This window comes from Lygodium microphyllum, chromosome 23 (genome assembly GCF_053477565.2).
Source record: "Lygodium microphyllum isolate KBCC chromosome 23, Lygodium_microphyllum_v1.1.10, whole genome shotgun sequence".
In the NCBI taxonomy this organism is placed as follows: Eukaryota; Viridiplantae; Streptophyta; class Polypodiopsida; order Schizaeales; family Lygodiaceae; genus Lygodium; species Lygodium microphyllum.
The window spans coordinates 2,462,882-2,607,060 of NC_141157.1; the positions used below are offsets into that span (position 1 = coordinate 2,462,882).

Genomic DNA, 144,179 nt, shown 5'->3' on the forward strand with positions numbered 1-144,179 from the left:
CAAGCTGTTACAAAAGCAGACCAAAGAGGTCCTTGATGTCAAGAAGGTGATTAACACTTCAGGAGTGTCTTTCTCAATGGTCACTGATCCTCTTTGGAAGCTAGTCTGCCAATTTATCCAAGACAGGTTCATGCCTGCCAAGACACCATCTCACTATTTGTCCAAGGAGCTCTTCACAGCTTCCAGGATGGTGTTAAAAGGGGTTGCCATTGACTGGAATACTTACCTTCTTATGAAGATGGACCAACATTTTGTCAAAGTGACCCGAGGAAATGTCACCTATGGTTCATATTTATATGCTTTCTTGACATACTTAGGCCTTAAGAAGGATGTGCTTCCTCCTCCTCCATCTGATCTAGTACCTCCTCTCCACCTTCAGAATATTTAGAACCCACTGACATAGAGGATCTTGATTCCCCTTCTCCATTGGTCATTCAGTGGAAGTGCTTGAAGCGTGTAGCAGAGAAAATTCCCCTAGTCATTCCTTCAATAACAGTTCCTGCTACCTCTGGAAGTGACCTACCTGCCTACCTCACATGCAAAAACTTATTCAGGGCACATCGAGAGGGTTCTTTGGAAATATCACTTCCTTTGTTGAACAGTTTAGTGTCAGGGGATGCCATTCCTTTCCTTTATAATGACATCCAAAGTTCTATTGAAGTGATAGCTTGTGTTCAATAATTATATGCTTCTTTCTATGAAGAATTGATGCAATCCAAACACCAGTTGCATAAGGCAACCACAGAGTTAGCCTCTGCTAAAGACACTCTTGTTGATCTATTTAAGCAGATGGAGCAGTAGACACAAATGATTGAGACCCAGAGAAAAGAAATATCTTCTTTGAAAATCCAGTTAGTAGAAGCTCAGTCAAAGGTCACTAGAGTTTTGGAAGAGAAAGAGAAAATGTCCAAAGAAGCTCAAGAGTTTAAGACTTTTTTAGATACGAAATTGTCAGCTTTGCAGATTGCTCACAATACATTGGAATCCCAAGCTTCCCAAATTAAGCAGTTGCAGGACCAACTGGCGCAATTATGGTCCATTCCTCCAAGTCCCAGTGTTCCTATGATTCCTTCTATATCTTAGTAGGACTTGGAAGTTCTCCAGAGACAGGCCACATTATGTCCGTTGTTTCAAGATAAAGTGGAAAGATTGCAATCGAGGATGGATTTATTATGGCTCTACATTTGAGCACCTTCAGGAGTATATTCCTCCCGACCATTCCTTTTTTGTCCACTATCAGTTGCAGAAGTTGGCCTTCTGTATTAAGCTCTCAACGATGGATCTCCCTCTTCCAGAGGATGGTTAGAGTGGGGCTTGGTCTTTTGATTTGCTGACAGAAGTTGTCCGTATGGTCTTTGAGGATTCTGTGACAACGGATACCATGTTGCTGTCTTATATGTATCTACGAGGTGATCTGTTAATTTCACATGATGTAGATCTGGCTTGGTATGTGGGGGATGTGGTCTTACAAGTTGCCTTATATGTCAAGCATTTGGAGTTGAGGATAGATGACATATTCCAGTGCTATTCTTCTAAAGTGTCTACTTGCCCTGACACTTCATGGCATTCAATGATTGATTCTATAGTCCTGAACCAACGCCAAAATATAGCTTCTACTTATGTGCAGAGCACTAACCAACTGAGGGTGGATCTCCTAGCTTATCTTTCCAAGAACTATCCATTTGATTTATCCTTCTTTGATGCCTACCATCGACGATCCGTTTTAGGTCCCTCTATTCCTAGCTTATTGTACTATCAACAAATGGCCCATCGCTATGATGCTTATTTTTCCCTTTATCAATCCAACTCACTAGCTATCTTACCTTTCCTTTTCCAACCTTAGGATTTTCCTCAAATTCCAATCTTTACCTATTGTTCTTTCATTGAAGATCGAGTCTTTTCCCCTTCTCTGCCATGCCCTTCTCCATCTATCTATATACCTTCTACTTTTCCTGCTTATCAATTGGCACCTTTCTTAACTGATTCGCTTAAATTTTTAGCCACTCCTTCTTTAGCTTATTCCTCATTTTATGATTTTGCCTACCCATCTCTTCATCCTCTTTTACTTATTCCTCTTCCATCTCCTGCCACTTCTATTTCTCAACCCCCTCAGTTGGATAGTGGGTACGAAGGATTTGATCAGCAGATTCTGAGAAGAAGAGGATAGAGCTCAACTGATTCTCTCACGAGACCACACATTAATTGGCCGTTAATTCCAAGGGACTGGACAACTGCTAGTCAAGCATACCAAAATTACCTCCATTTTTCTCAACAATATTCACAATCTCTAGATCCTTCAGTGAGATTGACAGCCCATTTTGCTTGATACTTAGCATATATGCATAGGCATTCCCATAACGATCAAAAGGCCATTCCAAAGCTTTGTATGAATGTCAATGTGAACATTGATTCCCAACAGTTGGATGCCCTATATGTTCATGCCCTTTTCTACCTAGCAGATACCTTGTTTTGCTAGAACAGATGTACTGCCTTCAATTCTTTCAGAATCCTCCAAAATCCTTTGTAGATGAGTCTTTATCCCTAGATCACTTTCGAAATCATCAAGCCTTCAAGAGGGATCATCTTCATTGATATCCCTGGATGTATCTTCTGTGCTTCTTAATGAGACATTTTTTGGAGGTGCCATTCAAATGGTTGTATTTGTGTGTGTGTTGTAATAATTTGTATGTGATGAGTTCGTGCTGGTTGAATAATTTGTTCAAGAGCTCTCTTTTCAACTATTGATGGTGATGGTGGATGGCAAGCCTATGATGGAGAGTTGAAGAACCTCTTATATCCTTTACAAATTTGTTATGACTTTCTATTGTTTATCAGATGTGTTAATGAATAATGAAGTTTTCCTTTAGTAGTATTCTTTTCTAGAGATACAGGTGATAAGTTGGGATCGTGGTTTGGAGTGATTGTTGATGATACTACAGAAGATCAAATTGAGCTCTTTAGTGAACTTATATTCTTATTTTCCTTAGGTCATGAGGACTCTTCCTTTCTAAGTGTGGGGATATATGTTGAGAGTGGAAAAAGATTGAAAATTTGACTGATTTTTATTGTTTTTGAGGTCTGAATTGTTGATTTTTGATGGATTTTGAGTGATGTATGGTTGTTAATGGAAGTTTTTGAGATTATTTTGGATGATATTGATTATTTTTTGGAAGTTGATGATGATTCTTAGTAGAAATATGAAGCTATGTGATGATCTGATAGGTTCTGTTAAGGTTCTGATACCTTCTGTATAGCTTTTGTTTTGTATTGATTTTCTTCTGTATGAAGCATGGATTGATGAATGATGAAGGTTGAAATATTTTGAAAGCTTATTGGAATAGTTTTTGATAGTTTGGAATGGTTTTAGTATGAGTTATGAGGATTTGTTGTTCTCTGATGACCTTCTATAACCCTCTGTAAACCTTCTGTAGAGCCTCTGTATCTGCTCTGTTCCTGTTATGTTATGTTCTGTAGATCTTCTGTAAGTGTTCTGTAGAATGAATGTGTGACTTTGGAAAAGTTTTCTAACTTTTGGAAAGGATGAATCTAAGTTCCAAATAGCTAAAACAAATGGAAGAAGCAGCTGCTAAAGATTGAAGAGAAGATTGAAGTGACAGTGACAGTAGTGAGCTATGAAGAGACACTATAGTGGCTCTAGTGCCTCTTCACATCAAATATACCTCTTGGGAGGTGCATCCACGACCTAAGAAGGATTATTGAGAGTCATTATTTAGTATTGTAGTGAGGAGATGATGTATTATTGATAGAGAGAGAGAGAGAGAGAGAGAGAGAGAGAGAGAGAGAGAGCCAAAGATAGCCAATTCTATCAAAACAGTATAACTGTTTATGAGAGATTGAGAGAGAAAACTATGAAGACATTGAAGATGAATACTATGTGATTGATTTTCATTCAAAAATGGTGTATTCCTTTATGTTCATTGTTCTATTGAAGGATTCTATAAAGAAGTTAAAGATTATGGTTGATTCTATCAAATCCGTGGGAGATATCTACTATGATGCTGCGTGAAGATTTGCTGTCTTCTTTGTTTTGGTCATCAAAAGAATGAAATAAAAGCTTGTTGATGTTATAAGATAGATTTTCTTGTAGTAGAATCCCCTTTTCCTTGGTGTTCCTCTTGGGGCTCCAGCTTGTCTAGAAGAAGCTAGCTGCCAGTTTAGGAAGAGCTACTAGCTTTAGACCTATGATGGGAGCTATTACCTAGCCAACACTGGGAGATGCATGAAGCAACAAGCAACCTCTGGTTGTATATCCAAACTTTTGTGAGCAGCTTAAATTGTGCAGGCCTTGAGACTCTCTTTGTGGACTGTGGTAGGGAAAAGGGTACTCTTCTTGCTTCATACGATGAAGGGGGAGTCATAAAACTGAGCATTTGGCAAGGGAAGCCAAGATCTAGGAGTGGAGAAGGATTCTTTGTACTGAGAATCTCCCTGAAAGCTTTATAAGAAAGCTTGAAGGAAAGAAAGAAAGGCGATTCTTGAAAAGTAATTGTGTCTTTAGCCTTAATTAAGCCCTCCATCTTGGCCATGGCTCATGTGTGATCTCCAATGTTTACTGTAAAGCAAAGGAAGCAAAAAAAAAGGCATCAAAAGAAAAAGTGCAAGGTGGAAAAAAGAAAAAGGCACCCTACAAGAGAGTGGGCTCAGAAAAAATCTAAAAGCATGGGAACAACCACCAAGAGTCCAAGACGCAACCATGGAAGCTGCAAGAAGCCAAAAGTAAGAAGGTGCATCTTTAAATATAAAGGCGCAGCCAAAACCTATGTAAAAGAGCACCAGCCTCTCTCCGGTGCAATTCGTAACCATGAATGGGCAATAGGACTAAGCTAGGAAGTTAGGGTAAAGGGAAAAAGGGACCATGTAAAAAGGAAAGTTAGGGCTAAGGGAAAAAGGGCCAAGGCCATAGTTGGCCATGCAAAAAGAGGATGGATGCCCATGGGATTTTAGGGCTTGTATATAAAGTTCAAAAAGTGAATGAGAGCTCATTCTTTGGTGTGTGGCAAAGTGGACTCTTCTTCTTCTCTCCTTTTCTTCTCTTGCTTGCTTGTGAGTGCTTGAGGGAGGGAGTGTGAGTGAGTGAGGGAGTGAGTGTGTGAGGGTGAGGGATCTTGGAAGTGAAGCCCTACACCATCTCCTCTTTTCTTCTTCTTCATCTTCTCTTCTCTTCTCTCGTCTTGCGCGTGGCTATGGAGGATGGAGCTTGGAGGAAGAGGCTTGAGGAGGATGCTTGAGTGTGTATCACAAATCGTGGAGCTATTGGAGTGCTTGAAAGAGGAAGCAACTCAATTGGGCATCAAGGTAAGCTCACTACATTGGTAGAGAGGGATAGCACGTCGGCTATGTAAGAGGTAGCCATTAGTGCTCGCTTGAAATGCTTGAAACAATAAGCGGTGCGTGGGTCTTGGCGGTTGATCGCCTCTACATTTTGATTCCATTGTCGGGACCAACGGATTCAAGATTGAGCACTTGTGTGCTTCAAATCGAGCATCGAAGTAAGGGTTTCATCCTTGAACCGGAGCTTGAGATAGATAGGAGGTTTTGGTTTTTTAACACATACTACAAGTAAGTATTTTTGGTTGTTGATGATTAGTTGAGTAGGAGAAATCATTTAAGTACTTTACTTTTGATTTTTGTTGCATTTGGAGTAGGATAGGAGGGAGAAGTCAGAGTGGAAAGCTTAGGGTTTGCTATTGTAAAATAGGCTTGAATAGGGCACTAACAAGGAAAAAATGAAAAAAGAGTCCTCAGATGTGTCAAAGTCGCAAGGGGAGTGATTGAGAAGACTGAGGTACAAAGCAAGGGTTTTAGGTCTTGGGTGACAAGGGAAAGGCTCATTTGCAGTCCTGGCTTTGTGTGTGTGTGAGAGAGAGAGAGAGCTTGCAACTCACGAGTCTACTTCAAATCGATAGGAGCATGTTGGAGCTTTCGGCAAGATTCAGGAATAGGATGCCCTTAGCCTACACCCCTGCTTGATTCTTGAAAATTTTTGTAGGTGGTGGTGACACTAGAGTGGAGATTTTTGACAAAACACAATTGACACGCATTTTTGGCTAGCAAAATCGGATGCTTTCTGCAGTATCCAATTCCCAGAATCAGACTCGGATGGTCCAATTTCCAGAATCGGACTCGGATAGTCCCATTCCTAGAATCGGACTTGGACAAGCCCATCCTGTCCGATCGGACATACCCATCCGATTTTGAAAATCGGGCCAACTCATAATTGGATACACCACCTCCCTTTGATTCTGAGAATCGAACGAGAAGGAATTAGACACATCACCTTGTCCAATTGCTTGTTCGATCGCAACAATTGGACCCAGTGACTGGTCTAATCGCACATACATTTGAATCGGAGCAAGCACCCCTGTCCAATTTCGAGAATTGGACATATCCCAATCGGACCAACTCAAGCCGCTCGATCAGAAACACCTTGTTCGATTGTGACAATCAGATGTGACCTTGCCTGATTCTTAAAATTGGACATAGGTAAATCAGATGTCCAAATTTCAAAATCGGACTCTAGTAAATTGAACACAGCCTGAGAGAGAAAATCTAGAAATTTGACAAACCCCGACCAACGAGAAGCGTGACCCGCTCCAGGAGAATCCACTGAATGCCTCACATGTAGTTACAGACCTAGAAATCGTGATCGAACAGTCAATAATTCTGTAGCATTGCATTTCCACAAGCTTGATGTGTCTGGTGTTGTGGGATGGTGGTAAGACCCCAACTTGTTGACCCTGAATGAGCTGAATAGAATATTGTGGCATAAAACCCTATAAGCTGGCGAGGACAACTAAAAATTGAACACACAATCCTATCAAGCCAACCCATAGACAAGAGTGCTAGAGCTGCACAGACACTTGTTTTCTCACTCACTCTGATTTCTAGCACCTGAAACACACTTGAAGAGAGCAAAGAGCCTGGTTGCGCATAGTGCACTAGAAAGAATACACTCGTACACATATGCGTAGAGTGAGGGTAAGTTGAGGACTGGTTGCAATTAACAAGGAACTCACTCAGATATAAAACCTTGAAGGAACCCACTAGTAGGAGAAGATCCCAAGACATTGAAGGGTGATCGAATCCCCAAAAGTAGGACCAGGCAAGGAACGCGACCGAAGAGCTAGACACAATGAGGACCGACACTATTAGGGAAGTGGATCTACATGACCTCATCAACTTGATTGACAACTTGGTGCAACAAGAAGTCCTAGACATGGAAGAGGGCAGCTTAGGATGAAGCAACGAGGAACTTGACCTAGGAGACTTTCCTAAGGTTTTCCACCAGTTAGTGAACAAATACAATGCTCAAACCCAGCTAGAGGATCATGGTAGACTTGTAGAGGACATCATAATAGATCTCAAGGAGGAGAGGAAGCTGGCACGCAAGGCTCTGCAAGGACAAGCCGCATGCAACCGGGACCAACAAACTAGGAGCTTGCGCTAGAGCATGGAAATGCAAGAGATCTAGAGAGCACTAGCCCTAGCAGGCAGTCGAAGAGCAAGATAGCGCTAGAAGGAGAACTCACACTGAGCCAGCTCCTAACAAAGTGATTGCTAGATAACATGGCAGTTGAGCAAAGCGCTGCAGCATTACCAACATCACTGCTAGCGGGGTTAGGAGAGTCAACCAAGGCTCTAAGAGCCAATCGAAAATTCATGTGGTGGCGAAGCAGTTGGACAAATACCAAGCAAACGATGACCCATATGGCTTTGTGGAGCAGTTCGAGTAGGTCTATGAGGTCAATGGCCTCATCGATCCTACTCAACACTCCCAAGCTTTCGAACTATGCTTAGGTGACAAGGGTCGGCAGACCTGGTACATGAGTTTGGATGTTGAAGAGCATGCCAATTTTAATGGCTTGAAAAGTCTATTTATTAAGAGATTTTCTGAACCCATGAACGTCAAGCAAAGAGAGAAAGAGTATATTCGAGATCATGTGACCCATGTGAGGAGCCTCTTTCAAGAGAATCCCTATGGGTGAGAGACCAACCGAAAGAGCGGTATCCATGGTACTCATCAATGGAATAGGAAGTGAAGAGCTCTATAAAGCCTTGGCCGGCAACTCAAGCTTGCATCAAGATACACTGGCAAGGGTCTTTGAAGAAGCTATTAGAGTGGATGACCAACTCAAGGAAAGAACCTCTAGAGGCTCGAATCTAGAAGATTCCAATGTCAGGAGTTCCAAGAGGCCTCAACGTCGAGTGAGAGACCAAGCCCAAGCACGTAGGACAAAGGAAAGGGCACTGATTCAGGACAAGAGCTAGCAGAGACTAGGAAGGACATAGCCAAACTACAGGAGATGATGAGACGACCAATGCACCCACATGTCCAATGAATACATTGTGGCAGAAACCACTTGCCAGTCAGTGTGAGGACACTAGGTCACGACCTTGTGCTAATTGTGGTAGGTTCAGCCATGACTCCATGCATTATCGACTACCTCAGAGATTACCATACTCGCAGGCTTACGGTCAACCCTACCTTACAAACAGGCCACCTAACTTCTTTGGAAGGGAGCCCCATTAGCCCTCCATGCACCCAATGACACTAAGCCATCCATCCCTAGAATGGAGATAAATCCTACAGATATCCCTAGTCCACTTGGACACTATGTGACACATCCACTAAGTGATACTCTAGTCCATTATGTGGACAACAAGCCTAGCTGCAACGTGCCTTATGTGAACCCATACGTATCGTATGATGAAGAAGGCAATGCAGTCCTTATAGACTACCAACCAGTACTGATGATGGCATTAGGTAGAGGGAGAGCCAAAGGCCTAGGAGCATAGACCCAAGAGCCAATCGTGTGTTGGACTTGCGGTCACCCAAGACACATTTCTTCGTGCTGCCTTGAGAGGGAGCAAGCAAATAAAGATAAGACTGACATGAGATGCAATGAGCGTGGAATCACTTATCTCTTTGTTGATTGCCCTAGGCGGAGGCCATCCTCCAGTTTGGCAAACAAGCCATCCATTCCATGGGGATTGTTCGGTGGCGAGACACTGGATGGGGAGGCCATGCCTATCCCATTGCATGTCATGACCCGTGCATAGATGAAGCATGCTCGTATATCATTGCCAGAGCCTAACAACCTTGATGCAACCTCAGTTGGAAATAAGAGTCGGAGATGAAGGAAGAAAAGACCAAACGCTAAGGTCACCCTCAAAACCAAAAGTGCCACAACACTACTTGGAACAAAAGTCATTGACACAGAGGAAGAAATGTTAGCTCCACAAACAGCTAAAAAGGGAACTGCTAAGGTCGGGGGGTACCCCAACCCAAAGCACCAAATCGAAGCCATCAAGAAGGTGAAAGAGTAGGTAAGGAGGCCCAAAAGCACCTAAAAGATGCTGAGCCCATATTATAAGACAAAATTGATGATCTCTCAATCATAAGCGCACCAGTCTCTCTCCCACGACCAAAATCAAGGGAGCTGATGGCACCACAAGCAGGGCCGCCTAGACAAAGTCTAAATTCTCCAAGCCAACAAACCAATCAAGGCCATTGGCCAAGAATCGCAGAATTACGAGAAAGACAAGTGGTTAGCAACCTCCTTAATACACTACTGACCACCCATGTGACTCTTAGCTTAGGTGACTTGCTTAGGCAGCATCCAATGCTATGGCAAGAGCTGAAACATTGAGTCGAGGAATCAGATGAGCTAGTTACCATAGACTTGCTTGAGCATGATGCAGAAACACAAATAGCAAGTCTAATGTTGCACTCCATGCCTAAATCCTTACATGTCAATGCTTTTTGGGAAGGCACGGAAATGCATGCAGTCCTGCCAGTCCTAGCTCTCTAGGGGATGTTACAAGAAAGGGAATCATGGACACGGGGGTAGGAGTGAGTGTGCTAAGCCATGCAGTACTTCGAACTTGGGATAACCCCCGGGTCGAGACTGCTAGGTTCAATGTCACACTGGCTAACAAAATGAAGGTGAAACCATTCAGAATGTTGAAAAATTGGCCAGTGAAGATCATGGGAATCCAATTCTCTGTTGACTTTATAGTCATGAAGGGAGTGGACTACGACATCTTGCTAAGCCGGCCCTAGATGCGCAACGCAAGAGTCGTAGAAGATTGGGGCAATGGTCTCATCTTCTTAGGCAATTGAATGGAGGTTGTAAGAGTAGAGATGGACACTTGGAAAACTACATTGATTGACCTAGATACCATCTCCACCATGTTGAAGGGTGGTGAAGGCCAAATTAGGGGATCCTATGGGGCCCTTAGCAAGTATATCCCGTGCCTTGAGGATGAGCGAGACTAGATGCATGTTATTGCTACCATTGACCTGCTATTCTTGGACACGGAGGAGTATGAACGAGCCATCAAGGCAATTGGTGAGCCCAAGGACACACCTTTAGTGCCATTCTACATGATGACTGGAAGCCTATGTGGAAGATCCAACCCTGTTTCATTCCAAGTCTCAAACAATAGATGAGAGCTCCTGGAGATCCTAGGGTACTTGACCGATAAGTTTGCTGACAATCCAACAATGAATCTTAAGCCGCTCCAAGATCTCTTAGACGAGCCTAAATGGTGATGCTCCAAGATACATGATTTAAACTTGAGGTACAATTGGGCATTAATCCTAGACCAGCAAGAAGAGATATATCAAAACTTGGAGAATGATGCGCAATTGGATAGAGACAGCTCTGATGAAAAATACAAGGACTACTATTCCTTCAGTGATGAGAGTGAAAGGAAAATGGATACTATAGAATATGACACTATAGGGGATGTATAATCGAACAAATACGAGTGGGCCCTAAACCATGCAAGTAGAGCGTCCTTAGAGTAGAGAAAGGAGTCAGGCATAAGGACTGTAATCGATCTTGGTTGGAGCACACATGAGCAATTAGGCAAGCCTAACCCAAGTAAGTGACGCACCATTGTTGCGAAGGGACTCACCTTCTGAGCTATGACCACTCAGAGAGAGCCTCTCTTCTAGCGAATACGAAGAGTTCGATTCTGAGTCAGAAGTCAGCTCAGATAGTGATCATGAAATACCTCGACCTTCCAAGACTAAATGCATCAAGGGGGACCTACCCATCCACTTAAGACGCCAATGATTAAGGAAGGAATGATGGAAGCTACCTAAAGAAATGCAGACAGAAGAGCAGCAAAAACCCTAAGACCTGCCAAAGCAATTCAAAAAGTTCAATAAGGGAGATAGGGTGGTGATCTTACTAGGAGCCAAACAACAAGGGCAAGCAAGCAAACCAATCAAGGGACCCACCAAGGTCAAAGAGGTCAATTTAGCCAGGGAAGGGGAGACCCCATGACCTGTATTTATAGCCAATGACTTGGCTGACCAAGATGAAGCAAGTCATTACTCTCTTGCGAGAGTATATAAACGTCTTTGCTTGGTCCCTAGAAGAGCTCAAAGGGGTAGACTCGAGTGTGGTGACTCACAAAATACCCATGACACCTGCCACAACACTGGTCAAGCAATGACCATATCCCATGAATCCAAAGCATGCCCATGCTATCAAGGAAGAAATTGACAAGCTAATGAGAGTAGGATTCATCTACAAAATTGAACAGATGGACTAGGTTTCCCCCATAGTCATTGTATTAAAGAAGAATGGAAAGATTAGAGTGTGTGTCAATTACAAGAAGGTAAACGCAACTACGAAGAGAGATAATTACCCACTGCCATACACTAAGCACATGCTCGAGAGAGTGGTTGAAAAAGAGGCCTACAGTTTTTTGGACGGTTTCTCTGGGTACAATTAGGTGCAAGTGCATCCTAGTGATAGGCATAAGACCACATTTACCACTGAATGGGGAAGTCTTTGCCTACATAGTCATGCCTTTTGGGTTGACTAACGTGCCAGCCCCCTTCCAACAATTGATGTGTAAAATATTCAAAGACATGCTGAGGAAGGAGTTAGAGGTATTTGTGAATGACTTGTGTGTTCACTCTACTTGGAGAGAACACTTAGACAGTGATCTTTGAACGATGTCGACTATACCATCTCTCATTGAACCCCTTGAAGTGCCAGTTTTGGGTGAAGCATGGATGCATCCTAGAACATGTGGTGTTGAAAAATGGCATTGCCACAAATTTCTCAAAGATCAGGTCATTGTTGACCTTCCACCTCCAACTGATTACAAGGATGTTCAGTGCTTCGTAGGACATACATGGTAGTATCGACGATTTGTGTTGAACTATGCATTGATTGCTAGACCCCTGTACAAGCTATTGATCATATTCGAATGGACCGAGGAATGCCAACACGTGTGTGTGGAACTAAAAAAGTCACTGACCATGGCATTCACGTTCCATGTGCACATTGACGCTTTGAAATTTGCCATAGGAGCAGTGTTGTGCCAATCTGGTGAACACAACCTAGATTACCCAGTGAGCTTTGCTAGCAAACAACTCATTGAGACAAAAATGAATTACTCAACAATGGAGAGAGAGGGCTTGGCCACGGTGTTTCCATGTGCACATTGACGCTTTGAAATTTGCCATAGGAGCAGTGTTGTGCCAATTTGGTGAACACAACCTAGATTACCCAGTGAGCTTTGCTAGCAAACAACTCATTGAGACAAAAATGAATTACTCAACAATGGAGAGAGAGGGCTTGGCCATGGTGTTTGCTGTAAAGAAATTTTGACATCATCTTCTAGCTACTCCTTTTACCTTCTTTGTTGACCATCAAGCCTTGTTGTATTTGGTTAACAAACTTTGCGCTACAAGACGCATCGCTAGATGACTACTTCTGATTTTGGAGTTTGACTTCTCCATGGTGGTGTGCAAAGGGAAGCAACATTACATGGCTAACCATATGTCTTGCATCCCCACAGGAGAATCCATTGGGCAAGGCATTGTAGACGAACTACCAGATGCACATCTATTTAGTTTATCCAGTGAAAGGGATTTGTTTAGAGCCGACATGACATCGTATTGGGTAGATGATATAGTTCAAGTGCTTGAGCATGGACTACCGGAACAACCAATAGAAAAGGCCCAACTTCGATGGCTCATCTTGAAGGTCCAACCCTATCAGTTGATAGTAGGCCAACTCTACAGGTTGGGGCAAGACGGGTTACTGCACAGATGCATGTGTGAGCATGAGATGCATGACGTACTGACAGAGGCACACGATGGAATCGCAGGAGGGCATTTCAACGGAGACACAACAACTCTCAAAGTGTTGTAGTCCCAACTATGGTGGCCTACTCTCTTTCGAGATGTAGCACGATTTGTGAAGCATTTGATGAGTGCCAATGAACTAAAGTCCCTATCCAAAAATATCACATGGAGCTAAATCCAATTATCGCACGACAACCCTTCGAGAAATGGGGAATTGACTTCATCAAACCCATTAGTCCCACGTCACAGTATTCGCAAGCCAAATACATCATTGTGGCCATTGACTATCTAACAAAATGGGCAAAAGCCACTGCCAAGTTCCTATGGGAGCAGGTGATCTCACGGTCCCAGTTGCCTCATCGAACTAGTCAATGACCAAGGCACACACTTCATCAACAAAGTGATAGCTCACCTCCTGTCCTCCTTCCTAATCATCCATCAGAAATCTTCACCTTATTAACTTCAAGAAAATGATCAAGCCGAGTCCACAAATAAAATCTTTGTAAACGTCATGACCAAAGTCATCTTTGCCTTGCACAGTGATTGGGATAATAAGTTAATGGTAGCCTTGTGGGCCTATCGCGCACGGCTTACAAGATAGTTGTAGGACGGCTGTAGGAAAAGACTCCCTTTAGGTTGACTTATGGTATGGAGGCAATTCTACCCTTGGAGTTCTTCGTACGTAGCCTCAAGATAGCCTTGCATGAAAGATGGGACAGAAAGGAGGCATGGATGGAATGCCTAATTGAGCTCGAACGCTTATCGAAAACCCGGCTTCTAGCCACCCATGCGTTAATATATAAGAAGGCAAGATGCAAAAGCTAGTTTGACAAGCATGTCAAGCAGTGCAACTTCGAATACGGTGACTTAGTACTACTATACTTGGTCAAAGGACATAAGCAAAAGCTGAAGTTTCGGGGGCTAGGACCTTTTAAGGTTCAAACCATCAGCCGAATTGGCAATGTGGAACTCGAAACCCTAGAGGGTGAGGCATAAACTTCTTCAATGGCAGCCGCATAAAGAAGTACTTCCCTCCCACACACCCATTGCATGAGCCCCCAATGCTAGCACCTCCTATCCATGTACAAGTAGCCATTATCACTGAGATGGATGATGAGGATGAGGAACCAGCAGAACCGGCTTACCTAAGCATGATGGTCATTTTTAAGCACACATGCATCATCAATGCTTTGATTGATAAGGGAGCTGATTTTAATGTCTTAACCCATGACCATTGGACCCAAATTGACAAATTGCAATTGTAGCCCACTAATGATAAGCTCAACCATTATGGAGGCCAACCCTACACAATTTTGGGAAAGTACAAGGTTGCAATTTCTATCGAGTTTGAAAGCATGCCGATAATCTGTTGGGGGTAAAGGCACCTCCGCCTAGTAGCCTGTGTATTATTACACTGACAGTACCCGCCACTACACACTGCAGGTGGCAGGCGCCCGTCACAGTCACTTATTCTTTATTCTTTTTGTGACAGTTTGAATAAAGGAAGGCCTGGCCACACATTGTGGTTATTGGAGTTCCCACTTTTTTGAGTCTCTCTCTCTCTCTTGGCTCTTGCTCTCCATCTGCCATAGCTCTCACCGCCAAGCTTCTTCCTCCTGGGTTCCACTTCCCTTTCAACTGGTATCAAAGCAAAGGTATTAGCTTGGTATTATGCTCGGGATGTACCATATTGGGATTTGGCATGTCTGATGCTATGTATTTGATGTATTAGAGAGTTGCTTGCTCTCTTTGTATCTGACTTTACTTCCAGTGGGAGCCTTTTGGTATATTTGGATGTACACAGAGTCTTATTTATAGATGAGCTTGAGCTTGTGGGACAATTACATGCATTTTCTCTATTGAGAGCTTTATATCTGCAGTCTGTCTGTAGTGGGCTGATTTGATATGCATATTGGGGGAGGCACCTATCTCTGTCACACAGGTTTGTCGATTTTGTATGCATCTTGGATGGTTATGTATTGAGCTTCTTGCTCTATCAATTATGCTTGTGCTTGGTCTCTTCTCTTACCCCGAGACCCATTACATGCATGAATTTTGGACCTATAAGATGTCTCTTGCTTGAAAAGTTATTGGTTTGACAGTTCTTGGTACTTTCTTGCCCCTGGAAACTCATTGTTGGATGTATCTTGCTACATGGCAGTTGCAGTGACATATGTATCAGTGATTGCTTCGTTTTGGGATTGTTTTACATGCTACTGTCATTTATTATAGCAAGCTGAAATCTACAAATTTTGAGCACTTCTATGAGGGTAACGCTTACTATATTTGATGTACTACCCATTGCCATTTATTGACCAAATTTTGGATCAATTGGCAGGTAGGGAAATATATTCGTTCATGGAGGATATAATCAAATGGCGATTGCTAAGAAAGACAAGCTGAAAACGATATTTATCACTGTCTTCGGTACCTTTGCATACCATGTGATGGCATTTGGGTTATGTGATGCACTCGGTTTGTGGCAAAGAACAGCCGACAAGACTTTTGGCGACATCTCCCTAGAGGAGTTGAAAGTATTCATTGATGACCTGGGGGCAGCCACCGTAAGAGAAAGGCAGTTGATTATTTTGCGAAAGTGTTTCGAGCGTTGTAGACAATTTTGCATAGCTCTCAACCCGTAGAAGTGAGTCTTTGGAGTGCCTTATGGGCTTTTGCTAGGCCATGTGATAAGTTCGATAGGGATTGCGACAGACCCTGAAAAGATTAAGGTCATAGTTGCCATGAGTCCGCCACGTACTCCGAAGGAAGTGCATATCTTTCTGTCATTGATAGGGTATTATCGGAGGTTTCTCAATGCCCTGGCAGAAAGAACGTTGCCACTGACAAACCTATTGTCCTTTAACTATCAGTTTTCATGGAATGATGCTTGCAAAGTATTTTTGACGATGTGAAGCAGGAGCTTGCCAAAGTAGCTATTTTAAAAGCACCTAAAAGGGGCGAAATGTTCTATATATTTTCAACAGCAACCATGTATAGTATCAGCTACTGCTTATCCCAAATTTGGGAGGAGAAGTGGTACCATCCGATAGCTTTTGCTAGTCGGAAGTTGGGTATATCGGAAATTAACTGCACCTATATGGAGAAGTTGTGCCTTGCAATGGTATTTGCGACCAAAAAGTTCAGGTACTACATTCTTTATGAGAAGGTGGTTTTTTATACAAAGACGGAAGGACTTCGATTGTTGTTGAATAAGTTACAGCTGTCTGATTGTTTAGCAAAGTGGTTAATCACTTTGCAGGAATTTGATTATGAGATTAAGAGCAAGCCGCCGAAGCTATAGGGCATTGTCGAGCATCTTGTGGATTTCGGAGAGCTAAAAGAGGTCTTGGCTAAAGGAAGTGATATGGAAACTTTGTTCAAGATTGATACGGCGTCTATTTCCTCCTGGTATATTGCTATAACGTACTATCTTTCTATGGGAGAAACTGGAGCTACTTTATCAAAATTGGAGAATAGGAAAATTAAACAGTAGGCATTGAAATTTTCCTTGATCGTAATAACACTATATCGGCAAGTTGTTGATGATATCTATCGGCCATGTGTGATGCCTGATGAGGTCCCATTTATATTGGAAGAGTGCCATGACTTTGCTTGTAGAGGGCACTTTGCTGGGCGGTTAACGGCACAAAAGGCTTTAAGAGCTGGATATTGATGGCCGTCCATCTTCCAGGATTCATTCGACTATGTCAAGAGATGTGATGCATGTCAAAGACATGATAGTAGAGAGAATAGGAAGCATCCTCTTACATGTTGATTACGGCTACCCTTCCCTTTGAGAAGTGGGGCATCGATTTTGTGGGACCTATTACCCCGTCGTCTACTACTCAAAAAAGATACATTATAGTAGCAACTGATTACTTTACAAAGTGGTCAGAAGCATGAGTGACGAGGTAGGACAATGCAAAAGAGACTGCCAGTTTCCTACTTGAGCAGATCATCTTCCATTTTGGTCCGCCAAAGGAAATAGTATCGGATCATGGAACCCATTTTTTGAATGAGTGATTAAAAGCCTGACTAAAGCATGGAAAATTAAGCATAACAAGACGACCCCCTATAGTCTGCAAGCCAATGGATAAGTTGAAAGTACCAATAAGCAGCTTGTGGGTATAGAAAATAGTCTCCGAAAAGAAGCGGGACTGGGATACAAAATTATATGTGGTGGTATGGGCATATAACACGACATTTAAGCAAGCCATTGGCCACACCCCATTTAAATTAGTTTATGGGGAGGAGTGTGTCTTGCCCTTAGAAATTGAGTTGCTGACCATAAGATTCGCAATCAATCATTCTTTGGGTGATGAAAATGTCGTATTTGAGAGTTTTACGACTATAGCCCACTTGGATGAGCTTAAATTGCAGAGTCTATTACACCAAGAGGTGACTAAACATCAGATGAAGTGGTTGCATGATCTAAAAGTGAAGAAATATACCTTTAAGAGAGGGCAATTAGTTCTATATTACGATGCATGTAAGGAGCTATTTCCAAGAAAGTTGGAACCTAGATGGGATGGCCCTTACAAGATAGTTCGGTTAGGTAAAAATAAGTCCATGGCTTTATTAGCTGATCTACATGGAGTGGAATTTAAGAATAAGGTTAATCTTAATAAGATTAAACCTTATTATTTTTTAATATGCTAACATACTAAATGCATTGCACGTCCATGCTGGGGTTGATTTGAGACCTGCATGAGAGCTTAAACTAGTTGATGGAGCGGTTAATCCCTTATTTGGAGCACCCATATCTCGAGCAAAGATATCATTAGGGGAAGCTTATTTGGTGGATCAAGGGATACAAAGTGATTGAGCAAGAAGACGATACCTTTGTGTGGGAGACCAAAGTTTTTTGCCATCACTGTTTGCAGATTTTGACAAGCATCCCTGTTGAGTTTAATGAAGAAGGTGGGATGGAGCCGTCAGTTCATCCTCTCAACATGTTGAATTTTGACTATCATAATTATGAGTAGGGAAGTTCTTGATGGTTGGCTGTGTAAACCCATTATGGACGTACACATTATACTTTGATGGAGCGTCCCAGGGGCCTAATAAAAAAGGGAGTGTTGGAGTAGTTATTCGAGATCCTCGACGTAGAGTTGCAATAAAATTAGTTGTTTATCTCGGGGTAGGATTCACTAACAATATGGTAGAGTATAAAGCCTTGATTATAGGACTGAATATTGCCAAGAAAGGTGGTATTCGGTGGTTGTTGATAAAGGGGGATTCCTAGCTGATCTTAAATCAACTTAATGGGACATATAAAGTTCAGGATCCCATCCTTCGTATGTATCATCGAACTGCTATAACCCTACTTGATGAATTTGAGAGCATATCTCTTCAGCTCATTCCACGTTATTGGAATCAGTTTGCGGATTCCTTAGCTAATTTTGCTTATGAAGAGGACCTCTTCTTCAACTGTGGTCCTAGTCCGGATGTCGCTCTTGATAACGAGATGGGACCTAGTCGCTTGTGGGGAATGTTATCAGACCACGTGTTATATGGCAGGCGATGGTTGATATGGGTAATGCGAAGAGTGGCCAAGACCCATCTACCACTATTATCCTGGACCCATAGGTTGATCAAATGATATGTTATGCGTACGCCTCTTGCTATATATGCAGGAGGTATGGGTCACAGCTTGATGCATTTAGTTTAGGGCTGAGAGCCCTATTTTTCCCCTTGGAATGGAGCGTATTTTCGTATATCTGCCTTCTTCCAAGGAGGGACCTATATGAGTTGGTTTGCTTGATTTCTTTAGGCCAAGAGGACCAATTTTTTTAAGGTTTTAATTATCTATTTCCTTAGGCCAGGAGGGCCAGTTAGTTTTGTCATGTATGTTTGATTTCTTTAGGCCAAAAGGGCCAGCTAGCTTGCAGTGAAATGTGCCATTTCTTTAGGCCAAGAGGGCCCTATGTCTGTTTGGTGCAGGTACAATTAATGGTTTTTTGTTGTAGTGATTGCATCATACAAGTTGACGAAGTCACTAGAGGGAGCCTTTGCTACGAAGGAGCTTCTTGTGGCCATTCCAAGTGGTTTTGTCCCCTTTTTCAGTGTTTTCCCTTAAGCAATTAATTATATATGTGCATGTAAAGGTTACTTTCTTTTGTTTGTTGGGGACTAGCACTCGAGGCATGAAGTCCCAGGTTTAGGCTCTGTATGTCTAGGGGAGGTCTGAGTAGTCATTGCCTCCTGTAAAGGCATTGTCAGGCATTGAAAGACTGGTTTTAGAAGGCAATTCTAGTAACCTTGTTCTACTGACCTGCTAGGCGATTGTTCTAGGAGTTCCTATTAGTTGTGAGACAGTTAGAGAAGCCTACTAAAATAATGATGGAAAGAGGCAAAACCCTAAACATCTGAAAGACAATATATGACTATACGGAGGTGTGTAAAAAGGGATTTTAACCCCTATAAAAATAGAAAATGAAAGAAAGAAAAATCTTTGAGTTGTTGTTTATCACCTTGCGAAGGCCTGGTAGGTTCCTAGGGACGAGACAAAACCTGGGGCCAATGCCTTGCCTTCCGAGGGGTGTCATCTATCTAAAAAAACAAAGAATACAAGAAGGTTGGAGCAAAAATAAAAGTGAGCGTTAGAAAAGGATTCAGTGTCGCATTGCGAGGGCTTGGTAGGTTCTTGGGTACCGAGACAGGACCTGAGTCCGATGCCCTATTCTCCTTGGGTCACTACGCTCAGCTCCCTTCTTTTTACACAATGAGTATGAAAAATAAGAGGCTAAAATAGCAATGTGCTAAAATATAATATTTGTTGATCATACTACAGGAGTCCTCGCCTAGTAGAAGCTCTTAGTTGAGTTGTCCTTAGTTTGGTAGGTAGTTCAAACCACCACTTAGGATGACCTCTTTGTTTGATAGTTCCTTTTAGCTTGGCTGTGTTGGAGCAATTGGTTAGTGACTAGCATTGGGCTTTCTGTCAGATTATGCTAGGCCTCCTCCTTGTGTATTTCATGCGTTGGTTTTGTTAAGGGGGTAGGGTGAGAGCTGTGTTGTGTTTTGTTGTGTATCTACTTTGTATCAACTTGATGCTCTTTGTGGTTGTGTTTATGTGCATATTTGTTCATGGGATTGGACGGGCTGAGTCGCCCTATCCCGTGGTCGTCAATGATATATGATTTTTTATGCCGATAAGTGCTTAAAAATAGCCAAAAATTTCGAATTTCAGGGAAAAAATAGACTTCGTTGAAGGCAGTGGTGGCAATCAGTACGATTTTAAGCGGCAAGTGCCTAAAGCACTAGTGCTTATTTTCATGGAAATCAAACAGTGCCGGATGGCCGAGCTGGAGTTTTCCTAGTTGCAAAACGACGTCAGGAATCCAACGCAAGTCTCAGATCTCGACTCTGAGGTCGTTTGATCCCCCATTTAATCCCTACAAGGTTCGGGGTTGTGAAGTGGAAACTAGATTTGGAAGCTGGGAAGAGTGGGACGGGGCCCAACTTTGTAGATTTCAATGTCATGGAACCAGTCGTCCAGACAGATCTCGATTCCGATGTCGTTTGCTCACTCGAAATTGAAAAAACCACGCGGAAGTGTGAAAGCAAAAAGCATAAACTAGATATTTTGGATTTAAAAGTTTAAGCTTGCTTAAGCTTGAAAAAATCTCAAGAAATGAAACGCCATTTGGGGGGGGGGGGGGGGGGGGGGGGGGGGGGGGGGGGGGGGGCATCAGTTTTTCGACGCTTCATTTTCCCCCATTTTTTAGCATTTTCTGATCGGGCAATTGAAGATGAACTCTCCTAGCTATGGAATGAAGATTCTCTGCACCTCCGATCGCTCCAGACCGCGCGAGGAATGATGCACTAAGCAAAGAGATAAAAAACCAGTCTTTCTCTCTCCTCCCTCTCTCTCCTACATAGAGGCACTTCATGTGGCAAGAATCAAGAAGAGAATCGGGTGATGGATACTTGTCTGGGAGGCACCAGATTGTTCCAAGAGGCTGAGGAGGCTGAAGGTTGAAGTTCTATGTTGAAATCCATGACTGGTTGGTGGAAACACAGTCCCAATTAAATATTCAAAAAACCCGAAACACGCAAAAAGGCAGTGTGCTCTATTTTATGAAAGAATTTTGCTTGTTTTTTATCGTTCATGGTCTAAATGGTGTACACATGGGTTGAAATTTTATTTGAATGTTCCTTGCATTATTTTTGAGGGTTGCAATCACTGTTATGTAAAACCCATATTGATTTATAGTAATTATAAATTTTCAAAACCCGAACAAACACTAATTTTGATGGAAATTGGTAGTTTCTTCTATTTTAAATGGGAAAAAATGAGTGGACATGGGATAAAATAAGGAAAAATTCAGAGTTTCAGTTCAAATGATCAATCATTAAAAAAAAACCCAAAATACCTATTTTTTATTAAAAATAAATAGGAAAAATAGAAAAAAATGGTTTCTTGCGTTTAAAAAAAATGAAAAAATAAGATCTATGTATGTGAATGTCTGACGGGGTTGAAGCATGAGGTTAAGCCTCAGTTTGGACCTTTTCCTTTGTGTTAAAGTGCATATTTATTACTTTTACATATAAAAAATGACATAAACAAACCCCTACACCTATATACCGCAGCAAAATTTAAACGGTGAGGGGGAGGATGATGTTATATAATAGTTTAAATGCTGAAATGATAAAAGTGTGATTGTTCTCTTTATGCATAACATTTGGGATGTGGTTTATTTAGAAAATAATGGATCTAGCAGCACGAGGTTAGCCTTGGTGCTAGGTTCCTACAACGCAGCATTGCGTATTAGCCGAAATTCATTAAAAGGGTTGTTTTTGCACGAGACATAGACTGATTTTAAACCATAATTGTTTGTGCAAAATAAAGCATTCACTTTGCATGAATCACGTATGCATGGTATCTATTCTTGGCATGCATAACACTTGGTTGAAGTTTAAATGACCCACGCTAGAGAGAAAGTAAGGCACCCAAGTTGTAGGTCTAGACGGTGGGTCCAAGGGGACAAGTAAGTGAGGACTGGTACATTCCTGGAATGATATGATATTGGTACCAAGAGCGGAGTCTATTTTGTATGTGTTATATGTGTTAGTGATGCATCGAGGGGCCAATCCCCAAGGCATAGGAGGGTCGCAGTGGGGCTGCGGCAATTAGCCGAGGGGTGCCTCCTATGTTGTTTACGTGGTGAATTACACCAAAATCTGTAGGGTCTCGCTCTAAGGAGTCTGAGAAGGTTAAGGGTTGGACTATAAACATGATACAAACACAAGATGTACGTATGATGGTAAGGCAATGTGTCCTGTAGACGCTCCTGACCGCGAGGCCGTGGGGTTGTCTTATGCATGTTAGTGGTTCGGCTAGTGCTATAGCCAGTGTCGAACCATTTTAGGTCCCATCAACAAACACAATAAGCTAGATCCTAAAAGTGTCAAATGCATTTTCATTGGCTATGGAGATGCAGGAGAGATGGGTTACTGTAACGTGCCCACTTCTCCAATCGCGGGACATGTCTTAGCAGTCCATCAAGAGATATATCTAGAAGACGCCGCCCGGCACTCCCAAGGAATGACACGGGGTTTGCCAACTAGGGTCTCTTGAGTCTGCCCCACAACGGAACTTATCCAGTCGTTCCCACTAGGATCGACATGAAGTCCGACTTTTTCTAACATTTCTCGTTAACATTTCCTTTGAGGAAAGCTCTCGGCTAACCGAGACCACCCTTCCGTAGGATAGACCCATTGGTCACATCCACCACGCTTCCCTCGGGGGTCGTTTTAGTTATCTAATTACCTACCACATTATGTTGACACATAAAAGTAGCTTTCTTAATTAACCTGTTAATCACAGGTTTCTTTACGTAATTTAGGGCATTGCCACGAAAGCAAGATAAAATAAGATCAAACACTTCCTTAACTTATCTTCAGATTAATGTTTGTCTCCCGCCCATACAGGAGAATTAAGTGTTCCTTTCTGCCTCCTCAAAAAAATCCTTCTATCTTTCGGCAATAAAAACCTGAAGGTTTATCCTACCAAGATTCCGCCTTGTAACTAGTATCAAGGCCTCGAGATCCCATCTCGAGTTATGTAGAACACTTGTGTAGGGCTTGGAGGCATTGGGATTTATGGCCAGAGCCTGCACTGGCACCCAAGCGTCCTCCTACGCCAAGTAATTTCCATGGAGAGACCTCTCGCGGCGGGTTCGGTCCACACTCCCAGCGCGGATTCATAACCCCCTTGGGTAGGGTTTGGCGGTTCGCAGGGGGTAACTAGTGCCATCATTCCTAAATTATCCCTTTAGGAAATCAACCATAGCTGAAGCAACCAGCTTAATAACAATCACTAGGGAAAACATCCCTTTTGTTTCCATTGCAATCAGTCATCTCAAACTCGGCCATGTAATCATCAAACACACCCCATTTGGGTTAACATCCAAAATCACATTAACAAACAGTTGAATGCACACCCTCTTGCTTCAAGGCATCGCAATCCCATTGCATGTACAATCAAAATTTAACTTGGATGTATCAAAACACTTGCTCAAGGGATTTACAACCTTTTCAACCAACCAAGCATAACTTGGGTCAACAATTCATTTAGGGTTAGGTCACCATCTTCAATTATGCTTGCAACTGAATTGGACAGGTCATCCTTCAAAATTTCACTTCCTGGAGTACTTGTAGCAGGGTTTTGGAAAGCCTATGTAATTATCGCATACACTAGTTGGGTTGATCTAGAGGGTCGTCTGTTTTGGTTCTAATTTAGAGCTCCTGTTGAGACTGGGGGATGCTCATTCCAATGGGTAGGATTCCACTATTGTTGGGTTGCCATTGGGGGAACTGTCTGAGGCCACTACTATTGTGGTTGAACCATCATTTGAGGCACTGTCATCTGCAGTCACTATGGATTCAATGCACTATACTACGGCACTATTTGCATCTAGGGGTAGGGATAGGGAAGTGTCCTTGGGATTGGATTTGGTGGGTATACCATTCCTGGCCGGGCATGGGAGGAGGTAGGACTCCTCTTCCTAAGGTCATTGACAACCTTGCTTCAACTTCATCATACAATCATGCACCTTCCACTGCAGATTGGAGATTAACCGGTCTTCTCAATTCCACAAACTTGTGAACTTTTGGTTGTAGGCCTTTAAGGAGAACTCCCTTTTGGATGCTTTCATCCAAGTGATGGTTAGTCCATCTCTTCAGTATGGATTTCATTTACGAGACATAAGCTTCTACTTGTTCACCAGAGGATTGACTTAGGTTCATGAAGTCCTCTTGCATTTGCTCTTCAACACGCCTGAATTTAGTGAGAAAGGCCAACTTCAGGTCATCCCATGTGCCAAAAGTTCATGCTGCTTGTCTCTCATACCGTTGAAATGCTGCACCCTTGAAAGTGGCAGGGAATATTTCCAATCAATGCTCAGTGGTTCTGGCATTGTTAGCCACACATGCTACCATAAACTTTGCTACATGAAGATCAAGGTCTTCATTATACTCTCCCTTAAAAATGGGCAATGGGACTACATTCACTGGTGTGTCATCAAAATTCCAGGACGGATCTAACTAGGAAGGGGACCTTGAGTCACCATGGGGACATCTGTAAAGAGTGTTGCTAGGGCATCAAAGGAGGCTTCTGCTGCTAGCTCATTCTCGACTTTGATTTTTGCCTTCTCTCTTCTCACGTACCTTTGGACTTGTTCTAGGGCTTGCCTCTTAATTGTGTCATTCATTAGGGAGTTAGCTTCACCTAATTGGTATGTGCTCAACAAAATAGAATTAGAGGGGGCTTCAGTCTTTGGAGGACTCTCTTACCAATATTTCTTCTACTTCCTTCTTTTTTACGTCTCTGAATTCAGCTTTCAGTCTACTACAAAGGGGAAGATATTCGGTTCTGAAGGTATCAAAATTCATTCTTTTGAGGATGCCATCATCATAGTAATGCCAACTTCTAATGGTTTCAATAGTGTATGTTGTGAAGAACACTCTGTCTACTAGCTTCTAGTGGGTTGCTAATTGGACAAATAGGAGATTGTCAGTGCACCATGTGTCCCACATGTCCTGCTGTTGAGCATCCACGAACAAATTCCAACTCTTTTCTTTCTTGTTTTCATGAACCTCCAATGACCACGACTCCTGAAGCTTCTTCACGATCTCTCACTTGAAACTTCTCAACGAATCTCCCATGGATGATCATTCTCTCTGTTTCTACACTTTAGTTTGTTCCCAAACAGTTTGCCACCAAGATGCACGTCTCTATTGCTTCAATAGGGAGAGGAAATAGTCCACCACATAGAGCTTGCATCATGATGGTAATATGTTTTCGTCATTGTGGGATGAACCTCTTGTAGAAAGTGGCTTTGGCACTGTGAATCTCCAATTCTTCAGTGGTTGAAGGAACTTTGCAAGCATTCATTGAATTCTTCTCTTCTTGGCAATGCCATTTCCTTCATTTTCAGCCTCTTCTGATGCTTATTGATGGTAGTTTTCCCCGGATGTGCACCAAAAACATGGAGCCCAAAGAGGAACACCAAGGAAACAAGGTTTCTGTTGTAGGAAAATCTATCTTGTATCATCAACAACCATATTTTTTGTATTTGATATATCCTCAACAAAGGAAAGAACACCACAAACAAGAAATCTTCATGCAGCTTTATAGAAACAATTCTCCCACCACTTTAACTTTAATAAAATCCATTATACTCTTCATATTCTTCATAGAATTCTTTGATAGACCACCAAAACAAAAAATAACACTCCACTTTGAACGGAAAGATACCACATATGATTCGTCTTCAAAGATTCCATAGCTTTCTCTCACAATCTCTCATAGATAGATACATTGTCTTGCATAGAATTGGATATATTAGACTTTCTCTCTCTCTCTCTCAATAATACATCATATCCTCACTAAAATACCCAATAATCACTCACAATAACTATTCTTTATTTGTGAATATCTCTCCCAAGAGGTGTGTCTGATAGGAAAGGTCACTAGAGCCACTACAGTGACTCTTTATAGCTCATCATTGTCACTTCACTCCAGTCTTCACTTGAGTCTTCAATAGCTACTTCTTCCACTTCCTTGAGCTCTTTTGAGCTTATATTCATCTCTTTCCAAGACTAGAAAACTTTCCCATACTACATCATCCAACAGAACACATATAGAGGCATATAGAACATAATAGAACAGGAATAGAGGCTCTACAAAAGCTCAACCAAGGGTTATGGAAGGTCAATAGAAAGCATCCATCTCAACTAAAACCAATCAAAACCATAAAAAACCATTCAATCAACTTTCAAAAAACCTTAAACTTCATTAATAATTACTCCATCCTTTGATACAAAAGAAAAATAGAACAAAACAGAAGCTATCAGAATCAATCAAATACTATTAGGACATCAATAGGACATAACACAACATCACATAACCTCGTATCTCTTCTGAAAAACATCATGACCTTATCAAAATCATTCCACCCTTTCCAAAACACTCTCAAACCACTTCCAAAACAATCGATCAACATACAAAATCCATCAAAAATCAACCATTCAATCCTCAAAAACAAAAAAAATTAGCCAAAAAATCAAGTCATTTCAACCCTCAACATGCCTTATGCTTCTTGACAAGTAGCTAAAACAACAAATTCATTGCTTGTGATATCATTGAGTGTGGTCAGATGGTGCTACATCACAATTCAAGGCATGTAGACCTTTCTACTTTGCTACAAGGTACTATCACATGATAGGCTTGCACATGATGCATAGCTTCTCGACATCGAGACATGGAAAAGGAGAGCATGATTGTATTGGAGCTATCATCAAGAGAGCACTCGCATATGAGGAGTCAAAATCAAATGCAATGCCTATGCGCTATGCAACTGATGTGGTTACTTGTTTGAATGCAATATTTGTGCACAAAGGACAATTACATAGGTGCAATACACATAGAGTTTTTTTATTGTTTTCACAAGAAGATGTGTAGCAAGCTCTCCAAAGGGATTGTAAGAAGATTCATGGCTCTTGTATAGCTCATTGCATTGCTAGATATTCAACAGACAACCCCTACACTACCCATCTTTGAATACTCATATTTTTTTGATCCATATGTAAGTGGGCAATGAAGGAGATGCAAGAATATGCAATACACAGAAGAGTGAAAATATATTCCCACTATATAGTTGCCAAAGCTAGACAATGCTAACAGTGAGGAAGAGGAAGGAGATGGGGAGAAGTGACAACAATATGAAAATTGTGGTAATGTAATTAGGACGTTAACTTGCCAATGTATTAAGGAAATCCTTAGAGGTTTTGTGAAATATTGTCCATTGAGGATAACTTTACAATGAAGGCAGTCCACACCTCTAAGGATTTCTATATTCTGAAACGATCAAAGCCATGTACTAAATAGAGAGAGCATAGAATATAAGTGGCATAACAAAATTGTTAGAGGTGGACTTGTGGTACTTGAAGATTTGTACTATGGGAAGTGGAGGGAAGATGTGATATATATAGTCTTCTTGACCATACACCTTTGGTCATGAGCAACTCCCACCTTGTAAGAGCCATATGGTACCCAATGGAGCCTCTATTTGGACTCCCAAACTAGTATAGGTTAACCTTTGAGGTGTATGAGAATATATACAATAGCATGCCATATGATGATGGAGCCCAAAAGAATGAAACCATGTTAGCCCTGCCCACCTCTATTAATGGGGCAAGTGGGTGAATAAAATTTATCTTTTATGGCTTTCTATGTCACCATGTCTAAATCTACCTTCCTCCACTCCATATGCGGTGCCCACTTCAATACCACAATCTCAACTTTGGACATTAAATTCCAAAATTGACACTTACAATATCAAAATTGGAACTTACAATACCACAATTGGCACTTATAATACCAAAATGGGTACTTACAATACCAAAATTGGCACTTGCAATCTCAAAATTGATACATATAGTACTGAATTCAGTACCAAGTTACAATTTGAATTTTGATACTTATAGTACCAAATTGTGAAACTTTTAAGTTCCATATTTTGGTACCTATAGTACTAATTTTAATATTGTAAATTATAAGATTGTCCAAAAATAAAGTGACAATTTTAGTCAATTTTAGGGAAACACAATATACGATGGCTTATAACATTTTATACCACCATTTTGCCCATATGTGTCTCCAATTGAATATTGTTGCATCAAATATGGTATAGTTTGAGTAGAACTTGGTATATCTAACAGTGCCAAATTCAATACTATGTAATGCTGGATTGGTAAAAGACTTGCTAATGAAAACTTTAGAGAAGTACAACATAACCTACATGAAAATGCCAGTTCTATCACTTCAAATATATGTATTGTTCATGTCACATGACTATGGTACTCTCAGTTTTGCACTGCACTAACAAAATTGGAAGTTACAGTACCAAAATCAGTACTTACATTATCAAAATTGACACTTGCAATTTCAAAATTGATATCTATAGTACACAGTTTGGTACTTACCATTTGAATTTTGGTACTTACAACATCATATTTTGAAACCTTTTAGTTCCGTATTTTGATGCCTACAGTACCAATTTTGGTATTATACATTATAAGATTTTCCAAAGGCAAACAAGTGACGATTTTAGAGAAATACAATATAGGGTGGTCCATAACATTTTGTACCACCTCTTTGATCATGTATGTTTCCAATTGGACACGGCTACACCAAATATGGGGCTAATTAGAGCAAAACTTGGTACATGATAATACTAAATTTGGTATTGTATAAGGGTAGAATGTTAAAGTACCTATTTATGAAAACTCTAGAGAAGCGCAACATAAGCTACTTCAAAACAGTAGTTCTGTCACTTTGAACATACGTATTATCCATATCACAATATATCAATTTTACATAATCGTCCCAAATTTGGTACCTAATTATAGTACCAAATTTGGGACTAGTAAATAGTATTAGATTTTTACTCTATAGTATTGAACTTGGCAATATGAAGTGCCATTTTAGCATCAATCCATAGTAATACAATTTCAAAGAAAATGCAAGAGGTATGCCAAAACACCACTTCTATTCACTAGATAAGACTATAAACATCAAATATCATTTTAGAAATACATGAAAGGTAGTGCTTTGGACATGATAATAACTACAAGAGATGGATTTCCATTACAATAGAAGTGCATATACAAAGTGTGGTCCATGGTACAATGTATGACTCAATGTCAAGGGGTCAAATCGATATATGAGTCCCTCTTAGTGAATGAAATAATCAGCAATGAGGGTGGAGATGTTGTCTTCTAGATCACATAGCAGGTGCTTGTGACTACATGCCACTGGGTAGGTATCCTCAAGGTTCAATTAGGTCTTGCAAGTATAAGAGGTATCTTGGGCCGTAATATGAAGATTCATATGATCTAATGACCTAAAAATTATCATAGTTATTTTTGAGTGACTTCTAATTATTGTGGTAGCTTTATATCTTGGGTGCTTCACCCAAATAGTCCTCAATAGCTTCAGGCGCATAGGCTTATTGTGCTGACCTCATTTGGCATATGCAACATGTCATGAATAGAAGGTAACCACTCCTCACAGTCCTCCTAATTGAATATACTTGTAAAAAAATAGTAGGTTAGAGCACTCATCATGCCACTATACCTGTAAACAACATGAGGCTAGAACACCACATGAAGTTATACCTTTAAATAGGTATGTTTTATAGAAACAATGGAGAAAGTACTTTTTCAAGATTTGCATTAGCTTTGGCCTTCGACAATAGGACCACATCATAAGATTTGCTCTCCAGCTCAAAGAGATTAGCACTTTCTCTATATCAGGCCTTACTATTGCACAGTTTAAGTGGCAATTGACACACACTATGTGTGGTTTGCATTCAATCAATAGCACAAAAGAAAATTTAGTGTTGGTTCCCTATAGGTCTTCAAGAGTACACTTTTGACATCAAATAATATTAGTTGCCTACTGCTATGAGCAAGTACATCCTTCGATAGATTTTTGGTGGCTAGAAATTTCTCATCTAGCCACCAAGGATTAACTATAGTGCCAAAAGCAATAATGAGTCAAGGAAGACAGAAACAATGAAGGCATAACATGCATTAGAGTAGACACATACACACAACTAAAATTCCATTGTCATCACACTAGCTTGGTGATCATTCCACTATTAGGAATGATGCCCTCTTTGGTGTCTTTTTCCTTCTCCTCACTTGCCTCCATGTTGCTACCCCCTTATTCCCACCAATAGCCCCTCCTCTACTTTTGGTATTAGTAGCATACAAATCCCCCTCAACCTCAATGGCATGTACAATGTCTGATCAATGGAAGAGGATTTCTCAACTTTGTGTGCTCCATGTCTGGCATGTCATCATTGATGGTCACATCCAACTCCTAGGTTGCCTTTTCATTTGATGATCACCCTCTCATCCATATTGGAGCTCCCTTGGTTTCCCACCATATCCCCCTTCCCCTCCATCCCACTAGACTTCAAGCCACCCAGTTAACTGAGTCCACCCAATTGTAGGACGATTCCATTGGGAAATCATCCACCTACTTCCCATGGTGTTTAGGTGTATTTTAGCCTTTTAAATAGGCATGCTACCACATTTTGATAACATATACAAACAACTTGATTAAGTATTGTTTGCAATGTTTGCATTAACACACCCTTAAGATACGACACAAAGGAATCCATTTGAAAACAAAGTTTTTTAAAATTTTATTCTCATACATGAAATTGCTTCAAAAGCAAACCAACCAAAAAATGGGTTACCACTCTCATCTCGGGTCTTCCAATGATCAATCATGTTTGACTCTCATGTACCTTCTCCATACTATACAAGTCCTTAGACATATTACTTGTAGTAGACTTTGTTGGTCCTTGCCCATCATACCTCACATTATCTATAGTCTTCCCATCTTCTAGAACCTTAGCCACATGTTCCTCATCTTCTAATCTGTCTCTCTAGAGGGGGCTGTTGGCCCCCCTGAGACCCCCCAACCAAGGGCTACTTCCATAGGCCTCAGACCTTAAAATAGGGGTCCCTCTAATAACTTCCACACCTCGCAACTCAATGCATTGTCTGTGAGTTGCTACTAGCATAACTAGTTTATCTAACCCAAAGGTTTGATACACAAAGGTCATCTTTTTTCCATTTGGTTACATACACCTCATTGATATACAAGTTAAGACCCATAGGATCACACATGGCTTCTCCTCATAATGGGGGATTTACAACTTAGAGCACCATGGATTATTGGTGGTACCTTACAAGGGTGGGGCATGGAGCATATCAGGAGACAATACCAAAAAAGCACTTTAGTACCAAAAACTACCAAAGAGAGTACTAGGAAGCATCAAATGTACCAAAAAGTCAAAAAGCACCTCATAGTTTCAAAAAGCACCAAATGTATCAAAAAATACGGAATGCACCAAACATATTGAAGAGCTCCAAGTGTGCCAAAAACTACAAAATGCACAAACATACTAAAGAGCTCCAAGTATACCAAAGAGGACTAAAACTACAAAAAAATACCAAAAATACTTACAAATAGTTTTAGAAAGCACCTTAGCACAATAAATATTATGAGATGGTACCAAAAAGTACCAAATGTACCAAATTATATAGAGTACCAAATGTACCCTATAGTTTCATATGTATCGAATGTACTGGTTTTACCTAATATAGTAAAGAGCACCAAATGTATTGACTAGAACAACCAAAAACTTTGAGAATATCTACCACCAAAGCTGGTTAGCTAAAGAGCTCTACTAAGGGTTTCCATGTAGTAGCAAGATCGAGGAAAAACTAATACAAAGTGCATTGTGTGTATATGTTCAAAGCCAATCTCTTTTTTGAATCTTTCTATGTTCTCACTAACCCGAGGTGTTGTAGCATTCACTGGCTCACTCCTAGATCAACTTCTGCCTTTTTTACCTCTATATCATTACATGGAGTTTGTTGCTAGAGCTCTTGGCATGCTTCATACACTTTAGTGTCATCCTTTATCCACTTGACTCCATTGTATTTGACCCCTCATACCTTAATAAAACCTCTCTTTTTTGCTAGATCAAATCTTCCCAGCTTCATATTTGTGCAAATATTGCTCACGGATTGTGTCAAGCTGGGCTTCTTCTTAAGAGGGACACCAACTTGGGAGGCACCATTCATCCTTCTTGATGTCCCAATCTTCTATTCCAACATGCCTAACCTACTTTTGCACACTTGAATTACACTTTTTCCAAACTTGGTGCATCCCACTTTGTGGCATATGGGGTCTTTTGTTGTGGCATGGCATCACTCAAATGCATAGCAACATGCAAACTTGGTAGTGATCTCACCATTAGATGGTGATGCTTGATACACCTTGTGAAAAACAACCTAGAAGAATCTACCAAGTGAGGGTGCACATGATTCAGGTAGAACTTTGCACCATTTTTGTGCTTGTGCTTGAACATTGTCTACTATTGGTCTTCAAGGTGGGCATCATCACTTAAGCCCTTTGAAATAGCCCCTTCTAGACTAAGGCTACACTCCTCATGTAGGTCCTCTACTGAATGGAAAAAATTGCTGAATTTTGGGTACTCTTCCATTTTATTTTTTCTTGAAAAGTGCCAAATGATACTCCAAATTCAAACATGGTATGGTGCTCTTTAATAAAATTAATAATGCTTAATGTAAAAAGAAACATTCAAGCACTCAAATCTATGTGAATACAAAGCAAAGGCATATAGTAATGCAAAGTCTTGGCATATGTTTTTTGCAGTCCAAAACCACCAAATTTGGTATTGGTTATGCTAGAGAGGTCCAAAACTAGACATTCTACGATAAGCTCTTAAAAATTGAAATTGTGAGGTCATGCAATAATGTTGCTTTGATGTCACCATTGACTAGAACCAATGTATGTATGCATAAACATGTATTAGAAGATTTGACACGCAACATCCGCTACACAACCATATTTATTAGAACTAAGAACATGTAATGGTAGATTTCATGAAGTCCTAAATGTGTAAAACACAAACCAAAAAAATTAAATCCCAAGTAACTCCATAGCACCATGCTCTAGAAGTTAATAGCTACAAACCATACAACTAAGGTTCTCTTTGATTGCTCCATAGAGTAGCCATCCTTGCTTTTGCAAAGTGTTTGGGATTTGCTTCTTCTCCAGCACATATCGTACTGTCTTATTGATGTTGTGAGGAGATTTCATCCCTTCCTTACCCTTCATGTATAGAAGCTTCTCTGGGGTGGCTATGTTGAGAAGTTAATTGTTGGAGGAGTTGTTGTAGTTTGATTTTTAGTTACAACATTGTAGTGAACTTGCTTAGAGAGTGATAAAATGATCGTGGACTTGCATAGCTCATCCTATTTTCGAGTTTGGCACCCCCATTTTTACTGGTGAAACCTGTAATTTCTACATTAAAACATACCATATTTGGGTCTTCCAATATTTGTAATTGGTCTCATCCAATTTCTCAATATTGAAGATAGCACTATCGTGAAAACCACTAACCATAATGAGACCAAGCAAGTACAAAGAAGGGCAAGATGGGCCACTATAATACTTTGCAAATCAGCCCCAAAACCACAAGTAAATCAAGCAGGAGAGTGAAGATATTGCCAAAGTAATGAGCTATCCACAACCTATAAGCAAAAGATTATCAAGTCCAAGTGACTTCCCTCAAATAAAAGGTATAAAACTAAAATGATAGGTAGTTGTAACAAAGTACCTCAATATGCCAATAACCAACTGTGAGCAACCAAGAAGGAATAAGCCAAGAACAACTAACATTGAAGACTGTGACAACTATAGTGTGTTAGAAACCATACATGCAATAGGCGTAGACATCATGCACAGGGTAGGTTTGAAAGGGTAAATGAAGAGAAGTACCAAACACATAATCCACTGAGCAAAAGTTCAATACATAATCCAAAAGCATATAAATATCACTAACAACACCCTAATAGACATAAGTACCATGTCCAATCCAAGAGATTAGATCAGCCCATGATAGGGTAACTGCATCCAATAGATATCAAGAGAGCATGTATATGTCTCAACGAGTCCCATTGTCCATTGTAATAAGCTCAAGCTCAATTGCATAAACCAACTACTTTGTAGTACATCCAAGTCCTAATGTGGCTTAGTACATAAAGCCGAGTAGCTCCCACTGAAGCAAAAGTCGAATGCCAAATGAGCAAGCAAAGCTCAAGACATCATCTAAACGATATCCAGACATCTAAGATCCGTAGAGCATATATCCGAAAGCATTGAACCCAAGTAATCTACAAGACTTTGACTATACCATCCAAGTGGCATCCAAGGATAGGAATGATAGCCAATGTCAAAGCATCCAAGCTCCAATCTCTACTTAGAAGCATGTCATAAACATATCCGTAGGCATACATGAGAACCAAAGTGTTAGTACATCCAATATGTGGTACCCGAGTAGCTTCAAAGAATAATGAGCATAATCTTTATCAGACAACTACTTGCTATCCATCATGAACAATAGGGATATGATAGTCACAAAATTGAGTAAATGCAAGCTCAATCAAAGCCCAAAATCATTTTAAGATATGTGTCAAGTATCCCCAAGTGTCAAGTGAACATATGTGCATCAATAACAAGCCCCAGAAGCATTAAGTGACAAGAGGCATGTGCTTTTCCTAAATAAATGACATTCAGCCATGTTATAATAGTAATGAAATCTCTGAGAAGACAAAGCCAAATGTGTGCTCAAATCAGTCCAAAAGCATAACCATACCATCCAGGCACCAAAATAGCATCCCCAAAGCATCAAACATGCATTATGGAATTTTTTGTTTACTATCCAAACTAGAATAGTTATGCTATGTGTGAAATAGAGAATAGAAAACTATATAGAATCAACTTTGTGAGTGCCCAAATTTGTAGCCCTCATCGCACTTTTTGTTTCTAGCTATAGAATGCTAAATCTGATACCATGTGTAAAAGTTATGGCCAAAATACAATAGTGATGTCAAGCTACCATGGCTGTCCACAACTTCTATAGCATACTTTGTATCCACTAAAATTTGATAAAATGGCTACTCATCTCAATAAGCACTCGATAAGGCTTATCTAAGCCTTAGGAAGCTCCTCAACAAGCATGGAGCAAGCTAAAAGAAGGAAAGATTCAATGCATATCTCGCGAGAAAGAAACAATGGTTGCATGAAACTTTGAGTTGAACCTATAAATTGAAGCTGAAGAAAATGATGAAAAACCTCCTCAAATGGTTGGCTCTAATACTAGTTGAAGGGAGTAAGCCCAAAGTGGAAGCATGCGAGCAGAAGCAAGAGCTATGGTGAAAAGAGAGAGAGAGAGAGAGAGAGAGAATGTGGGAACTCCAATATTCACAATGTGTGACCAACCTTCCCTTTCTTCAAACCTCACTGAAAGAATAAACAATGAAGTGATAGTGAGCACTCACCACCTATAGTGTATAAGTGTGCGGGTACTATCAATGTAGTAATACACAAGTGGCTAGGCACATGCACCTTCACCCCCAACACTCAGTTGTTATGGGGATACTTTGAAATGCTATTTGGATTGGATAGAGCTCATTTAGCTCAATTTTAGAAGGGATTATTGATGTAATAATAGTTTGGACAACAAGCATACAACAATCAATCTTTATGCTTTGAATGCCTACAAGTGCTTTAGGTATTCTACATGCTTATATGGATGCTTGGCATTAATGTATATGCCTAGATATGCTTATGATGCACTTTGAGCTTCACATTTGAGCTCTCTATTAGATGTATTTGGGCTTTGGACATTTACTTTAGTGATCCTTCACTTGTGGGTTGGAGACATATTGGACGTATATACACCTAAATGTACTCATCATGTATCTGAGTTGCGTGGATGTTATGAGCATTATAGATTGAGTTTTGCTTGGTTCTTTGTACATCCCAGATTTTCTTTCAATGGGAGGCACTTATATTTACTTTGCATAGCTTGGTTCTTTAGAGACATTGGCGGTCTCTTGCATATATACATGCTCAGTTGATATATGCATATACTATTTTTGTAGATAATACTAACTCTTGTGGGCTGATTTTGTTTTAAGCATTTGGATACCCTCTCCTCTACCTATCATTGTCATTGGGTTGTCAATGGTGGATACTTGACATATATTGGTTGTGTGCATCTATGTATCTGACATTTTGCATGCTTTGATAGTTTTTGGTACTTGCTCATTGCACTACTACTTGCATTCTAGATGTCTCTTTCATGTCTTTCTCTCTCTTCTCTTTGTAGTCTCTCTCTTCTCTTCTTCTCTCTCCTAGGTCTCCTTTATTACAGTTGGTATCAAAGCCTCAGTATTTGATCCTCTCTTCTTTATTTTTCATCATATCCAATTATATTTTACAAAAAAAACCCTAAGTCAGATAGGTACAATAAGGACAGAAGCTATAAGAAGCTTTAATGGAGTACCACATGGTGCTAGCAACCTTTATTGGTTGACTCAAGCTCAACCGCCAAGACCCATGGACCGCTTATTATTTTAAGCGTTTCAAGTGAGCACTAATGGCTGCCTCTCACATAGTCGATGCGTTATCCCTCTCTACGAGTGTAGTGAGCTTACCTTGATGCTCGATTGAGTTGCTTCCTCTTTCAAGCACTCCAATAGCTCCACGATTTGTGATGCATGCTCAATCATCCTCAAGCCTCTTCCTCCAAGCTCCATCCTCCATAGCCACACATGAGACGAGAGAAGAGAAGAGAAGAAGAAGAAGATAGGAGATGGTGGAGGGCTTCAAGATCCCTCACCCTCACACACTCACTCCCTCACTCACTCACACTCCCTCCCTCAAGTACTCACAAGCAAGCAAGAGAAGAGAAGGAGAGAAGAGGAAGAGTCCACTTTGCCACACACTAAAGAATGAGCTCTCATTCACTTTTTGAACTTTACATACATGCCCTAAAATCCCATGGGCATCCATCCTCTCTTTACATGGTCGGCCGTGGCCTAGGCCCTTTTTCCCTTTACGCTAACTTCCTAACTTAGTCCTACTGCCCGTTCATGGTTACAAATTGCACAGGAGGGAGCCTGGCACTCTTTTACAGAGGTTTTGGCTGTGATGTATGCCTTCTTGCTTTTGGCTTCTTGTAGCTTCCATGGTTGTGTCTTGGACTCTTGGTGGTTGTTCCCATGCTTTTAGATTTTTTTCGGGCCCACTCTCTTGTAGGGTACCTTTTCCTTTTTTCTTCCTTGCACTTTTCCTTTTGATCCCTTGTTTTTCGCTTCCTTTACTTTGCAATAAACATTACGCCCTCCTAGTTGAGTGCCAATCCCATGGCACTGCTGGGTGGTGAGTCGGGCAATGTTGGTGGTGTAGCCATGTGGATTTTTGAGTTTGTATACGAGCCCTAGTTGAAGGTGTGTTGGAGGGATTTATGCCTTTGAAAAGCTTTTTGAGTTTGTATACGAGCCCTGGTTAAAGGTGTATGTTGGAGGGATTTATGCCTTTGAAATTGAATATTGTGTTGGATGGATCCTTGCATGGAGAGAGGCAAATGTGTAGATCCACCTTTGAAATTGAAGATAAAGTGGGATGGATCCGTCGTTTGGCCCTCTATGGGCTACCATCTCCTACGTTGTTCGAAATGAGCTTCCTTATTTACTTTTTGACTGGGGTTTTCTCGATCTGCCTTTGCCTTGGTTTACCTTCATGGGAATGTTGTCACATAAAATGGTCCCTCTCGTAGGTGGTTGCTAGTTCCGAGACATTGTGGCCTTGAGCTGATGAGGGTTTAATGAGAAAGGGCGGACATGTGAGTCGATGATGATGAGGCTACAGAGGAATTGAGCTTGGGAAGAAACAAATCACCTTGTTAAGGTGGTGGGGGTTGGGGACGTATTGCATGGATGATGGGAACTCCAAAGTCGGTGGTTGATGCCATTGTTTGTATTTGGAAAGAAAAGAAGATGCACTACCTAGGGGTGTCTCTGCCTTATCGTGGAGTGCCAGGTGCACGTGGTTGTGGAACTAGGAGCCCTCGGTAATGGGTCTACCTTGGGCAAGCCCTCGATGGTGTCCCACACTTGAGGACCCAGTTTGCGTATAAGGGAGGTGCAGTGCAGGGGCTTAGGGTGATGGGTCTAACCATAGGTAAGAATTACCTTCCTAGGTATGTCCTGCCCTTTATGTGCCTTAAGTATATGTCATGGGGAATCAAAAAGGGCTAGGGGGTTAGACACGGAGTTGGCCGACCAAGGCCACCAGACGCATCTAACTTGAGAACCCCTAGGTGCAGTGACTGTGACCCTTGTGAATCCTGCTGTGTCTACGTGTGATATCTCTTTTCTTTTCCATGTTTTGTGATTGCCTTTTTTGCTTTGTACCTCCATGTCTTTCTTTTTCTTCTTCTTCTTCTCTTTCTTTCTTTCTTTTTCTCTTTTTTTTTGGTCCAAGTTATATGGTCATGACAAAGGTTAGTCTTCGTTATCGAAGTGGGGTGGAGAAGGGAGCCTAATAGATTTGTTAAGGAATTGGTGGATTTGGAGGTACCCCTTGAGGTTTAGGCAGACCTGAAGGGTGGTGGTGGAGAGGAATGTATGATTGCAGAAGGTAAAGCGGCTATCATTCATATCCTCTAGAAGAGTTAAGCAAAATGAAGGTAATAGAGCAGCTCGCATCATTAATCGATCCAATTGTGCAACTACCTATAGCGTTAGGATCAAAATGGAGTATTGGGAGGCTACGCTCCTGCGAGGTGGGGTCTTGCCTAAGGAGTATCCTAAGCAGTCTAAGGTAATTACAAGTAGTAATAAAGGTAGGGTCAGGGCATGAAGAGAATTCGTTAGTGAATTGGATTAGGATATCATACAAGTTCTCTAATGTGAAGATGAGGGCATCTTCATATGTAGTACATTGAGGTTTATGGATTATAGGGAAGTCGTAGCGGCCATGGACATTAGAGTCAAAATCCACTCCCACCCTTCGAGGGTAGGGCATAAAGGTTGGGTCATCCTACTCGAAGGATTGAGTGTTGCAAAAGGCCATCCAAGTGTCCAGGTTGGCGTCGTAGACCCTTCTTCTCCATTTAGGTTGACATTTGTAGCTAGGCACAGACCTTCGCACTTCAAAAACCTTATTCTGCCAAAATTCGGCATCTTCAATGGCCCATAAGGTGGGATTCTGCTCTTTCTCCTCCAGCCATTTTTGTCCGAGCCTGCTTGCGATGTTAATCACCTCCTGCACCACCTTGATGGGCAAGACCCTACGCAAGGTGGTGGGGAACTGGAAGTTAAAGTTGAAGGGGCTCCTGGACGTTTGTTGTCTCTCCCAGATTATGAGGTCAGCATGGAAGCTTGTTGGGGCATCATCCTTGCATGGTGGGATAGGTGCCTAGGGTGCCCTCACTCCTTTGGCATTCCATTTTCTCCTTGTCTCCTCCACCATTTATTTTCTTATTTTCTTCAGTGTTGCCTTTCTTTCTGTGGAGGTGTCTGCATGTTGCTTCTCTTCAAGCCGTGGGGAAGGAGGCGGTGGGACAAGCTCTTCTTTGTATGATCCCATTTCAAAAGTTCACATCCACCTCCTTGTCCTGGCTTGGCTCTTGTTTCTCTTCTTCAATGAGCCCGAGTGCATCCACTTCCTGTAAGGTTAGGACTACCAATAAGAGATAGTGGCATTGCTCTTCCATGCTTGGGCCAACTCCACTCGGTTGTGGAGGCATTTGTAGTCCTGCTTTCAATGCTCTATGAGCCATTCCCAGTTTCTTTTTCATTGCCTCTATGGACTCTCCCTCCTTTGCCTGGGTGACGTCCAATAGGGTATCCAAGAAGGTGCATTGCTAGGTTTGGACAAATTGGTTCCTACTAGGGGGGTTCCTTCTCCTACTCCTTGGCCCATTTCTTTATTCACAAAGTAATGGACCCAATCCATTAAGTTTCTAGAGTGGTGTGGACCTTTACCTTGTCCATTCCTAGCAAGGCATATACATCTCTCTTTGGCTTCCTCTCTACTTTGTTCGCCAAAACCAATGCCTTTTCCACTAGCTCCAAGGTCAATTCAATCTGCACTTGATGAGTTTCCTCTCCCTCATGCACAGTTACGATGCCACGATTCTTGTGGAAAGTCCTCACGAACTCTACACAGTGGAAGTAGTCCACCCCCTAGCTTACTACTTCCACGTATTTCTGTAGATTGTATTTATTGATGATCTGCCTCACATCCCGTTCTTCAATGGCCACGTCTTTTGGGAAACTTGAATTGGTTGAAGGCTCATGTTTCCACTAAAATTCCGTATTTTGCATGTTCTTCTTCTAAAAAATACAATTTTCTAACCTTTCTTGCCATGATGGGTGCCTGTTATGAAGCCATATTCACCGTTAGTGTTTTTCAGAATCATTACAAGCAACAGGAAATGACTATATACTTGTTGAATTGAAATGCTTGAGTGCAAAAGTAGACTTTTTCTGCCAAGTAGTCTATTGATTTCAAATTTTATTGACATTTTCCTCAATCACAAGTTGTTTCGTCCTATCCTTGCAATGTGTGCTTTTCCTTTATTGTTTTCCTTATGTGTTTGGTTTGATTCACCTTTCCCCCTCCCCCTTTTGAAATGAGAAGAATCCTTCCTAAGATTAAAGGGTTAGAGGATGAAGGGCCTTGAGCACATAATCTTAGTGTTTTACTTTCGCATGAGCTAGGTGTAGAAATTCAGATTATATTCTAAATTAGCATAGCTATCCATATCAAAAGGGCGGATGCCTACTGCATAATGTAAGTGAGGACATCAAGTAAGAAGTCACGGAGTCCACTCGGCTAGCAACATGCAACTCCTCCTCAGCGAGGATGCGATCTAAATAAGGATGTCCCTTAATGTATTCTTTGAGGATTCGATTATGGAGGGTAGTCAACATCCTATATGAAGTTGGAGCTACATAGGTTGGGTCGTATCCCGATGCCTTGATTGTGCGTCACTGCTTAGTGTTGGTCATTATTTGGCATCCCTCTAGCACCCATTGCAATCATAGAGCTTACCAATTCTGCAAGAAGGAGGAGTCATTGTCAACAAGTTGTTTCAACTTCTCGATTTCTTGGTTTGTGGCCATGATCATGTTCTTACTATACAGCGTAATGCTTTTTCTTTGGATATCTCAGTTGCAATTAACTCCTCAGCTACTTCGGAAGTCTTAATGAATGTAAATTCTGACTCCTCCCAAGAACAAGGGAGTGTTTGTACTTCCATTGCTATAGGTTCTTCCAAGAGACCTAAGTCTAGTCGATCATAGCTTTTAGCCAATGTCATGAAAGTAGCGTCCAAGTGTCCTAGGCAAGCAACCAAGTCATCCCCAATATTTTCATCTAAGTTCATAGCCAAGTTAGAATCGATCACCTCTCATAAAAGGTTCTAAGCCCGGGCAGGTGGTTGAGGTTTGATAGTACTAGAGAGTTCAACAGTTAATGTTTACTGCTTGGTTTTCTCTTGAGATTGTAGCTTGGACTTATGTTTGATGGGTTTGGTTGTAGCTGTGGTTGACATGCTACTAGGTGCATTTGAGGTCTGAGGGGCACCAATGGGACTAGATTTGGGTGGTTTGTTAGTAGCAGGTTGGGGTTTTGTGCGAGAGGTTGGTTTAGGTTCTGTTGAGCTAGGATTTGGAGGTTCTATGGACTTAGCAGCCTAATTCTCTTGTGATTTGAGTGTCTCTGGCATGATGTTTCATGTGGTCAAGCTTGAGGGTGGAATTTGAGTAGGGCCTTTGGTTGTTTTGGCTTTAAGTAGCCAAATCCAGGTGTTACCCGCATAGTAGCCTTGCGCTTGCAATAACGTCTTGGAGACCCATCACAGCTTGACTGTACGTCGATGTTTATAGTTTTGTCTTGGCTTCCTATGTTTCGATTGTGGGTCATTAGCCTTGTGAGGCCGTGGGTTTCTGTTCCTAGGTGGTGGTCCTTGCTGTTTAGGTACCCATTTGAACTAGGGGGCTCATGGACTTCAGTGTTGGGTTCAGTGGGTTGCTGGCATTGAGGCTTGGCAGGTTGTGACAAGATCCCTCCTTAGACTTGACGGTGGGTTTTGCTATCGGTGGCTTTGCGGGCTTGGAAGGAGTCATGATGCCCTTGTTGAAAGCTGTAACTATGCAAACGTTGCCCATGGCTAGGTGGATATGCTGCGACTCATAGTTGACATTGCAACGAGATTGCTTCTTAAAGGTTCATCCTAACAACGACTTGTGCCTACATCTTTAGTGTTGGTGGGAAATACATAGAAGATTATGAAAGGGAAGTGGAACCTAGGAGGAAGAAGCTTAGCGGTGAGAGCTATGGCGGATGGAGAGAAAGAGCTAAGAGAGAGAGAGAGAGACTAAAAAAAGTGGGAACTCCAACAACCACAATGTGTGGCCGGGCCTTCCTTTATTCAAAATGTCACTAAAAGAATAAAGAATAAGTGATTGTGATGGGCACTCGTCACCTACAGTGTGTAGTGGTGGCGGGTACTGTCAGTGTAGTAATACACGGGGAGCTAGGTGGAGGTACCTTTACCCCCAACAACCTCCCACTTAAAGGCGAATTTGCCCTAGTGAGAGAGAAAAAAGAAAAGACAGTACAACATGTACACATGTACAATAGGATGAGGAAAAAGGCGTCATCTCATCCAATGCCCATCAATCTCCTGAGGAAGGCAAAGCGCTTCGATAGTGAGGCTCTTCGTGAGCAAGTCTGCAGGATTCTACTCAGTTGGAATCTTGACAAGGTCAATAGACCTGTCCTCAACGACCTCACGAATGAAGTGACACCTCAATATGTTTCATCTTTGCATGGAAGACCTGATTCTTGGCCAACTGAATGGCACTCATAGAATCTGAATGCAGTGTAGGCATAGCATCTGTCATACCAAGGTCTGCAATCAAACGGCCTAATCAGATAGCCTCCTTGCAAGCCATTGTGGCTGCAATATACTTGACCTCTGTAGTGAAAAGAGCCGTACACTTCTGTTCTACACCTTGGACATCCAAGAGATAGCCCCTCCAGCATAAGTGAAGACATAGCCAGAAGTGGACTTCCTGCTATCTGTGTATCTTGCATAATCAAAGTCAGTGTACCCCACAACTCCTGTATCCTGGCTGCCATAACAAAGACACATCTCTGCTATGCCCTTTAGGTACTTCATGATACCCTTCACGGCATCCCAATGTTTCTTGCTAGGTGTAGCCATATAATGTGCCACAACCCCAACTGCAAAAGCAATATCTAGATGGGTGGCTATCATGGCATACATAAGACTACCCATGGTTGATGCATAGGGAATCTTGGCCATCTCGGCCTTCTGCTCATCTGTCTACAGACAATCAGCATGTGAAACCTTCACATGAGAATGTAATGGACAGCCAATAGGCTTAGCATCCTGCATGCGGAAGCGCTCAAGGACTTTATGAATGTACTCCCTATGTGAGACAGATAGAGTAGTCCCTGAGATCAATCGCGCATAATGAGCATACCAAGTATATGAGAGGCATGTCCCAGATCTTTCATCTCAAAACTCTTCTTGAGCTGAGCCTTAAGAGCATCTAGCTCCTCAAGAACTGTCCCTGCTAATAGCATGTCATTCACATAGAGTACCAAAATCGGTAAAGAATCGTCATGGACTTTCTTTGTGTACAAGCACGGATCCATAGCATTGCGGCTGTAGCTCTGTGACTGCATGAATGCATCAAACCTATGGTACCATTCCCTAGGTGCCTCCTTCAAGCCATATAGACTCTTCTTTAGTTTGCACACTAGGTGTTCCCTGCCAGGGTCTGCAAAGCCCTTAGGCTGCTCCATGTAAATCTCATCATGCAAGTCCCCATGTAGAAAAGCCATCTTGACATCCATTTGGTACAAGTTCAAGTCAAGCTGTGCAACCAAGGCCAAGACTAAGCGTAGGGTGGTCATCTTGACCACAGGAGAAAAGGCTTCATTAAAGTCAACACCATGCTCCTACTTAAAACCCTTAGTAACCAATCGAGCCTTGTATGCCGGCTTGGGGTGTCCAAGGGTACTTTTTAGCTTGTACACCCACTTGCATGGCAAAGCCTTCTTACCCTGAGGCAAGGAAACCAAATCCCAAGTCCGATTCTTATGCAATGAGTTAAGCTCAGACTGCATAGCCAGTGACAATCACCCCTGTGCATAGCCTCATCATAAGTGAGAGACCCTCCTGCATCTGTAACCAGTACATAATCCATAGAGGGCACAAAATGCTCAAGAGGTTGTCTATCTCTAGTAGAATGCCTCAAGCCAGGCTCTGTTGCCTGACCGACATCCTGTCTAACATCAGCATGTCTAACATCTGGGCCATGAGCATCAAGTGATGCTGTGCAAGCTGTCTAGCTGGTCGTGGAGCGGGCTGAACATGAGTAGGTGGCTCCTCTTGAAAGATAACTTTGCGTACCTCAACCACTTTCTCAGGCTGCATATGCATTTTGTCCTCATGAAAGATGACATCATGGCTGCAGATCACTTTCCATGCCTGGATCCCATAGACGGTAACTTTAACATCCCCCCCCGTGTGCCCCCGTGCCTCCCCCATAGAAACTCCCCCCCCCTTTTGATTTTTCTAAATTTTTCTGAATTTTTTTTCCTTGCCTCTCTCTCCCCCTGCCGCGAGCATGGCAGGGAGAGAGAGAGAGAGAGGGAGTGAGCTGGAGATGGGGGGCATGCAGCCCCCAGTTGGTGAGGAGCTTTCTACCCCCCTACTGCAGCACGCCCCCCCCCCTCCGTTCTCTGACAGCTACGCCCCCCCTATAAATCCTTCCCCCCTGGTACACACAGTCCCCCCCGTCAGAGACAGGTGCCCCCTCTGTCTGCCCTGGTGATCACGCCTCCCCTGGGCCTTCCGATTAAGTTCCCCCCCCCACTCTGACCTACTGCGACGGCGCCCTGGGGCATACGATTCAAGCCACCCCCCCTCTTGATCGCCAGTTGCTGCGGGGCCCCGTGAGGGAGAGTGAGAAGAAGGGAAGTAGAGGGAGAGAAGGAGAAGAAGAGAAGGGGAAGAAGAGAGAGAGAGAGAGAGAGAGAGAGAGAGAGAGAGAGAGGAAGAGAAGAGAGAAGGGAAGAAGAGGGAGAGAAGAGAAGAAGAGGGAGAGAAGGAGAAGGAGAGAAGGAGTGGGAGAGAGAAGGGAAGAAGAGGGAGAGAAGAGAAGAAGAGGGAGAGAAGGAGAAGGAGAAGGAGAAGGAGAAGGAGAGAAGAAGGAGTGGGAGAGAGAAGTGAATAAGAGGGAGTAAAGAGAAGAAGAGGGAGAGAAGGAGAAGGAGAGAGGAAGAAGAAGAAGGAGTAAAAAGAGGTAGAAGAAAGGAGAAGAGAAGAAGAAGGAGAAGGAGAGAAGTAGAAGAAGAAGAAGAAGAAGAGGTAGAAGGAGAGAGGAGAGAAGTAGAAGAAGAAGAAGAAGAAGAGGTAGAAGGAGAGGAGAAGAGAAGAAGAAGAGGAAGAGAGGGAAGGAGAAGAAGGAGAAAAGAAGTGGGAGAGGAAGAGGAGAGGAAGAGAAGAAGGAGAAGAGGAGAAAAATAGGTAGATGGGGAAGAGAAGAGGGAGAGGAAAAGGGAAGGAGAGAGAGAAGGGAAAGAGGAGAGGGAGAGAAGAAGAGAAGGAGAAAGAGAAGAAGAGAAGAAGAGAAGAAGAGAGAAAGAAGTAGAAGAGAGAGAGAGAGAGAGAGAGAGAGAGAGAGAGAGAGAGAGAGAGAGAAAGGAAGAGAGGGAGTGAGAGCTGGTGAGTAACTTCAAGGAGCCACACTCAAACCACCCCTCGGCAAAGGACCTCCATCCAACGATCTTTCCTACCCAAACATGTCATCTTGAAGCCGTTAAGGTCCGAACTGTCCAATCTCCACGAGGCAAATGGCTCCCAAGAAGAAAGTCGCGGGAAGCGTAGGTGCCAAAGCTACCATTGGTACCTGTAACGCGGGAGAGGCGAGCGGAGCGACTAACACAATAAACGCCCCTACAAACATGAATCAAACCCAGGTTCTTTATGTGTTATAATTAATTAGGTATTATTTCTCGTGGAAGAGATGAAAGGGTTGGTAACGTGCATGGAACAAGAACGAGTCGTAGGGTTTTTTCTAAGCACTAAGTTGCATGTGTGAAACGGTAGAGTATGGAATTCACATAAGATTATATGCATGAAATGATAGCTTTTACACACATAAAACGATAAAATTTTTGTATTATTTCACATAAAATAATAGTTTTTAGACCAGTTCAGTGCATGAATGGTCATTTAGAATTCATGCTTCGCAATCATGACTAAAAGAAACACATGAAATGATAGTTTTCGATGGATAGAAACCTAGACCTTCATGAGATCCGGTGCATTAGGAATAAGTATAATTGCCTGCGAATTGTTTTATCGCTCATCCTGTGGACTATCACAAATGGCCAACATCCTTGACACCTCTAGTACTTTCGAAGCACCTAAAGCCTAGGCTTGAGGAGAAATCTCTCAAAGATTTGGTCCAGGAGATGGCACATCTGACCAATGAACCAAAGATGAAGTGCCTGATGAAGCTCGATCACAAGCTGATAGCCATCACACGTGCATACGTGCATGTGGACATCGGAAGGCCAACACTAGAGCATGCAAAGCTCATAGCCAAACCCCTAACGTGGAATGAGCAACAACATGTTTGCTCCCACTATGTAGCTATCACCGATGAAGTCATGAAGGACATCCCAAAGGCCATAGCTAGAGCATCGCGCTTGATATCCTCACTCTATACTGCTCAATGTGAGACAAACAAAGAAAAGCTCAAAGCAATCAAACAAAAAGGGAAAGGACAAGTCAACTTTGTGTAGAAATGACACTCCAACCAGAGTTTGCCAGCCAAAATTGGCCACCGACTAATGATACTCGCTGAGCAAAGGAAAGCCCTTTGGACATCAATACATGATCCCACATACGTTTCCCCGATCTCATTAAGAGTGTTGGCAATTGTCCATGAAGTCTAGCCTTCTGCCACTGTCCAAAACATCCCTTGTATGATAAACTACTTCTAGAAGAAGATCTACACATGGCTAGTAGGCTAGGAGTAGGGAGCATGATACTTGATGTTAGCGCATATGTCTTTTGCCTCACTCAAGACCCTGCAATCCTAGATCTCTATGCTTCTCGTCAATACAACCCTGACTTCATCAGCTGGTTTTGTCCGAGCTTACATGACAGGAATCCTAAATTGTCTCTTGGTTCTACACTAGCATCACCCAAACCTCCTGAGCAATAGAAAAACAACTCTAAGCACAACACCAACACTGATAAGAAGCAATGGAGGCATATTCCAATGGGTAAGGACAAGAGTCTAGAGCAAACACCCGACTAGAAGCAACTGCCAATGCAAATGGATAAGGGGCTAAATGAACGCTTCGACAGCTGCTTACTTGACACTTGGATGCTACATTGAACTTTGGATTTTATTTGTAGTGAACTTGAGTAGGTTGTACCTCAATTTCAGCATGTTTTAATTGCAGAGTGTTGTACTATTATGAGAGCAGTCTCCTCTATTTGACGCTATTTTGGCTTAGTTTGTGGAGCTCATTATTTGGTCCGTACCTCTTGTTTTCAGCTTGTTTTGGTAGTGGTTTCGAGGTTGTTTGCAAGTATTACAACAACTTGTTTAGTCTATATTGTGCCTCTTTTTCTTGTAGTATGGTTGGTTATTCAAATGACAGTGCCATCTTCAACATTGAAAAGTTGGATGGCACTAATTGTGGCTATTGAAAGACCCAAATTTGATATGATTTGGTGCAAAAATCTCAAATTAGGCCGATCAAATGTAAAAGCATTAAGCCTAAAGGTCGCAATCAGGATGTATGGGATGACTTAGATGAGCTTTGTAGGTCCACGATTATCATGTCCCTCAATAAGCAGGTTTATTATGATGTTGTGATCACAGATGGGCAGTCTACATGGGATCATTGGGAGAAAATCCATAATCTCTATGATAAATAGAGCCCTACTTCTCATATGTATTGGCTAAAGCAGCTTAGGACCTTCGTATGAAGGAAGGTACTAGTGTTTCTCAACATTTGAGTGTGTTTCATGCTATCATTTGCCAGTTGTCATGGCAAGGTATTAACTTTAAGAACAATCTTCCACCTTTGTTCTCGTTGCTCACAGTGCCTGAGTCTTCGGACACATTCTCTACTACTATGTGTGCAAATATGCCTGAGAATGACCTGAAATTGTCCGATGTAAAGGGTGCACTCCTGACAAAGGAGATCAATAGGAAGAATGTGGATGCTTCTCATACTTCACATGCTTTGACTATTCGGGGTCGCCATGAAGGCAAGAGCAGGAATGATCACCGTGGTAGAGACTCGCAGAAGTCTCATTCTGTCCCGTGGATAGTCTCACAGTAAGTCCCATGATTATTGTGGAAAACCACGACATATTAGGACGCAGTGCCATAAAATGTGGAATGATAGCTCAAGGAAAAGGGCAAAGGAAAAGTGCAGGACAAGTCCGATGATCGCAACATTGTCCCTACTAAGTCCGGTGTTAAGATCAAAGAGATTAATGTAGTGCAATAACCTGAGTCTAATGATGATTACATGCTTGCATCTTCTTCTTTGGATGAGTCACAGCTGTTTGATGCCTTGCCTAGTTTTACTCAATGTTGGTTGATGGGTTCAGGGGCTTCCTTTCATGTGACCCCCCATAGAGAGTGATTCCACTCCTATCATAGTATGACTAGATCTGTTTGTCTGATAGGATGGAGGGTCTTTCATAGGAGATGTGCAATCCTAGAGGTGGTTTTGCTTAATATTTGACTTGTGATTCTTCTAGGGTGAGTGTGCCCTTGGTCTACTTTGAGTATTGCCTCCTTTGGCAAATGTAGCCTTTGGTGGTTATGACCTTGGTGGATTTCAGCTTTGAGAAACTATGGGTGGTAAATTTTGGTAGAAGAGCACGGGAAAGTGATCGTGAACAGTGGTTCTTCCTCATGACTCTTCTCCTTGTTCTTGCACTTACCAGTGATGATGCAACTGTGGATGGCTTTTTTGGTGCCTATTGTTTCACAATTGGAACTTTATCCACAATTGGTGGTTGCATTTTTGTTTGGGAATGACTTGGCATTGTAGATAGTTGGTATTGGTGATATTCAACTATAGCATTGAAGAATCTTATCTCTACTCTTGCACACTAGATGATGAGGATTGCTTTGTTTTCTTTGGGAATCTCTCTTGAAAGATCACATGTGGAAACCTTGTTCTAGCACATGGTGCCAAGTCTAGCACTTTATATCCTTGGTTCTATCTGGATCCATAAATTATGTTTTGTCAGTGGCTGTAGTTCCACATGTATGTCTTTGGCATCGTCGCCTTGGGTACATGTCCTTAAAGGGAATGAAAATGCTTACTCGTTTGGTAGTATCTTCTACCCCCCTTGACTATAAGTGTTTTGAGTTATGTGATCACTGTTTGTATGGCTGGCAGACACATGGGACGTGTAAGAAGTTTAGCACTTGAGAAAAAGAGGGAGAGATGCGCAACGGAGAGTAGTCAACATTGGATATGGAGGCTCAAGCATTTATCATGTTCATCTTCTTCTATCTCACTTCTTCTTCCATTCTCTCGGTCTTTTAAGTGGTATCCTCCAGCGATAGATACCCTTAACTTAAGGACACTTTACATATGCTTGTACTTTAGATGCATACAACCATAGGATATGACTTAGAATATGTCGTATTTATCAACACTCCCCCTCAAGCTCAGAATGAGCTTGCACACATAAGACTCCAAGTGCACTCTTGAAGTACTCAAACTTATATTTACCTAATGCTTTGGTAAAGATATCAGCAACTTGGCCATTTGTTTTCACATGGACCAAGTCAATCTCTCCATCAATGAATTTTTATCTAATGAAGTGATAGTGCACTTATATGTGTTTTGTCCTTGCATGGTAGACTGGGTTCTTTGCCAACATAATGCTGCTAACATTGTCACAATACATAATCTCTATCCCCATGTCATATAAAATCAATCTCAGTCATGTCTGCTCACATGTTGCCAATGCAATGCCTCTATACTCTGCTTCATTGCTTGATAGAGCAATTGTAGGTTGCTTCTTAGTGCTCAAACTTACCATGGCTGAACCAAATGAGAATGCATAGCCACTAGTAGATCTTCTATCCATAGAGCTACCTACCCAGTCTGCATTTGAGTATCCAAACAATGTAGGCTTGATTCCTTTTTCATAAAACAAGCCATAGCCAACTATCTTCTTCACATACCTAAGAACTCTTCTCACTACATGCAAATGTGATTTGCATGGTTTCTGCATAAACCGACTTATAAATCAAATAGCATAACTCAAGTCTGGTCTTGTAATGGTCAAGTAGATAAGACTACCAACCATCTTTCTGAACATAGTGATATCCTCAACATAAGATTTATCATCCATCAACTTAACATTTTGATCCAATGGTGTATCAACTAGTTTGCATCCTGTCATGCCATATTTCTCCAACATCTCCAATGCATATTGCCTTTGTATCAGTCATATACCATGAGGGGTGTCAATAACTTCAATACCCAAGAAGTATCTCAACAAACCAAGGTCCTTTATATCAAACTCTTTATGTAATCCATGCTTGAATTCAGCAATCTCCCTCTCAAATGTACTTGTAATAATGAGGTCATCAACATAGATGACAACAATAATCATACCATCTTCTGTATGACTCACATAAAGTGAATAATCAGCTTTGCTCTGCCGAAATCCCATACTGCATAAGAATTTGCTGATTCTATCACACCATGCTCTTGGGGCTTGCTTCAATCTATATAAAGCCTCTTCAACCTGCATACATAAAGTGGGTATCTTGGATCTACATAGCCCTCTGGCTAATCCAAGTACACTTCTTCTTCTAAGTTGCCATTCAAAAATGCATTTTTCACATCCATTTGATAAAGGTTCCAACCATAGATAGAAGCCAAAGCAATCACCAATCTCACTGTCGTCATTTTAGCTACTGAACAGAATGTTTCTTCATAGTCAAACCATAAGTTTGTGCTTATCCTTTTGCAAACTAGCCTTGCTTTATACCTCTCAAGGGAACCATCCGACACCTTATACACCCATTTACATCCAATGGATTTCTTGCCATGAGGTACTTCTGAACTTTTAGCCATAGGTCTCTTTCCTTTTGCAACTTCTGCACTCCTTTGTGCACTTCTCAATCTACCACTCCATGGACTGTAACTGCCACTACTTTCCACATTCTCTTGAGGTCCTGAAGCATCTTCCACATGCTAATTTTTAGCCTTGTTGTTTGCTGAAATTTTCATTCCATAGCCATCATCATCACTGCTTTCATAGGAATCAACATCCATGGCAATTTTGGGCTTATACCATGATTCATATTCTCTAAATCTAACATCCCTGCTTATGTATACTTCCTTACTCACTGGATCATAGAATTTGTATCTCTTCTTCTCATCAAGATATCCAAGGAAAATGCATTTTACAGCCTTTGGTTCCATCTTCTTTCTCAAATCATCCGGAACATGAACATCACAAACACATCCAAAGACTCTAAGGTATGCAACAGTGGGTGTCCTGACATACATTTTCTCATATGGTGACATGTTATGACTCAAGGCTGTAGGTGTTCTATTCATAATGTGAATTGCAGTATGCACTGCTTCTGCCCAATATGACAATGGCATGTTCATTTGGTTCATCGTTGCCCTTGCAACATCTGCAATGATCTGATTCTTCCTTTCAGCCACACCATTTTGCTGAGGTGTGTACCTGTCAATTGCCTTTTGATACCATGATCTCTCAAGAAGTCACAAAACTCATATGACATGTACTCTCCACCATTATCTAACCTCAAACATTTTATGTAGCATCCAAACTGCTTTTTAGCCATAGATTTAAATTCCAAAAACTTTTCAAATGCTTCACTTTTATGCTGCATAAAGTACACCCAAGTCATTCTACTAAAATCATAAATGAAGGTGATATAGAATCTACATCTTTCGCTCATGGAAACATTTTGACATGGGCCCCAAATATCTGAGTGTGCCATTTCCAAAGGATAGCTACTTATTCTCCCCCTCTCTGGAAATGGCAATCTGGATTGCTTGCCAAATTGACAAGCCTCACATACATGATCAAAATTCTCATATCCAAAATGCGGTAGACCATGGACTATCTATCTTGATTGCATTTGCTTCAATCTTTGCAAATTGGCATATGCCATAATTCCACATCCTTATCTTGCCCATGTCCTTTCTCAACATACATAGAGTTTTGAATCACTGGAGTACCTGCATCCAAAGCAAATAATCTCCCTTTCTTTCTACCATGAGCAATCACTCTGCCAGCTCTTCCATTATGGAACTCCTCAATGAAACATCCAAACTTATTGAATCTCACTTGCAATCCTTGATCTGAACCAATGCTAAGTTCTTAGTTATTGTGGGCACATAAAGTACATCCCCAAGCTTATTCTCAATCCCATCTTTAGTAACAAGTGGCACACTACCAATATGAGTAATTGTATGTAAAGTATCATCACCAATGGCAACATATTCCTCATTCTGCATTTGCTGCTTGCTATCAAACCACTCAGCATGATGAGTCATGTGGTTTGTAGCTCCTGAACCCAAAAACTAGTCATTCTCACGAGGAGAGTGAGTCATGCTCCCAAGCACATGCTCCATATCAAATAGGTGACCTCTAGGTGATCCACCTCTAGGTCCATAACCTGTACCACCATAAGTGCCTGCATAATGGCCATATTGGGTCCTTCCATGACCCCTAGACATGGCATTCTATTTGTGATAACAATCCCTCTCAAAATGACCAAACTGCCCACAATAATGACAAGTGCTATCTCTCTGTGAAGGACTAGATCGTCCTCTACCTCTAGGAAATGATCTCCCCCTGCCTCTATGCATGAAGTCACCACGAATAAGGTTACCTCTTCCATGAGTAAAACCATAATTACCTCAACCAAGTGAAAAGCCTCTAGCTCTAGATGAGCTACCACGACCTCTCTAGTGATAGAAAACATTGTCTCCACTTGCATTTTTGCCATTGCTAGATGCATTCAATCCCAACTTGATTTCTTATGTAAGTAGCAATCCAATAAGCTCCTCAAAGTCAGGCATAGAGTCTCGTCTAACTGAAATAGAGGTATCCAAAGATTTGAAAGCTAGTCCAAGTCCATTTAGTGTAACTGACACTAAATCATCATCATCAACGTGAATTAATGGATGCAAGGTCTTTGGCAATTTGCTTGATTTATGCCACATAGTCACTGATACTGCGATTGCCTCTCCATGCACCATGTAATCTCTGCTTGAGTTGTATCTTACAAGCCTCTATACATGTTCCATACATTTTTTCTATGATTTCCCATGCCTCCTTACAAGTATTTGCCTTTTTGATATGAGGAATCAAGGTTTTTGAAATACATATGGAGATCTAATGCAAAACCTTCATGTTCTTCCCTGTCCAATCCTTATACACTTTCTTTTGCTCTTCAATTAGATGTTTAGGAACTTCTAGACATTCATCATCACCTGTTATGAGGTCCCATAGGCCTCTACCCATCAAAAATTTATCCATCCTATACGACCAAACACTATAATTGTCTTTGGTCAATTTGTCTCCCACAATTTGAGTGATCAGTGCCGTGTCAGAAATTATGGCTGTTGCAAATTCAGAAAAACCAACAATACAAACTATCCACAAATGGTATTCAACAACATGCCCCAATTCGGAACATCAATGGTCCAATCCGAGCCAAAAAGTATCAAAAATAGCCCAAAAATGCATGTAAAAATAGCTTCCAGCAATATGAATGTCATACATGTGTCCAAAAACTATCATATACATACATCCATGATGCCAACATGTCATATATTCAGTTCCCAACAAGAAACATCCAATTCGGATCCCAAACGATATTTGTATGACCCAAAATGCATCAAAACATGGGTCTAAAATTGACCATTTTTGCTGTAATTTTTTTGCACTTCTTTTGTGCCAAGATGGAAGTACATATCAAGTTGAAGCTATAAAAAATTTCCCAAAATTTTTGAGCAAAAAATCAGCCTCCAAATAGCCTCCCATAAGTTGTATGGAAACTGCCCTTAATTTCTACACATTCTCAGAATAGATGTTGAGTAGATTCTTCATGATGTTCACACAACATGCATCTGTGAGATTCTACCACTATTTTATCAACAACAAATATGGTGCAAACTGGACATAATGCTCAATATGTCCATATAGCCAACAGGCCTTGGTTATTTTTGATAACAGGTGTTCTACTAACTTAGAATTCGGAAGAGATGGAGGAAAAAAATGCCTTGTAACAAATGGCAAGTGACCTTGATTGCATGGAGTGATTATTGAACCTGATAATATAATGACAATATAATTACCAGTCTGCCGAGTCGATTCGTTGTTGTCTTATGCCTTCTTGCCACATTTGACAGTCATTGATACACCTCTTCCTATCCTCAGTCCCCTTAAAAAATTGGCCCATCCTGACTTGAACGAAGATGCTTCTCTTGTAAAGGTTGTGAACTGTACTGCTGCCTCAAGCTTCAAACTTCGCCGCCTGTTAATGTGCTCACCTTACACTCTATAACTCAACTGTTTCAATACTTACAAGTACTGTAATGGTAACAACCAAAATGACATGATTCGTTGGGGCTAGAGAGCACAAACCGATGACAATCAATTGTCAAGTTATGGCGGACACTGTAAATGGTCAATGTTCGGAGAGAAATCAGGTCCTCAGCAGTGATGCTTCCACCAATTGTTGCTACTCCCACAACTAGCGCTGCCTCTTAGACCAATCGCATCATTGGTTGTTGTGGTTGGTTCCAATCACATCCACACAATGAATTCCACGTCGATGAAGAAAACAGCTCCAGATGGTGTAGTTTGGCTGTAAGATCGAAAAATGCACGCGCTCTGTGTGGAAGAAGAGTGCAGTTTGAGTAGACTAGGAGTGGGTGAATGATTAAGTGTTTGTTTTTCTTTCAACCCATTGAGATGGACACTTCTTCACAGGCCTTATTCGTCGCTATTGCTTTGGGGCTTCCTCCACTTGTCCTTGATGTTGACTGTGCGGCTCTTCAAAATTAATGGTCTCCTTCTCAATACAGACAACTATTGTTGTTCATGATAAGACCTATACACCATCCATCATATAATGACAGGATTCTAGCTGCCACTGCCATTTTGGAGTCCTCAACACCTCTTGAATGCTCTAATACCAACTGAGAAAAAGAGGGAGAGATGCGCAACGGAGAGTAGTCAACATCGGATATGGAGGCTCAAGCATTTATCATGTTCATCTTCTTCTATCTCACTTCTTCTTCCATTCTCTCAGTCTCTTACAAGTGGTATCCTCTAGTGATAGATACCCTCAACTTAAGGACACTTTACATGTGCTTGTACTTTAGATACATACAACCATAGGATATGACTTAGGATATGTCATATTTATCAATAGCACTCTGTGCATGGGTCAGTCTTTGGCTCTTGTTCATTCTGATGTCTGTGGACCTATGCCCTATCAGTAATCATTAGGAGAGGTGCGAAGTACTTTGTCACATTCATTGATGATTACTCACATAAGGTCTGTGCATATCCCATAAAGCTAAAATTTGATGTTTTGGCTACCTTTTAGAGTTGGCTTGCATTGGTTGAGAACCAGTCTGGGTATAGGTTGAAATGCCTATGATCATATAATGGGGGTGAGTATGTCTCTAAATCCTTTGAGTAATTTTGCAATGAAGGGATATTAAGCATTAGTTTATCGTCTTGTACACCTCGCCCCAAAATGGTATGGCTAAGTGCATGAGTAGGACAATACTAGAAAAGGGTTTGTAGTATGCTTACCACAACAGTTTTGGGCTAAGGCAGTGACTACTGTTGTACACTTGATCAATTGATCTCCTTGCAGTTCTATTAAATTTATGGTTGCAAAGGAGGTATGGTTTGGAAAACCTCCCTCGTATGATCATTTTCGTGTCTTTGGTTGTGAGGCTTTCTGCTATGTACCCATGGATAAGCACACAAAGTTGGATCCTAAGTCCGTGAAATACATCTTTCTTGGTTGTGGGGATGTAATTGAGATGGGCTATTGTCTATGAGATTCATAGGCTTAGAAAGTCATCCGTAGCCATGATGTAGTTTTTCATGAGGAAAAGATGCATAAGTAGCTTGAGCGGATAGTTGAGATACGTAGGGTTGTCTTTCAAGAGGAGCCTCCTCCTCCCATACAGCCACCTAGATAGCTTGCAGTAGCAGTTGATGATTTGGTAGTCCATGACCATGATGCTAGATAGAATATGCAGGCTCCTTAGATTTCCTTGAGATGCTCTGCTAGAGCCAGACATCCTCCTGAGTGGTTTGAGCCCTCTATTGATTATGTGATGGTGACAAATACATGTGAGCCTCTCACTTATGATGAGGCCATGTGCCATGGTGATAGTCACTCTTGAGAGAGAGCCACGTAGTTAGAGTTTGACTCTTTATAGAAAAATCATACATGGGAGTTGGTTCCTTTGCCTGGTGGAAAGTGTGTATTGCCATGCAAGTGGGTGTACAAGTTGAAGAGTACCCATGGATGCCCCAAGCTTGCCTATAAGGCCAGATTAGTTGCTAAGGGTTTTAAATAAGAGCATGGTGTTGACTTTGAGGAAGTATTTTCTCATTAGTCAAGATGACTACCCTACACCTAGTACTAGCATTGGTTGCTCAGTTAGATCTAGACCTTTATCAGATGGATGTTAAGACAACTTTCTTACATGGGGACTTGCATGAAGAGATTTATATGCAGCAGCTTAAGGGCTTTGAAGAAAAAGGCAGGGAATACCTAGTGTGCAGATTGAGAAAGAGCCTTTATGGCCTTAAGCACGCACCTAGGGAATGGTACCACAAGTTTGATGCTTTTGTGCATTCACAGGGCTATACATGCAATGATATGGATCCGTGTTTATACAAGAAAAAGGCTTGTGATGGCAACCTTTTGATTTTGGCACTCTATGTGGATGACATGTTGATTGCAGGAAGAGCTCCTATGATAAGTTGGATATTGTGAAAAGTCATCTCAAGAAGAGCTTTGAGATGAAAGACATGGGACATGCCTCACATATTCTTGGGATGCGTATTACACATGACTACTCTTAGGGGCTCCTTTACTTATCACAAAAGGAGTATATCCAAAAGGTCCTTGAGCGGTTTCATATATAGGATGTTAAGCCAATTGGATGTCCTTTGCCTTCTCATGTGAAGGTGAGCCAGTTGATTGTCCATAATCTAATGATTAGAAGGCCAAGATAGCCAAGATCCCTTATGCATCCGCAATGGGTAGTTTGGTTTGGTGTATGCCATGATAGCCACTCGTCCTGACATAGCTATTGCAGTAGGAGTTGTAGCACACTATATGGCTACACCTAGCAGGTAGCATTGGGATGCCATCAAGGGTATCATGAGGTACCTGAAGGGCACAATAGATATGTGCATATATTATGGTGGCTAGGATATAAGAGTCATGGGATACACCGACTCTCAGATTATGTAGGACATGCATGTAGACACTAGAAAATCCGCCTATGGCTATGTGTTTATCTTTACTAGGGGTGTTGTTTCTTGGATGTCTATGGTGTAGAAATGCACGGCACTCTTACTACAGAGGCTGAGTATGTTGCAGCCATTGAGGCTTGCAAGGAGGCTCTTTGGTTAGGCCATCTAGTGGGGCAGTTCTTGGTATGACTGACACGGTTCCTACATTGCATTCGAATTCTATGAGTGCTATCCAATTAGCCCCAATGATCCAGTCTTCCATGTGAAGACGAAGCACATTGAGGTGTGGTACCACTTTATTAGAGAGATCATTGTTGAGGATAATTTTTTTGACCTTGTCAAGATCTCAACTGACCAAAACCATGCAGATTTGCTCACGTAAAGTCTCTCAACAGAGCATTTTGCCTTCCTTAGGAAGTTGATGGGCATTGGATGAGATGACCTCTATTTCTCATCTTGTTGTACTCTATGTACACATTGTCACTGTTTTACTCAAGGCACATTCACCTTTAGGTGGGAGGTTGTTGGGGGGTAAAGGTGCCTATGCCTAGCTGCCCATGTATTACTACATTGATAGTATCCGCACCTGCACACTGCAGGCAATGGGCACCCATCACTATCACTTCATTCTTTATTCTTTCAATGACATTTGAATAAAGGGAAGGCCAGTCACACATTGTGACTATTGGAGTTCCCACTCTCGAATCTCTCTCTCTTGCTCTCTTGCTCCATCTGCCATAGCTCACACTTATCTACTTCCACTTCTCCCTTCATCTTATGATTATTAGAGGTGAGAGATACCTATGTTTGTAGATTGTGACCATCATAGGATTCACTTACACCACTTGCTACCCAGGTGACTGTTGGAACATATTTATGCCTTACATGAAGGCCATTTCTTGCCATCGGATAAGGCATTTACAATATTAGCATTGCTCAATATATTCATGAGAAATTTTACATTGGCGCATGGACAAATTGATAGACAAACTCAACATGTTTTGATGATTACTAAGATGATTGAAGTGCGATGTATTCATAAAGAACTAACTCATATTGATTGTAAAATAAAAAAGAATGAAAATATGAAGTTCACCTCCTTTGCCACAAATAACATAGCTATTGTAAAGCTAACAAAGGAAGTTTTGACATTGTAGGAATTCAAGCTATTGGAGAGGCAATTATTTCATTAAGAAGACTACAAAAGCCACTAGATTTAAATGATGCTGGAGTTCTAGGCATTCAATATGCTTGTAAAGAGCTACTGTTTCACAATATTTATGTGCTAAAGTGGCAATATGATTGTGATGAGCTAGGTTTCACAATATATATGTGCTAAAAGGGGCAAAGGAGTTGCTAGTTTCTTGTTTTTTATTATTTGTTGGGGGGGAGTTTGAATTTTAAGGAGAGATGGGAGAGTTTATTTGGAAGAATCACTACATTAGCACCTCTATGATATCTTCTACTACTATAGATTGAGAAATAAACTATTGTATTTGGTTCAAGAGCATGCAGCTGAATCAGCCATTGCCTTAAACTCTTCCTCCTCTTGGGATAAGAACAATATTGGAAAATGTCCAAAGGTATATTCAAGGAAGAATAACTTTCAAGAGTTCCAAATAGCATAGCCTCTACCAACTTAGATAGCTCTAGAAGAGATTAATTTAATTTTGGGAAAGGGTGAGCTAATCTCCATCCATGGTCCAGTTGTAAGTGGAAAAAGCTCACTCTTTTATAGTCTTTTGGGTGTACTACAAGTGAGCCATCTTCTATTTGGAGATCATATTGTTATCCTTTGGAAACTAACATGTAACTAGGTTAAAATCATAACAAGAAAGCATATATCTTTACTAATTAATTGAGAATGGCAACAAAGCCCGATTCATTTTACACCTTAAAAAACTTGGAGGATCTATGATACTTTTCTTAATAAACTTGCTATAATAGAACAATTCAATTCATCTTATCAAAGTTGACTCAATATGGTATGGAGCTTTGAGATTTCTTCATTGTTTCCACAATGCTTGAAAGGAAAATACTTTATACAACACCATGTAGCCTATGTACCACAACAATCTTGGATATTGGAATATACAATTCAAAGAAACCTAGTTTTTACAAATTCTTTTGTTTTTAAATGTTATCAAGGAGCTATATTTAGCCTGTGCATTGGAACATGACATCTTGCCATTCAAAGGAGGTCACGAGGTAGAAATTATATGTATTTTCTATTGCTTTGAGTGATCATTCATGCTTATAGATTTCATTACTTATCTAAGACACAGTTCCTTAGTAAAGTATTGTACATTGAGGGAGATCTTGAAATTATGACTAGAAAGAGTTGTTGGCCTACACTCTTAATTGATAGTCCATTGGCACTTTTGGAGTATATAATGCCCATTCATATCCTTACTACTGCAAACATGAATTCCTAATACGTACTTGGGTTCAAATGTTTGTTGTGTATGTCCAGAAAGGTAGAGACAATCGTAGAAACTTAGGAGTTAGCACACTTGCAATTCATACACTAAAGTGAATGAAACATTCTAAGCCTAAAGCAACTTGAAGTTTAAAACAATCTCATAATGTTGAACTACACTATACTAGAATCAAGATGTAGCTTCTCATTGGAAGACACAAAGTGTGTAGCATAATGGGCTAGCCTATTAGTATTTCCCGTTAGGGCATATGCTATTAAAATGATGTGGTGACAATGTGGTGCTTGTCCCCAAAAAATTACCCATGCTTAACTTGGAGTTAAGTGGCCCATTCATTCATTAATACCTATTTGTTTTAATGTTACTTCTTCTTTTTCTCCCATCTATCTTTAGAGATCCCTTGCTTTAATCTAATGAATTCAATTTGCCTTTTGGCATGCCTGATTCTTCAATTCTCTCCTTGCATCTAGCTCTAGTATGTAGCTTCTTGCATTATCAAGCTCCTTGAGGCAAGCTAATTCAAGTGCATGCAATCTATAACTGCAAAACCAAGTACCTATTATAGAAGAAGGAAGATCAAATGCAAGAAGCCAAGCAAAGGGGATGCGAGGCTTATGTAGAAGATAATATAAGTACTATATAGATGGGCTTGTTGCACACATTGTATGTGGATTTTCAATTGGCTGCAGAACTAACAAGATGATTGAGAAGACGCTTTCATGATCATTACCTTATGTAGCACCTCTTGCCCTCGGACTTGTCGTGCCCTTGGTGCTATGCTTGCCTATGCCCTCATCCTAGTCTCCCTCATGAACATGCTAGACCCTGCACCATAATTGTGGCATAGAAACACCAGTCCTTTGATGCTGTCAATGTCTGTGCAACTACATGTAGCCAGCGATCGATAGGTGAAGACCTTGAGACCTGGCCTCAACTCACTCGACACAAACTACTCCTTATATAGCACAATATAGTGACCATAGTGGCTATTGTTGCTCCTTGCACCAAAACCATACTTTAATGATTCTAACAATAGAGTTCATCTGAGTTTATTTCTCCTGTTGGTGGCTATAGGTAGTTGACGAATGAAGGGGTCCTAATGAATGATGTCATTGGTGTTCGCTTTTTGGTGGAGGTGGTAGTAGTGCTTGGCAATGTTCTCGTTCTTAAGACCTAAAAAGGAGCGCACCAATTGGTGTATTTGTGCATATAAGACGTGCGAAAAGAAGTGGTGGCTTGGCTTGAAGCTTCAAGTTCAGTCACCTCGACTTGCTTGGCATGAACTACTCCTTGTATAGTGCATCATGGTGGCCGCACTGGCTATTGATGCTCCTTGCGCAAACAATCATAGTTTAATGATCCCAATAGTAGACTTCTTTTTGTATGAGCTAGTTTCTATTGCTGGTGCATATAGGTAGCAGACGGACAAAGGGATCCTAATAAAAGATGTCATCAGCATTTGCTTTTAGGTGGAGGTGGTACTAGGGCTTAGCAATGTTCTCATTCTCGAGACCCATGAAGGAGTACACCAATTGGTGTATTTGTACATACAAGACACACATAAAGAAGTGGTGGCTTGGCTCGAAGCTTCAAGTTTAATCACCTTCATTTTTTTCCCTGAGAAGCAACCACTTGGGGATGCCAATGGCAAATGACCAACATGATTCTCATACACAATATTGATTGCAACATCAGGGCCACTGGCATACTCAGCATTAATATACAATTGAGGATGAATATGATGATCTACATTGGCTCATCAGGCTTGCATTGTCTCCATGATGCAACTCTCTCTCTTTCACACATGGTATAGGACACCTCAGAATTGCATGTAAATCAATGGGTAAGCAAAGCGTGTGCACTTGCACGCACGCATGCACACACACACACACACACACACACACACTCTCTCTCTCTCTCTCTCTCTCTCTCTCTCTCTCTTAATGATACTTAAGGACCAAGCAATATTAAGCAAAGATCTCAAAGCTGATAACTATAACAATACCTCTTAGAGAGATATTATCTACAAAAGAATATCTAAGGGTTTGTATCTGAAATTCACAATTGCTTTCCCCCTCCCCCCCACTCTCTCTCTCTGTCTCACACACACACACACACACGTTGCCACCAATAGTGCTACCCTAAAGCTCATTAATTGTTGCCTCTAGATCATCCTCATTCATTTTTGTTTTGAGCCATGAGAGAGACCTACTCAACGATGCTAATCATTCTTTTCTCCTCTATTTGTTGTCTAGTTTTGTTTGGATATTAACTTTGTCATTCATATTGGATCTTGTTGTATATTTTTTTAAAAATTACTAGCATGTAGCTTTTTATATTGCATTCTTCCCCCTGCAACATGACTCTCTGTACCAACACTATTGATTGATAACTTCTATATGGCCTACTAGCACAATATGATGTAGTGTTGATTGCTAACTTACAGGTGCCCTAGTGTCATGATATGACTCAAGCATGCATGTACATTTGATGACATGCAAGAAGGATGTGCATTGCCCACATGCACATGTTTGTCATAGCACTAAAGGATGTAAGTCAATTTTGGCTTCTTGAAAAGTGTATATCTTAGTTAGCAAGAGAATGTTTGCTATGTCTTTTTGTTAGGGTTTCTCATTTTCATGTGCATATAAACTGTTAAGGTGTCATCAAGAGTTTGAATTTACCTCAAGATTATATCTTCCCAAAAACTCTTTCAATTTGCTTTAGGGATTCAACTATTAAGTTTGCATAATATTGTATTTGGAATATGATCTTTCATTGACTTGCTTTTCTCAATCACTGATTACATATGGTGATGTTAACATCATAGCCCTCTTGACCCACTATCTTACTCTATGTCGTCACCCTTTTATAGGCGTTGCCATGATTCTCTCTTAGGTTGCTACGATTTTGAAGTTGTCCTTAATCTTGAAGATTGTAGATTGGCTCTAGAATGTTTGCTAGACTTCCCTCACAAATTGTACAATCGTGGACTCAATTGCTTCTTTTATGATTGTGTGTTTGGTTTGAAAAGTAGTGAAGATGATACACAAAACTAATGCAATCAAGCGAGTGCAAATTTCTTGCTATTGTCACATATTTCTATGGTTTTTCCACAACATAACATGTAAAGTTTGTATACTTAAACTACTATATGAATTTGTCAAATTGAGATTCTAATGTGTGGATTTTTTGTCAATTAATGTATCTAGAATCATATTGAGGCTCCTACTATTTATTAGTGTTTATTTGACATTGATCTCTTAAGATAAGAGATGTTATTGAGAAGGGTATCTAGAACTTTGGACTAAAGTTCTTTGGGGATAACCATGTCCATTTTCATCCACTTCTCTGCCCAGTACTATACATATGGTGAGGTAGAGGATGTAGGGTATGGCTTGATTGTTTTGGAGAAAATATACAAAAAATCTCCTTCCATCACTTGGAGGCATACTAAATTTTGCTCTTATAGATGTCGGAAAGAGACCCTTTTGGCATTTGGCATGTTCATTACTCCATGCATTTGTTTCAAGAAGAGTTGGAGCTATTTTTGTCAAAGTTCCAGCCAAAACATGTAATTTCAACAACAGCACATTGCAAAGCAAGCGAATTAAGTTATGTAAGGAAATTGAAGTTTTTGGAGAGGTCACAAGTAAGGTTTATTGTGATGGAGTTAAAGACACATGTTGATGCAAAGAGAAAAAGGGATGCGTGATGAAGTACTTGGAGGGCCCAAAACTACTACAAAGCCACCTTGCTTCTAGCTACATCACGAATCGAGCATATTCGAGTCTTTTGAAGGGATATAAATAGTTTGCCTCCCAACTTCTCTACTTTCTTTAAATTCAAAGGATGATTGTATTTGAGATAATGAATAACTACCTAGCACCAATCTTGTCCACGATCCAATTGTCTTGGGATTACTTGTTCATGAATGTACTTTTTGGTGAACTTTATTGAAAGAATTGTAGCTTGCTCTTCTTTATAAGTTTATTCTCTATTACAAGTACTTGGATCACTTAAAAACATTAGTTAAGTTTAGCTTGCTTCAACAGTTCTTTGAAATATCTGGTTTCCATTGCAAATATACATTTTAGATATTGGCTTATTAACAAGATTCGTACTCTTGTCCTTTATCACATGCTTGTGCTTTAGATTTCAAGCATATATAAAGAGTATCCCATTTATGATGAAGCTTAGATAACAATGATAAAATCTCTTGGGATATTGAAACCAATACCTTTACGAGTAGCTTGAATGAAACTAATGATGATCCATTGCCATTGTTTTGCCTCAAAGAGAACATTTTGTAGTAATAATTGCTAAATATTCTTTAACTAGCATTCTGTGCGTGCTTCGGGACAGCTTCGCTACCTCGAAGCAGCGAGCAAAGTTGCTGTGTGATCTCCCTCTCTCTCTCTCTCTCTCTCTTTCTCTACCTTCTATTTTAGTTTATTTTTTCTCCTCTCCTGGCTCTCTCTCTCTCTCTCTCTCTTCTTCTTCTTCTTTCACTTTCTTCCTCCCCTAGTCTCTTCTTAAAGTGTGTAAATTTTATCTTTTTCCTATATATAATTCTCTCTTTATGTGTATATTCTCTTTCTCTCTCTCTCTCTCTCTCTCTCTCCTTCTCTTTCTCAAAAAATATTTAAATTAAAAAAATACTTTTCTCTTTTCTCTTTTTTCCCATCTCTCTTTCTCTTTTCCTCTTTCTTCTTATTATTATTCTTCTCTCTCTCTCTCTCTCTCTCTCTCTCTCTCTTTCTCTCTCTCTCCCCTCTCCTCTCTTCCTTCTCTCTCCTCTTTTTTCATTTTTAAATTATCTATTTACATTTTTTATTTTTTATTTCTTTTTAATTATATATTTTCTCTCTCTATAATTCTCTCTCTTCTTCTTATTCTTATTTTCTCTCTCATTTTCTTCCCTCTATCTCTCTCCCCCTCTCTCCTCTCTTTTCCTTTCTCTCTCTCTTCTCATAAATTTTATATTTTCTCTCTCTATAATTCTTTTTCTCTCAAATTTCCCTCTCCCTCCCTCTCCTCTTTTTTCTTTTTTGCTTATTTCTTTCTTTCTCTTCTTATTTTAATTCAAAAGAAAGTTTAAATTAAAAAGTTTAATCTAACAGAGAGAGAGAGAGAGAGAGAGAGAGAGAGAGAGAGAGAGAGAGAGAGAGAGAGAGAGAGAGAGAGAGAACCTAGGCTCTACACATGAGAGAGAGGGGGAGGGGAAGAAAAAAAAGTTTAATTAAAAAAAGATTATTTTCCTTCCTCTTTTCCCCCTCTCTCAGTGTTCTTCTTTTTATCATTCTTCTTCTTCTTCTTATTCTCTCTCTCTCTCTCTCTCTCTCTCTCTCTCTTCTCTCTCTTCTTCTATCTCCCTCACAGAGTGTATAAAAAACTATGTTCGAAAAACTTTAAATTTTAAAAAAGCTTTCAAAAATGTTCATTAAAAAAGTTTAAATTAAAAAATTTAATATAACACACAAAGAGAGAGAGAGAGAGAGAGAGAGAGATAACCTAGGCCCTACACATGAGAGAGAGGGGGGAGGGAGAGAAAAAAAACGTTTAATAAAAAAAGATTATTCTCTTTCCTCTTTCCCCCCTCCTCTCTCAGTCTTCTTTTTATCATTCTTCTTCTTCTCTCTCTCTCTCTCTCTCTCTCTCTCACTCTTAAAGTGTGTGAAAAACTATGTTCAAAAATTTTAAATTATTTTTTTTAAAAAATGTTTAAATTAAAGATTTTAATCTAACTCAGAAATTTTAATCTAACAGAGAGAGAGAGAGAGAGAGAGAGAGACAGAGAGAGAGAGAGAGAGAGAGAGAGAGAGAACCTAGGCCTTACACATGAGAGAGAGAGGGAGGGGGGAGGAATTTAATTAAAAAGGGGAGGGGGTTTTAATTTAAAAAAGGGAGGTGAAGGTGAGGGGGAGGCTTTAATTAAAAAAGAGAGGGGGAAGAGAAAATGAGAAATTACATGTGAGAAAAAGGGAAGGAGAGGGGGTTTTGATTGAAAAAGAGACACTTGGAAAAGGGGGTAGGTTTGGGAAGCCGTTTAGAGGTTCGGGGCTTTCCAAACCTATAGCGAAAATAATATAATAGTAAGATTCATTTGTCTATAATTCTCTCTCTCTCTTCTTTTTCTTCTTTCACTTTCTTCCCTTCTCCTCTCTCACCAAATCTCTCTTAAAGTATGTAAATTTTATATTTTTTATATATATAATTCTCTCTTTATGTGTATATTCTCTCTTTTCTTCTCCTCTCCTCTCTCTCTCCCCGCTCCCTTTTCTCTTAATTTTCCTTTTTTTCTTGTTTTCTTCTCTCTTTAAAATTTTATATTTTCTCTCTCTCTCTCTTCCCCCCTCTCTCCTTGTCTCTCTCTAAAAAAACATTTAAATTAAAAAAACTTTTCTCTTTTCTCTTTTTCCCTATCTCTCTTCCTCTTTTCCTCTTTCTTTTTCTTATTATTTTTCTCTCTCTTCTCTTTTCCTTCTCTCCCCTATTTTTTCATTTTTTTCATTTTTTCTCTTTAAAATTTTCTATTTTCTATTTCTTTTAAATTTTATATTTCCTCTCTCCGTGTTCAAATTCTCTCACTTCTTCTCTTCTCTCTGTCTCTCTCCCTTCTCTCTCCTCTCTTTTCATTTTTTCTTTTCCTCTCTCTCTCTCTCTTTATTTCTCATCAATTTTATATTTTCTCTCTATAATTCTCTTTCTCTCAGTTCCCCCTCTCTCTCTCCCTCTCCCTCTCCCTCTCCTCTTCTTTATTTTTTGCTCTTTGTATATTTCTCTCTCTCTCTCTCTCTCTCTCTCTCCTCTCTTAGATTAAACTTTTAAATTTAAAATTTCTTTTTAATTAAAATAAAGAGAGAGAGAGAGAGAGAGAGAGAGAGAGAGAGAGAGAGAGAGAGAGAACCTAGGCCCTACACATGAGAGAGAAAGGGAGAGAAATAAGAAAAACGCTTAATTTAAAAAAGACTTCTCTTTTCTCTTTCCCCCATTTCTCAGTCTTTTTCTTTTTATTCTTTTTTTTCTCTCTCTCTTTCTGTGATTAAAAATTTTAGTTTGAAATTTTTAATTAAATATTTTAAAAGTTTTTTTAAATTTAAAATTTTTCGAACATAGTTTTCCACACACTTTGAGAGGGAAATAGAAGAAGATACATTAGCTTCTATATACTTTGGTTTCTAATGTTAGAAGATAGTAGGGTAAGGGGGCCAACTAAAATAAAATATACATTAGCTTCTATATATACTTTGGTTTCTAATGTTAGAAGATAGTAGGGTAAGGGGGCCAACTATAAAACACTTAAGAAAAAAGATATATTTTTTGGGAGGATTTCACATTTTGCAAAATTTTTGAGATTTGAATATATGAGCATAATGGTGATATCAAGAGGAATTGAATGAGTGTGAATACAATACTTTTTGGCAAATCAATAAGTGACATCTAAACAAAATTCACTATATATATATATATATATATATATATATATATTTTTGGTAACATCATTAGTCTCAAAATATTTGCTTTTTAACATCTGTCTCACAATTGGCTCTAAAAGGCAAACGTGCTAGTGCACCTTTGTTTCAAAAAAGAAAAAAAGAAAGCCGTGTACACAAACACACACACGCTCTCTCAAGAAAAATAGGGCAATGCTATTGCGGACTGTCGAGACTCGTGCGCCCTTTGTTACCTCGTTCGTAGTGAAAAGAGACGAAAATTAGCGAAGCTACAAATAGAGGACAGGATAGCCACATGTCCTTCGTCAACAATACGTATACGCAGTTTGCTCTTGTTTCGTTTCCGTGCCCATGAACGATAAGCATCGACCTTGCTAGGGTTTATGCGTAGTACGCCCTGAGGCAGGAGAGCTTTTACCTGAAGAGAAGATGTCTTCGACCACAGAGTTCAATGGCGATACTACGGCTCCCTTTTTCGGCTTCCTCGGTGCTGCAGCGGCGCTCGTCTTCTCATGTATTCCTTTTCTTTCTTGATCTGCTTTTTTTTTTTGGTTCCCTCTTCATCTGCTTGTAAACTCGTTGAGTCTCGTGGTAATGCCATCAATTCTTCCGGCTATGGCTTTGAGTGCTGTTACGGTGCAATCGATTACTTTTATTACTATCTTGCGGCTTGTGATTTCTAACAGTAGACATTTATTTAAGAGACTGCATTGCAAGGGCGGTGAGGTGAGAGCAAGCATTTAAGATGAGAGAGCTTGAGCAGGCGAATTGTCCATCTTGCTTTCTTTGGTCAAGTTTTTAAGGATGGTTCCTCAGAAAGCAAGTGTTTTATTATCCACCTTTTCAAAGAGATCGAACAGAATAACATGACGAGAGAGTTTGAGCAGCAATTCGTCCACCTTGCATCCTTTGGTCAAGTTTTTAAGGATGGTTCCTCAGAAAGCAAGTGTTTTATTCATCCACCTTTACAAAAGAGATCGAACAGAATAAGAAGAGTGCTTTGACTGTGCCATGTAGTCGTATTTAGTCTTTCATACATACAGGGATGCCAGTGTGACATGTAAACACACTTCTCTTGTGCATGCGCTGCTGTATAAACTCAGTACAGAGCAAAAAGGGCATGATAAGATAGTTCATATGTGCATCTGGCTGTGCCAACATAATATTGCAAATGAAAATCTTCAATGCTGGGGATTAGAAAACTGAGAAACCCTAATTGTCAAGTTTTGTGAAATCCAAGCATAGTAATTGTTCGACCACCTTGCAGAACTGCATTTGGGAATTGCTATTTTATAGAGTTGCAAAATGTTACCGTAGGACTGTGTGTACCTAACTGAAGAGCAATTTGATCATCGAGCAATTGATTTCAGCTGAGTCAGATATCCATTAGGGACTCTGTACAGGTGGTGATCTTATTTGAAGTGCATAGGTTGTCCAGTGGACTTTCTTAGATCAAGAAGTCTCTCACATAAATATTCACCATTGATCTTTGTGAAAAAGCCTTCAATGGTAAAATATCAAAGCAACATGCTGTCTCGCTAAACAGTTTCAAAACGTACAATGTAAGCTGTAAGAAGTACATGCTTTGCAAGCACATGCCTCTCTTGATTGGAAGGACGCCTAGACTAGTGCTTATCATGACTAACTTGGGTTCTTTTTGTAAGTTTCAAACTATTGATAAACCTAGGAAAATTTTGATGTCATCAGCCTTTCAACTTCTTCCTTAATAGCCATAATGTTAGCCGGATTGTTAGCTTCTGTGTGAGTTTACGCATGCCTATTAGGATCGGGCACATTGCCTTTATCTAGGCATCATTTTAGTGATTTTTGTGTGGCTTTTATGACAGTCGACCACTATTGAATATTGGTCAACCAATTGTCAATTTAGGCCTATTTTATACCTATTTATTCTATGGCTCCTCCTCCCGTTCTGTCACCAGGTGGTGATACTTTTTGAAATTGCTTTCCTTATTTACTTGTATAAATATTTTATTTTTATTTTCTTTAGCTACTGTTGCTTTTCACCCCTAGAGTTCACTTGAATTAAGCTGGGATCTTTGCATGGCCAGAAGAGGCAGCCATTGAGACAAATTGGACAAATGGTTTATTTGAGCCTTAGGACCAGTTCCATATTGAATGGGCATCGAAGAATAGAATGTGAGTGGTTTGGGACTGTGTGCTTAGTCACTAGAGATGGTGCAAGACAATGAGCTTGGCCAAAACAGAAGATGCACACGTAAGAATGCTCACGGAATAAAAGTCACCGTAACTAAGCCACATTACACTTTTTGATATGGTTGCAATGATAAAAGTTGCTTAGAACAACTTGAGGAATGTAGGGGTCACCATCCCTAAAATTTAGAGAGTTATTATTTTTGGACCCCAAAATTTGTTCGCGTCATTATCTTCATTTTTGCATGAGGATTAATTTTTTGGTATGTGCCGAGGTCAAATTTTGCACCGATTATGGAGAATTTTAGACCGGAAGGTTTAAATGACATGTATGCCATGTGGCACAAATTCCCGAGAGAGAGAGAGAGAGAGAGAGAGAGAGAGAGAGAGAGAGAGAGAGAGAGAGAGAGAGAGAGCGTTAAGAAAAAAACGTAATAGGCATGAGGGACAGATCTAAGAATGAAGTTTGGAGGAATTGAGGGCAGATTGTTGCAAGTTTATCAGCTATGGAGAGTACTTTTTCGCCTCTGAATTATGTACGGAGATAGAGCTTGCTCCCTCTGGTTAACTCTCTCTTTATTCTCAAAGGAAATGCTCTGTATGATGGGCTGATTCCATCGAAGATATAGTTTTGTGTTTTCTTTGCACTTCTACTGAGGCAAGAGCCTCATTGTCCAGGTTTAGGAGTAGCTATTGGCTTCTCCAATGCAGGAACTAAAGAAAGTGATGACCGTGCCATACAGGAACAGGGTTTTTCAGCTTTGATTTAGTGTTGTTTGTGGGACTGTTTTACTGCTGGAATGATACCAGGGTAAAAGAGATGTTGTTTTGGATACGTTGGACAGTAAGAACAGTAAATACAAAGTTCTGCGGATTGCAATTCTGCACATGAATTATTGAGTTATGGTCACAAAAAATGCTTTCCTAAAAGGAATGTTGTTTTGGATATGCTGGATAGTAAGAACAATAAACACAGAGTTTTGCAGATTGCAATTTTGGATATGTTGGACAGTAAGAACAATAAATACAGAGTTCTGCAGATTGCAATCTTTCACATGAATCATTGAGTTATGGTCATAGAAAATGCTTTCCTAAAAGGGATGTTGTTCTGGATATGTTGGACAGTAAGAACAGTAAATACAGAGTTCTGCAGACTGCAATTTTGCACATGAATTATTGAGTTATGGTCACATAAAATGCTTTCCTAAAAGGGAGGTTGTTCTGGTCATGTTGTATTGTCCTTATGTAGCTCGGATTTACTTAGAAAAGATGAAAACCAATTGTCCACTGGTTATGTATTTTGGAACATTTCATTTTCGTAACTTTCCATCTTTTAATTGATAAAGAAATACCGAGAGGGGCGCCGGTCTTCGGGGCCAAATCTGGTGTTGAGCAAGGGAATGAGACCTCTGTTTGTGTGTGAGTATGTGTGTGTGTGTGTGAAAAGACCAGGTGTTAATTGAAGGAACTACCGCTTTATGTGAGTCATAGACCGGTTTCATTGTTCCATCCCTGGGATTTGAATTCTTTTCTGTAAGAATTTAGGCTCAGATAGTTTTGGGTGAAAAGGCCATACACACAGGTTTTACAGAGATTGCAGGACTAGAGAGATGGCATACATGGATAAAGGCAATGGAAAACTCCCTCATGAAGAAGAGAGTTCTTCTTTTGCTCATAGACACCGAAGAGGGAGTATTGGTGCATAGGTGTCAGCACCTTCTAGAACTGACATTGAACCACAGGGTGAGGAGCAAGAACAGGACTTGTTTATGACACAACTTCTTAGTATGGTTGGCTCTTTCCAACAGCTTGAAAAGAATCCTTGGATGTAAAAATTTTGAAGTCACATAGTGAGAATTCTCAGGCTGAGTCATCACATCATATCATGGAGCGCTCAAAAAGGCAAACCTCTGAAGTGCGTGAGCATGTGGAAAAGACACCAAACATGGAGACAGGTCCAGTGCAACAAGAAGCACAAGCACAGGATCAGGGAGTGAATGGTCAAGGCAGTTATGCACAAGTGGCACAACAGACTATTCCTCAGTTTGTTACTTATCCTAGTTACTTTGGTAGTGGGTCGGTTTTTCAAGCAATGGCTGGATTACCCACTGGTTATCAAGGATACTTGCCCAGAGGGCCACCAAGAATGATGCCTATTGAGGCAGTGAACCCACTTTATGCTAATATTGGTCTACAGCTTGGTTATTAGACTTTGCAGAGTCCTTATTTGATTCTTGGAATACAAAATGCAGCGGCTGTTTTTTTCAGCCTAGTGGGCATATGGCAGCTAAGACAGGTGAAATGAATGCTGATAATGCTCCTAAGGGACTCCCCTTTTTATAGCCACCTGTCTATGACAACCTAACACCAAAAAGTGTAAAGCCTAAATATTATAAAGAGGATGGTCAGATATTAAAGTTTGAAACCTTCAGTGGTATGCAAGATAAGCTAAAAGCTTTGACATTTATACAACAGTTTGATGCAGCTTACACTGGAGGGAATTTTACTGAGACTTCTAAGGTGTGGAAGGCTGTAACTTTTTTGAAAGGTAATGCTTTGTAGTGGTGGAACATATTGTTGATGCAAGGATATGCATCTATCACTTGGGTTCATTTCAAACAGTTATTTGCAGCCTCATGGTTAACTAACACGTTTGAAGTAGATGTCATGATTGCATGACATTAGACATGGCCAATTGTACGGATTTAGAAGAGTACAATAAGAAATTTTAGGAAGCACTTTTGCCCGTGAGTTCTTATAGGACAATGCCCATGTCAGAACAAATTGAAAAGTACCGTTGCGGTTTGCCCAAAGCCATCAGGGATTATTGTACCAAGACTAGGGTTACAAACATGGTAAAGTTAATTGAAAATGTTGGTGTGGCAAACGCACTGTTGAAAGGAAAAGCTGACAGCTTTAAAGGCACTGAAAAGAAGGATTCTCAGTTTAAGCAGGATCCTGGCAAGAAGAAGAAGCAATTTCTAGAAAAGACCAGCTTTACAAAGAAGTTTTTTTGGAAGAAAAGATTTCAGCAGCAACCTTAGACTTCTTTTAAACAGGGCAAAGGACAGAAGAGACCACTTTTGGGCAAATCATTTGAAGAAAGAAAGGTTTTAATGATGGCTGGGAAATGCTTTATATGTGAACAAAAAGGCCATATTGCTCTAAGTGGCCATAACAATCTTCTAAAGATGTAGAGGATAACGATGTGTCAAGTAAAAAAAAGCCCAGCATTGGCTTAGTGTCTGATATAAGGCTAGGGAGTCTTGTAGTAGTGCAATGCGCCAAGGAGAGTGATGTGTGTGTAGTGATGGCAAAGGCATGTCCCATGTGTGCATAGGGAAACAAAAGTGTATCGGACTTCAATTGTCGTAATTTCCCTCAATCCTCACCTCGCAGTTGATGAAAGGAAAATCAATCGTGCTCAGCTTCCCCTCTGTCTCACGCTCTATTGATAGAGATAGGAGGGCAACCGAATTCCTCACCCATTGATGTAATCTTCACTACCACTTGTGTATAGGTTGCATGCCTTGTGCGCAATCGATGGTGCAACAATTGTTTTGTTCTCCATCAGTGATGATGACCTTATGGTTTGCTTAGTAGATAGGTTGGTCTAGCTCTGAGGAGCCTTTTTGATATAAGACAATGCCTAACCCTTCGACAGATGCATCAGTGTGCACATGGATTCCAATCAGGAGGTTGCAAGATGGGTGCTTCAATCAGACATTGCTTTAGAGTGTTGAACGCTTCGTCACAATTAGTGATCCACGTAAACTTTACATCTTTCCTCAATAGCTTATGCAAGGGGGACTTCCTTTGTTGCAAAATGTGCAATGAACCGTCAGTAATAGACCACATGGCCAAGAAATCCCCTCAACTCTTTTAGGTTGGTTGGAGCTATTAGAGCTGCAATCTTCTCAATCTTTGTAGGGTCTATTGCTATTCCTTGTATAGAGATAATGTGGCCTAGAAGAACTCCCAAAGAGACTCCGAAGATGCATTTTTCAGGGTTGAGAGAGATCCCATACTCTCGACATCTGCCTAAGTGCTACTCTAGGTATCCCCAATGCTCATAGATTAGGCTGCTGACATAGAAGTCATCTAAGTATACCTCAATAAAATCATGCAGATGATTTTGGAATGTGGCTATCATCATTCTTTGAAAGGTAGTAGGAGCATTACTACAGAGCCCAAATGACATCAGTTTGTAAGCATAGGTTGTTTTGGATTGATCTTCTTTTGCGATCTAGACTTGATTGTATCCACTAAATCTGTCCAAGAGGGAACACTATTCATGTCCAACCATTGTGTCCAATAGTTGGTCTGTGAAAGGAATAGGGAAAAGATCCTTCTTAGTCTTGGAGTTCAGCTTTTGCGAAAGTCCATACATATTCGTACCTTCCCAATCTTCTTAGGTACTACCACGATGGGCGAAACCCACTCACTATTGGCCACTAGATAGATAAATTCAACTTCAAGGAGTTCCAACAATTCAGCTTTTACTAGAGTGGAGTAATTTGGATTCATGTATCTCTATCTTTGCTTCACAGGTTTGGCATCGGGCTCTAGGCTGATGTGATGTTAACATATTGTGGGATCAATCCCCTTTAGATCTTTATACGACCATGCAAACACATTCAAGTTCTCCTTCATAGGTCATGCAAGACTGATAGCTCCTCTTTTGGAAGATCGGTTTCCACCATTAGGTTTGACGTTCAAAACCATCTGTATCCACAAAAGTTAATTGCTTTTCACCTTTTAATTTGCGGATGAAGGTCCCATGAACTGTTTTTGGGTACAAATCCAAATCTTTCAAGGAAGTGTCTCCTCTTTTGATGCTCAGCTGGAATCAACTTATTTTTTCAACGAGGATTCTGCTTGCTACTTGGGATGCTAAAATGGTACTAGGGCTGTTTCCGGTTTGGTTTGGTAATTCCTTATCTCTTGGCTCGAGGAATCATCTTCTAAGGTTGCATCCAGGAATGTCACACAACAAAAACCATTTGAGTTCTATTTGGGTTGTAGGATTGGTGTTTATTGGCAAGGTGTATCATCATCATTCTTTCTTGAGAAGGGTAAATTAGGGTGACAAGAGCCACTATTGAATGAAGGCTTATTCTGCTTAATCTATTGCTTATGGACATTTTCTCTATAATGTAGTTCATTTACTAATCCAAAAGGCACTAGAGTCACTCTGTCTAATAGCATGGAATCTTTAACTTCTGTAGCCTTAAGTTTGAGATTTCACACTCATTTGTATCCTCTTCAGGGTTGGATAGATTCTTCCAATTTGCTTCTATAATCTTCTTCTACACTCTCATCATCGTCCTCTTTAGACTCTGTCTCTGCCTTTATAGGGGCTCTGTAAGAGAATAAAAAAATCTTTGTTGTATTCTCTACTTTTGTTTTTGCGCGTCTGATTTTGCTTCTATCTTTGGCTTTGCTCCTATGTCTGCCTCTGCTACGTCCATGTAACAAGGAGAACAATACATCCATACGTGTATCTCACTGTCAGAGGTGATTTCAAAAGTTATTCGTGAGTCAAGAAGGAGGTATTCACCCATTGATATTGTAGGCTCTGGTTCTCCCTATCCTTCTCAGCCAGTAATCTATCCTTCTTCATCAAAGATTGCATATTCCCTTGTAATCTTGTCTGCATATTTGTCAAGGCTTGACGAACCCCTACTAATCCTTGTGTGACAAGTCTGCATGTGTATCCATACAATCCTTCATTGTCTTCACAAACAAACTTTAGAAATGATGTAAGCCCTTCAAATTGTGGTGACCTTTGAGTGACTGGATCGGGTGGATAAATGCACCTATCAACCCAAAGGTTTACGCTTTTTTTTCCCAGCATTTCTTTCTTGTTGCATCTTGTATCTTATTGCATCATCCCTTTTTACAGTTCTTTTGAACATTAGTGCATATTCATCCTCCAATTAAAAGTGAATATCTCTCTTTCTCTTGGTACATCTTGGACCTGCATCTTGTAAAGGAAAATATATGCTAATTTTCACAGTGCTTATTTTCTTTGATCCTAGAGCTCGTGCAAACTTTATCTTACCGGCATTGGTAGCTAAGCTGGATATACGTCTCGAGAAAATGGGACCAGTTGGACAAGCTGATTTGGCATGTCCAGGACATACTGAACTTGTCACCCCCATTCTTGGCAAACTCCGTATGCACATTCAGAGCTATGTGGACACAGAGGAGTTCCATATTATGCCTTTAGAGGGCTGTGATGTTCTGTTGGGTATTTCATGGTGCCATAGGAAATATGCTATCTTGGATACTTACAATAGAACAATTACTCTTATACATGTGTTAGATGTGAAGCTTAAAGGAGAGTCTGTTCTAGTTGTTTCTGCTTCTGCAATTACTTTTGTAATGAAAAATCATATTTCTGTGTACTTGGTTTTTGCAAAGCAAGTCAATGAAGTTGACAGTAATGTGTCTATACTAGATGAAAGTACAAGGGCTTTCTTGGATAAATTCAGTGACTGTGACTAGTTCGCTCAATAGGCCACCGTACAGGGTCAGTACAGTGTAGTAGAAAGAGATTATAACACAGGTTAATGAGCTTTTAGAGAAGGGACTAATTCAGCCCAATAGTTCTTTGTTTTGTTCACCTATGTTGCTAGGCCAGAAAAAGGATGGCCCTTGGGGAATGTGTATTGACTACAGAGCCTTGAATAAGAACACGATCAAGAATAGGTTTCTGATTCAGAGGATAGATGACATTCTTGATCGATTACAGGGAGCAGGAATGTTTAGCAGGATAGATTTGAAAAGTGGGTACCATTAGATCAAAATCAAGCTAGAGGATATCCGTAAGATTGCTTTTAGAACGACATTTGGTCTCTATGAATTTTTAGTCATGTCGTTTGGATTGACCAATGCTCTTGCTACGTTTAATAAGATGATGGATAGAATTTTTTGCCCTTATCGAAGTTTTGTTGGCACATTCTTTGATGATATGATTATCTTTTCAAAGAATGAAAAGGAGCATAGAAAACACTTAGTTATAGTCTTTAATGAGCTTAAGCATAACAGATTGCTCATTAATGGCAAGAAGAGTGAATTCTTTTTGGAAGAGATTCACTTCCTTGGGCACATAGTTTCTAAAGATGGTGTGAAGATGGATCCTGCAAAGATAGAAGTAATTGTCTCTTGGCAAGACTTGAAAACTGTTCATGATATTCACAGTTTCCTTAGTCTATGCTCTTACTACAGAAGATTTGCAAGACACTTTGCAGAGATTGCTTCTCCTTTACATGCGCTTGAAAAGAAGGATGTCAAATGGCAATGAACTGACAAAGAGAAATCAACTTTTAGATGTTTGAAGGGAAAAATGACTACAGATCTAGTACTTATTTTGCTAGATTTGTCTAAGCCATTCGTAGTACAGTGTGATGCATGTGGAAATAGCATTGGTGTTGTATTAATGCAGAATGGCCGAGTTGTGGCATACAAGAGTAGAGTACTTTCTGTCGTTGAAAGGACTTACCAAATTTATGGGAAAGAGTTATTAGTTGTGATCCATGCACTCTCTAGTTGGAAGCACTATTTGCTTGGTGCTGATTTTGTAGTGCAAATGGATCATCAAACACTTACATACTTTCTCACACAGGCTAAATTGTCAGAGAAATACATGCATTGGGAAAATTTCCTATCTATGTTTCATTTTCAGATATTGCAAGTGGAAGGCAAGAAGAATGTAGTTGCAGATGCTTTATCTCGCAAACCACAGGTGTCAGCTGTTTCAATTTCTTATCACCATGAATTGGATGATATGAAAGAGCAGTATGTTGATGATGAAGATTTCTCTAAAATCTATGAACAGTTGATCAATGGCCAGCATCATGATCATTATGCGTTCAAAGAAGGCTTTATCATGATGCATGGAAGACTATGCGTTACAAAATAGCTAAGGCCAAAAGTTTTATTAGAAAGTCATGCTCCACCATATGCAAGACATGGTGGTATTGATGCTACAGTCAAAGCGATAGAGACTTTTTTCTATTGGCCAGCCTTGAGATCTAATGTTAATGCATATGTGAGATCTTGCCTTGTATGCCGAAAGGTCAAATTTGATAGACAAAAGGCACTAGGGTTATTGCAACCATTGCCTATTCCAGAAAGGCCATGGGAAAGTATTGCCATGGATTTCATTTTTGATCTTCTAAGAACTTCTTCGAGGAATGATGGGATCTGGATTATCATTTGCAGATTTAGCAAATACGCACATTTCATTCTTGTAAGAAAAAAGGTTAAGTCAGAACACATGGTAAAGATATTTATGCATAATATCTTCAAGTACCATGGAATGCCACGGTCAATTGTCAGTGATAGGAACCCAAGAATGACTAGCTTGTTTTGGAAAGCATTGTTTGAAAACATAGGCACTACGCTGAAATTTTCATCTTCTTTCCATCCACAAATTGATGGATAGTCTGAAGAAGCAAATTCGACTGTTTTAGATCTATTGAAGTGTTATGTTTCAGACCATAAGACTTCTTGGGAACACTACTTGCCATTAGTTGAGTATGCATACAATAATACAGTGCACTCATCTATTGGCAAAGCACCTTTTGAGATTATGGAAGGTGGAAAGAAATTACCTTCATTTTGCAGACAAAAGATAACATTTTTGAAGTAGATCGCTATGTAAAAGATTGGGAAGAAGCATATAAAAGGTTAAGTATGCCTTAGAAAAGTCACAAGCTAAATAGAAAAGAGCTGTTGATAGTCATCGTCAGGAACTCTTGTTCAAAAATGATGATTGGGTCTTATAATTTATTGCATTTTGAAAAGGCACGTTTGAGAAAACAGAAGGGCAAGGAATGTTTGTTTCCAAAGCTGAGTATGCAATATAGAAACATGAAACGGGGAACGTGAACAGGGACGAGGACGGGGATGGGAATGCCAAACCTAGGGAACGGGGACGTGGGAATGGGAACGGCATTTAAAAAATCAAAATTCATGAAAAAAATTTAATATTTCACTCATAATCCATGTGGACTCTAGAGTGTTAAAACTTAAAACCAAGGTATATAATCCACAAGGACAAATCATTTTAAGTTTTAACTTTAAGATATCATGCATTATTCTAAAACTACTCATTAGAAATTGAATTGCAACTTACAAGGCTCAAGAGGTAAGCTATTCAATTATAAATAATAAAATCCATAATACATATGCCAAAAATGATAAAACAATGAACAATGAACTAAACTTTAAAGTCTAAGCTAAAAGAACATGCCTATGGTACCATTGCCAAAAAACTTAAAAGATTACAAATATGAAATTGAAGTCTAATCTTTGAAAGAACATGCTCATTGCCCCAAAAAAGACTACAAACTAATCTCAAGACTGAAGCAAAATGTGGCATACCAAAATAGCCCAAAGGGCAACTGCAAGACTGCAAGACTGAAGTACAAATATAATATTGGCATGGCACAACTGTCAACAGCCCAAGTGTCACACTGTCATCATTGATCATAATATCATATATAATGTACATGTGTCATGTATCATGAGACTGGTGATAAGTAAGCTAAATCAAAGATCATGATCATGATCTGAGGGTGCTCTAGCTACTTCTGAAGTGCCAGCCTCATCATCATGTGTACCATGAATTGCTGCATCTCCCTCAACATTAGCATGTGTCTCCTCTTCTTGCTGCATCTCCCACTCTGTGAATGGATCAAGCTTTGTTGTCATACTGTTACATAACATCCTCAAATTAGCACTAATGAATACTAGATTGTATGCCCTCTCCACACCAAGACGGTTCCTCTTCTTTGAAGCAATGTGAGCGTATGTACTTCACAATTGCTCCAAACAAGAGGAGCTAACTGACTGACTCAAAATACGGATGGCTAGTTGCTGTAACTCAGGACCATCCGAACCATAGTCCTCCCACCACAAAGTTGCCCCAATCTTACAGCGATCCTCCTGTGCATCTCTTCAATAAAAAAAACCCCGAAAGGTCCTATAACATGAAAGCTGATCTCTGATCTTTCTTCTAGTGCCATGATCAGGCACTAGACAAGACAATATAAGTCTCCATGCATCCATAACCTCAGTGTCATTCTCCTGACCCTTGCCTTGGAACTCAAGATCCACAACAAATGTAGCTGCATGCATGGGTGAGCTATAAGAGTTCCACCTCGTCACAACTAAATGGTGTATTTTCTCATATGCCTCATCATTTGGTGCCAACTCCTGCAACTTTTCATTCAGCCTATCCATAGCCTCATATACCTTGCCAATGCAAGGTTGCATAGCATCCATAACCCTCAATAAATGTACAATGGGTGATATCATAGCATCTATCCGCTTTACATCATCCCAAAAAGTGGAGTTATTTGCTTTCTCCAAGCATAAGATACCTGTAGGAGTATTTGCCAATGTTGATGAGGTAAACTCATCACTAAGAAATAACTGCCTCAAGGCACCACTGCATCCTCTTAACCTGCCTAGCATCAAGAAGTTAAAGGCAAATCTGGTATCAAAGTATTTTAAAAGTGTCTTCTTCGACCGCAAAGAGAAGTGATGGCGAAGAAACTGGTGATTCAAAACAAAGCTAATCATTTGAGCTCCTTGCTCTATGACAGGTGCAATCCATGGCAGGTTACCAATATCCTTTAGTAGGTTGTTCAAGCAATGAGCCATACAATATGAAACTGTGATATGCGGATAATATCCCTGAATAATAGCACCTGTTGCCCTATTTGTGGGCTCTCCATTTGCAACAAATCCCACAACATGCTCTAGGCCAATAAGCTCAACACCTGTAATCCACTCTGCTGCAAGTACATCTGCTGACTTTCTTGTCCCTGATGTATCATGTGAAGATATGAAATACATTTCCCCACGAGAATAAGCAACCATACCATGAATGGATCGCTTGTGTGTATCACTCCAATCATCAGCAATCAAGGAAACTCCATTTTTAGCCCACATGCTCTTTCTAGTCACTGTTGCTTGCTCAACAAGGCGCTTTTCCTTGTCGAGCAAAGTGGTGCGTAAGGTCTCTGATGATGGAGGTACATACGAAGGGTCATACTCACCAATCTTCTTGCACATCAATTTAAAATGCTCTGACCTGGCTGCGCGAAATTGAATGTGGTCATGATAAATAAAGCGTGCCATTGATGTATCCACCTCTTCCTTCTTCTTGGGATCCCAACTAGCATCAAGTGTGCTTTGTCTACGTGCAACATGTGGCGTTGTTGATGCCATGGCCGATGCAATGCCTGCAGTAAGTGTGGAGGTAGCACTTCTTGATACTGACCCTGCTCTAGATACATCTGATGGGGATGGTGTCACAAAAGTTGCAGGGTCAACTGCAACACGTCATGGTCTAGATGCAAGATAAGCTTGTTGACCTGCTACACGGTCACGAAGCTCCCTTTGCTTCTCCAAGGTCACATTCGGACAAAAGTGCACCTTTGAATTTGGCTCATGTAGGAGATGAGCTCGGACCTGATTATGCATAAATATTAAAATGGAACAAGTGGCAATTGATAGTCTATATTCTAATATTTAAGTAACTTTGAAAAATTAAATTCAATAAAAATTTGAAATACAAATGCTCGGCTCAATGGATTACCTTGTTTGCTCCACTAGTTCACTTGTATGGGCAAAGCTTGCAAGTCCATGGTGGTCGAGATCCTCCACCACTCAAAGGGCGGTCAACATTTACTTCTTCCCACCATGACCAATCATTAAACCTTCTTCCTCGACCACCAACCTGACGAGCGGGGCGGGAAGATGAAGCCATTTATGATTTCAGGCTGAAAATTGAAGGCTCAAGAGTTGAGAGAAGGAAAAATTGAAGGCTCGAGAGAAGGGAGAAGGCTCAAGAGCCAAGACTCACTCAAGAGTCGAGAGAGAAGGGAAAGGGAGAGAAGGGAGAAGAAGAAGAAAAGAGGAGAACTTGGAACTTGGAAAAGAACTTAGAAGGAAGACTCAAGAGAAGAGGAGAAGAAGGAAGAGAAGGAAGAAGGTTCAAGGAAGAAGGAAGAAGAGAAGGGAGAAGTGAAGAGAAGGTAGAAGGAAGAAGAGAAGGAAGAGAAGGAAGAGAAGAAAGAGAAAGAAGAGAAAGAATAAGAAGGAAGAGAAGGAAGAGGTTGGAGGTGGGAGGAGAAATAAGAGAAAGAAGAAGAAGGAAGAGAGGCAAGAGAAGGAAGAGAAGAAAGAAGAAGAAGGAAGAGAAAGAAGGTGGCTGGGGGCAGGATGCAGGCGGGAGCAGGACGCAGGTCAGGACTGGGCGGGAGTAGAACGCGAATTGGGCGCAGACGGGAGCAGAACACGGGCGGCCGGCCGCAGGTAAGTTGTGCCATGTGGCGTTCCTTGTCTCGTTTCAAACAGGGAACGTTCCATCATTTGGAAACACGGTCCACGACGGATACGTGCCAGGGACGGCAATTCCACGTGTCGGGGGGCCGTTCCGGCCGTTTTCTATCACTATGATGTAGTACTATGGCCCTTTTCAAGTCCCAGAGAAGATCAATGACATGGCATATAGGTTGAAATTGACAGAAAATTGGAAAATTCACGATGCATTCCATGTGAGCCTATTGAGGCCTTTTATTGGTGAAGTGCCAAAAGATATGGTTCAAGAGGAACAACCCGAAGTAGAGGAATTAGATGAGGTTCTAGTTTTTGAGCAGATCTTGGTACATAAGGATAGGAAAGTAAAAGGTAGAGTTATAAGAAGATTTTTGGTGAAGTTCAAGAACTATTCACCAATGGATGCCAAATGGATGGAAGAGGCTGAATTGGTAGATTCGCCTTAGTTATTGCAACTTTACCGAGAAGCTTTCTTGTTGGAACCTACAGTGATTTAGAATGCTTTTTGAAGCAATGTACATTCTCTATTGTATAGTTGAATACTGTATCTCATTGAATAATGCACAATGTATGGTTTACACTTAGCATTAACATGTGTATCATTGAATAAAATCTCAGTGCTTTGAAGTTGTATTTGTTACATTTTAGTTGAATGATTATACATGTTGTGACACTAATAGTTCGGGGATACGTGCTATTGCCTTGTGTTGCATCTGGAAACATGTATATTAGAAAGGCTCTTAGTAATCATAGTTGGATACAGGATGTGATCCTCCACCTATGTGAGACTTGAACTTGCAATGATACAAATGGTAGTGGGGAAACTCCTACCATCACCTCGTGTCATTTGTTAGCAAGTGATACATGTGATGACACTAATAACATGGAGAATCTTGTTATCGACCTATGTCATCCGTTAGCATGTGTGGCATGCAATCAAGATCGCTTGCTTCTTTCAAGAGGGGGGTATACCACCAGGTGGTGATACTTTTTGCAGTGGCTTTCCTTATTTACTTATATAAATATTTTATTTTTATTTTCTTTAGCTGCTATTGCTTTTTACCCCCAAAGTTCACTTGGATTGAGCCGGGATCTTTGCATGGCCAGAAGAGGTAACCATTGGGACTAATTGGACTAATAGTTTGCTTGAGCCTTAGGACTGGTTTCATATTGAAGGGGCACTGAAGAATAGAATGCTAGTGGTTTGGGACAGCGTGCTTAGCCACTGGAGATGGTGCAGGACAATGAGCCTGGCCAAGACAGAAGATGTACATGTGAGAATGCTCACGGAATAAAAGTCATTGTAACTGAGCCACATTACACTTTTTGATGTGGTTGCAATGATAAAAGTTGCTCAGAACAACTTGAGGAATGGAGGGGTCACAATCTCTAAAATTTAAGGAGTTACTATTTTTGGACCCCAGAATTTGTTCGTGTCATTATCTTCATTTTTGCATGAGGATTAATTCTCTAGTTTGTGCTGAGGTCAAATTTTGCACCGATCATGGAGAATTTTAGACTGGAAGGTTTAAATGGGAAAATTGTTACATGTATGCCATGTGGTACAAATTTCCAAAAGAGAGAGAGAGCATTTAAAAAAAAAAGTAATAGGCATGAGGGGTAGATTTGAGAATGAAGTTTGGAGGAGCTGAGGGCAAATTGTTGCTAGTTTATCAGCTATGGAGAGTACTTCTTCCTCTCTGACTCATGTATGGAGGTAGAGCTTGCTCCCTCTGGTCAACTTTCTCTCTATTCTCAGAGGAAAGGCTCTGCATGATGGGCTGATTCCATTGAAGTTACAGTTTTGTGTTTTCTTTGCACTTTTGCTGAGGCAAGAGCCTCACTGTCCAGGTTTAGGAGCAGCTATTGGCTTCTCCAATGCAGGAACTAAAGAAAGTGATGACCATGCCACACAGGAACATGGTTTTTCAGCTTTGATTTAGTGTTGTTTGTGGGACTATTTTATTGTTGGAATGATGCTAGGGTAAAAGGGATGTTGTTCTGGATATGCGGGATAGTAAGAACAGTAAATACAAAGTTTTGCAAACTATAATTCTGCACATGAATTATTGAGTTATGGTCACAGAAAAATGCTTTACTAAAAGGGATGTTGTTCTGGATATACTGGATAGTAAGAACAGTAAATACAAAGTTCGGCAGACTGCAATTCTGGATATGCTGGATAGTAAGAACAGTAAATATAGAGATCTGCAGATTGCAATTCTGCACATGAATCATTGAGTTATGGTCACAGAAAATGCTTTCCTAAAAGGGATGTTGTTTTGGATATGCTGGACAGTAAGAATAGTGAATAGAGAGTTCTGTTGACTGCAATGCTACACATGAATTATTGAGTTATGGTCACAAAAAATGCTTTCCTAAAAGGGATGTTGTTTTGGTCATGCTGTACTGTCCTTATGCAGCTCGGATTTACTCAGAAAAGATGAAAACCAACTGTCCACATGTTATATATTTTGGAACATTTCATTTTTGTAACTTTGCATCTTTTAATTGATAAAGAAATATCGAGAGGGGCGCCGGTCTTCAGGGCCAATTTGGTGTTGAGCGAGGGAGTGAGGCCTCTGTTTGTGTGTGTGTGAAAAGACCAGGTGTTAATTGAAGGAACTATCGCCTTATGTGAGCCATAGACCGGTTTCACATTCAATCATCATCATTCATCAGTTGGACTTCTTGTTGGAGAGAGGAGCGGGTGCTAGTGCCCACACAGCTAGTGACTTACTGTTGTACATGTCATTCTCGTGTTGGTATAATGATTCCATTTCTCGAGCACATTTGGAAATTCTCTTCTTTTGCGGTGTTCTTTTGTTCTCTCTCTCTTCTAGCTTGTGTTCAACAGTTTATTTCAACACTTGACTATGCGTCCATTGCAGCACCACTTCTGACATGGTATCAGATTGCAAGATTTAGGTTATTGCTGCGACTTTTCTGCTGATTACATGTCTTTCTTCCCTTTGCTGATCAGGCAACCTGTTGCTAGTGGTTTTCAGCATATGTGTACTCAGCTGTTGCTTGCGTTTTTAGAACAGCAACCTGCTTTTATCAGCCTGCACCTAGATTCCAGTCTGCAATCGTTAGTTTATTGCATTAAATGCTTAACAAACCTGCATTTTCGGTTTTTTGCCTCTAATCGTGGCTGGGTGATTGTTTGTACAAGGCGTTTTTACTGTTTTTGGCAGTATTTGACAGGTTTTTCTTCATTTTACAGCAGTGGCCGTTCGTTTTTTATTAGATTTTTGGTTACACATCGTGTGAACACTCCTTTTGTGAAGTCTTTGTTGTTGGTTTGGTTGTGTTTCCTCTCTGTATACCGTCTATCCTATATATATTTTTTTCTTCTCCTCTCTCGATGGCTCCTCTGTGCACTTCAATAGATGATAAGTTATATGGACGTGACTATCTTATATGGAGTGTTGTGGTAAAAGTTTGGTTTATGCAGAAGCGGATTTGGTACATTGTATGTGGAGCTATTTCTTCGCCTCAACGTCCTTTTTCTCTCCATGAGGATTTTGATGATGACAACCACGAGGAAGCCGTGCCTAGATGTGATTTGGGTGATGCACATGTATATTCTGCACTGCTTTATTGTATTCTAAAGAAGTCCTTCAGATGGTTACCTTTTGTTGGACATCTCTTGAAGTATGGACGAAGCTTCAAATGTTGTATGAGACACCTTTCACCATGCTTGCAATGACCCTTTATGGATAGCTTCAATAGATGAAGTTTGAGCTGAAGGGCATCATTTAGTCCTTTTTGCTCTGTGTTCCACATGTACAAGATTAGCTTTGACACATTCAGTTTGTCCTTTTAGAGGCACATCTCGTAGGAATGACATGTATGCCATGGGGGATCATGTGGTTTGGGATCATTCAGACCAGAATTGAATAGATTCATGTGATAGATGATGTGAAATCTAGGTACAAAGGTATCGCTTTATTGTATAGGCCTAGGGATTCCCTGAAACTAACCCTAAACTTACACACACTAAAGGTGTGTCCAGAGGCTAACGCATAGACTAATGTACATTCATACATAGAGGTGGTAGATAACTAACACTACAATGCTCAGTAGCATATCCCAGATGACCAGTTGGAGCTGGTGTATTGCCCTTGGTTGCTAACTTCTTTACGAAGGTCCTTCCATTGTCTTCTATGCTTCACACATGCATGTACTTCATCTTCAGTCACTCGTTGAGAGGGATTTGTAGTGACGGGCGAGCGCGAGTATCAAGACACGTAGGAATTGTTAGCAGCAGAGAGAGAGGCAGAGAGTGAGAGTGAGCACGATCTTTTTGGATACAATGACGAGTGTACCACTTTAGGTTTTTAGATAGATATATATATATATGTAAGTACAAGTGTTAAGGGTGTGTTCACACGCGAGCACATTAAAAGGCACGAGAGCCTTTATTCCCAACAACCTCCCACCTAAAGGCAATGTGCCTTAAGAGGAGAAAAGAATTCAAGTCTAGGTATGTACAAAGTTGAAATTCATATATCTATCCAACTCCCATCATCTGTCGGCAATGAGCAAACTGCTTTGCTGGAAGACCCTTCGTGAGAAGGTCTGCAGGATTATCATCTGTATGCACTTTGACAAGCTCAATGCTCTTGCTGTTAAGTACATCTCTAATGAAGTGGTACTTCACCTGTATGTGCTTCGTCTTTGCATGAAAGATGGGATTTCCTGCTAGCATGATAGCACTCTGACTGTCACAATGGAGAATAGGTAACTTTTTAATGCCAAGCTCTCCCACCAGACGTGAAAGCCATAAAGCCTCCTTGCATGCCTCAATGGCAACCACATACTCTGTCTCTGTAGTAGACAATGCAACACACTTTTGTAGCCTGAAGATCCAAGAGACTGCTCCTCTTATGAAGGTAAATACATACCTAGAAGTGGACTTTCTGCAATCCGCATGACCAGCATAGTTTGCATCCGTAAAGCCAACAACAGATGCCTTCTGCTTTCCATAGTAGATGCACAACTCTTTTGTGCCTTTGAGGTATCTCATAATACCTTTCACTACTTCCCAATGCTTTTTACCAAGGTTTGCCATGTATCTGCTAACCACTCCCACTGCAAAAGGGAATGTCAAGACGTGTAGCAACCATAGCATACATCAAACTGCCAACAGCTGAAGCATATGGTATCTTTGCCATTTCAGCCTTCTCATCATCAAATGTAGGGCTGTCCTTTGCACTGAGTTTCACATATGGAGGCAATGAAACCCCAATTGTTTTCCCTCCCTCCATATTGAAACGCTGTAAGACCTTGGAGATATATCCTGCTAAGATAGATAGAGTAATCCTTTTGACCTATCTCTGAGTATTCGCATGCCAAGAATGTGATTTGCATCACCAAGATCCTTCATGTCAAAGCTGCCATGAAGACTTTGCTTTAGTGAGTCCAAGGCATGAGTATCCCTGCCAACAATCAGCATGTCATTTACATACAAAACCAAGATAATTAGGCTGCCATCTACTGCCTTCTTGGTGTACAAGCAGTGATCCACTTGACTTCTATGGAAACCTTGAGATTGCATGTTACATTAATGAATGTAACTTATGGGGAAAGAACATGAGAGATGACCGTACGGGGGACTTAGGCACCCGTACAGGGCTCGGGGGGCTTAGGAAGTATGTGAGAACAAGGCCTTAAGTAAGTAAGTTATAAATTAGTATAACTCATGAGAAATTGATGGCTGGCGGGATTCGACAATCGCTTCTTCTTGCATCTTCCTCAGTATGACTGGGAGGTGAATAGATAGGCTTTCGTGCTTGCCTACAATGGGGCGACTGCAAAAATAGAGTTCCGCTACACTGGTATCAGAGCCGTTCGACGCTTGTTAGACGCGAGAGAAGTAGGAAATTGCTAGTTGATTTTGTCCAAGCTTGAACTGGCTTGTCGTGGAAGCTTCCTACAGTCCTGGACATCGCAGCGGTCAGCAAGTCGACACTCCCTCAGGCAATTTCAGTAGGGAATTTCAGGAATTTTGCAACATGCTGCATGCTGAAAACTGAAATTCAGCGTACCCGTCTTCGCAAATTTCTTACATTTTCTTTCCAATTCTAGTGTATAGATGGAGGGGAAAGAGAGAGAGGGGGCAACGGAAGGCTCTAGTTCCGGGGACCCTATGGTGGATCCCCATGAAACTGAAATGCAAAAAGAACATTGGGAAGAATTTTTTGCTACATGAGAGCAATTTGATGATTTAATTGCTCGTGTGCAAGCACAGGGGGTTCAAATGGAGTTGCTAATTGAAGCACTCACCGAAATAAAATCCCAATTAGCTTTATTGTTAGAAATGACCGAAAGGGATAAAGGTAAAGCAGAGGCCTCAGATATTCCATCTTCATCGAAAGATGTAGATGTGACTATGCGAGACCCAAGGGAACCCCACCAAAAGCTGAGGGATAGCCCAGTGTTAAAAGACATGAAAACCCCTCAGTTTCATGGGGAGGAAAAAGATAGAAACAAAGACACTATCTTTAACTTCCTCCAAAAATGGGAGGATTTGTTCAAATTAAAGAATACTCCACCACATCTTCAAGCTTTGGAGGCCAGTTTAACCTTGGGGCCAAAGGCATATAAATGGTGGAGAACTTTAAAGGAGGCAAATAAAATACCTGAAACTTGGGCTCAATTTGAATCGGTCTTTTTGAAAGAATTCCTTCTTGAGGATGAAATGGAAAGATTGGGATTTTGTTAGACAAAAGGGAAGACCTTTGCTGACATATCTCGAGGAGTATCGTGAGATAATCCTCAAATTGGAAGGAATAGATGAATTTCAAAAGACAAGAGGATTTATAAGGGGACTAGATAAGGCTTGTAAAAAGGAAATGAAAAGGAGTTCACCTAAGACTCTTGAAGAGGCAATTAAATTTGCAATAATCAATGAAGATAATACGTGTCCAGGTGCACTCACTAGTCCCATCGAACATAGAGCCCAAGGCTAGGGAATTTGAGGCCTCAAAATTTGCAGGCAAATCCAAAAGGAAAATGCCATTCATTAAGGGCAAGAAACAACCCTTTGAAAAGAGACAAAATGTAGGGCCGAAGCTTAGTCAAGATGACTTTGATAAGGCCAAAAAAGAAAGGTTGTGTTTCAATTGCCTATCCCCTAACCATGCTGCTTGGAATTTCCCTCAAAGAAAGAAGGGGGAAGATAAAGGAAAGGATAAGGACAAGGGCAAGGGAAAAGAGAAACAAATCCTAGTACAGACCTTGGAATTAAAGGGACATGAAAGGTATAAATCTTTAGAGGTCTTGCACAAGGATGTACAACACAGGTGTTGTATGTCAACTTCCATATGGCAACCTACCTTCGAGCCACATGATTTACTTAGAGTGCATCGATCGATAGGTGGAAAGAGGGTCAGAGTCATGATTGATGACTCTGCCACCCACAATTTCATAAGTTATGCACTTCTCAAAAAGTTGAAACTTCCCCAACAAAAGAGCGAGCATCAATACATTGTTCGTATGATGCAAGCTCAAGATAACAAAATATGGGATACAATGGTATCCAATTTGGAAATCGAGATCCAAGGATATAAAGATAAGCTTGATTTTCAAATTATGAATATGGAAAGGGCTGATATCGCTCTAGGGAGGGAGTGGCTATGGGGATTGTGTGAGGTATACATGTTATGGTTCCCTTCTGTACAGGACTCTTTTACTTCTTGTAATATAAAGCAGCAATTTTCTTATGCTTGTGAGTTGAATGTAAATAATGAATTAAGTGGTTTGTTAGATGAATTTAAAGATGTGTTTCCATCTGACTTATCTAGTGGCCTTCCACCTGATAGGGGTGATGTAAATCACCCAATTGACATAGATAGGGATACACGCCTTGTCTCTAAATCACCTTACAGGCTAAGTGAAATATAGCACCAAGAAGTCGAAAGACAATTAAGGATTACCTTGATAAGGGGTTTATACAACCGAGCAATTCACCTTGGGCTTCGTCAATTTTATTGGTGAAGAAAAAAGATGGCTCTATGCGACTTTGTGTTAATTATAGAGCACTTAATAAGATAACGGTGAAGAATAAATTTCCTATGTCTAGAATGGAAGATCTTTTTGATCAATTACAAGGGGTAAAATTCTTCACCAAGATTGACTTAAAATCAAGCTATCACCAAGTAAGAATTAAGGCCCAGGATGTTCCTAAGACGGCATTTCGTACTAGATACGGGCATTATGACTTTTTGGTGATGCCTTTTGGCCTCACAAATGCACCAGCTACATTTATGAAGCTGATGAATAATGTGTTATGGCCCTATCTAGGACGGTTTGTAGTAGTCTTCTTGGATGATATCTTGATCTTTAGTAAATCAAGAGAAGAACATTTGGAACACTTACGGTTAGTATTCCAATTGTTAAGAATCCATTCCCTTTATGCGAAGAAAACTAAATGTGAATTCTTCGCACAAGGGGTCAAATATTTGGGGCATATTATCTCAAAAGAGGGAATTAAGATGGATCCAAAAAAAGTAAGGGCAATTATTGAATGGCCATCTCCAAGGAACTTGGAAGAGCTACAGATCTTCCTAGGTTTATTTGGATTTTATCGTAGATTCATTCGAGATTATGCCAAGATAGTTGTTCCAATGACGGACCAACTTAAAGGGAAAGGGAAGAGCTTTAATTGGGGAACATACCAAAATGAAAGTTTTCAAAAACTTACGGTAGCTATTGCTACAGTTCCAGTACTATTAATTGTGGATTCCAATAAACCATTCGTGGTTGAAGCTTATGCCAGTGATAAGCCAATAGGCGCGGTCTTATTACAAGAAGATCGACCGGTTGCTTCTGAAAGCAAGAAATTAGACCGTGCAAAATGGAATTATTCTGTTTATGAGAGGAAGCTGTATGCAATAGTACATGCAATGAAGAAATGGAGGCACTATCTGTACGGTGCCAAACTTTTGATCTTGTCGAATCATGAAAGCATTAAGTGGCTTAATGACCAACCGGATCTACAAGGGCGTAAAGCTAGATGGGCCGAACTCCTCCAAGAGTTCGACTATGAGATAAGGTATAGAAAAGGTAAGTACAATATAGTGGCCGATGCGCTCAGCAGAATGCCCATCATAAGAGAATTGAGTTTTACAGTACGAGAGATGACCGTTTGGGGGACTTGGGCACCCGTACGGGGTTCGGGGGTTTAGGAAGTAAGTGGGAACAAGGCCTTAAGTAAGTGAGTTATAAATTAGTATAACTCATGAGAATTTGACGGCAGGCGGGATTCGACACGCGCTTCTTCTTGCATCTTCCTTAGCATGCGTAACCAACCTTCCTCCTCGGGTAGGGTGGTAAATCCCTCATTACAACTTAATTACAATAGCAAACAATAAATGCAATTCTGAAAATACAAATTATCTACTGATCTTGGACAATGCACACCCAATTGGCTCCAAAATTGACGCCCCTTTTGGCATTTCTTTAGCTTTATTGAAGAAAAAGCTGACTTACAATGGGATCTTCCCAATCAACTCCCCTTGCTGTCCAAAGTGACCAGCAAGTCTTCAATCTATTTTGCCCCTTGATTCGGGCACTCAATTGGCCTTCACCCACTTTATAGATGATGGAAATGCCCCAAATTCAATGGCTGGCTAGTCCTCCACCTGAATTTTGTTGAAATTCACCTTCAGTCTTGTTGAATCTAAGTCTTGGAGCTTCCTATTTTTGGCATACTTCTCAAGGCTATTGCTAAATCCTGATTCTGCTGTAAATTAGGGTTTACAGCAGAGAAATTTGCAATTTCTCATCCTCCAAGGGTCCAAATGTTGAGTTCTTCGGAGCAGGGCTGTGAAATGGTTGGGAGATGAGAGGGAAAGTTGTAGAGAGAAAAAATTCAGAGTTTTGTTGCGAAGAATGACAGAAATTCAGTAAAATGCAGCTGTTGCCCTGCCACAACAGCTTGTAGATGCAAAGAACTGAAGAAAATTAGTCATTTACAGTTGCTGCCCTGTCTCAACAGCCTGTAGATGCTACCTCTTGCTATTGATTGGTCTTCTCCTACCCTTGGCAACCTCAGAAGGTCCTCCAATGGCTCCAAATCAGACCAACAGTCTCCTCTCCCTCTTCCTTGTAGGTTGAATTTATAGAAATGCTTCTCTCCAGCCTCTAAAGACGTTTTTCAGTCTTGAATGGGCAACTTTGACAAGTGGCAACCTTCGTAAATGATTTTTTCAGCAATTTTTATAATTAAATATTATTCAATCTTTAAATATTAAAAATTAATCTAATAATTATTTTGGTGCCTTGAAAAATAATCTTACTGGCCAATAATTAAATTGGCTAGGCAAATTCCATTCCCGAGTGTCTCTGTGCCATCTTTGACCATCAGATTGGCGTTAGGTACCATTAAACGCTACTTCTCTAGTGTCACCAACTGACACTTATGGCCAAAAGGATGACCTAGGCCAACAACTGACACGAGATACCACCAAGTATCTGTGCGGCATAACTTATAGCAACTTTTGCCTTTGACATCTTGTGATTTTTTCAAGTCCTGGGCTCATAAATTTACTTTAATCCTAGTTGCACCTCACATGTGTAACACTTACTAAATCATGTGATTAAAAATTAATCCACATGTTAAGTGAGGTTTCAAAAATACATGTTCTCATGACAACCCTCCGCCATTTCATAGCCTTGCTCCGAAGATCTCAACATTTGGACCCTTGGAGACTGAGAAATTGCAAATTTCTCTGTTGTAAATCCTCATTTACAGTAGAAATTAGATTTAGTAAAAGCCTTGGGAAGCGTGCTAGAAATTGGAAGCTCCAAGACTAGGATTCAACAAGATTGAAGGCGAATTTCAGTTGAATTCAGGTGGAGGACTAGCCAACCATTGAATTTGGGACATTTCCATCGTCTATGAAGTGGATGAAGGCCAATTGAGTGCTCGAATCAAGGGGCAAAATAGATTGAAGACTTGCTGGTTACTTTGGACAGCAAGCCATTGAATTTGGGACATTTCCATCGTCTATGAAGTGGATGAAGGCCAATTGAGTGCTCGAATCAAGGGGCAAAATAGATTGAAGACTTGCTGGTCACTTTGGACAGCAAGGGGAGTTGGTTGGGAGAATCCCATTGTAAGTCAACTTTTTCTTCAATAAAGCTAAAGAAATACTGAAAGGGGCGCTAATTTTGGGGCTAATCAGGTGTGCATTGTCCGAGATGAGTAGGTAAATTTGTATTTTTAGATTTGCATTTATTGTTTGCTACTGTAATTAAGTTGTAATGAGGGATTTACCACCCTATCTGAGGAGGAAGGCTGGTTACATGATTCCATTGCTGGGAGATGAGAGGGAAAGCTGTAGAGAGAGAAAATTCAGAGTTTTGTCGCGAAGAACGACTGAAAATCAGTCAAATGCAGTTGCTGCCCTGCCACAACAGCTTGTAGATGCAAAGAACTAAAGAAAATCAGTCATTTACAGCTGTTGCGTTGTCTCAACAATCTGCAGATGCTACCTCCTGCTGTTGATTGGTCTTCTTCTACCCTTGGCAGCCTTAGAAAGTCTTCCAATGGCTGCAAATCAGACCAATAGTCTCCTCTCTCTCTCTCTTGCAAGTTGAATTTATAGAAATGCTTCTCTCTAGCCTCTAAAGACGTTTTTCAGTCTTGCATGGGCATTTTTGACAAGTGGTAGCCTTCCCAAATGGTTTTTTCAGCATTTTTCATAATTAAATATAAATTTTCAGTCTTTAAATATTGAAAATTAATCTAATAATTATTTGAGTGCCTTGAAAAATAATATGACTGGCCAATAATTAAAATAGCTAGGCAACTTCCATTCCCGAGTATCTCTGCGCCATCTTTGACCATCAAATTGGCGTCAAGTACCATTAAATGCCACTTCTCTAATGTCACCAACTGACACTTATGACCAAAAGGATGACCTAGGCCAACAACTAGCATTAGATACCACGAAATACCTGTGCGGCATAACTTATAGCAACTTTTGCCATCCTGTGATTGCTTCGGGCCCTGGGCTTATAAATTTACTTTAACCCTAGTTGTACCTCACATGTGTAACATTTACTTAATCATGTTATTAAAAATTAATCCACATGTTAAGTGAGGTTTTAAAAATACATGTCCTCATGACAGCATGGCTGGGAGATGAATGGATAGGATCTCGTGCTTGCCTACAACGGGGCGACTGTAAAAATAGAGTTCTGCTATGCTGCATAAATGTATCAAACTTATGATACCATTCTCTTGGTGCTTGTTTGAGGCTATATAAACTTCTTTTGAGTTTACATACCATCTTCTCTTTTCCTTTTTTCACAAACCCTTCAGGTTGTTGCACATATATGTCTTCATGCAGATCACCATGTAAGAATGTAGTCTTTACATCCATCTGTATGAGCTCCATATCTTCAGCTGCAACCAAGCCCAAAATGGTTCTCAATTCCAACATTATTTTCTACATTTATAGGTTCATTTACAGCAGGTATTTACTACTGTATAGCTGGCACATTTTGTTGTTTAAAATGTATTTCTTCTGGGAATACAACCCTATAGACTTCCTTCATTCTTTCAGGTTGTTTGCATATGCGATCTTCCCAAAAGATAACATCATTTCTGCGTACTACTTTCCTTTTCTCGGGATACCATAATCTATACCCCATTTCACCCTCGTCACCATATCCTATGAAAATGCATTTACAGAACTTTGGCTCAAGTTTGTTGCATTTTTCTTTACGAATGTGCACAAAAGCCTCGCAACCAAACACTTTCAGGTGAGCATATGAAGGTGGCTTGCCCGACCACGCTTCTTGGGGAACTTCCCTTCCAAAGACTTGTTTGGTAACCGATTAATCAAGTGTACGGCTGTCATAACAGCCTCTGTCCAAAAACCATGGGGTAATGTAGCATGATACAACATCGTACGAACCTTATCCTGTATGGTCCCCGATTTATACTTTCTGCAACTCCATTTTAGGATGGATTATAAGGGGTAGTGAGCTCCCTCTTTATCCCTTTGCTGTCAGAAAATGCTTGAAAGGCCTTGGATACATTCCCCACCATTGTCAGAGTGAAGACACTTAAGTGCCTTATCTGTCTGATTTTCAGCCAATACCAAGAATTTTTTAAACTTGTCAAGCACTTCATTCTTGCTACGAATAGGATAAATCCATACCTTTCGTGTAGCATCATCGACAAAGGTGACAAAACTTTTTTTGTTCTCTAAAGATAATCTTGGCATCCGATATACATTTGAATATACTAACTCTAGAGGAGAAGATTTCAGTAAAAGAGACTTTTTATGAGACGTCTGCACATGTTTACCATAAACACAATGATCACAATGCTGAAAATTAGCATAATGAAGATAAGGCAAGTAACCCAAATGAGAAAGCACTTTCATTCATGTTTGACTCATGTGTCCCAACTGGCCATGCCACAAAGAAACACTTGGCTGCTCGGTCACGACAACAACATGGTCACGCACACTAGATACATGAAGTCGACACAAAGTATCACTCTTGCAACCTTTGGTAATAACTCTAGATCCCTTACATATCTTCCATTTCCCATCACCAAAGGTGGTATGAAAACCATCGTCATCTAGCTGCCCTGTTGCTAATCAAGCTCTTCTTGAGCTGAGGTACCATGTCGACCCCCTATATGGGCAGAGAACCACTCATGATGAGGGGTGACATGAAAATAAATGTTGTGCTAAGAAATGCACTTAGCCACTTAAACAGCCCCAAAACATGCTTATTTTAGGCTTATTTTAGCCAAAACCCTAAAACAGGGAGCAAAACAAGAAAGTTAAGTGTGAGAGAATCTAGAATCCTAATTTTCTATATATTGGCAGCCAGCCCTCCACTCTTTTACAATCTCGTTTTTGCAGGTTTCAGGTCAGCTTGCTGCCCACACTCCGGTCACGGAGAACATCTCAGCCCTTGCTGTCCATCCGTTCCCTATAGTCTGGCATCTGTTTCCAGCCCTCCACACGCTGATTGCTGCTGTTTCTGCCTAGCGATTGACTGCTGTTCATTTGCACTGTTGACGTATAGCTTGTCACGCCAGCAAACTGCTGCATTTACAGGCTCCAATTGTCGCCCTGACAGTTTTCTCTCTCTTGTTTGCAGTCGCTGCAGTCCTCTCCTGCATGCTGTCCTATCTATGTTTTCAGTCTTTCTCTCTCTTGCAGGCTTCATTTTTAGTCTTTCTCTCTTCTGCAAGCTGTCCTGCCTGCGTTTTTAGTCTTTCTCTCTCATGCAGGCTCCGTTTTTAGTCTTTCTCTCTCCTCACTACTGTGTGCATCAGATCCAGCTTCTCACTGCTGCGTTTGCTGGTGTTCGATATCCAGAGGCTGCCTTGTTGCAATTCGAGATCCGTTCGGAGTACGATACACTCTCTAGCTCATTACCCCTGCCCTGATCCTAGAGATACAAGAGTTCAAGGTTCAGTATTCATTCACTGCATAGTGTGTTTGCTGCATGAGCATCGTATTATTATTAGTCATATCATTTCATTTATTCACTGTGTTCATTGTCTCTGAATTACTTCAACCCTAACCCTAAATGTGTTCTTTTTATGAGTCTGTGCTTTGTCGTACGGTTTTTGTTTATGTTTTGTGTTAGGGTATTTTTCTTTATATGGTATTAGAGCCTGATACTCTCTGAGAAACCTAGGCCTTTGATCTGAAAGCTCTTCGCAAGAAGCAAGAACAGCAGTAGGTTCAAATAACTTCGAACATATCAACACCGATTCAGTCTCCAGTATGTCGAGAACCGAGTGAGAGTGGACCGATCAGCTTGCTTCACAAAGTTCCGACATGGTGGGAGAAACATCTGAGTAGATGGAAGAAAAGATAGGCAAGCTGACCTCTGAGGAATATAAACTGATCATAGCCTATTGACAAAAGAAGATTGAGGAGCTTGATCGAAGGATTGCCTTTCAAGAAAAACTTCTAAATGAAGGTATACATGGATTTCACTCTTCAGATGTTGCGCGTAAGTCTGATGATGTTGCAGGGCCGTCGAGACCTCCATCAAGGATGGGCCCCTCTCTTGGAGAGCAAGATCCGGAGTATGTTCCATTTTTCCAGACTCTTCCGTCCTCTCTGGTGCAAGGTACTTTTGATTCGTCTTTTGTGTCTTTTTCTTTTACCTCTTCTATTTTGCAATATACTAGTAGAGATCATGTGGAAGAAAGAGTCCAGTCTGTTGACTACGGAAAAGGTCCTCTAGAGGACCAATTATTGTATGTTAATACACATCGCGGGGATTATAAGAAAAAGCTAGGTAACTCTTCTTTTGTCCTTCATTCTTTTCTGTCTACTTCACATAATTAGAATGAATTTGGTGTTCCTTTCACTTCATTATATGGTGTATCATCATCTTCACAGTTTCATTTTCAGTCTTTAAATGATAAAAATGAACAAAAAGAATCTGCACCTCATACACCTCACTTTCAAAACCCATCCATCCCACCACATTCTTCCACTGCTTCACCACTTTCATTTACACCATTGACATTTTCATTTCCATTTCAAACACCTCATGCTGCACCGCACATCACACCGGGGGGTTATGGAAACATAGGCACATCCTTTAGGACCTTATCCTTCCCTTAGCCGGGTGGTGTTTCACCTACTTCATACACACTTTCGGGATCATTGCAGCCTGGTTATCCCACTCAGTCTCTTCCGAGTGTGGATCAATTGCCTCCATAGTTTGCCTCCATGGCATTGCCAGTATACCTTTTGGTCATAATGCCGTGTCCGAACCTTACTTTGGACAAGGCTATTGTGTCCCAGTGTCTCCACCTACAGCGGCACCTTATGGAAACATTCATGTTCCAGTGCCTCTGCATCAATCGGCACTCATTGGACACTCACAGCCTGCTTTTGCCTATCCACCTCTTCCCCGTTCTTCTTACTCTTATCAGACACTCTCACCTCCACCATCTTTTTCACCATCATCTTACTCCACCCACCCGACACCTCGTGGTTCTAGCTCATCTTCTGCCAAGATGCATTTAATGACAAGACTTGTTTTAATGCCTACCCATCTCTTCCCTCTCCTTCTTACTCTTATCAGACACTCTCACCTCCACTATCTTTTCCACCATCATCTTACTCCACCCACCCGACACCTCATGGTTCTAGCTCATCTTCTACCAAGAATGCATTTAATGACGACTCATTTTAATGGGTCAAACTTTACTACTTGGTCGAATTTGATGAGACATGTCCTTGATTAACAGAATCTATGGGATCTAGTGTAGGTATTGGAAGCCCAATCCAATCTCGCATTTGTTTCATACGAGGTCATCCGCTCATGGAAGGCTAGGAATGCTTCCGCTATTGTCGAGTTGATACAGGGCTTATTGCCAGAGTTTCATTCTCAGCTTTAGCATTTTGACTTGGCGTCAGAGCGATGGGCACATTTGATTGATCGCTATGCGGCTCGAGATAGGACCCGTCGTATTAATATTGACCATGAGCTTCAACTTTTCAAAATCACTGACCGGGATGACTTGAAAGTCAAGTTGGCTGAGTATTGGCGTCTCCTCGCTGAATTCTCCACTACAGGGACTCCCAAGTCCTCTGACGATGAGATCACATTGTTCCTAAATAAACTCCCCAAGAAATACTTCAATTTTGTGGAAGGAATAGTTTCAAAGCCTACCATGCCTATATTCTATGAATTTGAGTGTCAGCTGTTGCGTTATGCACAATTGTTCGATCGGTTTTATATGAATTCCTCTTCAGAGGGGACTCTTCTTGCTCATTCTTTAAAAAGGGCAACAAGGGAAGGGCAAACCAAACCAAACCTCAAAATCAAAATCAAAATCAAACTCAAAAGCTAAATCAATCTGGGGATTCTCAAGGAAACTCCCAGTCACAACTCAAACCTGGGTGGCAAAACGTACCTAAAAAGAATAAGTATTGTCAACATTGTCAAAAGGTTGGCCATTTTGACGATGAGTGTCGATCAAAGGCACGAGGCACAACACCAAAACCTAAGTCTCAGACCCCCGCTCCTCAGCCGGGCAACCCCTAGCAAGGAAGGCAGGGTGATGGCAAGGAGCAGTTTAAAGGTCAAACTCACACTGCCACCGCACAGTCATCTCAGTCGACAACGTTCTTAACTCCAGAGGGCTTGTGTGACTAGTCTGCAGAGGTCCATATCGTCTCCATAGAGACATTAGATGCGAGTCTCGTCCATATCTGTGAGTTGCCTCTCGACGAGGTTACTGCAAAGGCCCACACGTCACAGTCGAGCACTTCAGCTCCAGTTTGGATTGTGGACAGTGGAGCTACACATCACATGACTTCTATAGAGGACATTTTCCATACCCTAGCCCCTACAGGCTGGCGGGTCCATGTAGGAAACAACTCCTCGGTCAAGATTTAGGCTTAAGGTTGCGTCAGTTTTGCCATTGACAAGGGTTCGGATCTGGCTTCGCTGGACAATGTATATCATGTCCCTCAGCTTGGGGTGAACTTGTTATCTACTTAGCAGCTTTGCCGGTTGGGGCGAGCAATTTTCTTTACAGCAACCACAGTCGAGGTTCTTGACTCTCTGACTGGTTTAGTGATTGCTCGTAGTGAGGCACAGCCTAAAGGCCTATACCACATGACACACTTTCTGATCGAGCCGACTGCCGAAGGCTCCATGTTCCATAGCTTCCAGGCCTTAGCCACATCTCCGGAGCCTATGCACAATGAGCGTCTTTGGCACTTTCGCTTAGGGCATCTTGGTTATGACTCACTTTATGAGTTGTCACGCCGTGAGCTGGTTGAGAGCCTTCCACGCTTGAAGCTAGCTCGAGATGTTTGTAAAGCCTGTCAGCTCGGGAAGCAACACCGTACATCATTTCCTCAGCATTCTACACATAGAGCTGAGGAGCCTCTTAGATTGATTCACGTTGATCTTTGTGGGCCGACATCCATTGCTGCTTTGAACGGCGCGCTGTACTTCTTTTTGATAGTGGATGATCAGTCTCTATACATGTGGGTGTACTTCCTCAAGCATAAGTTAGATGCTTTCACATATTTTTGTGCTTGGGTGCTGCTGGTTCGTAACCAGACTGGTCGTCGTGTTGGGTGTATGAGGAGTGATAGCGGTGGTGAGTTTATCTTCCAGGAGTTTTCCGAGTTTCTATAGAATCATGGCATTTCTCACTAGCTCACCTCTATTGTCACGAGGACATGAAAATTTGATGCTTTGCTTATGTTTAATTGACATTTGATTAAAGGATTAATCAAATGTGCAATTAAAAGATGCACATGTGTTGCACATGTGAGGTGCAAGCTACTTTTTCACAGTTGAAGGCCAAAGGACCCTGTGAAAAAGATGGGTGTAGGCATCCAGACCCATTCCCATACCTCTCCAATTTAGCTAGTTGGGCATTCTCATTTATTCATGCATTCTCTTCTTCATTAGCACTCTTCTTCCTCATTATCAGCAGTTTTCTTTTCTTGCTGCCCACTTCTGTTCCGCACCCTGGTATCCTCTGCGTTATATCTGTCTTGTTCGGTAGTGGTCTTTACTTTTTTACACGTTCATTTGCTGCTTTTATGTATAATTAGAGGGTCATTTCTGCCTTTGGGTTCTCTTGTCACTTTTTAGTTGTGCATTTCAGACACTAGTGACTTACAACAGCTACATTAGTGAATGCAAGGTAACCATGGAACATTTTCACACCCCTGAAATGTGTTTCAGCATGATATGTTTCACCCCACGCACAAAGTGGGGAAGTGTGTTTGGTAGTGGTCTTTGCTTTGCACACGTTCATTTACTGCTTTTATGTATAATTAGAGGATCATTTCTGCCTTTGGTTTCCCTTGTCACTTTTGAGTCGTGCATTTCAGCGCTAGTGACTTACAACGGCTACATTAGTGAATGCAAGGTAACCACTGAACATTTTCACACCCCTGAAATGTTGCGTTTCAGCATGATATGTTTCACCCTTGGGTAGGTCCCAAATGAAATGCCACAGGAAATGACACAATAATATATTTATTATAGGTTGACAAATGGATGGGATTCCATATTGTTTGATGAAATATAGAGCTTAGCATGGTTGTGCAAAATATGTTGCACAGTTAAAAAATAAAAAAAGTTAAAAATCTTATATGAGTTAGACAATGAAGAAACATAACAACTTCTTACTATATAGTGTTTGAAGTGCTAATTACCCCAAGCTTCTATCATTGCTTTTTTGAAAAGGTTCAATTGTTCTTTGAAGTATTTGAAATAATCATCTTTCCAATTAATTTTATCACAATAATAAAATATTGTATCTAGTGTTTCCCAAACTTAGGAAATTGTTTTGTTTTATTGGAGTGAAATGGGTTGGTGAAACATCTAATATTGAAATGTTCAATTAGTGAAACATGTTTCATTTTCATCCCTAGTGAAACGTGTTTCATGGTTGCCATGGTTAAATGTTTGGCCTTTTAAATGTAAAAGAGAAGAGGAAAAAAAAGACGAAGGGGGGAGCGAAGGAAAAATGTAGTGGGAAATGCTTCTGAACCACATGACATAGAAATATTTCTGATTGTTTTTTTAATCGAGGAGACCAAATTTTCACTTGGTTCTCAACCTAAAATTTTTCTTTTGAATCAAAATGGAGTTGATTTACACCACTACATATCAGCTTGATGCTTCCTTTATCCACAAGTACCACCGCAAAAAAGTTTAGGGATTGTTAAAGTTTTGTTATCACCATGTTTGTGGATAGAGTTTCTTTATTCCAATTCCATCTGAAGTTTAGGAATTGTTAGAATTTTGTTATTTGTTATCATCATTTAGGACATTTTGACGAGTGAAAAAAAAGGTTTCTTACGCCGATTCCATACTGGGTGCTTTCATATCACAACATCTTGTAGTTGCTAAGCTTTAGCTGACATCGCTTACACGTTTCAGTAATAACACACTATCTACTGGAGCAAAGCAGGTATGGGTGCTGCATATGGAACTGCAAAAAGTGGTGTTGGTGTAGCATCAATGGGTGTAATGAGGCCTGAGCTCGTAATGAAGTCTATTGTTCCAGTTGTTATGGCTGGTGTGCTTGGTATTTATGGCCTCATTATTGCTGTTATTATAAGTACCGGAATCAATCCCAGAAGTCAAGCATACTACCTTTTTGATGGATATGCACATCTATCATCAGGCCTTGCATGTGGTCTCGCCGGCCTTTCTGCTGGAATGGCTATTGGTATTGTTGGGGATGCTGGTGTCAGGTAATGCTGTCCACTTTTTCAATGACAGTTTTTGGTACTGAAGTTTCAACTGTCACAGAAGGAAGTCTTAAACTTATTCTGGCATTGATATCTGTTAAATACAATTTTACTTCCTTGAACCTATTCACAGCTGTTTGTTAGTCAACATCTACATCTTTAGGCTAAATTGAGAGTTGTTCTTTAATGCCCTTATGACTGATGCAGTGTGTTACTTCTATAACACTGAGCTGTTATTGAGCTCTTGAGCCAGGACTTTCAATACTGATTCCTCTCCTTTTTTATGTGCTTGCAGAGCAAATGCACAGCAACCAAAGCTCTTTGTTGGGATGATACTTATTCTCATCTTTGCAGAGGCACTGGCATTGTATGGTCTGATTGTAGGAATTATTCTTTCCTCTCGAGCTGGGCAGTCCAGAGAATAAGCTGGCCATGCTCTTCGTTATTATCTCTGCTGCAAAAGGAAACCGGCATTTCTACATTTCAGTGCTAACCTTGAGTTCACTGCTACTGCAGGGCAGTCATACTTTGTCCAGAAACATTTTGTAGAGCAATTGGATTAAACATTTTGATACTACCTGTGATTTTAAGAGGTGAAAGGCTATGTTTCTGTTGGTCTGATTTTTGGCTTTCCATAGGCTCTTTCAGCTGACTGTACACAAATGGGTTTGTCGAAAGCATAATGAAGCCAGCGTTTGAACTAAATTTCTCAACTTAGCGGACCATTATTTTTGAGATGCATTTTCCTTTCTGACTCTTACCAGGGCAAATTTCAGCGAGACACCCATGTACAGGAACATGTTTTATGGAGAGCGAGTGTGTTTAGCTCGAACATAAATTCTCTAGCAATCTTTTTTCAAAGGCATTTCTAAATTATTCTGCAATGTACAAACTAACAGCTCACTTTTTACTGTTGGTACCACAGAAAGTAGGTGCCTGGAAGGTTATATTGAAACCAGGTTTGTACGAAGTATGACCTACTGAAGGTAGTCTTACCATAATGAACAACTGTGTGCATGCTCATAGACATGCCTTTCTCCAGAAGCGAGCCTTTCATAGTCAAATTCATCTCTGTTATGTAGTATCATTACCTCTGAGAAGCTATGATTGACCTGTATGCTAACGCTAGACTGTTCTGAGGATTATCCTCATTTTTGGGAATTAGTATAAAATCTATCTTTTGTTGGATGCGAAGTCACCTTCTGAAGGATGGCCTTCCACAAGCACATCAAATGGGTCAGTAGCATAGAAGCGTAGCATAGAAGAACGTGAAAGTTGGGATTCAAGGTTTATACGTCTCCACAAACCTTGAATTTTGGTATTGCCATGCACAATTCCTATATCTTCAAGAGAAAAGTGAGCAATAGAGATCCAAGGCTAATGACTAGCATACTCATTTGAAATAGTGACCAATGAAGAGCAACCATACGAGTTTCAACATCCAAATTAGCCCCACCAATATACTTTCAGTATAGATATGGCCTAAGGAAACCCAAGAGATGCCACCATGCACAGAATCCTGTTTTCATAGCATGAAATGGAATATGCCACTTTGAGGCGCACATAAAATGCCTAAGATTTTCAATAAAGAAACTTAGCTTTCAGCTTCTAAGACATTATAGCAATTGTACAGGTTGAATATCAACACCCAAAGGGTAACCTAGATGTTGTCCTATATTGCTATGTGACACCACTTTATCATGCCAACCCAAGGCATGCAAAATTTGATTTAGTGCAACTAATGAGAGACAATTTAGTAGCATTGATATGGAGACTCAAAGAATGACTAAATAAATCCCAAACATCCAATGGCTTGTGAAGATTATGTATATCCACTTTCAATATCATGAAAGTGTCGTCAACTAATACTTAGCCCAACAAAATATTGATTCAATGGGAGGAATAAACCAACTAGTTGCCCAATGTTAACTTGATGTGACATGGTGAGAATTGGATGGGGGCAAGGGCAAGATATAAGGGATTGAGAGGGTAGCCATGTTTAATTAAATGTAGAGGACTTTGTAACACCAACATTCATCATGACGTGAAGAAGCATTAATGCTTCTAGTGTATATAAATTGAAATGTGTGTGGCTTAAATCCTACGGTTGCATTAGCTTTCTAAGAAAAGACCACTCTTAGGTGGTCAAAAGGCCTTTTTCAAATCCAACTAGATTAGAAACTTCTCTTGATCAGAGTATATCGGAGTATTGTGCATAATCTATGTCAATTTGTACATTTAGGATATTATGCAAAATATCATGCCTTTAATGAACCCATACTACTAGGGATGCACAATGCCAAGGAAGTGCTTATGGAGGCAATTGGCCAGCACCTTTGAGAAATATCTTGTACATGGTACTCATCAAGGAAATCGGTTGCCAATTTTTGAGCATGAAAGGGAAAGGGACTTTGGGGATTAGCTTGATGACCCCTTTTGACATGATTCTAGTAATCCGATCCTCTTAACACATGGTTGAAGGCTTTACCAAATGAGTAGTATTAAGTCTCAAAAAATTCATTTGTGTGACCATCCCAACCAGAGCTTTTATCCGTGGGCAAGTGCAACGGTAAGTGTAATAAGACATGTATAACCTCATTCTCACAAATATCAACTTCCAAAGTAGCATGGACGTTAGGTTTTTAAGGCATAAAATATTGAATGAGTGTAGGTAGTTTGATCAAAATGTGCTTATTGTGAATCAAGTTCCAAAAAATAACTTTTGCACATGAAAAATGGATTAAGAATCTATAACAATCTCTTCATCTGCATTTTGCAGTCTCACCATGTTCTCATGAGCAAAGGATGCATGCAACCCATGAAAGAATTTGGGAGTGATGAGAACTATTTTATAGACCCTTTGTCAAGATTTTCAATTTGGCATGCTAATAATATCACAATGGAAAATGCTTAACAAGGTTAATTGACTGCATTGAAAATGGTGCCATGAAAGCATCATTTGAAGACTCAAGCAACAAGGAACATATGAAAGGCAACAATTCCTTGATAGCATGCATATGCTACCTACAAAGTGAAGCATGATGAATCCCTTACTACATGGCAATTCTCTATATATTATGAATCAATTGTGCAAAGGAGATGTTGCTCGCACATGGAAAATCAAGCAATAACTTGTCAAGTAGTTGGCTGTTGTTGTAACCATTGAAAATTGCATGGCTCAAATAGAAGGAATTAAATTGTAAAGGAAGCCTATCCAAAAATGGCGCAAAGGGGCTAACAAGTTGTCTAAGCATGTCAAACTATAGGGGAAAGTAATCAGATAAAGCATATTGTTGCAATATTCCCATATTTAGAACTCGAGCAAGAAAGCATAATTATGCATAACATACGTACAATCCAAGTGAGTGTATGTCGTCATGTGCTGCATTGATTGAAAGGTAAATCCCAAGGTTGATGGAGAACCAAGACCAAGGATCTTGTTTGAGAATGGCAAATGCAAAATCATCCTAAGCACGGCTGTTTGGTGCATCCATTATTGAATGCTCATAAGTAGATTGCAAAGGGTCAACACAAATACCAAGTCACCCATAAGCAAGCCAAGTCTTCCAAGGGACAGAAGTAGATTGCAAAGGGTCAACACAAATACCAAGTCACCCATAAGCAAGCCAAGTCTTCCAAGGGACAAGCTTAATATTGGCGATTTCATAAGTCATGTTGGTATGAAGGATTGTTTGGTGCATATAACCCAACCAATCATAATTCTTCACATTCAAATATAATTTTAATTATCAAAAAATGGCCAAATAGATTATTTTTTACAATGATTGATTGAAATCTCTCATGAACAACCATGAAGATGGCAAAGTAATGCATTGTAGTGTCCCCGACATAAAATAATTAGAACCAATGACATTCAACAATTCTACCTGCTTTAGTGTGACTCTTATGCTCAATGTCATAATTATGTGAAGTTTTAATGCTTTCCTTAGCATTTGATTTAGTTATTAATCAAATGTGCAAATGTAAGGTACACACGTTGTGCAAGATAGGTAATTTCCAATGATGGCCCAAGGAGCTTGAGATATCAATTGGTGTCAAAATCAAAAGTTGTAATAATTTATGCTAGATATGTACTAGGTCGTGCATGGTAGCAGTTTTGGCCTAGAATATTTATTTGATCAATAAGTGCTAGAGGTGATACTAGAAACTAGATATTAATGAATAAATTAATGGTAGTTCAAGGGTCAATCCATGCATATGACCACTTGGGAGTCAAAATGGCCTACCCAATCTAATTGTGGATGGGCATGATTAATTTTCTAGGCAAGGATAAATAACTAAATTAATTTTCAAATGCGGACAATTAATTAAATGGCTAAACTTTGCATTTAAGAGACTGCCACTCGGCCAAACTTACCTATGCAAGTGAGGAAAATGCTATTAGAAATAGATGGAGCCTCATTCCAACATTGTGGATGTTGGGAACGGAGGATAGAGAGTTGTTGTTGCAATTTTCCGGCCATTGGTGATAAGCCCAACCAATGGGGACCATTAGAGAGCTCCTACTAGAGCTAATCAGGAGACCATTGAATGAAGGTCACAACTATGTAGACTAGGTGACAAAAATTTTGGGGGCCATAAGAGTAGACAAATGCATGTGGGGCTCCTACTGATGGTGGGGATAAGGTCAATCAGTCATTCAGATTAGGGCAATAATAAATTTTAGTGAATTTTGGTGAAGGAACTTTGAAATTTCTCTCTTTCTGGCTTTAACTCTATTCTCTCATCCAACAATTCATAGCTTCTATCAAGAGATCTTCGCCAAATTAAGTCCCTTCAAGTGCTACTTGGTGAACTTTTAGGATTGTTCCATCTGAAAGGTGAGAAGGATTGAAGCTTGCTTGGAAGAGCTATGGTGGGAGAGCAAGAGCAAGAAAAGAGAGACCAAATGGGAACTCCAACCGTCATATTGGGCCTTCCTTTATTCAAACTCTCACTAAAAGAATAAAGAATAAAGTGACGGTGACGGGTGCCCACCACCTGCAATGTGCAGTGGCGGGTACTATCAGTGTAGTAATACACAAGCGGCTAGGCGGAGGCGCCTTTACCCCCAACAACCTCCCACTTAAAGGTGAATAAGCCCTAGTGAGGAGTGAAAAGAAAAAGAAAAGACAATACAATGTACACATATACAACAGGATGAGGAAAAACATCATCTCATCCAATGCCCATCAATCTCCTGAGGAAGGCAAAGCACTCGGTAATGAGGCTTTTCGTGAGCACATCTGCAAGATTTTCATCAGTGGATATCTTGACAAGGTTAATAGACTTGTCCTCGATGACCCCACGTATGAAGTGATACCTCATCTCAATGTGTTTTGTCTTCGCATGGAAGACGAGATTCTTGGCTAGCTGAATAGCACTCATAGAATCCGAATGTAGCGTCGTAGATATAGATCAATCTCAAGGTCATGAACCAAACTGCCCAACCACATGGCTTCCTTGCAAGCCTCAGGGGCTGCAACATACTTAGCCTCAGTGGTAGAGAGAGCCGTACACTTTTGAACCCTGGACATCCAAGAGACAACATCTCCAACATAGGCAAATACATAGCCAGAAGTGGACTTCGTATTATTTGCATATCGTGCATAATCGAAGTCCGTGTACCCCACAACTCCTGTATCCTGGCTGGCATAGCAAATACGCATATCTGTTGTGCCCTTCAGGTATCTCATGTTACCCTTCACGGCATCCCAATGCTTCTTGCCAAGTATAGCCATATAGCATGCTACAACACCAACTACAAAGGAAATATCTGGACGAGTGGCTATCATGGCATACATCAAACTACCCATGACTGATACATAAGGGATCTTGGCCATCTCGGCTCTTTGCTCATCTGTTTGCAGACAATTGGCCTATGAGACCTTCACATAAGAAGATAATGGACAGCCAATAGGCTTCAATCCTACATGCAAAAATGCTCAAGGACTTTATGAATGTACTCTCTCTGTGAGGGGCAGAGTAGTCCCTAATGCTTGTCGCGCTTAAGGCGCATACCAAGAATGTGAGAGGCATGTCCCAAATCCTTCATCTCAAAGCTCTTCTTCAATTGAGATTTAAGAGCATCCAACTCATCATGAGCTTTCCCTGCAATCAACATATCATCCACATAAAGTACCAAAATAAGCAATGAGCCATCACGGGCTTTCTTTATGTAAAGACACGGATCCATAGCACTCCCGCTGTAGCCCTGTGACTGTATAAAGGCATCAAACTTATGATACCACTCCCTAGGTACTTGCTTCAGGCCATAAAGACTTTTCTTCAACTTGCACACTAGGTGCTCCTTGCCAGGTCCTGCAAAGCCCTTAGCCTGCTCCATGTAAATCTCATCATGCAAATCCCCATGCAAGAATGCAATCTTGACATCCATCTGATACATGTCCAAGTCAAGCTGTGTGACTAAGGCTAAAACCAAGAGTAGGGTGGTCATCTTGACCATGGGAGAAAAGACTTCATCAAAGTCAACTCCATGCTCCTACTTAAAACCCTTAGCAACAAGTCTTGCCTTATAAGGCGGCTTGGGGTGCCCAGGGGTACTTTTCAACTTGTACACCCATTTGCATGCCAAAGCCTACTTGTCGTTAGGCAATGCAACCAAATCCCAAGTCATATTCTAATGCAGGGAGTCCATCTCAAACTGCATAGCCCTCTCCCAGGAGTGACTGTCACCCTTGTGCATAGCCTCATCATAGGTGAGAGGCTCTCCTGCATTTGTAACCAATATATAATGCATCGAGGACTCAAATCTATCAGGTGGACCTCTAGCTCTAGTAGCTCACTATAGGCTCTGATATATGTCTAGCAACGTGTCCAACACCTTGGCAATGTGTACCAACTATTGTTGCAGGCTGTCCAACTGGCTGTGCAAGAGCACATGGCTTCTCGTAGAATATAACCATGTGTATCTCTACCATCTTCTTAGGCTGCCTATACATCTTATCTTCATGGAAACCTACATCATGGCTGTTGATGAATTTCCGCGCTTGCAGATCCCAGAGGTGGTAACCCATCTCACCTGCATCTCCATAGCCAAGGAAAATGCATTTGACACTCTTAGGATCCAACTTAGTCCACTTGTCCTTGGGCACATAGCAGAATGCCTCATATCCAATGACACGTAGATGCGCATAAGACAAAGATTTCCTAGTCCATACCTCCTTTGCAACCTAGAAATCCAAACCACTAGAAGGTGATCTATTGATGGCATGCACAACTGTAATGACTGCCTTAGCTCAAAAGCTCTATGGTAGTCCTGCATAGTTAAGCATACTACGTACACGCTCATGGATGGTTCTATTCATCCGCTCAGCCAAACCATTCTGGGGTGGGGTATAGGGGGCGATCAACTGACGCTTAATACCTCTCTCATCACATAGCTGCTCAAAGGCACGTGACACATATTCTCCCCCATTGTTAGTCCTAAGGCATTTTAGCCTATGCCCAATCTGGTTCTCAACCAATGCAAGCCATCTCTGAAACACAGCCAAGACATCTGACTTAAGCTTAATGGGGTAAGTCCAGACTTTACGCAAAAGATTGTCAATGAATGTCACAAAATACTTTGTACCACCCATAGACTAATAGAGCATGGGCCCACACACATCCGAATGTACCAATGCCAGGGGCTCACTCATGCGTGTTCTACCAGACTTCTTATGTGTATTCCTAGTCTATGTTCCATAAAGACAATGCTCACATGAATCAAAACATGCATAGTCAAGGGGCAGTAAGTACTGCAAACCAAAAAGCATTTTCGTTCCCTTCAAAGACATATGGCCCAAACGGCATGCCAAAGAGATAGATGTGGGATGGAACTGACTGACAAAACATGGTCAATAGAGGACCCATCAACTACAAGAGGATAGAGGTTGCCAGCCTTGGCACCTCTAGCAAGCACAAGTCTGCCCCACGGGTGATCTTCCAAGCAGAATCCCCAAATGAAACATGAAATCCAACATCAAGCTGCCCTGCAGACATAAGACTGCGTGTAAGTGCAGGTACATGACATACATCCAGTAAAACAGAAAAGTATGGCCGGTAGAGAACTGCAGCCGTACATCCCCAATGCCAACAATAGCACTGACTTGTCATCACCCAAGTGAACTAAACCAGAGATAGTGCGGTAGGAATGGAACCACTCATGGCATGGTGTAACATGAAATGAAGCATCAGAATCCAAAATCCAGCACTGTACATACATAGAGTGAACCTTAGTCCAACGGCGTAGCATGACAAGAACTAGCTGCAAGTATGTACTTCCCATCGGAGTCACCAGTCTACATAACATTTGTCTCCTCAATTTTCACACTAGATTTCGCATGCATAATGTTGCGATCAGAGGACTTTTCTTGTACTTTGTCTTTCCCCTTCTCTTTGCACTTCTCATTGCGTAACTCATGATACTGTGGGCGTATGTGACCCTTCTTGTTGCAATGATGACCCGTTGCATTAGCATTTCTTCCACGTGACTTGCTGCGCGACTTACTACGCGACTTAGACCAGACTTCTGCGAGTCTATGCCACGTCCATACCCACAGTCATTCGTTCCATTACCATCTCTGCCTCTAACAATTAAAGCATGCGACACACGAGAGACATCCAAGTTCTTACGGTTGATCTCTTCCTACAGAAGAGCACTCTCTACATCAGGCAAGTTCAAAATAGCAGCAGGAGCACATAAGGCAATGTAGAATACATCCCATGACTCACTCAGAGTCCCAAGCAAAACAATGGAGTAACCTCATTATTAAAGGTAATGCCCTACGAAGTCAAGTTCTTGAGAATAGCATGGAACTGGCTCAAATCAACAGACATTGTCATATTCTCCTTCATGCTCAAGTCCATAAGTTGCTTCAGCCAATACATCTCACTTGCTATACTTTTCTTGTCATAAAGGCTCTTAATTTTATCCCAAAGTTGCCAAGCACTCTGTGCTTTCTCAACCACATTGTAATGCACCTGTTCAGTGAGAGACAAGATGAGGGTGGACTTGCATGATTCATCAAGCTCATCCCATTCGTCATTAGTCATAGTTTTAGGCTACTCACCATGCATCCTTAGTGGCTTTATCTGCGATTTCTGCACCAAACCTACCAAACTTGGCTCTTCCAATAGTGTGAATATAGCACTGTCAATGGAAGAAGATGCCACACTGCAGTCCAAAATGGTGCAGACAATTCAAAACAACTTGTTGTTTTCTGTTGTAAACAACCAAAATACCACAAAAACCAAGGCAAAATGATCATGAACTAATAGCTAATTATGCTGTCCACCAAGTACCATCAAAAGTACATAAAATCAGGATGATTTAGCATGAAAATTCCACGTCGCTCCATGCATAACTGCTTGTTGTAATAAATTATAGCCAGGTACAATGAGAGAAAATTGTAGGCAAAATGGATGCACCTAGTCAACTGTTGACTGTCAAAGCATAACCAGCATCAAGTGGGCATAAATCAACATGTGATGGTCTTATGGACATTGAGCAAACACCCAAGCATGTCAAATGAATCCGTCAATAAGCCAGCACACCCCCTATGTAATAGGGCAATGTGTAATAGAGCAAAGTGTACACAATACTGGCAAGACCTGACACAAAGAGGTGTATGCTCAGGGAGTGCAAAGCCCAAATCAGCCCAAATACATCTATGAGGACCACCACATATCAACCATGCAACATCCAAGTGAAGATCCTAGTCTCAAGTATTCGAATGCTCAAGTAGCATAAAACACATGCTCAATGTCTATCAAGTGTATCAAGATGCTCCCAGTGGCACAAAAGCCGTAAATATCAAGCAAAGAACCTCAACAAGGGCATATTATAGCACCATTGCCAAAAGGTCCAAGATCAAGCATCAATAAGACCTCATGAGCATATAGAACGTGTAGCATCCGTACATAGTATCCATAGACATCAAGTACATCCAAACTGTAACTCTAGCAAGCTGAGAAATAGTCAAAGTAAGCTCTAGACAATCAAATTTCAAGCCAAAGCAAGGCTCAGTAGCATCCAACTCCAAACAATGTAACTGGCATGTAGTAGTGGCATAGGCCAAGCATGTCAAGACCGGTCAGACATAAGCAAAGTACATGCCATAAGTACATTAGAGATGAAGATCCAAATGCTATGCAGAGCGAGCTCAAGCTCAACCAATGATTCGAGAGCAAATCCAAGCTCTATGTCGATCCCCGAGAGTCACTACATCAATGTATACATCCAAGATATAGCGCGAATGCAATAGGCATATCCAAACATAAGCAAAAGAGCTTCAGTCTTGAATATTCCAGCAGCAAATAAATGTCCAAAATTGAGTAAACAGTGGCTCAATCCAAGCTCAAAACCATAGACAAACCATAGAAATAATTTTCCATATGTATAGGCACCAACCGAGCATAATCGGGCATTAAATGACTTTGTAGCATGAGCATAAAGTGTAATGACAAAGGGCTGCCCTGTTTTGGGCTGCCTATGGATTGTGTAAAAAACAGTTAATGACTAAGTAAATTCAACCCCAAAAGCATCTCACATCATAGGCATACATTCCCCTAGCATTCAGGCGCATTTGGGACCACAACCGAGCAACCAATGTCAATGCCAACCAAGCATAAACATAAATTGCTGATGTACCACTATTTGAGGTTGCCTATGGACTGTGGAAAACAGTCTTGGAGTGAGGTAAATCAGTCCACAAATCAATGCCAATGATAACCACCAATGTCGAGCATCAGGGGAGTGTTCCCAAGTGCCAAATGAAGTGTTTTCAAGCTGCCAATGAGTGCCAAGGGAGAACTGAAGTAAAAAACGATTTTTTTGCAAGTCTTCAAGCTGGCCCAAACTAATTTGGGGCATGTGGAAGGGCTGGGAAAGGTCAAGGCAAGGTTGGGGGAGTGTTCAAGGACCCCTAGGAGCTCCCTCTTGAAGGGCAAAGTCACCAGTAGAGAGTAGGCATCACAAGAAGCAAGAGGACATGGCTGCCCTACTTCTCACAAAACCTGTGGACTGAAGTAAAATAACAAAAGAAAGCTCTAATACCTCTGAAGGAATGCCCTGAGGGTGCCCAAATGAGCCGGGTAGGTGCTCGGGAAGCCGGGGAGTGACAGGAGCTTAGGAGAGTCGACTATAGTTTCCGGGAATGAGATCCAATGAGTGTAGGTCATCGATAGGAAGTTGAAGGAGTCACGAACCGAGCCAAAATGCTCAAGCCGGGGAGTGACAGGAGCTTAGGAGAGTCGACTATGGTTGCCGAGAAGGAGATCCAATGAGTTGTAGGTAATCGATAGAAAGTTGGAGGAGTCACGAACCGAGTCAAAATGCTCAAGCAACCATTCTCTGATACCAATTGAAAGGTGAGAAGGATCGAAGCTTGCTTGGAAGAGCTATGGTAAGAGAGCAAGAGCAAGAAAGAAAGAGAGACCAAATGGGAACGCCAACAGTCACAATGTGTGTTTGGGCCTTCCTTTATTCAAACTGTCACTAAAAGAATAAAGAATAAAGTGACTGTGATGGGCACCTGCCACTTGTAGTGTGGAGTGGCGGGTACTATCAGTGTAGTGATACATGGGCGGCTAGGCGGAGGCGCCTTTACCCCCAACACCATCTATTCTCTCAACCAATTCATAGCTTCTCTCAAGAGATCTCAACCAAATTTTGTCCCTCTATGTGCTACTTAAGAGATCTATGGAAGGATCAAGCTCTTTTGGATTTAACAAAGCATAGAAGGTTCAAAATATTGCCCTATCCTCAAGGGAAAGGCTACACCCCTAGTATTTTCCCCTTTGAGATTACTATTTAGTGTGCTAGTCATTATGAGTCAGTATGCAAATGTGTATGGTTTATACCTACGCTCTGAAACTACACATTTGCAAGGCTACTAGTACGTATGGAGTACATGGAATGTACATTTAAATGTGGCATACATTTGCAAGGCATGTATGGGATACATTGATGGTATGGAATGTCCATTTGCAAGTCATGCAAGCAAAGTAAATTTGCATAAGCTACATGTGGTTTGGAAGTGATTTATTCTTTACATAAGTATCATGTTTGGTACATCATTGCTATGAGGCATTAGTTATGTTTAGTTTATGCATTGATTTTCCTTGGTGGTCAAAATAGTATTGGGATTTGGCATGTGGATGCACCTCTTATGGTTCTGACATTGGTTATGATTCATGATGTATATGGATCACAACTAGTTTAAGTAACTGGAATTTTAAGTGTGCAAGGGGATGAGCATGGTCAAGTAACAGATGCACATGTTGTTTGCCTATGTTGCCAACTTGTATTTCTAGTAGTGCCAACATATGCTTTGTCAAGTTGCAATGAAATTGAGGATGATTATAAGGTATCAAAGGGGAGATTTGTCTCATGAGGATGTGAATTTTTTTATGCTTTTCTTAGGATTTGGTTTATTTAATTGAATGTGCAGATATGAGGTGTACATGTGTTGTTGAAGATAGTTAATTCGTAGTGATAGGCCAAGGATCACAAGATATCAGTTGCAATGTCAAAGGCAAAAGTTGTAATATGTTATACTTGAAAGGTAGTAGGTGGTGCCTAATGTCTATATTGGCCTACAACATTTATTTGATCTATAAGTACCAATGGTGACACTACAAACTAGGAATTAATTAATAAATTAATGCTAGTTAAAGGCTCAAGTCAAAGTTGCCTAGCCAATTTAATTATGGATGGACATTATTAATTTTTGGACATGAAAAAATAGCTAAATTAATTTCCAAGACCATTAATCTTAAACAATTGATTAAATTACTAAAAATGCATTTAGAAGATTGCCACTCAGAAAAACTTTCTCATGCAAGTGAGAGAAAGGATATTAGAGACTAGTTGAGCCTCATCCCAACATTATGGAGGTTGGAAGACCAGGAAAGAGAGTTGCTACTACAATTTTCTAGTCCCATTGGTAATCAACCTAGCCATTGGAGACTGTTAGAGAGTTGTTGCCAACCTATCAGGAGGCCATTGGAGGTAGGTAACAACCCCTATAGGCTGTCTACAAGCTTATGATAGCATGTGGGACTATTTTAGCCAATTTTAGCAATGAAACTTTGAATTTTCTCTCTTTAGGTTCCTCTTTAATCTCTCAACTAATTCACAACTTTCCTTAAGAGATCTAAGCCAAATTGAGTCCAAGAGTGTGCTAAATAATTTTTGTTGTTAAAACCTAATTTTCAATAAAAATTAGGGTTTACTAGTCACCCTGGGAAGAGTGCTAAAATTTAGGACCTAGCACATGAAATTTGGCAATTGAAATATTTTAGAGAATTTCAAGAGGCTAAGCCAACATTAAGTCTAGGGCATAATTTGTCTTCCAAGGAGCAAATTGAAGGCAAATCCCAACTAAGCAAACCAAGGAACCCTTGAACCACATAAAGGCATCAAACTTATGATACCATTCCTTAGGAGCATATTTCAAGCCATATAAGCTCTTATGCAACTTCCATATCAAATGCTACTTGCTTTTCACAACAAGAAACAATTGTAGCACTTATGCAAGAAAGTGGCTAAACTAACTCCATATCCTCTCGAGCAACCAAAGTAAGAATTGTACAAAGGGTGGTCATCTTGCCTACTAGTATTGACATATATCAAAGTCAATCCCCCTCTTCTACTCGACTCCTTTGGCCACTAATCTTGCCTTATACTTAGGCAATGCATCATATAGAGATACTTCAACTTGTAGACCCACTTGCTTGGCAATGCACATTTACCTTTAGACAAAGGAACTAACTCCCAAGGAGTGTTCTTTTCCAAAGAATCCATCTCTGACTACATAGCCCTCTTTCGCTTATGAATGTCATCCCTTATCATAGCATCTACATACAAGGCAAACTACAATCCATGACCATGACATAGTCTAGAGACAGAGTATATCAGTATGGTAGTCTAGTAACCCTAGTAGATCTGTGTAAAACTGGCTCTGACTAGAGCCTCGAGCTGTTCCATCTATCTGTCTTGTAAAACATGAGGCTATCCACTATCTCGTAGCACTATGATTGGTCTTGTGGCCTCAAGGTGGGTTGAATGCCCAGGAGAGATGGGAAAACCCTAACCCTAGAAACTATGTATAAAAAAGGATGAGAATGAATAGAACAAGCTATTCATACATGTGCAAAATTTGTGCATTTACCTACTTTCATTGTGAGAGAGTGAGTGAGGGTGAGAGTGAGAAAGTGAGGGTGAAGGACCAAGAGGGTGAAGCTCTACTCATCTTCTCTCCAAGCACTCTCTCTTCCCACACCCATGCTTCTCTTTTGTATGTGGAGGTTGTAGAGGGTTGAGAGTCAACAAAGAAGCACTCACTTGGATCATGAAGTGTGCAAAGTGCATCCTTCATGGGATTGAAGGAAGGCCAATCCACTCACTGCAAATGAATGCTTATATTCATGTGGGAGAGACTCTGTGAGAGGTAGTCGTTGATTCTCAAGTGCCAAAGCTCTTGAAAGAATAAGAGTATGTCCAAAGTCCCACTACATTCGGCTCGTGCAGCACAACATTTTGGTTCCCTTGCTGGAACCAAGGACACGCCGATCACGTGACTGCTTGTGTAGATATCGTAATGCAGAATAGGGGGCATTGTGTTGCTAACCACGAAACATTTGTGCGAATAGTTAGGATTAGATGTTTTTTTTGGATTATTAAGAGTATTGATTTGTGATAACATTGGAAAATTTCATTTTACATATTCTAGTTAGGATAAGATCATGCCTTTTTATCTTATTTATTTTATTTTTTAAAAATGATGATATCGATTGGAGTGGTCTTGCCTTGAAAATCACAGTTGTATGGTTTTATTTTTTATTTTTTAATTATTCATGATAACTAGTTGGTGCATGCGGTTTAGGTTAGTGGAAAAAGAAAAGAAGAAAGAAAGAAGAAGAAAAAGGAGGAGAAAATAGAGCCATTATTTGTTAATGCTTTACAAAAATGATCAACAAGAGTACACACATGCACATCGGAGGTCAAGAAGTAGCATATCAACCCTTAATCAACATGCACCTCAACAAGGAGAAAAACACATAGCAAGAAGCGCAAACATCATGCTTAATATAAGAGGTATTTAAATATATATCTATTTTTGTATGAAATTTTTGAAAACTTTGTCACCATAACTGCTTTCAAAAATTTAATTTTTGAGGATGCAATAAACAAGTCTTTATATCATTTCATGACTTTCAACTATGTGTTGTATCGATGTTGCACACACTCCAAAAGTACCGAGTGTTCCTCGTGTTACTTTTAGGTACATATTTTACACATTTTCGCCCTAGATATGATATGCAAACAAAAACACAATACTCTCAGTATTCTTCATTAGAATTCAATATGTTCTCTCATTTAGCTCACTACGCATGGCACCAGGACCCTAACCACGTGCTATCAATACACATGTTTTGCACTTAAAACTCTTACTTTTTGAACTATATGAAAAGAAAAATGTGATATTTTTACATTTCTAGATTTATTGTATTATTCTTAGTGTTTTTCTATTTATTGGTAGTTTTAGCTAGTTTTTTCTTATTTTTCTCAATTTCTAGCCACTTTATTCTTAAAAAACCAAGAAAACTTAGAGCATCCAATAATAAGCACTGATAATTATATTCATATCTTTCTTTATATATTTTTAAAATGTTTTTTCAATTGGATTTTACTTATTAGAAAAACTAAGCCACTTACCTATTAAATTGCCTATGTGTTGTAATACGAACAAGACATTGAGTGGTTCCCAAGGTCACTAATGCTTACCATAGCTGTTGACATGCTTGATGAGCCCTCCATAGAGACCAAAAACATGCGACCAATCATTTCTTTCACATAACTCTCACCTCTTCCTCTCTTTCGCCCCTTGTTCTTCTCTCATAAGAATAGCCATTATGTAAGAGGAAAGGGATGAGAGAGAAAGACTATTGAGAGAGAGAGAGAGGGAGAGTAGCATTCTATTTTATTTGAATTACACCACAAGATTAACATCATCGTGTAGAGGATGAAGAGGGGGATCCATTTTTCATATATCTCGCGAGAGATGATGCATATTCCTCACGTAGTGATCAAGAATAGCCTAAAAATTTGGCACCCACTTTTGTTGCTCTTTGTTCCTCTCTCCACGATTCTTGCATGAAAATATACATACATTAAGTGCTCCTTCAGCCTTTGGCCCATGTTCCATTAAAATTGGTCCACGTCCCTTCAAATATTGGCAATTTCCAACCTCTTAAGTTGCACAAACTATATTCCTCCAATTAAGGTCTTGCCACTTCAAAATTTCGCCCAAACACATAGAATTAATGCCCTAGTCATGGCTAGATGCTTCTTCATTATTTGTAGTCTCAACTTTGCCCTTTGCTACATCTCAAACTTCAAAACGCTCTATCTCTTGTGCATTGACCACTTTGTACCACGAACTACTTTGAAGCCTAAAATCTTTATTTTCACTCACAAACACCTTGTAGATCCACCTAAAATTATCCAAAATACCAAAAAGTGCGCTTTTAAATCTACCTCTCATTGGCGACTATGGGGTAGGGGGACCCAGCCCATTGAATCCATAAACAAAATCCTACCAAATAAATACAACACATGAAAGCACAATTGACATGCAAAAATAAAACAACATAACATAGAAAAAAATAAACACTTAATCCCACAGCCATGAATTTCATAGTCAAAGCAAGGACCAAGAGATTAGGGTCCCTCCAAGGAAATGATACTCAATAACTAGCCCACCATCCAACACTCACAAGGTGACACAAATAACAACCCAACCTAGCCAAAGAGCCACCTAGGTAACAACTCAACTCCGCATAAGGCTCACGAATAGAAGCAAGAGGCCCAAGCTGACTCCCTACCACTTAGGATCCACTAACGACAAATATAAGACACTAAGTCCATTTTCCCTCCTAGAAATTTGTTCATTAGTTCAATAACATGCATATTTTCTTTCTTTCTTTTTTCCTTTTCTTAAGTGGGGATGTCACATTGGCCATTTTTCACTATAATGCCCCTAGGAGATCAAGTTATCAACCTCAGGCTTGGCTCAAACCCAAGAACCTACCAAAATCTCATAAGGCGACACCCAAAATTTATCGTCTACTCTTCTTCTTTTTTTCCTTATAAACCCATGGCTAAGTCTCATCCCAAGGAAGACAAGGCATCGGCCTTGGGTTTAACTCGAGCCCAAGAATCTACCAAGCCCTCAAGAGGCAACAAGTATCTTCCAGCACTTCATTTTTCATTTGCCACATGATTGGACTTGGAACGAATATCATCCCATAAGATACACTCAAAGCTCTACCCCTCACTCACTAAGGGGACAAAGAATATCATCTTATGAGTACCTACAAGCAATAACCTAGTAAGCAAGGCATCCCACTCAACAAGGACACTCAAACCCTAGCCCAAGTCTTGGCCTCAGATCCATGGAAAGACATATACAAATCCCAACCCCTACCTCACAAAATAGAAATCAATAACCAACAAGGGACTAGGTGATAGAGACATCTAATACCAAAGAAGTATCCACGTTGATACACAACACACCTTCCTTGACAACAAATGAACTTTCTTGTAAAAAAACACTAACTAACAGCCCACAGATTAAAAGCACCCGCACCAAGAAAGGAAACGAAATGTCCCTCTTGGCCTAATGAAATATAACCATAAAGCACATCATTCAGCAACCTACTGATGAGAATAAACATCTAATTGTTGGCTAACCCCCTACATAAATGGTAAGGTATATTTGATAAATATACCATTGAACAATTCAATGTGTTTATGAAAGAATAAAAAGATGATCGATCACAAGATGGCTCATAACCCAGGCTAACCCTCGACGGCCAAAACAGGGCATGTCAACGACAAGCAATCCCCATAGTAGTCCTAGGCTGATATCAATAGACACTTGTAAAAGCCCCTTCAGACCACAATTGAGAAATACATCTTCAACAAAGGCATAATTAGCTAGAAAGTCTACAAAGCGATTCCACTCACACAAGGAATCAACTGGCAAGCCACTATCTCAAAGATCTTAAGTATGTCCAAGGTTGCACAATGATATATCCATAGAATGGGATCCCTTACACTATAGGTCTGATTCAACTTGTTGATCACCAAAAATGAGTCACCTTTCACCAATAACTGATGAATACCGCCACCTCTAACTACATTTATCCCGATAAGCAAGGCCTTGTATTCTACCACATTATTAGTAAAAACAATGCCTAAATACACTTCCATTTTCAAAACCACTTGATGATGGGGATCTTTAATAACAATCTCTACACCCACATGTTTAGTAGGTCCTCGAGATATGCTCCATGAAAATATAATGTATCAACCAAGGCTTCATTGATATAACCCACTATAATAATCAACCTACTTGTACTTATGATAATCAACATATAATCTAAAGAGGGGGTGTGAAACAAGTACAATCTCTCCTTCCTCACTAAATCTCTGTATGATCTAGAGAGAATATGTAAAATAAGTACAATCTCTCCTTCCTCACTAAACTCAATGGTAACACTAATAAGAACCCAATGAAAATGGTAGCAATAGACTCGAATATCCCAAGTGAAAGATCTATCTTGCTACTCAATAATGTGATAACCCTTACTCCACCAAATAACTTTGTCGTGGTGGTAATGTTGCTCCCAGAACACTCTCTTTTCCATATACTAATTTGAAAGGGGTGTGGCTTGTAGCTCTTTTGAATGTCATATTATAAGCCCAAACAACCACGTATAACTTTTTATCCCAATCACAATTACCTTCGAATACAATCTTGGATAAAATTCCCACAAGCTACTTATTGGTACTTTCTACTTGTACATTCGCTTGGGGGTTATAAGATGTAGTCTTATTATGTTTAATCTTTAGAGCTTCCACCAAAGCCCCAATCACTTTGTTCAAGAAATATGTCTTGTAGTCAAACACAAGCTCTTTAGGTGAACCAAAATGGTAAATAACCTGCTTCAAAATTAAACTAGCCATCTCCTTGGCATTATCCTTCATTGTAATGTGAGCTTTAGACAACTTCGTAAAGTAGTTTATCACCACAATGATATAATGTTTTTGTGTGGTAGATAAAGGATGCACATGTCCTTTTCAAAGGGTAAGGTTATCAGAATGGGATTTAGCAGCCTCTTATGATTTTCCCTAGTATCATGCCTCTTAATAGATATTACAATGCTTAACATATTCAAAAGCATCTTGAAAAACCGTCGGCCACTAATATTCAACATATAAAGCCTTCTGGGCAATAGGCCATCTAGCAAAATGACCCCCACATTTGAATCATGGCACTCCTCTAAAATAGATGGTACCTCATTAGGCACCATGCAACAACGATACACCTCATCCACTCCCCTTTCTGTACAAGACATGACTATAATGGAAAAGTAAAGTGCTTGTTGCTTAATCTTCCTCTTCTCAACTTTAGAAAGAGCTTTCATAAGATTGCTTGTGGATAGAAAATATGTAATAGATACATACCACAACAAAATTGAGGCTACATCAATCTTACATGACTTTTTGTAATCATTGATGTCAACCTACTCTTTCTTAAGCTCACCAAAACTCACTAAATATTCAACAATTACTTGCAATTTTAGTAGCTTACTCCAAATCTCATAGTCAAACTTCTATAAAGATATTAACCACTTGGCCAAGTGATCCAAGGGTTGAAACTTATTCAACAATAAGCATAGTCCCTTAGTCTTAGTGAAAAACACCTTCTCGTAAAGAATATAATGTCTAAATTTATTGGTAGCAAATACTATAGCCAAATGTACTTTTTCTAGATAGCTATAATGAGACTCCGAAATGTCTAATTTTAGAATAGCAAACAAAATCAATGCTTCCCAAATTTGAGAAAGACAACTGGTATTGTGTATGATCGTAGCCATAAAGATATATAGAAAACTTCACCCCTTTGAGGAGCCTAAGTATTGGAATTTCAAAAAGTTCCATCTTAACATCCTCAAACACTACCTTACATGGTTCAATCCATTCAAACACATGGCTATGCAACAAGAAATTTGTCAAAGGCAAAGAACACTCAACTAATGCATTAATGAACCAATGATAATAGCCCACAAATGAGATAAAACTATGAACCTCACTAGGGCTAGTGGTGGGTGGGCTCATCGCCACAATGATTGCTACTTTCTCAATATCAACAGCAAACCAGTTGCACTCACAACATGACCCAAGAACAAGTCATAAGAGACCCCAAATACACTGTTTTGATCTCCTACCTCCTCGGTGATCTTTCAGCCTTCATTCGGCACCTTGCAGGGCTGCTTTGGAACCCCCTAATCATTGCCAAGTGCTCAGTAGTACTGTTGAAGATTCCCCAGCCCCCAAGAGCAGCCAACGCAAAATGCGGTGCATTTTTAGGGGGCTGGGCTGATCCACTCCTTGCATATCTAGCTCCTTCCCCGACTTCCCGGCATTTTTTCCAACCTTCTCGATCATCTTTGGACTCCCCGGCATTGGTTCTTGGCTCCCGGCGATCGATATGAGTGCTTCCACCTTCAACCATTGATGTATACACAGTCCCATGACTGTCAAAAATAGGGTAGCACTTGACATTTGATGTTTGATGCTTCTTGGCATTGCTCCTTTGATGCCTATTGATGCCTGGTGATGCTTACATGTTATGAGATGCTATGTCTATGCTTTGGGATTGATTTGCAGCACATTTGGGCACTGATTGAGCTTTATCTGATAGTAAATATGATGTTGTAATACAGTGGGCTGAAGCTCATTTACTTGGTGTATGCATTGGTTCTTGGATACGGGGTGCTTACTAGAGATTTGAATGATCATACAGATGTATTTGGAGATTTTCAAATGCTTCTTTTTGGTTTTGAAATGCTTTTGAGCTTGGATTAGGCTCCATCTTGGTCTTCAAACACTGGCATTTGGATTAAGTTGGCATGCTTTGGACCGGTTTATGCCTATTGTCTCACTGCTTGACATTTAAGCCTCTTGCATTTATGCTTTGGTCAGATATGGCTATCACTTGGTTTGCCCATGCATGATAGCCCCTTATAGCTTCGTCTTTGGATGTATTTGAGCATTTTGGACCTACTGGGAATTACATTTGGTTGTCAGTTACATGGTATTTGAATGCTTTCAGGCTTATGCTTTACGGGTTTGAGATAGCTTGGGATTTATGCTATGGATGTACCCTACTGGGATTTGGAATGTCTGATGATATGTACTCGATGTATTTGAGCGTTTCTTGCTCTATTTGCATCTAACTTTACTTCCAGTGGGAGCCTCTTGGCATATTTGAATGTACACAAAGTTTTACTTACGCTTGAGCTTGAGCTTGTGGGACAGCTACATGCATTTGCTCTCTTAAGAGCTTTATGTCTGTACTTAGTCTGTAAAGGCTGATTTGATATGCCTATTGGGGTAGGCACCTATCTATGTCATAGGTTTGTCAGTTTTGCATGCATCTTGGATGGTTATGCATTGAGCTTCTTGCTCTATCAGTTGTGCTTGTGCTTGCTGTCTTCTCTTACTCTGAGACCCATTACATACATGACTTCTAGACCTATGAGATGTATCTTGCCTGACAGGTTATTGGTTTGACAGTTCTTGGTATCTTCTTGCCCCTTGACACTCCCTGTTGGATGTATCTTGCTACCTGGCAGTTGCAGTGATATATGTATCAGTGATTGCTTCACTTTGGGACAGTTTTACATACTGCTGTAATTTATTCCAACAAGCTGAAATCTGCAGATTTCGAGCACTTGTATGAGGGTAATGCTTACTGTTTGATGTTATCTTGGTTATATTTGGTGGATTAGTGGTTCTCTTGGTGATATTCACTCTTTCAATTTTAGCAATGGTTTTAGTGCATTTTTTGCTAATTACAACAATCACAATTTTGCATTTTTTGCTTTGATTTGGGATAGTATGGCTCGTCATCTGAAAGACGCAGCTCTCTTTAACATTGCCAAGTTGGATGATACTAACTATGGATATTGGAAGTCCCAGATATGGTAGGTTTGGTACAGAAGTTGCAGATTAAACCATTGTGTTTCAAGGGTGCTAAACTCGAGGATATGGATGATGATGTTTGAATGGAAGTTGATGAGCTATGCAAGTCTACCATTATCTTGTCACTCTTAGAAGAGGTCCATCATAATGTTGTTGTGAAGATGAGAATCAGAGTGCATGGGACTTATGGGAGAAGATTCAAGAGCTTTATGCGCAGGAGAGTCTTGTGTCACAGATGTATTGACTGAAGCAGTTAATGGACCTTCGCATAAAGGACGGGGCATCTCTATTATCTCATTTCAGCTAGTTTCATGCTATCATGAAGAATCTGTTTTCACAAGGTATTGAGTTCAAAGACAACTTGCACCCATTGTTTTTGCTTGGCACCTTGCCTGAATCATATCTTCCGTACTACCATATGCATGAACAAGCTTGATAAGCTGAAAATCAAAGATGTTGAGAGTGCTTTATTGACTGAGGAAATCAACAGGAGAAACAATGATGCATAGCAATGCTCAAAACACTTGTGCAAAATAATAAGTTGTTTATTTTGGATCATGGCAATCCCCAAATCACCTATAAAGACCTTGAGTTCTTCAAAAATGCCTACAAACATCATATCAACTATTCTTTACCAAGACCCAAGGCACTACATAAGCCAAAAGCCATAACATGGTATGCAAAGGTACCAAAGACAATTATAAATGTCGTCTTAAGCTTGTCATCCTCAACTATGGCCATTTGATTATAGCCCACAAAACAATCCATGAAATAGTACATCTCTTGCTCTGCTAATTGATTCAAGATCTAATAGATAAAGGACAAAGATTAGTAATTCTACATAGTCTACTTATTCAGTACTTTAAAATGGAATCACAAGCAAATTTGACCTTTTTTTTTCTTTCTTATCACAACCGATGAGCACCATTCAATATGTTCAATAAGGAAAATTAGACCTACCTTCCTTAGATGCATCAATTCCTCTAAAAGAGGCTCCCTAAGCTCAAAAGGCATTCATCTAACCTTCTACCTCACTACCTTACTGGCTTCTTTCAATGGGGTCATATGCACAACAATAGAAAGAGAAATCCCCTACAATTCAAGTAGCTCCATGTAAATGCATCCTTAAACTCTTGTAGAACTGACACATAGTCTACACACTCATCATCGGATAACATAGTATCAAGCTTGATTGGAAGAGGACCATTGAGATTCCCAAGATCCAACTCTACTACATCAACATCACGTATTCAATCTTTTAGCCCTAAAGGCTCATTTTCTACACCTACAAACCTTACACAATATTGTCTCTTTTTGCATTCCTCTGCAACAAGATCCTTATGGGAAGGCTTGTAAAAAATTTTGTCCATTTAATATAATGAGCTTTTATTATATACAAACCACTCCCCTCCATTCAAAACTATGCAATGAGCTCCTATTTGTTAAATGTAAAGATAAAGGATATTTACATGTACATCTAGCAAGAGGTTTAATCACAAAACATAGAGACTTCCGATTTGGAAGAGTAAAGAGTTGATAATTACAAAACAATCGTACTCCATATCGGCAACCATTGTCAAATTCTTATTGTCTATTGTTTCCTTTTGATGTAAATTGCTCAAAATTTCAAGCTTCAAGCCTTCAAACATTGTGTATTGCACATGGCTTTGCAACAAATCCACTATTTAACTCTCATACCTTTTAAAGTGCTTTAGCTCTTCTAACTCCAGTCAGAAATCCCCCCGCATTTTGTAGTTGATACACCTTGTTGACCAAAATTCATGAGCAACACTCCTCTGATGTAAATATTGTTCCTGCTTTAGTATTCACAATCTTCTTAAGGCTTTCTGAAGAAGAGAGAGGGAATAAAGAGTGTTGGCTCTTGCTTCTTTTGCAATCAGTTGCTAAGGCCACAGTAGCTTTCTTTTTGGATCAATTTCTATGACAATAATATATCAATCACTTGCCATTTTATGCAGAGCTAAATTTATATCTCTATTACCATTTGTGAACATTTCCCTATATGGCCAAGGCTATTACAATATTAACACTGCACTAGCTGAGGGATTAGCAATAATTTCCAGTTTCACGCTTGTTGATTCATACAATGGTAGCATCTATGAAGAAATAGACCCCTTCACATTTCTACAACATTCTTATGAGACCTGAAACAGCTCTAAGTTTGAAAACAAACATGCAAATACGACTATCAAATTGACACATGTCCAGAATTTCAGAAATAGGAAATGTCTCAAAGCATAGTCTATTAGCTTCAATGTATTATATCCTTCAAGGCACAAACAAATCAGCTTCATAACATACAATTAGCTTCCATTTCAAACTTCCAAACCACAATCAATGCAGTCATGGTTGCAGTCCACTGTGACTGACCTTTGCAGCTTGGAAGTCTATGTCAAATGTGACTGAACATGATGCAATACAATCATCTTGCATTCCAAACCACAATCAGTGAAGTCGTGATTGCAGTGTACTGCGACTTGCAGCTAGGAAGATCATGACAGGTGAGACTGAGCATGATGATTTCTAGTGGCTGCTGTAGCTCTCCTTAAAGGTAACCTGATGACTGTTTGTAGGAGTAGGGCTATACAACCACCAAAGTACAAGTTTCAGGTATGTGCAAAAGAAGAGGTTGCAATGAATCCAAAAGTTGAGACTGACAGCCAGATGTGATCCTTACAGATGAGAACGAATGGGGATAAATGGAGATAAACAATTTCATAGCTCGTTACTAAAGTGATACAAAGCCGCTGAAAATTTTGGCAGCTCAATCAACAGAATTCACATGGAACTGAAATGGCCAATATATTATGATCATATTGCATTTGTGGGCCTGCATGATCATAATTGGATCATCCTACCAAATGCTCATATGTCCCATCGCTTTTTCACCTTAAATAAAAGGACAGAAGATTGCACATTATATTGTGGAACTTGTAGCATAACTTGGAGCTTGCATTTCCTAGGAGCTTTCTTAGCACCTGATTCTTCCCTGCCAATCTGCAAAAGCTCCACATTTAAGGAACTTGCATGGAAATCAGCAAAACTCCCTAAATTTTGAATACAAGAAGCAAACTATTACCCATGCAGATGCCCAAGCAATTTTGACATCCGAGTCATAGCCAGCTTTAATCTTGAAATTGTCACCTCGCTTATGTTTGTAAACAGCACTCCAAGCAGCCGAGTCAAAATTGTACAAGTAGCTGGAAAAGGAAACATTAAAAGTGCACAAAATCAGAGTACTCACATCCAACAAATGCTTCAAAAGAGTGCACGAACATCTCCAGCCCCATGTATCCTCTTTATTAAAGCGGGATTACTCAGAACTAAGAGTAACGTTCCCTTCAATCCTTAAAAATTAGTATGGCTCTATATGATTTTAATCTTGTATTTCCGGCCTATTTATCATGTAGTATTAATCCAGTGACAATTCGAAGAATGATCAACACATTGACCAGATTTTGTCTATCCCTTTCAAATATAATGAATTGGAAATACATTTAAGGATTTAAAAGAGGCTAGAGCCTCTGTTTTGCCATCCACCTCTTCCTCTAAAGTTCCCCTTGCCTTTAGAATTACCACCGCCTCTTGAAATTTGCATATCATCAAATTGTTGATTTAAACCGTTTTGCTGGTTACTGCCAGCACAATCCATATTATGACCTCTTGAAGAGGATCTGCCACATCCCTTGGCTAAGCTTGAGTTAAATGCTGGTAACCACTGTAAAACCTTGTACATTAGAGCCTACGTGATTAGGAACAGCTACAAGCAGCAGTATATCATTCAGAACACCTACCATGAGCTTCTTAGATGTTGATTGAGACTCCTGGTTCAATGCAACCATTTTAGTATGAACCATATCTTCCTATCTGAATAGCTTCGCACATTATGACTTGTGTTGGTCCTCATGGCTATAAAACTGGAAATTCTGCATCTTGTTGGAAAGGGATTCCTTAAGGCTACAGGCATGAGTTATTTGTGCAGTTCTAGTGGGCGGCTGTATGGAAATCTTAGGACATGGCAATTCCTGTGATTAGGAACAGCAACAAGTAACCATGTATCATGAAGCACACCCATTATGAGACAACCTCCATCCTTCACCACTGAACTGAAAAGTCATCCACTCAGCTATAATGAGTACTTGCATCCATGTAATTTCCATGCAGTTATTTGTGTGAGAACTGACCAGCAGGATGACTTATGATTTCCATGTACATTTTCCTGGCATGTGTGGAATCCATCAAGATGATAACAGACATCATAAGTTCACAAGTTGCAAAGACGAGCTTTGGAGAACAGATTCGTGGACATTTGCATGGAAGCATTCAAGTGCCACAGCACAGAAGGGAGAGCAGATGTGCACAGACAAGCTGTCCCAGCTGTGCATACATATTTAACTGTTAACACTTTGCTGCTTGCAACTGTGGTAGGATGATTTTGTGATCATCAAATACACATCTACATCCTCCAACTGACGCATTACATCATAAATAACAATAATGAGGCAATCCAAATTGAAAACAAATTAATGATCTTGTACGTCAAAGTTTTTGGGCAATTAATACATATAAGATCAACCAAAACTGAAACATTAGAGGCATCTTACTTCAGGTCCACAAAGCAACATACCTCAGTTTGTTGAATGGATCAAATTGGCGCTTGAAAGCAAGTAGCACCGATTTTGATGGCACAGATATTGTTGGTGCAATTGTCAACTCTGGATCCTGTGACAAGTTCAACCCAATTCAGAACATCTAACAATAGAATTGTCACGTTTCTGCTTAAATAGGAGACACTAACACTAGCTATTCCATGATATCTTTCCTTGTGACCGTTATATTGAGTTTAGTGCTCCTAACTTCCCTCTGGTGTTGACGAAAAGTACAGTGTCACGCATAGCAGAAGCCACAGTTGGACATTGCTGCAGCATTGGACATGACAATGCAAAAGGCAAAGATGATGACGAAAAAGAAATATGGAAAGAGCTGAATTAAGATTACTCTGGTAATGTGGAATAGAATCAGAAAAGCACAACATCGCGGCAGAATTAGATACAAGGACCAAAGCACATGCAATACCTCTGAATAGGCTGAACCAAAGCAAGAGTGTCAAACACTAGCCTCCAAATTGAACCATGGAAAAGAGATGGGAAAGTCCCCATGCACAGGCCCACTGCATGAGGATTGAGAAGTCCTACCAGCACCTCATGAGCCAAGACTATAAGAAGAATTGGAGGAGATTTTAGGAGCACCATCACACGATACCTATCACCTCACCACAGTTTTGGCGCTCTCTCTCTACCATGAACCTAATCAACCCCTCTGCGGCACAAGTTTTTGTGAGCAGAGATACTTGCTGACAACCTTGGTGGTTGATGACTGAGGACAATGGACTATAGTGTAATGAAATACTCTAACACAAAAACACAAATAACAATCGTACGACAAAGCACAGACTGATAAAAGAACTCGGTTAGGGTTAGTGTAACTCAGAGACAATGAACACAAAAAATAATTGAAGTGATATAACTACTGAATATACAATACTCATGCAGCAAATACACTATGCAATGAATGAATGCTGAATCTCGAACTCTTGTATCTCAAGGATAAGGGTAGAGATAATGAGCTGGAGAGTGTGTCATACTCTGAACAGATCCCGAATCACAACAAGGCAACCTCCGAATGACGAACACCAGCAAACGGAGCAGTGAGAAGCTAGATCTGATGCAGACAGCAGTGAAGAGAGAGAAAGACAAAACGAAAGCTGCAGGAGAGAGAAATACTAAAAACGCAAGCAGGACAGCCTGCAAGAGAGAGACTAGAAACGCAAGCATGACAACCTGCAGGAGAGAGAAAGCTGCCAAACGTAGGCTGGACAGCCTGGCAACAACCTGCAAAAGCTGGGCAACAGCTGGAGGAGAGAGAAAACTGCCAAACGCAGGCTGCAAATGATGTGGCAAGCAGTACTATAGCAAGTCTATGCAGAAGCAACAGTCGCCTAGCTGGAATCTGCTCCAAACTGCGAGAAGAGGGCTGGAAATCAAGCTCCAACTGTTGTAGACAGCAATGGACGGCTTCAGCTGAGATATCCTCCACAAACGGGATGTGGACTGCAAGCTGATTCACTTGAAATTTGCAAAAACGAGATTGTAGACTGAATGGAGGGCAGCATATGTATTTATAGAAAGTTTGGGCCCTCCCAAGTGGGTTTGTGCTTATGGGACACAAAAACTCTCTAGGATCACGTTTCTTTTAAATAAACTATGTTTCTTCATTAATTAAGCAAATTTTGGGGCTGTTTAAGTAAAGCTAATGCATCTTTAGCTCAACACCTCCCCTCAGGCCCAACAATGGTCCCACGAGAAAGATCTTTTACCCCAAGGCGTCCCATCCCAAAGTAATCAGAGCATCAGACAAAGGGTGCGCGTCAGCTGCCCAATGGCCTACTAAGATTACAGAGGCGATGTTATCTTATCAAGGGAGCCCAAGTGATCACCCCAGAGAGGATAGGGCATCGAACAAACGGTGCACATCGACAACCCAATGGCCTACCAAGCCCTACAAAGACAGATGAAATCAACTATGGACTTTTTTTTTCTGAATTTGATAGATTTAGCATTAAGTATGGGGTTCAAATCAGTTTTCGTCCTATTGAGTATCCGTGCCCCAAACGGAAGAATGATAAAGGATGGTCAGACCCAAGACCTTCACAAAACAAGCATAGTATCCCTACCATTACTGGGTGTCGGTGAAAAAGAAAAATGGCTGTGGGTATAGCAAATATGTGAAGCAAGCAAGACAACAACGCAACCAAGCTAAGGAAAAAACTGCCTTGGAGGCTGCCATGGAAAATGCCAAAAATATGATGGATCCAGAGTCGACCACTCCAAAAGACCGAAAAGAGATAAATGCGCATAAATGCATGTTTACATGAACACAATGCCAATATATGGGATAAAGCAAAGGGAAATGCAAAATGTCATATTCACGCAAAATGCAATACAACGGTACCACTTGTACAGTGCCCTTGCTCGGAATTGTTCACTTGCCCAAGCGCCCTTTTACAATCATATCATCTTGACAGTGCGGATGAAGTTACAAATGTCCATAATACAATACAAAAGAATAAATGAATGTCTAAAAACTGTAAGCATCATCACTCTCACTATCAAGAGAAGAAGCCACCCCCTCTCAAATTGGAAGGAAAAGCAAGAGGGAAGCACCCTCTTCCCATCAATCTGAAAAAGTAGGGGAGATTGTACCCAAGCCGATCCTGGGTAGCAGATACTGAAGAACCGGCCAGTTGACCACTTTGATCAGAATGCTTGCAAAATTATCTAATGAAGGCACAAACTCTAGGCGGATAGTACCTAGCTCAACTTGCTCTCTGGAAAAGTGAAAGTGGACTCCCACATGCCGCATCCATGGTGTAATGATCGGATTGCTCGAAAGGGCAATGGCACTCTCGTTGTCGCAATAGACAACAGTGGGAGAGTCGCATGGAAAATGAAGTGCTGCCAATAAACTCCTCAGGTAGATGGCCTCGGTGGTGCCATCAAAGAGAGCTCGGTACTCAACCTTGGCCATGGAAACCGCCTCCGTCTCCTACTTATAGTTGGACCAAGAAATAGAAGCCGTGCCCAAGGTAAAGAGGTAGCTGACATGGAAATGCCAGGTGCCGAGATCTCTTGCCCAATCAAAATCAATGTATCCCTGCAAACATAAACCAAAACCATATGTCATGCCGTAAGAAAAAGTACACCATAAATAACGCAACACACGAAAGCATATAATCCAATGTGACATCCTAGGTGCTGTGAAATACTGACTGAGTATGCTAACTGAGTAAGCTAAATCTGGCCTAGTGTGAATTAACCAAAGAAGTTTTCCTACAACAAAGCGATAGATATGTGCATCAAAGGGCTATCCTCAGATATCCTTCAACAAGTGGGCAGTACGATCAAGAGATGTTGCCACAGGCTGTGTTTGATCCGAAGTATATTGTTCCACTAGCTGAAGTGCGTACTTCTACTATGACACAAAAATGCATCTCCCAGAACGAATGACCTCCATTCCCAAAAAATAAGACAACAAACTAAGATTTGTCATCTCAAAAGTAGCACTAAGTTTTGCCTTGATGTCTGGTAGGGCACCAAATTCTAAGTCTGTGATGAGTAAGTTATCAACATATATGTCAAGAGCAAGAAGTAGACCAAGCTCAATAGGCACGATCTCTGAAGATGCGAAAGGAGTAATAGGATCGGAATCCTGTACAGAGAATTGCACGATATCTCTCTCGTCAAAAACGACGTACCTCCTAACAATCACCTTGTTTGTCCAAGGATCGAACAAACGATAGGCTTTCGCTTCAAAGGAATAGCCCACAAAAATAAGGAGATCAACTCGAGGAGTGAGCTTTTCTATCTCATCATCAAGCGTATGTATGTGTGTGTGTGTGTGTAGGCACGACACCTAAAGACTCAAAAGTGAAAAATGTCAGGCCGAGAGCCAAAAAATGCCTCAAAGGGGGTCTTTTCAAGAAGAGCCATAGTCGAGCATCAGTTGAGGATGTACACTGAAGTGTTAACAGCCTCGACCCAAAGGCGCTCAGGAAGCTCTGTTGCAAACAACATAGAGCATGTCATTTCCATGACTGTCCAATTCCTACGCTCTATGACGCCATTCTAAGAGGGGGAGTAAGTAGAGATAAGCCGACAAGAGATGCCAAGCTTCAGTACAAACTCGAAAAACTCGTGGAAGATAAACTCACCACTGCTATCACTCCTCATGCAACCAATACGATGTCCAGTTTGGTTATGAACCAGTAGCATCTAAGCAAAAAAATATGCGAAAGCATCCGACTTATGCTTGAGGAAATACACCCACATGTATCTAGAATGATCATCCACTATCAAAAAGAAGTACAATGCGCCATTTACGGCGGCAATGAATGCCGGCTCACAAAGATCAATATGAATCAATCTAAGAGGCTCCTCAGCACGATATGTGAACTGCTGAGAGAATGGGGTACGGTGCTGCTTTTCGAGCTAACAAGCTTTACAGACATCACGAGCTAGTTTTAGACAGGAAAGGCCCTCAACTAGCTAACAGCGGGATAACTCATAAAGAGAGTCATAACCAATATGCCTTAAGCGAAAGTGCCAAAGACGCTCATTGCTCATAGGCTCCCGAGATGTGGCTAATACCTGGAAGCTGTGAAACATAGAGCCCTTGGCTGTCGGCTCAGTCAAAAAGTGAGTCATGTGATAAAGGTCATTAAGCTGTGCCTCATCGCGAGTAATAACTAAACGAATCTAAGTCAAGGATCTCGACTGTGGTCGTTGTAAAGAAAACCGCTCATCCCAACTGGCAAAGCTGCTGAACAAATAATAAGTTCACCCCAAACTGGGAGACATGGTATACATTGTCCAGCGAAGCCAGATCCAAACCATTGTCAGTGTCAAAACTGACCCTATCTTGAGCATGAATCTTAACCAAGGAGTTGTTTCCTACACGGACCCGCCCGACTCCTAGGGCTCAAGAATGGAAAATGTTCTCTATAGCAGTTATATGAAGTATAGCTCCACTGTCCACAATCCAAACAGGAGCTGAAGTGCTCGGCTGTGATGACGAGTGGGCCTCTGCAGTAACCTCGTTAGGAGACAACTCACATATGTGGACAAGACTCGCATCTGTTGTCTATATGGAGACGATGTGGACCTCTACAAACCAGTCAAACAAGCCCTCTGAAGTTGAGAACATTGTCGACTGAGATAGCTGAGCGGTGGCAGTATGAGTCTAACCTTTAAACTGCCCCTTGTCATCACCCTTCCTCCCTTGCTGAGGGTTGCCCAACTGAGGAGCGGAGATCTGAGACTTAGATTTGGATGCACTGCCTCTAGCCTTTGATCGACACTCCTCAAAATTACCAACCTTTTGACAATGTTGACAATAGCTATTCTTTATAGGTACATTTTGCCATCCTTATTTGACTTGTGACTGGGAGTTTCCTTGTGATTCCCCGGATTGATTTTGTTTTTGAATTTGAGTGGAGGTTTGATTTTGTTTACCCTTCCCTTGTTGCCCCTTCTGAGAATGAGCAACAAGAGTCCCCTCTGAGAAAGAGTTCATATAAAATTGATCGAACAACCATGCGTAATGCAACAACTGACACTCAAATTCATAGAAAGTAGGTATGGTAGGCTTCAAAGCTATACCTTCCACGAAATTGAAGTATTTCCTGGCGAGTTTGTTTAGAAACAATGTGACTTGATCGTCAAAGGACTTGGGAGTCCCCATAGTGGAGAATTCAGCAAAAAGTCCCCGATACTCAACCAACTTGACTTTCAAGTCATCTCGGTCTGTGATTTTAAAGAGTTGGAGCTCATGGTCAAGATATATACGATGGGTCCTATCCTAAGCCGCATAGCGGTCAATCAAGTATGCCCATCATTCTAACACTAAGTCAAAATGTTGAAGCTGATAATGAAACTCAGGCAATAAGCCTTGTATCAGCTCGACAATAGCGAAGGCATTCCTAGCCTTCCATGACCCGACAACCTCGTATGGAATAAATGCGAAATCGGATTGGGGTTCTAACCCCTGCATAAGATCCCATAGGTTCTGGGAGTCAAGGACATGTCTCATCAAGTTCGACCAAGTGGAAAAGTTTGACCCATTAAAACCAATCTTATCATTGAAATTAAGCATGACAGAAGATGAGGTGGAACTATAAGGTGTCGAGAAAGTGAAATAAGATGGAGATGGAGGGTAAGATGGTGATGGTGGGTATGTCTGATAGAGAGAATGAGAGGGAAAAGGTGGATAGGCAGAAATAGGTTGGGAATGTCCAATGAGTGCCGATTGATACGGAAGCACTGGAACAGGAATGTTTCCATAAGGTGCCGATGGAGGTGGAGGCATTGGGACATGAAAGCCATGTCCAAAGCTTAGCTGGGACACAACAGAATGACCAAGAGATCCACTAGGTAATGCTATAGAGGCAAGCTGTGGTGTTACATTAATAAATGTAACTTATGGAGAGACAAGCGCGAGGGATGACCGTTCGGGGGGCTTGGGCACCCAAACGGGGTCAAGGGGAGCCTAGAGAGTAAGTGAGTTTAAAGATAGTATAACTCACCTGAAGCTGATGGCTGGTAGTCAGATCAGGATTAGAAAGCCAGCAATCTTCTAGGCGAGGCTGGGTGGTAAATCCAACAGGATCTCTCGTGTTGTTTGAACTGTCCACAGAAGAGGGGGAACTTAGTTGAATCTCCGACATTAACACACGCGATCACTTAACATTGGTATCAGAGCCATTGGGCGACGTTACCTTGGAAACAGTCAAAAGGGCTTTCGTCCTTGTCGCAACGAAAGCGTAGCGGGCTTTTTTGAAAAAGAGTCGTCGGGTCCCGTCCCTGCCTAGCACGCCAATCTGGAGCTGTCGCGTTACCAATCGGCAGCGATGCTCTTCAATCCTGCAGTTGTCCACGTCAACACCGAAGCAGTTGCACCAGGCTAACGCGGGCATCACAATAGGGACGGTGGACGGCACGGTTTCAAACCTGCGCGGACGTCACCAGTAGGGAAGGGGGGACGGTATAAGACGTGTCAGGCGAAATCCCGCCTTAAAGTGACAATAGTGGTCACAACTAGTTCATACGTGACCTGAAGGGGGGAGGGGGTGTTTAATCCCATCTTCATCCTCCATTTCTGCCCGACAAGTCTTATTCTTATGCAACCGACACAGTCTGGAGGAAAGTCTGGAGAAAAGTCAAACTATTCCTCACATCTTTTGCAATCACTAAACTGTTAAAGCCATCAACAGCTGCCCTATCACTGTAATCAGGGAAGTACCTCATCTTGTACGCAAATTTCTTATATTTTCTTTCTAATTCCAGTGTATTAATGGAGGGCAAAGAGAAAAAGAGGGTAACCAAAGACTCTAGTTCCGAGGACCATCCTATGGTGGATCCCCATGAAACGAAAATTCAAGAAGAACAATGGGAAGAATTTTTTGCTACACGAGAACAATTTGATGATTTAATTGCTCGTGTCCAAGCACAGGGGGTTCAAATGGAGTTGCTAACTCAAGCACTCACAGCAATAAAATCTCAATTAGCCTTGTTATTAGAAAGGGATAAAAATAAGGTAAAAACCTCACACATTCCATCTTCATCGAAAGATCTAGATGTGACTATGCAAGATCCTAGGGAACCTCAGCAAAAGCTAAGGGATAACCCAATGTTAAAATATATGAAACCCCCTCAGTTTCACGGGGAGAAAAAAGATAGAAATAAAGACGCTATCTTTAATTTTCTCCAAAAATGGGAGGATTTGTACAAACTTAAGAATACTCCACCACATCTCCAAGCACTGGAGGCCAATCTAACCTTGGGACCAAAGGTATATAAATGGTGGAGAACTTTAAAGGAGGCAAATAAAATACCTGAAACTTGGGCTCAATTTGAATCGGTCTTTTTGAAAGAATTCCTTCTTAAAAATGAAATGGAAAAAAATTGAAAATTTTGGGATTATGTCACACAAAAGGAAAGACCTTTGCTAACATATCTCAAGGAGTATCATGAGATAATCCTCAAATTGGAAGGAATAGATAAATTTAAAAAGACAAGAGGATTCATAAGGGGACCGGATAAGGCTTGTAAAAAGGAAGTGAAAAGAAGTTCACCCAAGACGCTTGAAGAGGCCATTAAATTTGCACTAATCAATGAAGATAATACGCATCTAGGTGCACCCACTAGTCTCACTGATACGGAGCCCAAGACTAGGAAATTTGAGGCCTCAAAATTTGTAGGCAAATTTAAAAGAAAAATGACATTCCTTAAGGACAAGAAACAACCCTTTGAAAAGAAACAATATGTAAGGCCAAAGTTAAGCCAAGATGACTTTGATAAAGCTATAAAAAAAAGGCTGTGTTTCAATTGCCTATCCCCTAACCATGCTGCCTGGAATTGCCCTCAAAGGAAAAAGGAAAAAGATAAAGGAAAAGATAAGGACAAGGGCAAGGGAAAAGAGAAACAAATCCATGTAGTGCAAACCCTGGAATTAAAGGGGCACGAAAAGTATAAATTTTTAGAGGTCTTGCACAAGGATATACAACACAGGTGTTATATGTCAACTTCTATGTAGCAGCCTACTTTTGGGCCACATGATTTAGTTAGAGTGCATGGATTGATAGCTCGAAAGAGAGTTAGAGTCATGATTGATGACTCTGCCACCCACAACTTCATAAATTATCCACTTGTCAAAAAATTGAAACTTCCCCAACAAAAGATTGGGCATCGATATATTGTTTGTATGATGCAAGGTCGGGATAATAAAATATGGGATACAATGGTATCCAATTTGAAAATTGAGATCCAAGGATATAAAGATAAACTTGATTTCCAAATTATGAATATGGAAAGAGCTGATATTGCTTTAGGGAGGGAGTAGCCATGGGGATTGGAACCATCCTTAAAACGCAGTTATCATCATAATACACTGGAATTTGAAAGGGATGGTAAGACTTTTGTGATTCAAGGTGAACATGAAGTATCTGATAACCCTTTGTTGCGTTCCATTGAAGTTCAGAAGCTGAGAAAGAAGGAAGCTTGTGAGGTATATATGTTATGGTCCCTTCCTGTACAGAATACTTTTACTTTCTGTAATATAAAGCAACAATTTTCTTATGTTTGTGAGTTGAAAGTAAATAATGAATTAAGTAGTTTGTTAGATGAATTTAAAGATGTGTTTCCTTCTGATTTACCAAGTGGCCTTCCACCAGATAGGGGTGATGTAAATCACCCAATTGACATAGATAGAGATACACATCCTATTTCTAAACCACCTTATAAGCTAAGTGAAACACAGCACCAAGAAGTCGAAAGACGATTAAGGATTACATTGATAAGGGGTTTATACAATCGAGCAATTCATCTTGGGCTTCGTCAATTTTATTGGTGAAGAAAAAAGATGGCTCTATGCGACTTTGTGTTGATTATAGAGCACTTAATAAGATAACGGTGAAGAATAAATTTCCTATGCCTAGAATGGAAGATCTTTTTGATCAATTACAAGGGGCAAAATTCTTCACCAAGATTGACTTAAGATCAGGCTATCACCAAGTAAGAATTAAGGCCCAGGATGTTCCTAAGACGGCATTTCGTACTAGATACGGCATTATGACTTTTTGGTGATGCCTTTTGGCCTCACAAATGCACCAGCTACATTTATGAAGCTGATGAATAATGTGTTATGGCCCTATCTAGGACGGTTTGTAGTAGTCTTCTTGGATGATATCTTGATCTTTAGTAAATCAAGAGAAGAACATTTGGAACACTTACGGTTAGTATTCCAATTGTTAAGAACCCATTCCCTTTATGCGAAGAAAACTAAATGTGAATTCTTCGCACAAGAGGTCAAATATTTGGGACATATTATCTCAAAAGAGGGAATCAAGATGGATCCAGAAAAAGTAAGGGCAATTATTGAATGGCCATCTCCAAGGAACTTAGGGCATATGTAAGTAAAAGGCAAACTAATTGGAAAGAGTATCTACCGATAGCAGAGTTTGCATATAATAGTGCCAAGCACTCTTCCACTGGATATAGTCTATTTATGCTAATGTATGGGTTTCAGTCCAGAGCTCCTCATACAGTGGGACTGCATAAGGAAAAGGTTCAAGCAACCAATGACTTTTTAGAGGATATGAATAATATGTTAAAATTTGCTCAAGAAAATATTAAAAAAGCTCAAAATCGAGCAAGAGCTTATACAGATCCTCATCGAAGAGACATCTCCTTTGAGAAAGGAGAATTGGTCTATCTTAAGGTGCCTGAACCAACTAAAACCATGAAAATGGGACAATATCCAAAGCTGTCACCCAGATATTGTGGTCCTTTCACAATATTTAAAAGGGTGGGAAAACAAGCTTACAAGCTCCAATTACCTACTGATAGTAAAACACATCCAGTTTTTCATGTAAATAAGCTAAGAAAGAAGCTGGGTGATATGGATAATCGAATCTTAAATGATAATATTGAGGAGCTATTAGATGACAAATCTAATCCACATGAACCGGAAAGAATTTTAAATGTTTGTAACAAACGAACAAGGAACACTATTTATCAAGAATATCTGGTCAAATGAAAAGATTGTTCAGAAGAAAGCTCAACATGGGAGCGAGTAAATACTTTAAGGAAAAGGTTTTCCAATTTACAGTTGGACCTTCCAAGTATCATTTTCGAGGACGAAACTGATTTTTAAGGGGAAGGAAATGTTACATTAATAAATGTAACTTATGGGGAGACAAGCGCGAGGGTTGACCGTCCGGGGGTCTTGGACACCCGAACAGGGTCAAGGGGAGCCTAGAGAGTAAGTGAGTTTAAAGATAGTATGACTCACTTGAAGCTGACGGCTAACAGTCAGATCAAGATTAGAAATCCAACAACCTTCTAGGCGAGGCTGGGTGGTGAATCAAACAGAATCTCTCGTACTGTTGGAACTGTCAACAGAAGAGGGGAGACTTAGCTGAATCTTCGACATTAACACAGGCGATCACCTAACATGTGGTACCAACTGATCCACACTCGAGAGAGATTGGGGGATACCCAAGCTGCAATGATCCCGAAAGTGTCCACTAGGTAATGCTATAGAGGCAAGCTGTGGTACCAACTGATCCACACTTGAGAGAGATTCGGGGGATACCCAGCTGCAATGATCCTGAAAGTGTGTGAAAAGCAGGTGGAACACCACCTAATGGAGAAAAGGATGAGGTACTAAAGGCAATGCCTATGTTTTTATAATCCCCCGGTGCCGTGTGATGTGCAACATGAGATGTTTGATAGAAAAATATAAATGGTGTAAAGAAAAGTGGAGAAGCAACCGAAAAATGTGGTGGGATGGGTGGATTTTGAATTTGTGGTGTGAAAGATACAGATGCATTTTGTTCATTTTTACCATTTAATGATTGAAAATGAAATGATGATGATGATAATGCACCATGCAGTGTAGAAATAGAAACATCAAATTCATTCTGATTTTGATAAGTAAACTAAAAAGAAGGAAGGGTAAAAGAAGAGCTACCTAGCTTCACGACGTATATTAACAAACAAAAATAAGTCCTCAAGAGAACCTTTTCCCCAGTCAATAAATTGTACTCTATCTTCCTCATGATTTCTACCAGTATATTGCAAAGCAAAAGAGATAAAAGACGAATCTAAAGTACCTTGCACCGAAGTGGACGAAAGAGCATGAAAGAATGGAACATACTCCGGATCTCTTTCTCCAAGAGGGGGGCCCATCCCTGAGGGAGATCTCGACGGTCCTGCAATATCATCAGATTTATGCGCAACATCTGAAGAGAGAAATTCATGCATACCTTCATTAAGTAGCTTCTCTTCAAGGGCAATCCTTTGATCGAGCTCCTCGATCTTCTTTCGTCTAAAGTCCATAATCACATGATATTCTTCAATGGAAAGCTTGTATAGCCTTTCTTCCGTATTGTCAGAAGTGTCTACCACCATATCGGAACTTTGTGAAGCAAGTTATTCTGCCCACTCTCACTCGATTCTCGGCATATGTTGTTCTGGAAACCGAATTAGTGTTGATGTATTCGAAGTCATTTGAACCTACTGTTGTTTTTGCTTCTTGCAAAGAGCTTTCAAATCAAAGGCCTAGGTTTCTCAAAGAGTACCAAGCTCTGATACCATGTAAAGAAATACTCTAACACAAAAACACAAATAACAATCGTACGCCAAAGCACAAACTGATAAAAGAACTCAGTTAGGGTTAGGGTGACTCAGAGACAATGAACACAAAAAATAACTGAAGTAATATAACTACCAAATATACAATGCTCAAGCAGCAAACACGCTATAAGTGAATGAATACTGAACCTCGAACTCCTGTATCTCAAGAATCAGGGCAAGAGTAATGAGTTGGAGAGTGTATCGTCCTCTGAATGGATCTTGAATCTTAGCAAGATAGTCTTCAGATGTCGAACACCAACAAATGCAGCAGTGAGAAGTTGGATTTGATACAGGCGGCAGTGAGGAGAGAGAAACACTAAAAATGCAAGCTACAGGAGAGAGAAAGACTAAAAACGTGTCAGAGTGCAGCAGTGCGGAAGCGTAGGACTGAGAGAGAGAGAGCGCAGAGAGAGAAGAGAGAAAAAGAGACTGTGGAAGATGAAGATTTGCTGTGTAAAGTGTGTTGTATACAAAGATATGCAGATATGTACACGGGCGCAGTGCGCTGGACTGCGTGTCTCCACCTCGACGATGCAACCTGCTGTTCATCTCGAAGTCCGCTATAGTCTGCACTGTCTCCTGTCAAAAATCTGCGAACAGAGACGGAATCTGCGCGTGCCACCAGTCTGTAATCTCTGAGCAGAAAAGTGCGGGAGACTGCTGAAAAACTCAGCTATAAATAGCTAGAATCTGAGCGCCAGAAAAAGACTTGTCAATTGCATTAAATGCAGCCGACTGACAGGACAGGTCGGACTGCCACGTGGCAGTCCGACTGTGCAGTCTGACTGCACCTGGACAAATCTGTCCGACAGGATCTGATCTGACAGCTAACACCCCCTCTCAGAGCCTGGGCGGGGCAGAAGCCTGAGGGATCTGGAATGTCTCCAAAGTAGAGCCTGGGGAAGTGCCTTCGTAAACAAATCTGCAAGATTATCCTCCGTCTTGCAGTACTCCACAGTGATGGTCTCATCCAAAAGCTTCTCTCTGATGAAGTGAAACTGGATCTCTATGAGCTTCGTCCGGGCATGAAAAACAGGATTCCGTGCCAAGGCAATGCAACTCTCATTGTCACATTGCAGCAAAGTAGGACAAGTTTGGGGACAGCAAAGCTCCTCTAACAATCTCCGAAGCCACACAGCCTCACATGTAGCGGAAGACGCGGCCCGATACTCCGCCTCAGTAGACGAAAGGGCTGCCGTGGGCTGCTTCTTGCTACTCCATGAGATAATGCCTGCACCCAAGGTAAAACAGTAACCTGTAGTAGACCGCCTGTGGTCCACATCACCGGCCCAATCCGAGTCGCTCCAACCTGCAAGTACAAGATCTGAACCATCTGTCCCTGCGGGGTAATGAATCCCTAAATCAAACGTCCCCCTCAAATACCGAAGTATCCGCTGAGCAGCCTGCCAATGCACCGTCTAAGGTTCACTCATGAACCCTGCCAAGAGCCCAACAGCAAAACAAAGATCAATATAAGTGTTGAGGAGCCAAATCAATGAGCCAATCAACTGACGATAGCAGGATGCATCCGCCATGGGAGAAGCTGAATGGGAAGTGGCCTTCCAGTTCGGATCCATAGGAGTAGAAAGGGTCCGACAATCCTCCATCGCAAAAGAAACCAAGAGCTCCTGTACATATCTCTATTGAGAGATGAAGATCCCCCTCTAAGACTGATAAATCTCATGGCTCAAAAAGAAATGGAGTAGACCCAAGTCCGTCATCTCGAACGTCCGATGTAAAGCTGTCTTCGTCTCTTGGACCTTCTGTGCATGATTACATGTGACAATCAAATCATCAACATACAACACAAAAAGCACACAACCATCCTCGGAAGTGTGAATATAAAGCTGCGGATCGGCCTTAGAACGCCGATATCCCAACTGTGAGTGAAGGAACGAATCAATCTTCTCGTTCCATGCACGCGGAGCCTGCTTAAGGCCATACAAGGCCTTCTTCAACCTGTAGACTTTCCCATCTGAAGATCCAAAGCCAAGAGGCTGCTCGACATAGATCTCCTCCTTCAAATCACCATTGAGTAAGGCCGACTTCACATCCAACTGGTAGACAGGCCAGCCAGAAGCAGCATTGAATTGATTACCAATAGACAAAGTGACACATGCAAGAGATCCATTCATGGCTTTGGCTGCATATTCTTGTGAGGGCATGTACTTCATTTATATCTACACATGCTACCTCAAAAATGGGCGACAAAAATGCATATATGCTTACATCAAAGTGCATCATTAGCATTGGCCTCATTAGCCCACATCTTGCTATGTGTTTTATTACAAATTGTGAGTCTATAAAGAAAGCAACAAGTGCTATCATTTAGGATTACTATGTACACACAACGATGTGTCATACTACATGGCACTTTGCTAGCTAACTTATTGAAGGACACTACTAAGGTGTCATAGGTTGAGTCTATCATTGAACATGCTTCTCAAATGGCAACCTTTGTTTTAAACCACCAATTTCTTTAGCAAGAGTTCTCTAAGGAGTCAAAGAAGATACCTTGAAATACTATGAGACAAGATTTACATGCAACTTCTTCATGTTGGGCTACTCAAGGACATGCAATGTTGTGCATCAAGACAATTATCCATTAGTAATTCGTTTACTTTCTTACCATGGGTAGGCTTCTACTCCTATAAGGATTCTATACATAGAGAAAAAAGATATTAAAGACTTTGGAGCGATCTACACACTACGAAATCAAGAGGTTGGTAGATGAAACCCCATAGCTAAAAAAAAAGAGAAAGTGTAAGCACAAGGAAAAACGTAAGAATGACAGTACTTTGAACTTAACCGACTCGATCAATTATCACTATGAAAATTAAAGAATAGAGAGAGAAAAAAAAAAAAGAGTCAGCACCATGTTAAGAGAAAAATTGGCCCCTCTTCCTTTACAACAATTGATTGAAACAAAACCACGAGCA

At 40.6% G+C, this 144,179-nt stretch overlaps 2 protein-coding genes across 3 annotated transcripts in view; one reads left to right on the forward strand and one right to left on the reverse strand.

Moving 5' to 3' along the window:
• Positions 1-67,792: 67,792 nt before the first annotated feature.
• LOC148015809 (V-type proton ATPase 16 kDa proteolipid subunit) lies at positions 67,793-102,979 on the forward strand. Of its 2 annotated transcripts, none has more exons than XM_087663624.1 (3): positions 67,793-68,141; positions 102,092-102,408; positions 102,701-102,979. In XM_087663624.1, exons 2-3 carry the CDS (start codon positions 102,125-102,127, stop codon positions 102,828-102,830), a joined length of 414 nt encoding a protein of 137 aa, XP_087519750.1. In that variant the 5' UTR covers positions 67,793-68,141; positions 102,092-102,124; the 3' UTR covers positions 102,831-102,979. The 2 variants fall into 2 exon arrangements, with proteins under 2 accessions (XP_087519750.1, XP_087519749.1); XM_087663623.1 differs by having other exon boundaries at positions 67,798-68,141; positions 102,123-102,408.
• Positions 102,980-126,715: 23,736 nt separating this feature from the next.
• The window catches only part of OEP37 (chloroplast outer envelope protein 37), a 21,244-nt gene continuing 3,780 nt past the window's right edge, over positions 126,716-144,179 (reverse strand). The window contains exons 4-6 of the mRNA XM_087663673.1: positions 129,117-129,211; positions 127,569-127,689; positions 126,716-127,486 (exon numbers count right to left, since the gene is read on the reverse strand). Of these exons, the coding sequence (XP_087519799.1) occupies positions 127,355-127,486; positions 127,569-127,689; positions 129,117-129,211 (348 nt within the window). The 3' untranslated portion in view covers positions 126,716-127,354. The remainder of the gene's footprint in view (positions 127,487-127,568; positions 127,690-129,116; positions 129,212-144,179) is intronic.

Bases quoted from the DNA above. Each gene is read 5' to 3' on its own strand.
- LOC148015809 (XM_087663623.1), top strand. From the start codon at position 68,057: ATGTCTTCGACCACAGAGTTCAATGGCGATACTACGGCTCCCTTTTTC. The intron at 68,142-102,122 runs GTATTCCTTTTC...GGAGCAAAGCAG, and splicing joins AGCGGCGCTCGTCTTCTCAT to GTATGGGTGCTGCATATGGA. The intron at 102,409-102,700 runs GTAATGCTGTCC...ATGTGCTTGCAG, and splicing joins GTTGGGGATGCTGGTGTCAG to AGCAAATGCACAGCAACCAA.